Here is a 143,991-nt window from a genome sequence, read left to right on the forward strand (position 1 = left end):
AATGGCAAGTGCTAGCCAGAGTTGTGAGCACAGCAGGTGCAGACAGGGCAGAGGTATAGGTGCAGAGGGCATAGCTAGCCGAGGTTAACCAGAGGTGAAAGTGCAGTGGGCCCAGCATTAAGCAGGGATGGCCTGTTGGGGAACATAGCTGTTGCAGGTAGGCCAGGTGTGTAGGAGAAGTGAATGCTTTTGGCAGGTGCTGGACAGAAGCGTGGGTGCAGTTAGGGTGAGGAGACAGCAAGTGTGAAAAATTGGGACAGGGGGTGGGGGTAATAGGAGCCTATATAAGAAAAAGACCCCAAAATCGGGACTGTCCCTATAAAATTGGGACATCTGGTCACCCTAGGTGCAGTGGTCACAATGGGCAGAGAGGTTGGTGGATGTGCAGCTGGTGGGGGCTGGGCAGGGCAGAGATGCGGGTGCAGTAAATGCAGTGGATGGGGATGGCTGGGGTGCAGGTGGTGGGGATATGTGGGGATGCAGGGGAGGAGGTGGGTGGATGCGTGGGCACAGCTGGGGTGCAGCAAACACAGTAAATGGGTCTGGTTAGCAGCTGGCAGGGGCTGGACAGATGTGTGGGTGCAGCTGGCAGAGGCTGGGCTGTCTAGCTAGCAGAGACGCACCAGAGAGTGCAGCAGGGGCGGACGCAACCGAATCAACCTTCTTCCCCGGTCGCCCCTCCTCCCCCCCCCCCCCCGGCTTCTCTTTGGAGTTCTCACCCCGCCCCTTGTCCCCCCCTCCCCTCTTCTCCCCGGGTGACGTCACCCCCAGCTCAGCCGGCGCCATTTTGAAAGTGGAACCTTGGAACGGGAGGGGGGGGGGGCGGACGAGCGAGCAGGAAAGACCGACTCGGAAGAGCGGGGGAAGCCGAACGGAGCCGGCTTTACACCGCCCCCCCCCCGGTACAATCTGCCGCCATCCTCCCTCCACGCTCGCCATCAGCCCGGCCAAGGGGGCCCTATCTAGAGCTGAGAGGCAGCTCTCTCTGACCCGGCCGCTATTGGCAGCCCAACATGGCAGGTAAGGGGGAGAGTGCCCCCTCCTTCCCGGGGGCCGGCCCCCGCTGCCCATAGAACCCAGGGGGCGGGGGGATGTGTGTGTAGGGGCAGGTGAGGCCACTAAAATGGCCTTGAAAGCAGCCTGCAAACCTGAGCTGCTGCTGCCTGTTATGTGTGGAGGTGGCAGACTTGCTGGGTATATCGGTCTCTCCTTCTTTTCCTCTTTCTCATTCCCCCTCTCTCTCTTTTTTTTATTCCTTCCTCTGAAAATGTGGGCTCGGTTTCTCTTCCTCTTTTTTTTTTAAATTTGCATTCCTAAAACCTTCAATCCTGAAATGCAATTTGCATCGCCGCCCCCCCCCCCTTTTAATATATATTTTTTCCTTCTAGAAATCTGTGTTCATTCCCCTCTTTTGCTTCCCTGCTTGCAAAACATTTGTATTTCACGAGGAAAAGGTGGTGGTGGTGGTGGCTGGGTTTGGAAGAAGCCCTGTATTTCTGAAGTTGAGCATGTTAGGAGATTTCCAAGCAGGGTGTGTGTTTCTTGCGCGCTCTCTCTCTCTCTCTCTCTTTTGTATTTCTTCCCTAGACTTTCTGGTTTTGCGAGGGAATTGCTCTTCCGTGTTGCGTTCTTGAAGTGCAGTTTGTAGAGGTGCAGATGTGCTCAGGAGGGTGGCTGTAGGGTGCAGATGTGATTGTGTTTAGAGAGCAGCTGCACCCTACTGTAGGGTGTAGTTGTGTAAATATCTGCAGATAAAGGTGAAATTGGGAAGAGGATTGTAGTTTGTTAGAATATTCAGGTATCGCTGAGTGTGTGCAACAATGTATGGTGTTTTTCTTTTCTTAATTCTGGAGATTTATGTTCATTCTTCATTTTGCAGATTGCTTATCTTGCATCCTAAAGTGCGAATTGTAAGATAAAAACTGATCCACATGCACAGGATGTCTCTTCCTTTTACTTTTTCCCCTTGTAATTTTTTTTCTTCTGGCGATATGTTCATTTACCCTCCTCGGCAAATTAATTGCCTCTTCAGTGCCTTGCATTCTGTATAGCAGTGTAAGAGGCTGTATTTAGGTTTGCACCTTGCTTCCCACACACATACCAGGCTATCCCACTCCACCCTTCTCTTTCCTTTCCTTCTTTTTTCAAGGGAAACAAGGCCTTGAATGTAGCAAGTTGTATGAAAATTAAAATACAGTTTGCTGCATACGGTAGGTATATTGTTTTTTCTTGCAAACAGTCATTCTCAAAATGCTTCCAAGGTGTTAAAAGTAAGAATTAAATAACAAATAGCAGAAGTGGGGGGAGAACAAGAAATTGGGTGGCTAGGGTTGTGGGTGGTTGGGAAAGATGCTGTGGGTGGGATACTTGTCCAATACATGTATCCAAAACAAATATTGCAATTCATGTTGTCTAGATGGACATCCTGATAAGATTTCCCCCATCACCTTGGCTGATTCTAGTTCAGGTTGTCTCCCCGAGTTCCTGGACTTTGTAAGAAGCTCCAAATACAAACCACAGTGTAATCCTTTTCAGACTCTTTCTGCCCCCCCCCCCCCCCCCCACTCCCCAGTGTTCAGGCAGCCTCTTGATCTTTCATGGAGAGAGACTGCTCCTGACTTGAACTTAATTTAATTTGTTCCTCAACTTGGTGTGATTTGGGTGTGTGTGTTTGGGGGGGGGGGGGGGATCCTTCCTGCATGCCCCTCTTCCCCAAAATTTTGCATCACATTGACAGCTACATCTGTTGTGTAGTCCTTTTCGGTTGTTGTGGGTTGAGAAGGAATTTCCATTTTGATTGCCTCCTGCAGACAGAGCAAACTTGTTTCCATCTCTCTTCCTGTCTGGACCCAACCCAGTGATTTGTTAAGAATGAAATGCAAAAGAAATGGGTGGTGTTTTTTTGGCATTTTGGTGGCAAGGTTCAAATGAATCACTACCGTCTGCTGAGGCGGTAATGTTCCTGAAGTTTTCTCTTCGATCCATTTTCTATGGTAGTTATACTTGCTGTTAACTTCAGGCAGATTGTTCAGTTTGCTGCACAGATTTGTTGCTTTTAAAAAAACCTAAGCCTGACGGTTTCTTTTGGTACTTTTATGGTGAAGGAGGAAGAGGATTATAAACTTGCTTTAAAACTTGTTTTCTCCAGCCTGAAGTACTTAGGTGGTGTAATGTATTTTCCAAAAGAAAAATGAATTTTCTTTTTTATAAAGTGCAAACATTTAATGATTTGAAATATTTGGAAAACTTGTAGGGGCCATTCTGGCATCTAATATTTACTAAGAAATTGAAGTCACTTGTAAGTAAAGTGCTCTGTTTAGAGGGCACTGACGTTTTTAAATTTAAAAAAAGTGTTGTGAAATATACCAACTGGTGCTTGTTTTAACATGGCATAGTTTATTAACACTAGCTCTGTTTGTTTTGATAGTTTTGTGAGTTTTCAACAATTGTAGAGAGCAACTTTTATCATTCCTGCTGCTACTTTTGACAGATGTTGCTTTGGATATTGGGCAAATCACTGACAAAAGCAATATCAGGATTGCGGGGGGGGAGGGGGGAGGGAGTTGCAGGGGGAAAAAGTTTGTAATCAACTTTTGGAATGTCTATATTTGCACAGGAAACGTTGTTTGTTGTAGGTGTGTACGGTACTGTCTAAATTGTGTCACTTGCCAGCTGTGGATACTGCCTCTGTGTTTACTGGAGTAAACACAAAACTCAGACTGATTTAATGAGGATCTGTTTTATTTATTTTTTGTTTTGTTTTTTCTAGGAGCTGGAGGAGGAGGGAATGACATTCAGTGGTGTTTTTCTCAGGTGAAAGGGGCTGTAGATGATGATGTAGCAGAAGGTAAGAACAAACTTTATTACAGTGAATTAATCTGATTGCTGATGAAATGTAGCAAGGGTGTTGCTGAAGTTTCTCCTTCAGAATTGGGTTTAATTATACATACTTTAATAAAAGTAGGAAAGCAAGTGGAAACATCCAGGCATCCCAGTATATTCTGGGATCAAACTTATATGTGGTATAAGTGGGTGCAATTCAGCTGACATCCATGGTCCTCCTGCTGCTTACGTCAGAGATGAATTTGGCCCATAGATTGCAACAGTAGTTAACTTGTTTTCCAAAATATCTGTCACATGACAAATAGTCTCAGTTGAGACAGAGCTACTAACTTGTCTGTTTTCCCCATCAATGAAATGGGGATAATGATATTTACGTTCTTTACAGGAGTGTTGTGAGGATTAATTAATGTGTGCACAGCACTTTGAAGATGTAAGGTGCTGCATAAGTGTCAGGTAAATCTTCGTCTTTCCATCCTGCATTAGCCATCAGAATTAAAGTGGAATTTTTGTACAAAATTACTCTTTAAGTGTCAGTTATTTTTCATGATGAATTATTATTGGAAACTGCTGTAAGCTTTTGTAGTATAGGGCTCCTACCCTGCCAGGGACAGATGTCACCTTTTTAGCAAAATGGCTGCCTCCAGTTGATGATGCAAAAATTCCATTTGGAATTTTCAAATTATGCTTGTTTCATGGAAGGAGAAGTCTTTATTTCCTTTCGACTATTCAGTCTTCTGGGCTGAACAGGGCTCTTGATCCTTCTTGCCACTCCACGTGGGCAGAGCCCCTCTGACTTGGATGAAATTCTTCATGGTTTTAGGGGTCCATTTATGCAGAGCAGCTTGCAAGATCAAGACCTACAATAGTTTTCTCTTGCAAAAAGCTGACTTTGGGTGTGTGTTTGTATGATTTATTTGGCATACACAGCATTTTACACGTCCTGTACTCACTAACAGGCAAATGAGAAAAATATTTGTTGTATTTAAGAAATTAGTAACTTATTTCATTTCCATTATTTTTTACTTTTGACATGGTCAGATTTAAATTCTGGAATTTCTGCTACTGTATGGACACAAGTGTTTTGTTTTTATTCATGACCTGCAACCTGTGGAAATGATGCCCTTCAAAGGTTTTGTCTGATGCTTATCGACTGAAAGATAGGTTTTTGGAAGCAAGTAGGTTGTAATAAATTTCAGTACCTTTAATATGATTTTTATGTAAGATGGATACATTTTAAATTGTTCAGCAATTACATTTTAAAGATTGAATGTTAATAATTTATATAACTGTTGTTCAGTTTTTTCCTACCAGACTTCAGTTTCTGTCGATTTTCTTGTTAATTGACATTCTGTAGCTATCTGGCTTTTGAATTAAATGCAAACAATTGAGGAAATCTTGACTGCCTATTTCTCCACTGATAGAGCCTATGAACTAAGAGAGAAAAACATTAGAGAGCTGTTCCGTTGATGTTCATGCATCTGTTCCATTAAATAATACTAACGGGTGGGGTTCCCCCTCTTCCCCCCCCCCTTTTTTTAAATATATCTGTGATTAAATGGATCTGGAAATCCAAGAGCCAGTCTCCGTTCTTAACTCCCCTATTTGTTCTTAAATATTATAGTGCCTACACATTTAGTATGAAAGATGATTTAGCAGTCTCTCACTTCCTGACAGCTGCAATAGCTAGTCACAATGGGTCGAGTTAAAGGCCAAGAGTACATTAACTAGCTTGTTCAGCCTGACACTCAGTGTTGCTTTTAACAATTTTTTGTCTAAATATCTATTTCTAATTGTACAAAAGGTATAAGCTGCTCATTGTGCGAGCTGTCCCTAGATAGAGACAAAGAAGATTATAATGACTTCATAGTCAGCTATATCATCATCTTGTAAAGGTGTTTTTTAGTGTATATTACAGGCCTTCTACCTAGGGCCTGGGATTTTTGTAGTAAAGTTGTGCACTGGGATGGCTGCTTAAGTAAGGTCACTAGGAAAATTTAAGTGGGAGTATCTGACCATAATGGATTTTGTTGAGTTGGAATTCTTTTACCCATATGGCAGACTCCTACATGGCATGCTGAAAACCCTTACAGAACAATTGAAAGATGTCTGTCCATCTAATCAAACTGTAACTTTAGCTCCCACCCAACTATTTAAAGGTACTGGTATACTTCAGATAGATCCCTTATCCTTGAAATATTGTTCCAATAGTTTAAATACTGTTTAATTGCATTTCTTAAGTTTATTTCCTTGCATTTGTTATATTTCTAGCTGTGTACTGAGTAAACACATGTTTTAATAATCCTCCTTGTGAATTTGGGACTATAGTTTTATATGTTTCTGGTGTGTGTAGTCTCCCTAAATTGCACGGGAATAAGTATGCAATGGCTTTAAGTCCAGGCTGGTAATCTTTTTCTCTGTCTGCCTTTCTGCTTCTTCCTTGTAAGCAGGCTGCATATTGAAAGCTTACAAGAATGTTGCTGTCTGAGCCTTGAGAGGGTGGTGGTCTTTTAAATGTGCATGTACTGCCTCCTCACAAGAACGCTGTGATTATGGAGGAAAAATGCTGGTTATTGTAAGATTGCAACTAGTATGTGTGTTTTTTGTTTTAAAAAGTGATCTTAAAAAGACACTGAATTGAATATCCACAATTTAAAAGCAAATTCCTTGTAATACTACTAGCTTGGTTTGTTAAAACTGAAACAATTTTAAAACTCTAATTCACTTTTCACTTTATTATGCAGTTTATTTCTTGCATTTCTTTCAGCATAGAAGGTTAAAATAGAGTTTGGAGTGAAATGTTAGTAAGTTTCACTTTTTTGGTTCTTTTGTATTAATGCACCTTATAATGTTTACATTGTAAACATTTAGTGCAGTGGTTCTCAAACTGTTACACTGGTGATCCCTTTCACATAGTAAGCCTCTGTGTGTGACCCCCTTTTTAAATTAAAGACACTTCTTTACATATTTAACACCATTATAAATGCTGGAGGCAAAGTGGGGTTTGGGGTGGAGGCTGACAGCTTGTGACCCCCCCCCCATGTAATAACCTCGTGACCCCCGAGGGGTCCCGACCCCCAGTTTGAGAACCCCTGACTTAGCGCTTGTTTGCCATCCTGATCCTCTCTGCTTTACCATCCAAAATTTCTGCAGACGTAGGCAATTTTGGGTGCACGAGTGATGCAGAATCAGATCTTTTTAGATTTAAAAAAAAAAATCTTAAAATTGTGCAAAAGAGCTCTTTGATTGTAACTGGATGCTTCTAAGTTGTAGCCAACAGAGTAAACGACAGCAGACACATTATAAACTGAAACTTGAGATCAAAATAGCAATATAGGTAGACTTACTATAGCTACAAATCATGTCATACTTTTCCATTGCATCATCTGTTTCTTAATTTGCTTGATTGTACTAGCTTGCTTTCTGAATTTGCTGGTCCATTTGCATGCACGGCCATGGGATAGTCCCTTCTCCTTTACATTTGTATTCACATAGTAGGTTCCCAAATCCTGTGAATGATCTGCACTCAACTCTGAGACCCTGTCTACAGTGGGGGTGGGGTGGGAGAACCCACTGGCTTTACTGGTTCAGCTGAATCAGAATACAGGTGTAGACTAGGCACCTCCATTGGCTTCTGGAGTTAAATCTTCTCAGAAGGTTTAAATACTAGTGTTAAAAGAACCCAGAAGTTGCTGGAGCCTTGTTCTTACTTGTGCTACCCCTGGTTCAGCACTGGTAGCAATTTTTTTTTCTTAAAATCCCTAGTGTAGACATAGTAGTAGCGTCCTTTTTATTTAATAGTAATTCTATGCATGGTATGTATCACACAGTTCCAGGGTGTGATACATACCATGGGCATCTGTATTTCCCCATGGCATGCACTTCAGGAGTGCCCAGTCAGGTCTCTGGTCTCTAGCTATCACCTGTCTCTTGGCAGGGACCCTGGTCCCACTCCCATCTGACCAGGGGTTTTAAGGCTGCACTGCTCCTTGCCTTATGCTGATATCTCCGACAAGCTTGTCTGCTTGAAGGCTGATATCTGAGCTTTGCTTTTTGTCCGAGGGCTAGGAACAGTGTATTGCCAGTAGTTAAAGTTACCACTCAGCTCTTTCTAAGCAGGCATATTTATTCTTAAGGTAAAAGCATTACAGAGAAAATATAACAACAACAATAAACACATTTAAACACACACACACAAATCATATCAGGAGTCACCTGTCAGTCTTATGGGACCTTAGCAGACCAAAGTCTGTCCAACCCTTCAGCAAGGGTTGAGGGTCCCTGTGGACAGAAGGTCTTGTTTGTTTGCTAGATCAGTAAGAAGGCCCTGAGTCAGTTTAAACACAACCTTTTAAAATCCCTTTCTTTATCTGTTGGTCTCTGGAAAACCCAATTTGAAGCAGTAAATGCAAGCCACCCTATGGGGTTGATATTTCTCTGGAGGTGTTGACAACCTAAGTGATTCACCTTAATCATTCCCTCCACCACCACCCCTTTTTTTTTTTTTAGTTCTTGGAGGAGTTGTAACCTCCCCCCTGGAGTTGGATACAATCCCTGACCCAGAGTGTTACATAAATGTAATAGTGTGGTTCCTAAAAGTATTGCTTGGGATTGCAATATCTGCCCCAGTGTCATTGCAGGAAAGGGCCTTGAAGTTGTAATCCTCTTCAACCATTCCTTGGCCTGGCATTTTTTATCCCCCAAAATTGCAGAGCACCCACAACTCCAGTCAAAGTCAGTAGGAGCTGTGAGTCCTCAGAATGTCAGAAAACAAGACATCTGGTTAATATAATAACTGTCACATATTTTTAATTATTGCTTTGCAAAAATAACTAAGCTGGACCGTGTAAATACTCTCTCAGGTGTTGTCCAGAAATCTGTAAAAAATATAGTTGTTTGAGTCTGAGTCTTTTGCATTCCTACGATGTGTCAAATTAAGGCGAGCGGGGGGGAACAGAGTTTTATTTTTCTTTTGTTCTGGGGTGATTTTTTTTCAGTGTTTGAATCCAGGTTTATCACGTCTCATGAACACTGTTTCATATCTATTTTTGGTATACTTCATAAAATTGCAGAGCAGCTATGGATCCTGCTATTGGGTCAGCAATATTTGAAGGCTTAAAAATTGAAATAAGCTTCTGAGTTCAAATCACAAAAACAAAGAAAATTGAAGCTTAGATGGAGCCTGCTGGAAGCAGGGTGATCATCCTCTCTCTGTATTTCAACTCCATTCTGCCTACTGATGGGAGCTTTTACACTGTTTATGAAATCACACCCTCTGCCAATGATGATGGATGAGAGTTGCTGTGTCCAGTTGGAGGAGAGTCAACTAAGGATATCTTAGTAGATTGCCTCTCTTGATTGGTCACGTGTCCTGTTCCGTGGGTCAGCTGGAAGTATTTGATCCTGAAAGAACAAAGCGCATTGAGTTGATAGCTAGTTTTAAATGGACATCTGTATTCTTAGAAGTTGCGTCAAAAGTGAGAACTAGATGGCTCATTCTAGACTTGATGTTGGCTAGGCACCTTTGTGCTATGACTGCTGCCTAACATGGTAATCAGTATTGTTTCATTGTGCTCCAACAGTCTCTGTCTGCATCCACCTGGTGTCTCTTGACTTTCACTTGGATGGTAAATTCTGTGGGGCAGGAAACTGTTTCATACTTGTTTATATGGTGCCTAGCACAGTGTGGGCCCTGATCTGTGACTGGAGTCTGATCTAAACAGTACTATAATATTAATAAATATATTAGAAATCTGACATGTTCTAGAGCATCAAAGCTATCCTTGGAAATCCTGTTGGACTGTGGAGTTTGACCTGCTTTGGAAAACTCTATCTATCTATCTTATCTATCTATCTATCTATCTTATCTATCTCTCTATCTATCTATCTCCTAAAAAGGCCACTTTAGGCAAGCCCCTTTTTAGGCACTTGTGTAGTGCAGGAGGTTTCTTGTGATAGCTGTGACATCATGGAATGATGAATTTGGCAGCATCGCAACAGAGAGGAATCAAGCACACTTTGGAGGAGCTGAAAAGAAAGAAGAAAAACTTCTAGTGATAGACTGGGAGTTAAGAGACCTGGGATGTATTCCTAGCTGTGCCTCTGACTTGCCATGTGACATGGGCAAGTCACTTTCCCTCTCTATGCCACTGTTTCCCCTCCTATTCTTTGGCTTGTATATTTAGGTGGTAATTTGGGGGGGCGGGGCAGCAGGCCCTGTCTCGTACTATAGGTTTTTACAGGACCTAGCCTAATGGGGCTCTGACCTTAGTTCGGGCCTCCGGATCCTACTGTAATACAAACAATGAAAATAGTGATGCTGAACGCCTGATGATATTTGGGAAGTACAGCGCTTAAAAACATTTTTAAAAATTCTGTTTCTCTTTTAATGAAACCCAACAATACAAATTATCCAATATCAAATTTGTTAAAAGTCATCCCAGAAGGACCAGAATCCAAAACATTGGCACTAAGAGAACAGTTAAAAGGAGTGCCAAACATCCTGAATCACTGCTGATCTTTAACTCTGTTTCCTTCCTTTTTTTGGTTTAAAAGGATTTCTGTTTTTAAAGCCCCAAGCTAGACTTCAAGTCTTAAAATCTGGAAGCCATCCCTCATTGGGTTGTAAAGAACTTCTTAAAATATCTATTTCCATCCCTGACTCTCTTGGCTAATAGCCGTTGATGGACCTATCCTCCATGAACTTATCTTCTAAGGGTGAAGGGCTGCTGGCAGCAGGGTGATCACAAATAGTTCTTTAAACTTAAAAAGAGATGGCGTGAATTAAAAGAAATTTAAACAAAATTATGCCTGCACTGGCATATGCCAGTTTTCAGTCTTGAAAATCAGGGTATTATATGTGTAATATTTAAAAAAAAAAAAGAAAAGAAAAAAAAAAGAAAAGAAAAGGTGCAGTTGCAACTGCATTATGATGCTACTCAAACACGTTTTATCTATGTACGTATTTTTCTAGTGCCAATGATCGTTCTATCAATACATAGGATACAGTAATCAGATTGGATTTTCATACTGGTTAGAACCATTTTGCCCTGCTCCAGGCTTGGTGAGATTGTACTTCATAGGTCTTTAGAGGAGGGTGGAGGAAGAGAACTTGCTAGCTGCAATATTGCCTATGAAGAGAAAAGGTGTAATCAAAAACATTTCTTGTGCTCTGAAAGAGGAGAGATGTTGAAGTATCCTGACATGGTATAGTATGGAGTTGTGTAATTGAGCATCCTTCACTGCAAATATCATGTTTTTCATTCTCGGGCTATTTTTCAACCAGAAATATGTTAGGTGTTTTCAAAACATCCCCATAGGCTACATTTAAGGCCACATGATTCTGTTTGTTGAAACAAAGTGTCATGTTGGTTTAAAGCAAAACAAAATCTGGAAAGAGTTAGTTTATGCTCCCCTGAAAATCAAGGTTTAATGCAAACACCGGCTGTCAGGCCCTGAACTATGGTGGTACTATTGAAAATTATTATAATATTACAGAAACTTCAAATGACTGTTTTCAGAAATTGGTCATAATTCAATTGCAGAGCTAGGAACTGCTGCAAGCTCTTCTCTTCGAACTCACCATTCTTTTGTTAATCACCGAAGGAGAAGTAATTACCTTAGGCACACAGTCTTTATAAAAATGTACTTTGCATTTAGAGATTCACAAGTGATGGCAACATTTTAAGACAAACCAGCCTATTTGGGTTGAATGTTAAAACCCCTAGGCAGTTGTGCTTGCATCTAATTTTGGAACTGTAGGCAGAAGTTTTAGGGTCAGTGGGAGAGAGTGGAAAATCTGCATTCTAAGTAAGGTTGATTCTTCAGGTATGTATAACACAGCCTGTGTAAAATGGTTTTTCTTAGCATTTTCAGTTGAATTTTTTGAATGACTGATTCTGGGAACAAATAGTGACTCCCTGTGAAAATACACCTCTACCCCGATATAACGCGACCCGATATAACACGAATTCGGATATAACGCGGTAAAGCAGTGCTCCGGGGGGGGGCGGGGCTGCGCACTCCGGTGGATCAAAGCAAGTTCGATATAAAGCAGTTTCACCTATAACGCGGTAAGATTTTTTGGCTCCCGAGGACAGCGTTATATTGGGGTAGAGGTGTACTGCTTTTGTACTTAATGATTTTGAGTAGCTGGGTTCAATTACACCTCTACCTCGATATAACGCTGTCCTCAGGAGCCAAAAAAATCTTACCACGTTATAGGTGAAACTGTGTTATATCGAACTTGCTTTGATCCACCGGAGTGCGCAGTCCGCACCGCCCCCCCCCCCCCCCCCCCCGAGCACTGCTTTACCGCGTTATATCCGAATTTGTGTTATATCAGGTCGCGTTATATTGAGGTAGCGGTGCATCTGCATAAACTACATATATTCCAGGATAGTTAAGCTAATAAAGACTTCATATTGCATATTTGTATTTTAAAATTTGCACTGAATTCCTACTTATGCACTTGTTGGTTAAATCCTGCTAGATTTTTTTTTTTTTTTTGTCCCTGATAAATGTCAAAAGTATTCCAGGAAGCATTCTTTGATTCTTCAAAGCAGTGATGGCAACAGTGCTTTCCACCATGGCAGTGGAAAAAGATTTAGTAAACAGCAGTCACATTCAAATGTGACCTACATACTGCCTATGTATGTGCATTCAATACAAGGACTTGTTTTCCCAAAATATTTTTTCTTTTTTTAAAGCAAATTGTCATAGTACATATGAAAATCAGTTGAGCTACAGTCATACTGAAATCAACTTCCGGTTTGATCGATTATAAAAACAGATCACAGTCCTTGTAAAGAAACTTTTTTTCCAAGAGGTCCTGATCATCTGTTCAGCAGAGGAACGTAACCAATAGAAATACATATCTTAAATGTGTCTGTTCCAGGTCTTTTATGCTTTTCACAGGGATGTATTTTTGGATGTGTTGAATGGCCTTTTTTAATCTCTTCAATTCCAATATCACCATTGTTTGGAAAATTGTCTTGCATAACTTGTTTTCAAGAGAGGTGTGTTGTGCAAGCACACAATTTGGAGTGAGGAATTCACGTTTTAACTGCATCGAGGACTTGGAGTCCTTCAGTGATCTTAAGCAAGTCAATTACCTTCTCTCCCTTCACTTTCCCCATCTATAAAATGGTTGTACTTATTTACTTCTAGAGCACCTCCCAAGCAAAGTACTCTGCTTTCAACATATCTGTGAATTAAGCCTCTCAATACCCCTGAAGTGATAGGTAAGAACTAACATCCACAATTTACAGTTTGGCAAACTGAAGCACATATATTAACAGGGGAGGAGCTTTCAAAGGGCCTCCTTTGAGTGCTTTGCAGAGGATGTCATTGCCCAGTTTTGCATGTTCAAAGAAGGGGACTTTTCAGAGCATGAGCTGTGCTTGGTGGTTTTGTTTTGTTTTTTTCTATATCTGCTGATGGCATCAGGTGCCCAAGCTGTCTGACAGTTTTTAAACTCAGCTGGATGCCTGGCCTCTGGATTTTCAAAACCTTATTGCTAGGGCCCTACCAAATTAGTGTCCATGAAAAACATGTCCTGGACTGTGAAATCTGGTCTGCCCCCATGAAATTTGGTCTTGTGTGTGCTTTTACCCTATACTATACCTATTTCATGGGCGAGACCAGTGTTTCTCAAATTGGGGGTCCTGACCCAAAAGGGCGTTGCAGGGGAGTCGCAAGGTTATTTTAGGGGGGTCATGGTATTTGACTTCTCTGCTGGGAAGCCAGAGTGGTGGCTGTTCACCAGGCGCCCAGTTCTGCAAGCAGCAACACAGAAGTAAGGGTTCCAGTGCCATACCATGCCATCCTTACTCCTGCGCTGCTGCTGGCAGCGGCTCTTCCTTCAGAGCTGGGATCCCGTGGCCAGCAGCCGCCACTCTCCGGCTGCCCAGCTCTGAAGGCAGTTCCGTCGCCAGCAGCAGCAGCGCAGAAGTACGGGTAGCAGTACCGCAGCCCCCCTTCTGACCCCTCCTCCCCCACAAACAAACGCACACAACTCCTTTTTGGGTCAGGACTCCTACAATTACAACACCATGAAATTTCAGATTTTAAATAGCTGAAATCATGAAATTTATGATTTTTAAAATCCTATGACCATGAAATTGACCAAAATAGACCATGAATTTGGTTGGGCCCTACTTATTGCTATATTATGCTATGCTCTCCAGGCTCTGCTGTTTTGCCGGAGCTAAATGTCACTTGTTCCTCCCTACCTCAGTCCAAGGTCACTCAGGACAATTCAACAATTCTAGTGTGAGGCACCTGTAGCCTGTAAAACACCTTCAGCAACGCTGAAATAATAGAAAAGCCTCAAATGGAGGAGGGGGTTGAGCAGTGGAGGATTGATCACTGGTTTGTAGAAGTGATTTTAAAGCAGCAAAATGGAATGAATGTGAAGTAGATAGGGAGTAGTTTCCACACCATGGGCAACATTTTCAGAACCTTGGGTAAGGACAAATAGCAATATGAACTTCCATCTAGCAGATCAAGTGGGGGCTGGGCAGTTGGAGAAGATAGGGTGGAGTTCAAAGATGATGTTTGGCTGAGCACAAATTGTCTGGGATTTCAGAAGTGCCCAAGCAAACTTCCTAGTACCCAGGGCTGAGCAGAAGCACCCACAGATCAGTTGCCAATACACTAACTGGTATAATTTACACAATTTGGAAAAGATATGGCATCATTTGAATGTTTTAAACATGGAACTGCTATCATTCCCCCTACACAAAATAATGGCAAAATAGAGGAATACAGTTTGTAACCGTATTGGGGAATCTTCTCCCATATTACAAATTGGGGCTGGGAAGATGATGATAACCTGATCTGGGGCAACACTGGTATTATCTTCTCCCCTGCTAGCCTACCATCATCTCAAGAAAACAAAACAAACAAAAACCTTGCAAAACCCAGCAAAAGATCATGCACAGGACACTCGTTTGCTGTACAAATCTCTTTATGAAGCAGTGTTAAAATAAATTCCCATTCTAAGAGTTGCATCTTTTCCCCAGCATCCGAAGTGGAGTTGGCTGGCACCATCAAATTTGTGCTCTCAGTAACTGCTACAGCCTGAGTTAAGCTATTACATTGGTTTGAGTTTTTTCCCTAAAGAATGAAATATTTTGTCAGATTGATATCTCCAAATGCTGTGAAACTGACAGTGAATACAGAGAAATTGGAATACAGAAAAATACAGAGGCTGTAATCCTGAATCAACACTGATTTGCTGTCTGAAGTTGGGGGAGTCTCTCTGCCTCTGTTTCCTTGATCTGTAAAGCCAGTGTGCCTGCCTGTCTCAGGGGTAGTGTTGAGAAGCTTAAATAATGGCATTGTGCTTTGAGATCCTTGGATTAAATTTAATATAACCGCTTAAAACTTTATATCTTGCTTTACAACTGTTAAATAACTTGATATCACCTAGGGAGAATTTTTACTTCCATATTTTACAGATGAGATTAAGGCAGAGAAGTTAAATGACTCACCCAAGGCCATAGTGTGAGCCATTATCAAAGCAGCTGTCTTGCTCAGACTGCTAGTGGTTCTCAACCTTTCCTGACTACTGTTCCTCTTTCAGGAGTCTGGAACCCAAGCCCCACCACCCAGGGCTCAAGCCTGAGCTCTGCCACCTGTGGCTGAAGCATATAACTTAGTTTCTCTGGGGCTCCAGGCAGTTGCCCTGCTTGCCGCCCCCTACCAGCAGCCCTGCACTTGTGACCCCTCTAAACCCATCTTGTGACCCCCTCCCCACTGGGGGTCACTCCCCCCCAAGTTGAGAAAGACTAATCCAGATGAGTTGATGTACCCCCCAGAAGACCTCTGTGTACCCCTGGTTGAGAACCACTGTGTTAGATTATGCTTCCTCTTTGCAAGGTGCTGTGTAATGAATAAGCACAGGGTTTGATTTTTCAGAGGTGTCAAGAATCTGCAGCTTCCATTCATGTAATTTGGAGTCGTGGGTGTTTCCTATTTCTGAAAATCCATCCCACAGTGTTATTAGACCCATGTTAACAAGAAAGTTTAAAAAAAATAAAAACAAACAGAGCCATTTATGTTTGTGCCAAAACAGAAACACAGGAAAATATTTGCTAAATGGGGGGGAAGGGGGAAGGAAGGGGGAATTGGTAAAGGGAAAACTATTTACCAGCCTCCAAGTGGCACCACAAGCAATAGATTAAACTAATTTTAAAAGGAAATAAACTATTAAAGTAGTTGTGTCCTTCCATGAGTGAAGTAATCAGAAGCTTTTATTCTGTGATCATTTGATAGATAGATAGATCTGTGTATTCATCCCTGTTGGAAATGTAAGTTGTACTTGTGACCTTCACAAGTGCTGAGCTTTCCAGCACGCTGCCTGAAACTCCATCTAGCATGTGTGTCTTTCTCTCTCTCTCTCTGCCCCTCACGCCCATTATGGCAGGTAAGAATAATTTTGCTTTCATTTGATTCCTTCAAGGAAAGCACCTTCCCCAGGCCTAGGAGATATGTTCCTTTGTGGTCTAGAGCTTGACAACTTGAGGATTAGGGGCCTTACAAACTTCTGGATTTAGCCTGAGTATCTGGAATTAAAGCATTGCTCAAAGAATCTGTGTGAGGAGGCTTGAAGGAATGGGATCTCTTCAATTAAAATAATGGTTTTAAAATCCACAGCAGGAAAATCTCCCTGGGTTAGAGAACTATAGTGGCTGAGTTTGAAATGCATTGCCAGACTCTACTTATGCTTTTGAAAGAAGTATTTTTCTTACGTATTAAATATTTGTTTTAAATTTGTATTGCATGTCTGAGTGGATTCAGTTTAAAAAAAAAATCCAGATAATCCAGGCTTTTACTGCACAATATGTAATGTTTTCAATGACAAATCAAGGAAGTCATTGCCTAAAGGCTTCTGATATTTACATGCAAAACAATAACACAGTACATTATTTCCAAATATATTGGCATTTGCAAGCACAAACCTAACCACTGGCTCTTCTGTGCTGTGCAGCCTATTGAAATTCTGGCTGTGCTTTCAGCAGAGATTTTTCCATAAATAGCTCTGTACTACTTTGGAACACTAGCAGGCCTCCTGAAAAGAACTAAAGTATGGCCTTCCAAGGACTATTCCTCAATCTAGGTTTATAATATGTACAGTAGTACTTCATTGTATGTAGCTCTATTTTGCTCTATTTTACACAGAGTGGCCGGGGGAGGGCAGGCGGGGAATAGGAAGGAATTGAAAAATAAATACTTCTACTTTCAAGGTAAAGATACGGATTGATAAGTGACCTGAAGGGAATTTAGAGGAAAGGGTAAAAAAATAAAATAAAAATATGAAACTTCTCAATGAACAACTGCAGGTATTTTTCCTAAACAAATACTGAGCTCATTTTAACATATTCACATTTTAAGTTAATATTCGTATTTAACATAAATAATCTGTTGCTTTAATCTGGAAGGTTGCCCATCCATGAAAAGGATCCCTGCAGAAGTTTTATAGATCTGATGTTCTGTGATTTATGTGAATTAGTGCATACATTTATTTTATAGTGAATATTTCAGTTATCCTTCCTAGGGATAAGGCATTAGAATTGTATTTCATCTTCATTCTTGAATATATGAGTGATTCCATGGCCAAGTTTTGCATAAAATACATATTAAAATAGTAAGACCTGTGGAAGTTCCTTCAACTGTAGATCTCACCCCCAATTAGGTCACAAGTTTGGTAGCTATCAGAGCCTGGTGCAGTCCCCATCTGTTTGGCCAGAACTTTACTTACTGGTTTTAAAGAATAATTATGCAGTTCTGTCTAGGTTCTTATGGCTTCCATCACATCAGTGCTACCAGAATTTCACTTTTCTTGTTATTCTGAGCCTTTTCCCTGTGGGTGTGGGTGAGAGAGAAAGAGAACAACTGATTGAGCAAGGGTTAGTATTGTTGCCCCATTGTGGGCTGTTATAAACTTTGTGACACATGCAGGTGCTGTAGGACTTGTCTACGTGGAGCAGCAAGGTGCGCTACAGGGGTGTGATTTCTACAGCTTGCTAAATTTTAGTGCATTGATTGGTCCGTGTAGACCAGTGGGTCTCAAACTTTTTTACTGGCAACCCCTTTTACATTGCAAGCCTCTGAGTGCGACCCCCCCTAATAAATTAAACACACAGTTTAATATATTTAACACCATTATAAATGTTGGAGGCAAGCAGGGTTTGGGGTGGAGGCTGACAGCTTGAGACCCCCCCCCCCCCATGTAATGACCTCGCGGCCGCCTGAGGGGTCCCGACGCCCAGTTTGAGAACCCCGGTGTAGACTCTGCTGGTGTAAACTAAAAGTTCCCTAATATGCTCTAACGTACAGCAGTGTGTTAAAGCTCACTAGAGAACTTTTAATTCGCACCAGCAGAGTCTACACAGACCAATTAATGTGCAATGTGGTAGTAGGCTTTAGAAATCACACCCCTGTAAAGTGCCTTGCTGCTCCATGTAGACAAGTCTGTAGTGATGGATTTCTATAAGAATTTTATGGTCTCTGGAATTTTGCAGCATATAAAGTCCAGACTTTGCTTTTTTGTCTGACCCAATCTGAATAGTGACTTTTGATTTCTCTCCCAATATAAGTATAAATTTTGCATGTGATCATTTATTCCTTTACACATGTTGTTAGCACATACAGTAAAACCTCAGAGTTATGAACACCAGAGTTACGAACTGACCGGTCAACACCACACCTCATTTGGAACTGGAAGTACACAATCAGGCAGCAGGACTCACTCTACAATACTGTGTTAAATGTAAACTACTAAAAAAATGAAGGTAAGTTTAAAAAAAAATTTTTTTTGACAAGATAAGGAAATTTTGTTTCATTTAAATTAAGATGGTTAAAAGCAGCATTTTTCTTCTGCATAGTAAAGTTTCAAAGCTGTATTAAGTCAATGTTCAGTTATAAACTTCTGAAAGAACAACCATACGGTTTTGTTCAGAGTTACAACCAACCTCTATTATCAACGGCTTCGTAACTCTGAGGATCTACTATATGTGTTCAGTCCACATACTAAAAATCCTTAAGACATTTTGATTGAAAAATGTACTGTAGCACCAAGTTATTTCTTGTGAAAGACCGTCTGTTGTTTTAATGTTTTTAATATAGCATGGGTTACTTTTTCCATGTTGGTTTTCCCCCGTGATGTTTCTAATTGTAAATATGCTTTAAAATCTGGTATCCAGGAACAAATTAGTTGAGGCGTACCTAACCTCTGAATGTGTAGTGCTACCAGAAAAACAAGAAGTGCTCTGCATGATCTTGCTGATTTTACGACATGGAGCATTAAGTAATGGGGGAGGTTCCCATGCGATGGAAAGGAAGGAGGTGCAAAACTAAGATCAGAGAGGGTGTTAAACAGTCATCTGGAAGGAAACAATTTTTTTTCCTTCTGAATATGGAATTAGGCTGCTTGGGTTCGCAGCCTGCAACAAAGGTGTTGTGCGCTGGCTGGAAAACTGAATCACACTTCTGGCACTAGCGTTGATCAGCTAGATAGCATTACAAATATCAGTGTGTCAGATTTGTCTCTGATTGCTGTTTGTTCGAGGAAAGGTGTCCGCCCACTTCTCCCCACCCATCCGGGGTTCTGGAGAGAGCTATTTAAAATGCCATGGCGTAACTTCATTTTATTTTGTGACTACATATTTAATGTAGCTCCTATAAATGAAGGACTTGCAGAAAAGCCGTAACATGTAATTGCATCGTCCTAATTGTGGATAAATATTGTGGTTTCATAACCTGTGGTGGTGGTGGTCACTTGCCTTTCCAAGGTTATTTAAGACTGGTACAGGGGCAGGTCTGGATTGTTGCCATTTGTCTCTTATGTGTATGATATTAATAAACTGGTGTCAAATGTCCTGGGAACGGGTGATGTGGGTTGAAAGACCTTTGTTTCGACCAACAATAGAGCTGAATTACTGTGAATAGGAAAGGCAAATAGGCATTTCCTGTCATATTTTGGGGATGTCTTTAGTGGAGCATGTATACAAAGTAAACTTTAACAACTGTACCAGAAGGTTGCGTATTATATGTATATGCTTTATAGATTTTTTTTTTTTTTTGCAGTTGATCTTCACTTATGTTCCCAGATTTGCAAGTATAGAATGACTTTTATTTAATTTCCCTAAAAATGCCTGTATATTACAGTGCTTAATAAGGCAGTGACATTTGGGGAAAATCCATTTGTTGAAGTAGATTATTAGAATTTTGCTAACCTTCTATGTGGCTAATCTACAAACCCAGTTACCTGAGGACAATAAACTATAGGGAGACTTGTTTTAGGAACTCAGCTGGATCCCCGAGTTAAGAACTGGTTAAGAGGACCTTGCAAGGATTGGAAGTATCCGAGCTAAAAGCAAGGGTTACAGTTAGAGCTTCAGACCACCTTTTCAGACTCTTCACTCAGAGCTGATAAAACTTCTCTTTTGTAAAAGTCCAGAATGGAGGCAGCCTTCGTCCTCTGAGATCATCTCAATTTAAAAGACCTAACATTCTTGGAAGTTGCAGTGCATGCAGATGGAAATACCAGATACTTGCAATATGTAGTATTCTAGCAGGCTGTCACCAGTGCAGTCCTTTAAGTGGGAGAATTGTCAGTCTTCCAGCCTTGAATAGTCTGAGGTTAGCTGCCATGTCAAGGTAGAAGATATCGTTGAGTAAATGTTTCTTCGGTAGAGACTGAGGTAAAGAAACGCTTGTCAGGTTTTAGAACTGGTTAGTTCTAATTGTTGGGGTGATGAAATCGTAGTTCTAAAGGTATGCCTGCACTGCAGGGTTAACTTGGATTCTTATTTGCGTATTATCCCTAGCCTGCCCATGTGCCAGACGGACATACAAGTTCTCCCATAATTCACTGCAAAAGAATCCTAGACCAGCTGAGCTTAGAGCAGCAAAAAGAACCATGGGATATGCCCCCACAAGTCCTAGCAACACACAGTAAGCATCAGTGAGGACACAAATTCGGATATGGTGTTGCATTGTGGCTACTCATGCCCAGGCTAGGCTAACCTGAGTTGACTTTGTAGTGAAGATCTACCCTAACATAGAGGTGACTGACTACTTGGAAACTGCTGTTAGACCTAACTTTGCCTTTTCTGGTAGTCTTGGCTGTACTTCATTGGACTTTGATCTATCATAAATTAATTTCATTTTCTCGTTCTGTACATGTAGTCAGCCCTATTGCTCCTCGTGTAGTTTTATTTCTCCATGCATTGCTCATCCAACTGAGTAACGACTAGAATAGGGGTATTGTTTTGAAGGTACAGTAGTTCGCAGCTTTGTGTAGGCTATTAAAATACTGCTGGGATCTATATTTCACTTAGTTGGGTAAATGGAAGTATGGTTCACTGTCTATATTTCACTGAGTTGGGTAAAGGGAACCATTGCTCATTGGTTTCCTATGCATTTGTTCAGAGAGGAATTGCAGTAATGTCCTTTCTCAAGGTTTAAAAATAGAAGGTAATTAATCAGGGTGATGAGGGTTAATGGTTTCTGTCCAGAAACCAAACAGCTTTGCATCTGGTTATAGAGAGAATAACCGTGTATACATCTACTATAATTATGGTTTGTTTTTTATTTAGGAAGAGATATTTTAGTACTTTATATATGTATGAAATCACACACACACACCCCCACCCACCCACCAGTTTTGGCTTTAAATATAAACCCAACCCCCTAATTTTTTGTTTTTTGTTTTGAACAGTTGAAATGTCTTCCAAAACACCCATGTAGAGGCTTTTTTCAGGCAACAAAACCCAACCCTTTAGTTTTCCCATTTGCAGAATGTTAGGCTTTGTCTACACTGGCACTTTCTTCACTAAAACTTCTGTCGCTGAGGGGTGTGAAAAAACACTACCCTGATAGACAAAAGTTTTAGCAACGAAAAGCACCAGTGTGGACAGCGCTTTGTTGGTGGGAGCCGTGCTCCCGACGGCGAAGCTGCCGCTGCTCGTTGGAGGTGGCTTTATTTTGTCCCATCAAAAAAGAGCAGCTACACAGCACACCTTACAACAGCAGAGCCGTGCCGTTATAAGGTTCGCAATGTAGACATAACCTTGGATTTGTAGTGTAGTAGGTTTACGGAACATTTTGATAATGAGTAGATGGTGTGAAAGTTTAAACAAAGAACAGAACCCCTATCTTGGTGAGCAGTGTGAAGGTATAATACTAACACTATGGACAGGTACAGTCCAGACTGACCCAGAGGATGGTGGTTATAGTAAATGGAATCTTGCTGGAGCTTCATTATTACATTTAAGCATGTGGATTATTTCTATAACGTTTCACAATTTTTAAGGAATGAAAGGTTTGAAAACTTTCCGTGACCACGTAGTAGTTTTAAAATTAAATAAATGCGTTAACTCCCCAAAATTAAAACGTTAAAGATATTTAATTGTTATGTTAAATGATAGGAAACATTGAATGTTCATTTTAAATGGATATAAATCCCATCTCCTTGAAAATAATCAGACTTGCATCTCTGGCCATGTTTGACCCATAGCAAAATGATGGCAGTAAAATAAATGTTTAGGAGTTATGCATAGAGGAGACCTTGTGTTTCCAATTTTTTTTTTTTTTTTTTTGAAGCAGGTGGAAATGGAACTTTAGTGGCACGGTGTTCGTGTTTCTTCTCTCCGCTTCCCCCTTCGCCCCCCCCCCACCAAGAGTTGTCAAGCACTCTGAGCTCATAGAATCCGTTTCTCCCTGTCCTCTCTGTCTATGGGCCATAAGCATGAGGGAGATGGTAGAGATTGTAAACTCTTGACTAGTGCTGCGTTAATTGCCATTGCTGGGTGGCTCCGCACTGCCCCTTCTTTTTGCTTGCTTGATAATAAGGCTGCAAACACAGGCTAGAGCGGTGGTTCTCAAACTGGGGGTTGTGAACCCTCAGAGGGTCGTCTGTTATTACGTGGGGGGTTGTGAGCTGTCAGCCTCCACCCCAAACCCCACTTTGCCTCCAGCATTTATAATAGTGTTAAATATAAAAAAGGTGTTTTTGACTTATAAGGAGGGGGTCGCGCTCAGAGACTTGCTGTGTGAAAGGGGTCACCAGTACAAAAGTTTGAGAACCACTGGGCTAGAGGAAAAGTCTGAGGTGTATATAAGATATTTGGGGGCTGAACTTTCACTCCTTGTATGCTTAAAATTCCCATTGCTCAAGGTAGGTAAGTTGATTGAGTCCTCTTGTTTGCATTAGACCAATCTTTCATGTCCACTATAGAAAATTAAACATTTACAACTTGAAATTGTTGTTTGTAATGTAAAGAAAACAAGTTTGAGCAAATATTTGGTGAAATAATGCATCTAATTATTGACAGTTGTTAGTAAATATCCTGTATAACTAAGGATCTGTAGTATAAATTTGCAGAGCTGGCATGTTTAGAGATTTTAAATCCACTCTATTTGCTTAACCAGTAATAAAAGCAAACAAAACAATATTAAACAATTCACCAACTTTGTCCTTAGGTAATAAAAACACTAGCGTGAAGTCTGTTTTTAATCTTATGGAGAAAATGTCTAATTTTATAACTTCTGTGCTCAGTGGTCTCAAATTAAGTCTTATGTAAATGCTTGGCATATAATTATGAAACAAGAAATTACAATTTTGCATTAGGCTTCTCAAAGTTTTCCATGACATGAGAAGGGTTTTCATAAACACATTTTTGCCTGTGTGGGTGACAGAGGTCTTCTTTGCCCACAGATTAGGGGTGAAAGCAGTAGCAAACTTCCACCGCACTGCTCAGCATCACTGGGTCTCAACATTGGGGAGACTACCTCTTGTGCTAAGAGGGTGATTGTCTCCATGGCCAGTTCAATCCTTTGCTTCTCGCCTGATTGCTAACAGGAGGAGGAAATGGATGGTAGATTTTTGTTTTGCTTTGTTGATGGATACTTGGACATTTGGCTACTGGGCTGAGATCACAAAACTTAATTCATGTAGAACACCAAGCAGCTATCCCATGTTGATGTTCAGTGATTAGCTGCTAAACTGGATTTGAACTGGCACCACCGGAAGTAAAATGCTCTATAGCAGCGGTTCTCAAACTTCATTGCACCGCGACCGCTGTCTGACAACAAAAATTACCACGCGACCCCCAGAGGGCGATTGAAGTCTGAGCCCACCCAAACTGGGGGGGCCAAAGCCCGAGCCCCACTGCCCCAGGCGGGCGAGCTGGCCAAAGCTGAAGCCCAAGGGCTTCAGCCCTGGGTGGGGGGTGGCCTGTAACCTGAGCCCAGCCACCCAGGACTGAAGATCTCGTGCTTCGGCCCCAGGCGGTGGGGCTTGGGCTTCGGCCCTGGGCCCCAGCAAGTTTAACGCTAGCCCTGGTGACCCCATTAAAACAGGGTCACAACCCACTTTGGGGTCCCGACCCACAGTTTGAGAACTGCTGCTCTGTAGCCAACTGACAATCCTCCAAGTAGCCCACTCTTCCTGCTGCTTGAAGGTTTGTAATATTGAACTTGTGATTCTTGCTTTGCCATTAAACATTGGTCAGTTCAATATTTGTAGCTGTTAAGGGAATTACTCTACAGCAGGGGTAGGCAACCTATGGCACGTGCGCCGAAGGCGGCACACGAGCTGATTTTCAGTGCCACTCACACTGCCCGGGTCCTGGCCACTGGTCTGGGGGGCTCTGCATTTTAAATTTAATTTTAAATGAAGCTTCTTAAACATTTTAAAAACCTTATTTACTTTACATACAACAATAGTTGAGTTATATATTATAGACTTATAGAAAGAGACCTTCTAAAAACGTTAAAATGTATTACTGGCATGCGGAACCTTACATTAGAGTGAATAAATGAAGACTCGGCACATCGCTTCTGAAAGGTTGCAGACCCCTGCTCTACAGGGACAGGGAAAGGGAGGGTTGTCTAATGGATAGAGCACTGGACTGGGACTTAGGAGGCCTGGGTTCTGTTCACAGCTCTGCCACTAGCCTGCTGGGTAACCTTGAGCGTGTTGCTTTACCTCTCTGTGCCTCCATTCCCCATATGTAAAATGGGGATAATACTGACACTGACTTTCTTCTGTAAAGTGCTTCCAGGTGTAATCCTGGAGAGAACTATAGAAGAGCTAGGTTATTCACTTTTAAATCTACATCAATATAGGCACTTGATTATTTGTCTCCTTTTGAGCATTCCTTTGTGGACTTGGGTGGCCTCTGTTCCCCGGGTTGGGCAGAGTTTGTGCCTCTTGACGAGCTACAAGCCTAGTGAAGCTGCTTGAAGGAGCAAATAGCCCTGCGCACAGCCAGAATCTAGATGGCTTGGAGTGGTATTGTCATGTCGCTTCAATGGGAGGGGATGGGAGTTTGCTACGCTATAGCTATTAATTTTCCTCTGCAGTCCTGAGGCTTGACAGGAATAGCTGTTCTCATGAGGTTATGAAACCACTGAATAATATTGTTTTGAGTTTAATTCTCCGATTTATGTTCTCTCCAAACTACCCATGAATAATAGGTCATAAGTTTATCTATAATTCAAAGCTATCATGATATGTACTTTCCTTTACGGTACTAGTCATTGTCAAGCTCTCTGCTTTGAGCTTTTATTGTTCCTATTTTTGCTTCTAAAAAGGCTGCGGATAGTTTCAACCGTGGTATTACTGTCAACCCTAGCTTGTGCTCTTCACCATATTCTTAGGCCTTCTGCGCCCTATTGTAGCTTGCTCTTTGTGCTGCTTCAGCTGGGAAAGTAGATGCCTTCCTGCCAGCACCCTGTGCAGGGTGGATCACAGATCTGTACTGAGGAGCTTTTACTGGCCAAAGATCATTTAGGAAGTCTGAAGAGAGGCTGAAATGGAATGGCACAACTCCATTTTCCTAAAACAAACAAATAAAAATAGAACGTTGAAGTGAGAGGTGTAGCATCAATGGCAGGTAAGCTACCCAAGCTCTCAGAAGTTGATAACCACAATTTTTTTAAAACAGATGTCAGACTAGTAAATCTGCTTGTGTAAAACAGGGTCCGTTATTTCCCCTTGGCCAGGCAAGCGTGGTTTGTTTTTTTTTTTTTTTTTTTTTTTTTTTAAATAGGTCAATTGTCTTTCTAAAATGCCTTTTCTTCAGTATGCCAAGGGTACCAGCTCTCTTTTCTCTCTCTTCTCCCCCCCCCCCCCCACCCCACCCACGGCCGCCTTAAACTTTGTAGATAAATCTCTGATAATTTTCATATGACTTTACATTGTGCCTCTTCATATAACCTTGTAGTGGGTCTACCCACGTGTGACCTCTGTTTTCATGAAACTTTGTATCAAAGCCTCATATAGAACCCTTGTACTGATGAGCCTTGGTATGTGGAAACTTTGTATCAAAGCCTCATGTGGAAACTTTGCACTGAATCTTGGTATAATGTTATAGCCCCTAAGGATAGAATAAGATAGAAGAAAAATGTCTTTTTGCTAGCAGTAGAACAAGCTCTCTTCCCCCTCCCCCCCACCTTTTAATCAATTGCTCTGTTGAATGAATGAGGTGTCAATGAGCAAGGTGTGGAAGGCAGCACCTCCAGACAGCTGCAACAGTTGGAGAGGGGATGGAAGCCAGACCCAAGGACAATAAAACTTGTCAAGCTGGCTCACTAAAGAAGGAGGAGACATATTGACGGCCTCGGGGGTTAGAAGCAAGCACCTTCTTTTGAAAACACCCTCTTTGAACAGCATTGGGACAACACCCAGAAGGAAGCAGCACAAAGGACCAATGGACACAGACACAGATTTTGAATCTGGTACAGATTTGCATGTGAGTGAAGCTGCTATAAATGTGAGGTGTCTTGCAGAGGACCCCGGGTCTTGTCTTGCTAACATCGGAGCATCGATCCGGATCAGCAGAAGCCCGGCTCCACCCCTCTCCCATCTAACTCACCTGGCCAGTGAAGTTAAGGGGAGCAACTAGTTGGTAACAACAACAAGACGGAGTGTGCTTGTGTGTGTGTGTGTGTGTGTGTCTCTCTGTCTGTCAAGGTGAAGAACGTTGCGACGACCGCCATCGCGAAGCGAATCGGCAGAGCTCCCTCCAACCAAAATGTAGCCCCTTCTTGAGCGGCTCCCTGGACGGCGAATTCGCCCGGGTCGGGGGTGACATCACCTCGCTGTGGTCCCGTGCCCGCAACGCCACGCGCCGACTGGGGAAGCGACTGGGCTGCCGCTGGGAGTGGAGCAAGGAACGGCAGGAGCTAGGAGTCCTGGTGCCACGGATCAGGACGGACGGCAACACCATCGTCACCCCCGGAGCCAGAGGCATGCTGGATAGGTCTCTGAAGGCAGCCGTCCACGCGCTGTACTTGGACACCCTGAGGAAAAAGCCAGACCAGGGTAAGGCCTTCGAGGTGTCCAGCAACCACTTTCTCCCCGCGGGCAGCTTCACCCGATTCGCCGACTGGCAGTTCATACACCGCGCCCGACTGAATTGCGTCCCTCTCAATGGAGCCGTCCGCCACGGGAACCAGGACAAGCGCTGCAGGAAGTGCGGGTACGTCATGGAGACCCTGCCCCACGTCCTGTGCAGCTGCAAGCCCCACGCCAGAGCCTGGCAGCTGCGCCACAACGCCGTCCAGGACCGCCTAGTGAAGGCCATCGCCCTTGCACCTGGGAGAGATCGCCGTCAACCACGCCAGCACCGACAGCCCGCTGCGCCTTGACATCGTTGTTGTGGACGAGGATCGGAAAAAGATCATCCTCGTCGACGTGACAATCCCATTCGAGAATAGGACTCCGGCCTTCCGCGAAGCCTGAGCCCGCAAACTCGAAAAATAGGCCCCTCTGGCTGACACCCTGCGGACAAAGGGCTATGAGGTGTACACTGACGCTCTGATCGTTGGGGCCCTGGGCACCTGCGACCCCTGTAATGAGCGCGTACTGAGGACCTGTGGGGTAGGCCGTCGCTACGCGCGGCTCATGCGACGTCTAATGGTCTCGGACACTGTCCGATGGTCCCGAGACATCTATACAGAGCACATCACCGGCCACCGCCAATACCGAGAGTGAGCCGGCGTGACTTCGCGCACCCACAATGAGGAAGAGACCTGAAGACTTCCTCTGTTGGACCTTATCCCCTGAACCCACCGAACCGAACTGAACTCCACCATATGAGGGTCATCTTATCCTCATTACCTGGACCACTTATTTATACCTATGATTGCCTGTAATTCCTGTATGAGTGATGTACCCTCACTGCTTGCTGACTGTACCTTGATTCATCCACCTTATACCCCCCCCCCCATTGGGGATATTACAGACTGTATGTGTTATGCGCTATCCAATATCAAAATACTAACATCCCCCTATACTCTGTATGTTACCTCCGATGACTAATAACTGAAGTTTCAACACTCTGTATCATCTATTTTTAAACATTTTCTAATAAAATTTTATATCATATGCATATGATACAGTGTTAATGAATACATGTATTACCAATAAATGTGGCGCTTTCCCTTATTCCCCCTGAAAAGATCCTGTGCAGTACTTTCTATGTTGCCCTCCGTGTGGAAGTATCTCCCAATCCCAGTTTGTTATGCCCGCCTTCCCCATTCATATTCCTCCTGAAGATCCATTCTTTGTTGAGGGCCAGGATTCTGAGACACGCTAATTAACACCCTCTGAAAGTTGTTTTATGTCCATTTGCCATCATATTTGGGGTCTCCCATTATCTGTCTTCTAGCTCTAGCCTGTATACTCTGCAGTTCTGGCACTGTCTTTGCCTTTGTTTGTTGTACGTCACTGAGCACATTGTGTCAGTGCTCAATTCAGGAGGGTTCATTAGCTCCGTGAGTACTGATTGACATAAGTGCTGCTGCTTACCATGCTGTCTTTGGTAGCTCTCCCAAAGTGTTTGCCTCAGTTCCTTTGTGTTCTGCCTGTCTCTTGGCCAACAGAGACATGCTGTCTAAGAATTGTGGTCTCTGCAGACTGAAGGAGAAAGGGTGGATGAGACAAGGTATCCCCATACAGGAGGTAGGGATGCCTCTGTTCTGAGTTGGGGGAAATTATTTTCCATCGAAAGAACAAACAAAAGCAAGAGGAAAGAGAAGAAACGGAAGTGGGAAATGGGAAGAGAATGAGTGAGAGAAGGAAATAAGGAAAAATAAAATGCATGTAGCCTATAGGCCTGAGTGGCACAGTTTTTGAACTGATACATTTATTTCAGTTAGGGGTGTGGCTTTCTTTTTTTAAACCGGAATAGTTACGCTGATACAACTCCTGTTGTGGTTGCGGTTATATCAATAAAAAGGTGTTTTAAACTGGCATAGTTTATTCCCCTTTCTGTGTGGGAATAGACTATACCAGTAGAAGCCCTTTCATATTAGTAGAACTGCTTCCTCACTAGGGGGATTTTATTCCTTTACCTATACTGAGATAGTTACAATGGTGATGCTCGTGTGTAGTCAAAGCCTAAGAGTAGTTCACTTGTACTTGTTTCCCTGACACACCTCCCTTAGTTCTATTTGGGGGAGCGGTGACCCACGTACTACTTTGGGGGATGAAGGCCTTTCTTGTTACAGAGATTGCGGGGGTTTATTTAAAAACTACATACCACAACAGCAAGAGATTGGCTTCTCTTCACCCTTGCGTAACAAGCTTAGTAGGAATAATGAGTGTATCTCAGCAGAATGGTTGTGCAGTTCAATTCAGATGTGTAACACTGCTCTTCAAGAATCTAGCAAAGAGGCTATTTTGGGACACTGGCACCTCATAACAGGTTCTTTCAACAGAGCAGAAAAACACTGAGGCTGTTGTAAAAGTACTGCTGCTCCAAACAGGACTGGCATGCTTTCAAAATCAATAGGAAAACAGAAAGATTCTTACTAGTCTTCACAAACCTTTACTCTGAACTTCATGGGACTAAAGATTTTGAACTCCATGGTGTCATGGAAGTCTTTCTGGAGTGTTTCTCCCCATGTGTACACACTTCCAGATTCATTCAAAGCCAGAGAAAGCAGCATAATCTTCTTTCGCCTGGATCACGTGTCTGGCTTTGCCTAATAGCCTGGCTACACTAGCAGGGTCAGCAGTATAAAACTAAGCAGTGTAATTTGTATAAATTCTAACTTTCATCCCAAAGTGTTTCACATATGTGCGCGTGTACAGCACTACTGCAGAATTGGCATCTCTGGGTGGGCTGCAACCGGCTGGTTCTCACAACATGTTTAATAGTGGGAAAAGTGGAAATTTTGGCCTGGGAATACTGTGACAATTTTCCTACTCTTCCCAAGAAAAGAGCTAGGTGATCTTCAATGCCGTCTTATCGCAGACAGGACAGACTTCAGTTTAAAAGATTGTTCTGGAAAGACTCCCATAGTGTAAACTGAAAGTAGGATTGCCTGTTTCTAGACGGTGTTGCTGCCACAGGTGCTGGGTTGGTTTGTTTAAGTTGCTGAGTAGAACCCAGAGAAAATCATGCATGAAACCTAAGAAGATGGAGAGGAGGAGAGAACTGTTTTCAGTAATAAGACTGTTAATTGTAACCCTCAGTTACAAAATCACTGCACTAAAAAGGAAAAAAAAAAAAAAAAAATCAGGGATGAGGATGAGAAAGGGAGGGATTTTTATATCCTTTCTCCTACCCACCACCAGTGAACAAAGACTGTTACTTGTTACCTATCAGTTTCTTAATCTAAATCGGGGATCGGCAACCTTTCAGAAGTGGTGTGCCGAGTCTTCATTTATTCACTCTAATTTAAGGTTTCGCGTGCCGGTAATACATTTTAACGTTTTTAGAAGGTCTCTTTCTATAAGTCTATATTATATAACTAAACTATTGTATGTAAAGTAAACAAGGTTTTCAAAATGTTTAAGAAGCGTCATTTAAAATTAAATTAAATTAAAATGCTGATCTTACGCCACCAGTCTGCTCAGCTCGCTGCCAGCCTGGGGTTCTGTTCACCTAGGCTGGCAGAGGGCTGATCAGGGCCTGCGGCCAGGACCCCAGACCTAGGGTGGGGGTGTTTCAGGGGTCAGGGCAGAGGGCTGGGGTGTGTGTGGGGGGGGTTCAGAGATCAGGGCAGAGGGCTGGGGGCTGTGGGGGGTGCAGGGCAGAAGGCTGGGTGTGTGTTGGGGTGTGGGGGGTGCAGGGCAGAAGGCTGGGGGTATGGAGGGTGCAGGGCAGAGGGATGGGGCTGTGGTGGTGCAGGGCAGAAGGCTGGGTGTGTGTTGGGGTGGGTTCAGGGCAGACGGCTGGGGGTATGAGGCGTGCAGGGCAGAAGGCTGGGTGTGTGTGTGGGGGGGGTTCAGAGCAGAGGGATGGGGCTGTGGGGTGCAGGGCAGAAGGCTGAGTGTGTGTGTGGGGGGGTTCAGGGCGGAGGGGTGTGGGGGGTGCAGGGCAGAAGGCTGAGTGGGGGGGGTTCAGGGCAGAGGGATGGGGCTGTGGGGGTGCAAGGCAGAAGCCTGGGTGTGTGTTGGGGTGGGGGGGTTCAGGGCAGAAGGCTGAGTTGGGGGGGGGTCAGGGCAGACGGCTGGGGTGCTCGGCTCGTGGGGGTGCTCCCAGCCCCCTGCCCTGAGCGGCTCATGGCAGGGGGCTGGAAGGGATATGCCCTGTTCCACCCCCTTCCCCCAGGCTCCGTCCCTACCTCTCTCTGCGTCCTCTACAGAGCTGTGTGCATGCTGCCGCTTTTCCCCCTCCCCCTCCCCCTCCCTAGGGCCATCAGCTGATTGGCCAGGGAGGGAGAGGAGGCGGGGCAGGAAAGCAACACGCTGGGGGAAGAAGCAGGGGAGAGGGGAAGCTTGGCTGCCGCAGAACCAAGCTTCTGCCTCCTGCCCCCGCAGGGGAGAGCGGTGGGCAGGGGGGCTGAGTGGGGCCGGGGCCGGGACCGCAGCAGGGAGCTGCGTGCCACTCAGAATCTGCTCGCGTGCCGTAGGTTGCCGACCCCTGATCTAAATTATAACTGCCTTCCAGAGATTAAAAACTTGTCATATCTCTTTGTTTATACTTCCTGCCTGTCCTATGCCCATTTTCTATGCTCTTCCAATCCTGGTCTCTTTATCCCCACTGACTGTCTGTGGTTGGGTGTCACGCTTTCAGTTGTGTTGTCCCATGGGTTGGGAATGCTGTTCCTCCCATCATGGTGATTCACTCTTTCTAAATCTTGCTGTAACAGTTTTTCTGTTTACTTTTAGGATTAGTGCTCTGTAATCCATTTTATGATATTTGTATTAAATACTTAGTTTATTAAGGACTCTGTATAAATGCAAAATATATGCACATAAACAATGAAGTACCAGTGGGATGGCTGAAACTTGCAGGGTATACAGTGACATTTCTTAACAATATTTCAATCTTTTTGTGAAGTTACTTCAAACTTCAGTGAAAGTATAACTAAATTTTCCCACTTTTGATTCCTCTGTTTTATAAGATCTTTTCCACGATAATGAAATACATAATTGCAATACAAAATCATTAGAAAGAAGAGAAAATCCAGCTCAGAATGCCAAACTCAGTGTGTGTACACAATTTTCTGTCATCAGCTACTATTGCAAAGGGTCTCTCAGGAAGTTGCATCTGTTTTGTAGCCTCAAATAGTAGGAGGATTTTTGCCTAGTCTTGGATTTGAAACGAATAAACAAGGTCCTACAGATGCTTTCCAGACACTTAAGAAAACACAAAATTATAATTCAAAATTAATCCTTCCAGCAGGTTTCCTGGTTTGTCCAGGCCTCTCAGTTTAGTATCTCATAGTCTCTGACCCAAGACAGCTTATGTCCTATGTTCATTTTTGACTTGAACAGTACTGAACACATTGGTTGCTATTTTTTTTTTTTTCAAACAGTCTGTGGATTTAGGCTTAATGGAAGCATTGTGCCTGAGTGTCCGAGATGTGTTTGAAAATCTCAACCATTATCTGTGCTTGGTGAACTCCAAGAGTTCCTAGCCTCTACAGACCACATGATGCCACCTTACTCCCATTCTGCTCTCAGCTGACGTTCCTGAAGCTTATAGGAAGGCACTGTTTCTTTTGAGTTAGGAATTGTCCGTTGGATCTTCTTGAAGATAATGATGGTTTTAGTTATTATGCCTTTTTGCTAGATCTACTTGTATCTTCATCCCTAAATGCTTCAGAGCTTGAAAGCTTGGTCAATGATACAGTTCAGGAGAGTTTGGAGGAGCACAATTGGCCCATCTCCTACCAGGAGTGCCCTTCCTGAGTGTTCCGTATTGTGAAAGACTTCCAAGTACGCTAAGATTACTAATGTGTCTTTATCAGGGACCAAGCTGGTGCAAATCCAGGTCAAGATTTTGGCCCAACTATGAGAAAAATTAATCTTGGCATGGCAGTATTGCCAAGTTCTGGCTTCCATGGTGACATATTTTCCCTTTGTTCAGGACTGGTTCTTCACATGCATGCTCTTCAATCCTGTAATCGCCATGTAAAGTAATGATGGTGGAAGTGGGCAAATCAATGGGAAAAAGTTGGTTTGAAGGACGTCCTGTCAAAGGACTTGCTGAGACCAGGGAACAAAGTGTTCTTTAAAAGTGATAGCTATCATGATTTTTTAACCGCACTTAGCAAGTAGTGGAGAAGACAGAGTTAACATCTTTAAAAATGTGTTAGCTGGTAGTAACCACTCCCTTACTCGTTCACCTCTTTGCTTTACTCCAAATATGGTTCACCATGGTGATCACTTGTTCCAGTGGATAGTTTGTTTCTGGTAAACAAGAGCAAATTCTACTTGGCATAGCAATGTCTTGAACAAACATCTTGAAGCTTTAAAAAACTTTTTTGGGGGATGGGGAGCTGAAGTGAATAACTGGGACATTTCAGTTGTCCACAAAATTATTCTGAGGTATCATAAACAAAACTGGGTAGAACAGAATATATAATAACTTTACTTAAATAAAACAGCAGAATATCATCCTTATCAGACTCATCTTGGAGTGAAAGTCCACTTTGCCAGGAGAGTGTCAACCTTGTGGGCAGTCAGCTTCTCCATAGAAGTTTTACAGGGTACCGTTCTGTACTTCTCTGCATACTTGCGTTCGGCATGACAGTTTGGCTGTAGCTACATCTTATAATACAGGACCTGCAAGGCAGGTGTTTACAGACTTCCTTTTCTATAGAGCTCCTGTATATCGGTGATCTGACAAATGCTTTGGTAGTCCCGCTATTGTGGCTGGCACAGGAATATGATCAAAAGAGTAATGGGTTTCTTGGACTTTTCTCAATCCAGATGGTTCACTGAGTTACTGTGAAGGAATATGATTGAGAATGATTATTTATTCATAATAAAGTTAATTATAGACTGGACACAAGCAGCTAACAAACCTCAGAGATGGTATCCTCATCAGCTCTTTGAATTTTCTGTTTCCATTTGATAAGAACGGCCATATTGGGTCAAACCAATGGTCCGTCTAACCCAGTATCCTGCCAGTGGCCAATGCCAGGTGCTTCAAAGGGATAAACAAAACAGGGCAATTATCAAGTGATCCATTCCCTGTAGTCCAGTCTCAGCATCTGGCAGTTAAAGATTTAGGGATACCCAGAGCATGGGGTTCCATCCCTGAACACCTTGGCTAATAGCCATTGAGGTTAGGTTAATGGAGAATAAGTTTATCTGATTCCCTTTTGATCCCAGTTTGTAGTTTTAGCCTTCACAACATCGCCTAGTCATGAGTTCCTCAGGTTGACTCTGCATTGTGTGAAGAAATACTTCCTTTTGTTTGTTTAAACCTGCCACCTATTAATTTAATTGGGTGACTCTGGCTCTTGTGTTATGTGAAGAGGTAAATAACACTTCTTTATTCTCTTTTGGAAGACCATTGTCAATCTGTAGTCTGGACTGGCATATCAGTACCCCATAAAACCTAGAAATCCCAGAATTGGTATTTAAGGTCCCTGGGAAGGTGTATAAACAACAAATAGCTCCAAAAATATTTTGGAATACTGCAATTCTTTGTTCAGATCCTTTAGAAACATGAGCAGATTGCTCCACTTGTGTAAACTGGCTGATTTGCTTGCTGAGTGTATACACACTTGGACAGACCAAAGTGGTTCCAAAATCTTGTGCAAAAACTTTTTTGGACTGGTGAAATATAGGCATTCTGTTAGCTGCCATGATTGCCTTACTACTGTAGACTAGGTAACATGTTCTGCCTGCCAAGCATGTTTTATAAGCAAAGCTTGCCCAAAGTTCATATTATGTTAAAATATATAACCTCTGCCGATAAAAATAAATGTTCTATTACAGTTGTAAACTAGAACTACAGATTCAGTACAGAATATGTTCTTAGAGTCTCACAAATTCAGCTTGTGGAATTAAATCAGTGCATTAAAGTATAGTCAGCTCATTAGACTAATTAATCTGAACTAATGGAGTTTTCAGTATTTTAACCCCTTCCAAGCTGTTTCTTACTAAAATCTCTTTTAGGCACTCTGACTTGCTTGTATTGTCTCATGGACCGAGTTCCCTACTGTCCAGTTTTCAGGCCGAAGTATGGAAGATCCCTCAACCAGTTGCCTACAGTGAGATTCCAATTTCAAACACATTACTCCTTCAGAGCAAAACAGCTCTAAGGTCTCAGGGATACGTTTATTCAGCCATTCCCTAAGCATGATCTTAGCTTGTTTTCTTACTAGACATTTATCTTTTTGTTTGACTTGCACGTCATTGTTAATTCTTCTGGCCCAGGCCCTTCGTTTCTCAGCTTCACCTGAATCCTGACATGGCTGTCTTTCTACAGTGGACCTTGTACTCTTAGGTCCATGATAGTCTTTAACTAAGCACATTCTGCTTGTCAACAAGCAGGTATTCATGCAGCTTCGCAGTAAGAGAATCTAGGGTGAAATTTACGGACTAAGGCAAGATGCTATGAACAGGTATACACCAACTTCTTTTGAGGAGTAACTCATTTGCTTGGTTTCTTGCTTCAAAGGACAATTCTAAACCTGATGTTTCTGCTTTCGCTGTCCTGCCCTTAATACAAGCACCATATGCCAAAGTCTGGTGTAATTTCATTGTTACTAGAAAAAAGGAAATGAGAGCTTTCTTTATGCTTTCCCCATGGAATAGATTCTTGCCTAAACTTCTGGATGTTCTTTACTTTGGAAGGGTTCATTGCAGACTGTATGCATATTCCACGGACAGTTGGCTTCTGTGAAGAGAGAGACAAATAGAGTCAGCAATGATTGCAATCTTTTCTACGTAAGCAATGTTAATGCTGATGATGCTTCCTCCATTGAAAATGTTTCAGGTAACTTCATGACTAGACATTACCAGTTTGATATTGGGGCAGTCTTGAGTCCTGTCTTTTGATAGAAAGGTACTCATGCTGCCGTACAGATTTGTAGGTTTTCTTTCCACCCATTATTATGTGAATCTGTGTTCCAGCCATTCCTTCTAACGTCCCAAATTCAGTGCCTATCGCTTCAATTTTCAGAGGGATAGCCAACTGTTGGGAATGGGCCACATCCACCCTAATTGAATTGGCCTCGTTAGCACTGACCCCCCCCCCCCACTTGGTAACGCAATTCTCATCTTTTCATGTGCTGTATATTTATACCTGCTTACTGTATTTTTCACTCCATTAATCTTATGAAGTGGGTTATAGCCCATGGAAGCTTATGCCCAAATATATTTGTTAGTCTCTAACGTGCCACAAGGACTCCTCATTGTTTTTATCCTTTCAATGTAATTGAGGATCTAGGAAGAAACTCTTCAAGGTGAGTTGGTTCCATTCAGATTTATTTTAAATACTGATAGTTCTGAATGTGATCTGTCCTGCCCCCCTTCCCCTCTCCCTCCGCCCCCTCCCCCACCAAATCATGCAAGTTTGAGACTACTGGGAAATCATATTGGGGTTAATTTGACAAGGTTCCTTCTTCTTAATAATATTTCTGTGCTGTACAACACTAAGCCTCTCAGCACGATTGTTTGGAAGTGGGTTTCTCAGGATAGTATGAAATCAGTATAGTAAACATACACAGCGATCAAGACGTCTGAAAGGAACTAGTTATTTTTGGGAGCCCAACTTGAGACACAATAAAGAGACATGATTTTCTGCAAATACTGACTATTTTTTCATTGCACCACCTTGCTTTTGGGGGTGGTTTATCTGTTAGCAATTAGATGTTTTATATTTTTTAAGCTTCCAGTGTGTCCTCTCTTCCCACAGTGGAGTCTGAACATATTGCATCAATCATCAAAACATCTTTTCATACATACCTTTTTTTTCCTTGATATAAAAGGAAAGGAGCCTTGTTTGATTGCTCTGGTTTTAGCTAGGAGACCTGCAGGTCATTGTCTCTATCTTCATGTTTACCTAGAAAAGCTTGTGTTTGAAACTACAGCAGAATGTATCCTCATAGTGAAGATTAGTTTTCTTCTTGACCCCAAGAGAGTTTTGATTTTTGTTAGAACTCTAAAAGTAAAGTGGAGAAGATTTGTGAGTGATGGGAAATGTAGCGAGCTAACGGCAGCTTTTCAGAATGAAGATCATATATGTTCCCACTCTCACTCTTCGAAAAAGTTATAGCTTGCAGCTACTTTAGCTGGGTTAGCTATTGGAAGGCTTACAGGATGCTGGACACAAAGCAGACTGCATTCTGTTAGGATAAGGCAATGCTTCAGGGTCAGTTACCAGGAACCTCCAGCCGCAATCTTGTAGGGCATTTTAAGATACTTGTTTAAGATCACTGGCTTGGTTTATTTCGTTAATGATACTTTGTGCTGCTGTGCAATGTATCTGGGTTGATTCACAGTCTTTCATTTGGGTTGGCACACTGGGTGGCATTCTCCTATAAGTGATACTTCTGATTGGTTAAGCAGTAACATGGGCTGTCCCTGTCCAGTTGTCCCTGGCAACAACAAAAAAAAAAAGAGCCTGGCTTTCATGTGGTAGTAGGGATTGAATTTTTTGCTTTAGACTCACTGGGTTCAGGACCAGTATTTGGCAATGTTTACAAGTCACGAAAATCTTTGTACTGAGCCAACAAAGGTGCAACTAGTCCTGGCAAGTTGCATGATATTGGACCTTAATATAGCATCCTGATAACCATCTTGTTTTAATTCCTCCACTACGATTCCCACAAAGTTTTAGTTGTCAAAATCTTATGAACCACTGAAGGTGAAGATTAGCATTTTATACCATTCGAAAGCTGTGATTCCAAGATGGATTGGCATAACGTGCTGGTTTGTTTTCAGCTGTTCTTGAGATACCAGCTATATAATAATGCTAAGAAAAAAAATGGAGGGCCAGTGTTTTCAAAAGGGACTAGTATTTTAGGTGCTTCCATTTTTGTGTGTCCAAATTGTGATGCTTTTAAGGTGCTTGATTTTTTCAAAAAGCGTCCAGCCTCTGAAAATCAAGACTATAATCAGAATGATGGGATTTGAAGGTCTAATATATCCCACCCAGCTGGGGCTAGTGAAGAATACTTCACAGAAATTTGGTGTTTGCATCTTTAAAGTGATATACAACATGTATATCTAATCCCAGTAGTCCTATAGTCAATGTTATATAGCTCAGGTGAACTGGAAAAAGGTGAACAGTGATGTGACAAAGGAAATAAAATAGTCTAGGTTAGCTATGACTAAAGAAGACTGTGGGGAACTTCAGAGGGGCCTAACAGTTATTTGTTTGGGCACCACAGTGACTGATGAAATTTAGTGTTGAAATTTGTGAGGTGATGCATTTATTGCTGGGTTCTAATATTAATTAACCACTCGGGGTGAGGGCAGGGGGTGGAGAGGGCCAGACAACTCAATGTAAATTTCTGCAGTGGGTGTCAAAAAACAAATAAGCAAAATGTTAGGCTGTATAAAGAAACCAATACTGAAAATATTATAATGCTATGATATAATTCAATGGTATGCCTTTCCCTGGAATATTGTGTTCAGTTCTGGTAACCCTGTCTCAGAAAGAATATAGCAGAAACAGGCAGTGAAATTGACTATAGACATGAGATGAGATGAGACAGACTGACCCCATTTAGTGTTGAGAAGACACAAACAAGAGGAAGCATGATGGTAGTATACAGAATTGGGGTGTGGCTGTTTTCCCTAATAACAAGAATAAGGCTACCTTCAGTTAAACTGAAAGGTAACAAATCTAAATTGAAAGGAAATGCAATTTTAAATACTATATAACCTCTTGAGTTCACTGTCTCAAGATATAACTTGAGGCCTAGTAAGATTAATAAAAGAATTAGGTATTTGTATGGGTAATGACAACATTTTTATAAGGGTATAAACTCTCCCACTTTGGAATAAGCCTGTCTGATAATGAATAGAGGAAAAACTTCCCTATGGGCAAGTTATTTCATGTCTGTGCACTACCGATATTTTGGCCTCTTCTTCTGTAGCATCTGGTACTGCCACTATAAAACAGTGTATTGTAGATGGACCTTTGAGGTGAAATCCTAGCTTTAGAGAAGATGATGGGAGTTTTGCTATTGACTTGAATAGTGACAGGATTTCATCCTGTTCTGATTCATTATGACAGTTTCTCTGTTCATACAAATACCAGACCTTCGAGCTGTTACTTGATTATTCTGTTTAGTCCCTTTTGTTGTCCGTATCATGGACCTGACTATAGAAAGTTCTGGCCCCAATAGTAATTTTTTATCCCTTTTGGAAGGAGGAAAAAATGGGTAGAAAATGGAGTATGGGGAAGAAAGAAGGAAAAGATGACCTCTAAGATGAGGAGTCCCTTCTTCAGTAAATTATAAAGGTCCTAAATTGGATGTAGAGGATTTTTCTCACCTGCTCTCTAGATTTGCCTCTTTTCAGATATAATGGCTTTTATATATCTAGTGCAGAAATTAGATACTTCCTGCCTGATTTTAAAAAACAGCAATAAAATAACTGACAATCCCATGCCACATTAATAAGCAAGATAGATCAGGTCACTTTTGTTTCCTTTTTAGATTTGGGAGAACTCTACTTAAACTATGGTGGGACGAATGAGCAGGAAGTTTAGGTGCCCTGGAAGAGTCCTCCATTTATCCTCTCCATGACAACTGCTGCAGGGGACCAACCTGGTGATGTACGTTTGACTGTCCTTTGCTAAAAGACCTTTATCAGTTAGGAATCTATCAAACCTGCTTTTCAGTTCTGCTCCGGGATTAGGCAGACAATTCTAGTTTCTAAAAATATACCTGCAAGGAGTCTTGTGCTGTTGTAGTTTAGGAGTTGCCACTACTAGATTTTTTTAAATTTATTTATTTATTTATTCAGATGTATGCATTGCAATTGGCTGCCCAGCTTTATTTGAACAGAACTCTGAAAACCTACTGTAAATATATTACAACCCTAACTACGTACTTAAATTGACTGCATCCATTATTTTGCAGTCATATTTACAAAGCAGTAAGCATATTAGTAGTGGAATTAGGTTATTCTTCCTATATTACATTTCATGTGAATAAGCAATTGAAAATAATTTAGTGAATAAGCAATTTTTTTCTAAACATCATTACAGTACAAGAGATGTAGTTTAGCATAACTATCTTTGATAAGGGCCCCTAATAATCCTGTTAAAGCTTTTTTAGTGTATTAACTTAATATCCTAATTCAGGAGACGTGAATAAGATTATTAACATAATTTTTTAATTTAAATTCGCATTATAATCCATGTGGGGGGAGTGTCGCAGAGTAAAACTACTGTAACAGATCAAAGTAGATATAAGAGAGTTGGGATGGGGAAGGCTTTTTATGAAAAGAACTTTTCTCATCTCTGCTGATTTGAAGTTTGATGACTTCCCATATCTAAGGATGAATAAGCAACCTTGTGGTTAATGCACTGGACTGGGATTCAGGAGAATTGGCTTCAATTCCTGTGGGATCTTGGGCAAGTCACTTTGTTTTTCTGTGCTTCAGTTTTCCTGTCTAGAAAACAGTGATTGTATTTCCTTACCTTAGTGGGGTTGGGTGAGAATAAATTCACCAATACAAGTGCACAGCTACCATAGCAATGAGGGCCATGTATGAATCTAGGTAATAGCTCTCCTGTTTTGCCTTCATCAGAATAGTGTCTTCCTCTTGCTTGCTCTTGATACTGCACCACTGTAATTAAATTATTGGTCCCTTGAAATGTCAGAATACTGCTTCTTAGGCCATGTCTACACTCACTGGGGATCAGAGCACTCTCCAGTACTCCACCGAAACGAGAGGAGTCAGGCAAGTTGACAGGAGAGCGTCTCCCAGTCCGTAAGTCGATCTAAGCTACATCGACTAATGTAGCTGGAGTAGCGTAACTTAGGTCGACTTACCCTGGTAGTGTAGACAAGGCCTTAGTGTCAAAGAAATCTCAAGACAGCTGGAGTTAAAATAAAATAAAATAAAGAGAATAAGTGGCCTCCTAAGACAGATGGATTGCACATTCATTCTGTGACTTTCTCCCGGTCTGGAGATTGACTGAGTTAACTACATTCGTTAAGGTGTATCAAATATGTGCAGTTTTAGGTGGCTGTTCTTTTTCATTATATCTCTTGTGACATTGTTGCTTCAGGGTGGAGGGGAGCATTCTGCAGTAAAATATAGAATGCAGTATATTTCTGAAAGTCTGTTGTGATGCAGACTTACTAGAGCATCAATATGTTTGCTGCTTCTCCCTCATAGATTTTCCTCCTCTGTACTGTTTGCCTATCATTTGGAAGCTCCTGGGCAGTGGTGAAAGCAGCCCTGAGAGTTTCCAAGGCCTCCACCTAGAGACTGTAGCGAAAATAGCATACACAAAAGGGAGGAGGCAAGAGAAAGCAGCACGTTCTGTAGACGTTGTTTCCCATTGCAGCACTGAAGGACTAAAATAATCCTGCCTTGTAATTGTCACTGGGATTCTAGTTACCATTTGAAAGAAAAGACTAGCATTCATTTTATTTGGGAACAAGGGTGTTAACACAGATGAAAATACACAAGCGAAGTAGTGCACTGCGGAAGATGAAATGCTTCCTCTGTCAATTCTCAAACACTATTAAATCCGCCCAGTCTAACACCAGTGCTTTGATGTCTGCCTCTTTCTTTGACCAAGGTATGGGAATACAGTATTCTTAACGGTGAGTTACTTGATTTAAAATGCTTGATTAGTTGCTTTGCTTTCAGTACTTATTTTATATAAATGTGCAGCTCAGCACTATTTTCAGGTTAATAATAGGAAAGCCTTTTTTTGATTACTTGTATAGGATACATATGTTTTGACCTTTGAGAATGAATAGCTCAAGCTTGCCTTATAAGAGACAGGTTCCTTAGATTCATTGTTATTTTTTTTTTAAATACGAGTTTTACAGACTTAAAGGAGTTGCTAATTTTCTGTTGTGATTGCAAATAAAGAACTTTCTTTTTTTAATTTAAAACTAAATTGATCCAAGCCGTTTAAAATACCTGTTTTCTGGATACTAGAAAAATAAAACACAAGTAGATGCAGCATTCAGAGTTTGAATGTCTTGTCACCTTCAGAAGAGCATGCTGTCTTTTCTTGGAGGGGGTGGGGATGCTAGCCCTGAAACTTCTTTCACTGATGGAGGTTCATGCAGCTGATTCTGTAAACAAAACAGGACCTGTGTCAGCTTGCTGGCCACTAATCAGACACTCACACATACACACAAACCTGTAAGGTGAGAGGTAATATTTAGACTGGGAGACCTCCTACAGGCTACTGGATGCATTTAGGAGGTGATTTCTAGGCTTAAAATTATACATCTATGTACAAAACGTAAAACTCTGGTGAAAAACAGGCAGTTGGTTTACCTTCATGAGCAAAGACCATAAGAAGCTTCTCTGAATGTATTTCAGAAAAATTATGTTCAAGGAAAACTGTTGGATCAACAAATTCCAGAAAATTCAATTACAATCCCCCCACTTAGAATTTCCTGGCTTCTATTGCTGTATATCACGATTGTAAGGCTTTCAACGTGGGGTCTTTATCCTTTCCCTTTTTTGAATGGCAGTTCTGCAAAATAACTTGTCATGAAATGCATCAAATGTGCATTAATTGACCTGACTTGCTGTTCTGATCATTCCTATAAACACACAGTTAGGCTTGCAAAAATATGCATTTTGGCGTGAATATGTAATATTTTCAAAGCATGCTTTTTCCTGGCCAAATAAGTACTGTGATAGCTTTACCCATGTCTTCTGCGGTCAGGTTCTAAAGCCAATTTTTACCTTTCAAACTTGCAGGTGCCATTCCAGGTTATTAGCAAAATTGTCTTCTCCTCATCATGGTTAGCTCAGTTGTCAGTGAAAATACTAGCAGCTCATTTTCCGGAATGCTTTTCAAAGTATATTTCATTCTGTACATTTGTTAGTATTCAATGTTTTCTGAAGCCATACAATATCCATTTTGACTTGGAATGAGGTGCCAAGGCTTTTATCTGATAAATATTTTCCTTTAATATTGCTTATTAGATCATATAGCTTTCTCAGACTTGCAAGTGCTTTACATTAACTAACCCTCAAAACAATCCTTTGCAGTAACTATTATTTTCCTGTTTTACAGATGGGGAAATAGAGGTTTTTAAATTTACTCACCCAAGATAACAGAGGGAGTCAGGATTTGAACTTGGGAATTCCTGGCTCCTACGTCTACTCATTATTATTTATTTGTATTACTGTAATGCCTTGGACCCCTAGTCATGGATCAGAATGCTAGGTGCTGTACAAACACAAAATAAAAAGACTGTCTCTGCCCCTTACAGTCTAACTTGTGAAGGGTGTGCATTGAACACCCATACTACTGTTTATTTACATAAATATTCTGAAATCTTTTTTAAAAAGTAATCTCAAACATCAGCATTAGTGAGAGGCAAATATCATTTTAGCCAGCAGTGAGGAGGAATGAATGGATATTGTTACTTTTAAAAGGGGGGAAAAATCAATTTATGAAGGATAAACTTATATTTTGTTAATGAGAGATTTAGAGCATAGTATTCCCCTCCCGCTCTTCCGCCTCCCCCCCCCCCCACCCCCCTCCCCGTGTGGTGTGAATATTGGTGTATTTAGAAAGAAGCTTACATCACATCTACATATTTAACTTTAGGATCATGTTAGTGAGAAATTTCATCAGCTCTGTATTTTCAGTTCTCTAATATGCGGCAGTGAACACTGCATATCAGAGAGCAGAACTGAGCTGTGCATCTAACATACTCCCATACATGCCAGAAGTCTGACTTTGCATCTTTTTCCTTGATATTTGGGGATTTTGCAGCTCAGTTTGGCCTGCATGTTTAAGCTGTCTTGGCATTGCACAATTTTGAGACAGTAGTCTATGCTTGTAATTGCAGTATATTGCAGTAAATAGAAAACAGGATATTTTGGTAATGCCCACAAAGGGCACCACCCATCTTTCTGGAATAACATCAGAATGATTTTTGCATAAGATCCACTGTAGGCATTTGAAAAATGTCTCCCTTCAAAATCACAGAGAAAAGACATGAAATTTCCTGTCCTCCTTTAAATGAGAGGGGCTGGGTACTTTTGGTGTCTGCTTTCTGTTCTCTTAACATGGATTCCTGACCTGCCTCTCTGCAGAAATCTCTGGATGTTAAGATATACATGGGACGTTTTGCTCAGTAGCATTCAGTATGCAAGGTAGCTCCTCAGAGCTCCAAAATGTAAAACAAGAAAGCAGAAAATATCAAGCAACAACAACAAAAATTATGCAGTGCATTGTTCATCTCCATTACACAAGAATGAAGAAAAAAGGATATTTTCTGCCTGAAAATAACTTACGTACTTTTTTTTCTGCCGGAAAGTCTTGTATTTGTTGCTCCATGATGAAGTGGAAAGTGTCTGCAAATTAAATATAATGTATTTAAGATATTATTCCTGGAATAAACTGAAATATCTCTTCTAGTTAATGGAGAATATACATACACCTACATATATAACGCTGTCCTCGGGAGCCAAAAAATCTTACTCCGTTATAGGTGAAACCGCGTTATATCGAACTTGCTTTGATTCACTGGAGTGCACAGCCCCGCCCCCCTGGAGCGCTGCATCGGGTCGTGTTATATTGGAGTAGAGGTGTATTGTGGTTTCATAGAAGGAAGTGTTTATAACCTGGTATACATATATTTATTTCTACACTGAAGTGCAAGTTCTGTTTCCCTCATGTACTTATTCTCTTGCTTCTGAAGAAAATAGTCTGGGTTTGTTAATCTCCAGAATCCACCAGGAAAAATACATACTATACTTTTGCTGGATATTTATTTTTTTCCCTCTGTATCCTTGCTGACACTATGGGTAGGTCTACACTTACCCGGTAGTTCGGCGGCGAGCGATCGAACTTCTGGGTTCGACTTATCGCGTCTTGTCTGGACGCGATAAGTCGAACCCGGAAGTGCTCGCCGTCGACTGCGGTACTCCTGCTTGGCGAGAGGAGTACCGTGGAGTCGACGGGGGAGCCTGCCTGCCGCGTGTGGACCGAGGTAAGTTCGAACTAAGGTACTTCGAACTTCAGCTACGTTATTCACGTAGCTGAAGTTGCGTACCTTAGTTTGAATTAGGGGGTTAGTGTAGACCTGCCCTAAGTCTATAGTGTATTGTGTATTAAAAACTAACTAGAAGGAAAATGCTTTGGCGATTGGTTGAGTTGGATCGGGGTGGTAAGTTTAAAGGTTAAACTTGAAACATTTTAAATTCTGAATGTTTTAAATTAATTTTTAATTTAATAGCATGTCATGTGTAGGATTCAGGAAGCCTAAAGGAATCCATGCACAACATTCAAAATAATTTATGTTTAGTTTTAATTTCTGCAGAGGAAAGATATAACTCAGATTAAAAACAGACGTGTATTTGTATATGTGCTAGGAATTGATATACATTGGTGGGTATGGGCTTAATTTTCACCCTACGTTTGACGTTTGACATTGCCTCTCTTGCAAGACCAGTTTATTTACATATTGTAGGCTAAATTCCATTCTTAAAGGGATGATTGGCAGAGATGAGTACCCAGTATATAGAATTACAAAACTTGCCCAATTTATATAGCACTCTCGAAGGGGGGGGGGGGGGGGGGGAGAACCTTAGTAAACAATTTTAGCAGGTAAAAACCCAATGTAAATCTGATGAGGAAGTAGTCTGAGAACAGTAATTCCTCTACCTCCCCCACCCCACCCACCCTTTTTTTTTATTTTATTTTAAGACTGGCATTTGAACTTAAGATCTTAACTTGAGTGTAGTTGTTCTGGTTCTGCTTCCTTGCATTCCTCAGATGCTGATGTTTGAGCATGTCCACCCTAGTAAAACAATTCTGCCTAAAGCTTTCCGATGTGTACATAAGGTCCTGAAGAGACAAGCTTTGAGATCAGTATGGGTAATGGGCATGTGTCCAGTTCTACTGTTAAAAATGAATGGCAGAGGTCTAGGTGAAATTAGCAGAATATATATGCAGATGTCAGTATTACCAGAAACACGTGAAAACCAATTCCTACTTCATATATGGCGTGGCCAGAGATTAGGGCTGTTTCTCAGTTTTAGTAGTAATAGATGACCAAAGACTCCTGAAACAGGCAGTGAGTATGACTGAATCTGGAACTATGATCTTTCTAACTCAATGAATGTGGAATGATTTTGAGATACTTAGCTTAACATTTTTTTGCTATTCCGCACCTCTTTACAAACCAAAACCAAAAACCCACTATTGCCGGCCTTTTTCTGTCTGAGCAAACAATTTTGGACATTTTCCCTGTTGTGAGCATTTTATTCAGAGAAAAGACTGATTTAGACTAAAATGAGCCTTTGTCAAGCTGTCAGGAAAGATTTTCTGTTTGTACTCCTTAACCATTTATAATTTTCTTGACTTTTTGAATAGATGTTTAGAAGAAATGCTGACTCATGGCTTTTTTTTTTTGTTGGTTATGCAGCGGATATAATTTCTACGGTAGAATTTAACCATTCTGGAGAATTACTAGCAACAGGAGACAAAGGAGGTAGAGTTGTCATCTTTCAACAGGAGCAGGAGGTGAGTGTTAACTGTTTAAAATAAGTTATGTATTAAAACTCTTCCCCTGTCTCCAAGTGACCGTAGGAGTGAGGTATATACTTGTATGAGAAATTGTGTAGTTGTATTATAAATATCTGATCATTCTAAGGTGCTGGGAGGATAAACAGTGAAACTCAAAAGCCGCTACCAAAAGAACTATCAAAATTGATTACATTATTAGGGTCTTTAATGGTCTGGGCCTGTTTTTAAATTGTAGTCTAAACACAGTTTATAGTGCTAACAAAATTGGACTACAAACCTTGGGGACCCCTGGAAGTGGTCACTTCAGATAGCATGCTGCCTTTTGGGGATGTTTCTTAATGCAGGTTTCAGCATAGGTGTTGGGAAATGAGAACTGACTTTAAGTGAGCATGTGGCCTAAGATGTCCCTTTCCACTCGAATATATATCAGGCAAAAATTGGTCAAGGTTCTTCTGTCAGCATTGATTCTTTGCAGCTTGTTTTGGGGTGATTTAAGAGCAGATTTTTTTTCTGCCAGCTAAAACTTATCATGTAAAGGTCTTAACATCAGAGGGGAATTCTCTCCTAAAACTAAACACAAAAGTTCCTTATGCTGTGTTTTGAACTGTGAGTAAGTTTTCCTTCCTGACTACAATGATTTTGCTCATGTCTAAAGATAACCGCTTATTTTAAGTAACCAAGCGTTTAATATCCTTTTATTCAGATTAGAATCTGTGGGTAGCTTACAAAATGCACCTATGACATAAGGTTCTTGCTTTAAAATGCAAGTTATTGCATATATATATTGATTTATTTTGCACAGTAGTCTGTTTAAATGCACTCAAAAATGAATGGGATTCCAAAACTATGATTAAGGAAGTTCTAAGCTTGGTTTTGAGACACTTTTTGGTCTTGAGCAAGGCACTCAACCTCAGTTTCCCACTTGTAAAATGGGAATATTACTTTCAGGGGGAGTTTTGGAGAGTGAAGTGTTTTTGAGGATGGAAGAGTAGTATTATCACTAATACATTGTATTGACTTCAGCTAGAGAGGCTTAGAGGATGTTAATAAGATCTCGTCCCTTGGTACTGTATCTAATTATCTTTACCTTAAATAAATTCCCGTGGCTTGTTGGCAGAACTTTGTATGTCTGTGCCTTTTCTCATTATCCTTGAGTTGGCTGACAAGGCAGTTTCCTGTTAATAGAGTTGCCAACCCTCCAGGATTGTCCTGAAGTCTCCAGGAATTAAAGATGAACCTTTCATTAAAGATTATCTCATGTGATGAAATCTCCAGGAATATGTCCAACCAAAATTGGCAACCCTACCTGTTAACCAAATTTCCCTTTGATCAGACGCTGCCCCAAAGTTAAATCTGCCACTGGCTCTTGTTCCTTTTAGCATGGCTCACAGATCTACATGGACTTTTTGCTGCTGAATGTGATGTAATCTCTCTGGCTTCTGACTTAACTTAGAGCTTAGTGATATTTAAATATACAGTAGAACTATACACTGATTGACTAAGAGGCTCACTGAAAATTACTGAATTCTATGAATTAGAGTAACCACAATAAAACAACCATAGTGCATTGCAGTGAACTTCACTTATTTGGAAATTTGTATTTTATTTTTAAGACTTCACCATGTACTGTAATATACCCTGTAAAAATAATGAAGTCATGCAGTGAAATTTCTGCCCTGGAGGCTTTTAAATCTTTGCTGAGAAGTGAGGAGACACAGCCACTCTGTGCAAATTATAAAGTGTGCAGATTAGTGAGATCCTATTGTTGGTGAATAATTGCAAGGGTTGAAGACAAGTTCATGTACATCAAGTATTTATTACAATCCTTGAACTCTATCCTTGTTCTGAATGATTTTAAAATTAGAGACAATCATAATACTTAGACCTTCTATAGGGCCTTTCATCTGTGGCTCTCAAAGTGTGTTACAAACACTAATAAATTGATTCTGGCATTGCTCCTATGAGATATTTAAAACTAATAGCTATGGGGACTAGAGAACTTGTGTGGCAAGAATAGTATGCAATAGAAATTATACAAAGCACATAGGTGACTATTTCACCTGCCTCTTGAAGATATGTAAAGCAGTTGAAAAGCATGTGAATGTCAGAGTTCTCGACTGATACACTAATTGTCTGAATTAAAGACGTAACTTTATATACAGTATTGAATACATTGTGAGTTAAACATCAAATTGCTGCCTATATGTAGTTAAGGAGGGATAAAAATGAGCATGGGGAAAAAATGCCTTGAAATAATGATGCCTATATGGATCAGTCTTTCCTATTCTGGAATATATATACGTGTGTAAATCCGCTAGTAAGAAGGGATGAAGACTTATGAACAATGTGTACATTACTGCCCTCCAAGTTATATTTTTAATGTATACTATACAGTATTTAGTTGAGATAGGGGTGTGTGTATATGGCTGTTGTCCCCCACAGAATCTATTTGCATCAGGTACAAAATGCTTTCCACCTCTTGCACCAGTGACTAATACTAGATAGCTGTGCCTTCGCTGTACAGGCGAGTCTCATCTTACACGGGGGTTCCATTCCGCGGTTAGCGCGTAAAGCGAAAACCACGTATAGTCAAAATTACGTTGAGTTGAATGGCGGGCGCAATCGCCCGCACTACAAGTACAGTATTAAAATTGTTCTTTTTTTCTTTTTTTTCCTTTTTGCCGACCGCGTAAAGCTGAAATTGCGCATGTTAAATGCGCGTAAGATGCGACAGACCTGTACTTAATTAAAAAAACAAAACAAAAAAACTTGCTGCCCTGATTTTCTTAGGTTGAAATTCTGATTTCATTTAAGCTCTCTGAGTACTTCACAAGCTCTGAGCTGTGGAAATGACTATCCAATAGAACAGGCTTACTTCTATTCAACAAAATAATGTAGAATTTTTTGGTTTAAGAGCCTTTTGTTAATCTTTAAAGGGGAAAGCAGGTCATTGCCAGTGTTGGCCTCTTTGGAAGTGTCTGCTTATGAAAGTCATTGCATTCATATTCAAATAAGTAATCTTCATTTTTGTGTGTGGATATAAGCAGTAGAGAGGCGTATTAATCTACTTGAAAAGCAAATCACTGCCTGCTTTCTAGCTAATAGAAATTAGTAAATATCTTAACAGTTGTATTATTATGTTCAGGTGGGTAACATTTTGTAATGCAAATTTGAGGCTGTATTTTGAAATTCTTCCAGACCAGCTTCAAAGCTAGTGAGTAGCTCAGCTAATACTCAGTCAAAACCAGAGAGGAAGCTGCTCGTCATTGATACCATTTAGAGGCATTTTGTATATAGACAAAGGATATGCTTTTGGAAGGACTTTAAGATTTGATCCCTCTGCTCCCACAGCATGTTTAACTTCTGCACTGATGTTTGGCTCAGAATGTCACAGCATATTAAATTGGTGGCATTTTCAAAAGTGCCTGAGTAAATTGGGAGGATAAATCCTATTAAAAGCCAATGGAACTTGTGCTCCTAAATCACTTAGGCATGTTTGACAATCCCACTCCATATGTCTAGCCAGTTAAGATATGGAACTCATGGTAACTGTTTATCCATGTAATATTAATAATCAGTACTTGCATAGTGCTTTTGTCTTTATAGCACTCCACAAACAATCCTCCCAGTATTCCGGTGGGGTACGTATTCCCATTTTAAAGGTAGGGGAGCTGAGACAGAAAGTTTGATTTAGCAGAGGCTGCAGAGAGTCAGCATTGGAATTAGACCACTTGGAGTTGGCATTCGAGTTAGGCAGTGCCTGGGGCCCTAATCTATACTTGGACCATGTCTCTTCAGAGAGGTGTAACTGACTTATTTAATCTTGCCATAATTGTGACCACACCATTAGCCAAAACTGCCTTACCTGTAAGATTTTTTTTTTTAAAGTTGCTAAACATTCAGAATATTTTTAATGATCTGTATGATTGAGTTGTATAGCCCACTTGGAAATAGGAAAAAAAAGTTTCAGACTGGCTTGAGTGTCATAGAAGTAGGAGGAGTAAGAGTCCCTTTTATTTCCCTGTCAATATGGGGTGGGTTTCCTAGAGAAAACTTTCTAGTGTTCATTCAGTCTGGTTGTAAAAGTCCTAAGCAATGAGAATTTCGCCACTTCTCTAAGGAGGTTGTTCTTCCACCACCTGCAACAACTTGTTTGCTTCCAGCCTGTGCAGAATTGAAACTTGTCTTTGGCAAATAAATCACTAGGGTCAGTTAGTGCCATCTAGTGGGGTTTCTCTGACTTTAGTCAGGACAAGTAGCCTTATAGCAACTTTGTTTAGCTGGATTATGGTTTTAATGTAATGTAAAATGCAGGATGTCCTTATTATAATTTACTGTTGGCTATACTGTAATTTGAAATCCACTACAGACGTATGCTTTTATGAATGTAGATATGCTAAATAAATAGCCTTTATACAAGCTAGTGTCCTAGAAAATTTAGCTAATTATTACCATCTAAAAGACTAAACAGATAGCGAATCTTGACTTTCCTAAGTAGGTGGTCTTTATAGTTGACTCTTGTAGTTCTGTACCATAATCTATTAATGCAGAATATATTGCATAACTCGTGAATCCTAGAACTGACACATTCAAATGTATTGATGTAGCATCTTAGCCTTAGATCATTGTGCATAATACTGTAAATATAAACATAAACACAAACTTTACATCAACACAACTTAGTAAAACAAATACAAATATTAAAAACCCAGGATTAGCCCTGTCCTAAAATCAGTTTCACCTTTTAAAATCACCACCCCTAAAACAATATACAACAATAAGATTAAACAATAATTAGAAGTACATTATTTCATTTGGGTCAAAAGTAGCCTCTCTTTCACATGTTTAGTTCTTATTTTTGCAGCTGGCCAGGCAAATAGACAGACAGCCCATATAACTGAAACATTTTCATTGCATAGCAAATATTCTGATTTCTAAGCTGATGATTCCTGGCACATAAAAGTTGTTCTGTGATGCTAAGGGGCATCACAAAACAGCTAGTCCTTTTAAGCAGTGTAAGGATTTTGAAGTTCTTCATGGCTTCCCCAAAGAAGTTTCCTTCACCCTTTCTCTTCAGGTTCCTTCCTAAATCAGCTTTTCTTCACTGCCAGCCCTAGCTGGGTCCCGCTAATTTTTGTCCACTTGAAATCCCCAGGACCAACCCACTAGTGGTTTAACTGCTTTTGCAATTTCTTGGCTACAAGTTGCCACCTTTGTTGTGCGACAAATTCTGTTGCAGCCTTATATGTTGCATCATTATGCTGCATCAGAAATAACATTGCCTCCGTTGTTTTATGGGCCACTGAAGTGGTGAAAATTCAGATGACTGAACTTGCAGGTTATAGAATCTTTCCCTGTTTAAAAATCAGAAAGGTCTTGGAGAGGTGGGTATGGGCAGCAACTTGTTAGTAGTCTAGCAATTCTGGTTACAAGTTAGGATCTGTTTAAGGAAGTGGAAGTCACTGAATACCTGATTTTAATGCTCAGCTGCTCTGAAAAACTCCCCTTAATTTCAGGTCAGAAATGCCAGTGAAGATCAGAGTCCAGTGTGATGGCTAGGATATCCTCAGAGAGGGTCAGAAAGGCAGGTGCTGCTGTTGGTCTTGTGTAGTTGAGTACCTTTCTGTGTGTTTATGCAGAGCTTCCTGTTTTCAGTACAAAGTGTTATTTATTGACGGGTGTGTGTGCCTTAATTTGAACAGTTACTGGGTAAATATTTGCTTAAATTTTATGTGTATCAAGCCAGCGTCTGCACCGTGGCTTCATGCCAGTTCTAGTTACACTAGAATACAAGGAGTAAACGTTTCATGGTTAAGAAACTGGATTCTGACTCAGGAGATCTAGCTTCTTCTTCAAGTTACAGTCCTTATGGGCGCTCCACCTTTGGATGCGAGTGCACCTGTGCACTTTTGATTGGAGATTTTAGTTAGCAATGTCAGTGCCTGCGCCCTACGCAACCTCATGCTGGGGTGCAGGGATATATAGCCTCCAGTTCCTTGTCTGTTACCTTCAGCTTATGATAGAGCTGTGTGGTGTCTGCTGTTAGCCTTCCAGCTGCCATGTAATTCTTTTTTTTTTTTTTTTTTTTTTTTACCATTTTATTTTTTGTTCTTTAGTTGTTTCTTGTATGTTTTGAGCATAGATGTGTGTTTTTGGAGTCCCCCCCTCCAATTTTCTTTTTGCGGCCAGGGCCGCCTTCACACTCGGCCTTTATCTGCTGTCTCCCTGGCAACGGGGGTATGCCAAAAACACTGGGTTTCAAAGCCTGCCAGACCTGTTAGAGTTCTTTCCCCCTTGGTGATGGGCATTCCAGTTGCCTCTGCTGCCTTGGAGAGTTTCACATCCCATCCAAGTGCAAGGCCGGCTCTGGATTTAAGGCATCTCGGAAGCTGAGGGAAGACTGACTGAAGCTTCTCTGGATGGAGCGTTCCTTGAGACAGGTGGGGTCCAATTCTCTATTTCCTCACCCCAAGTGCATTGGCCTCTACCGCTCAGACTGCACTGGTGACTTCAGCCTTGGTAAGCAGAGACAATGGGGCAGCTTAGGAAACAACACATCCCAAAATGAAGAAACCCCATTCTCCGGAGACAGACTCCAAAAGGAGAGGAAAGTCATCTCTGAGGCCAGGGAAGAAGGAGATCTCTCACCCCAGTATAGGTACTGCTAAGATTCCCGCAGGCCCTGGTACCGAGATAATCAAAAATACTTCTGGTATGCCTCGCGCTGAGAAGTCTTCTAGCAAACTGCACCAAATGGCACTGTCATCGGTACCAGCAGCGGAAGCCTCCAGACAAAGGGACTCTTCTAAGGGGCCTTCAACACATGCTCCGTGGTACCATTCTCCTGAGACCACAGCCACGAGGAATGCATGGACCCTAATGAGGCACTATTTTCACCAGCCTGCATGGCAGACACCCCCAACTCCTTGGTAGTGGGCACCCTCAACAAGAGGAATCAACAAACTTGCTTCAAATCGACTGCTCGGAGCAGTGCCAAAAAGCACAAGCATGTTGGCCTCTTAAGCCATAAGAGCTATTCATCAACTGCTGTCCGGTTTAGGATCATGAACTATCAGTCCTGATGGCAAAATATAATTTTCTATACTTTTAACATTTTATTGATCATTTGCCTCAAGCCCAAAGAGCTGTTTCAATCCCTCATTTCAGAAGGCCAGATGACTCTGAAAAACACCATAGCAGGCTCCGTGAAAGTGCTTGCTCATGAACACCACGAGTGATCTTTAGCATTTTGGTCTTTTGGAGCATATGTCAGCCTTTGGGCCTCCTGGAGATAGATCTCTTTGCAACACTGTCCAATATGATGCTCCATTGCTTGTACTTAAGGAGAGGTTATGGCCACAAATCTACTTGTTGTTCCCAAATCTACTTTGCCCCTTTCTCTGCAGGTGCATCTTTTCTGTCCGCTCACGGCGGCTCTCCTGACACGGATATCAGGCACCATGACCCACCCCAATATCTCTTCACCACACCTCAAGGTTTGACTCCTCAGTAGTTCTCGGACGTAGAACTGGACTCTTTGCCTGAAGTTAAGACTATTCCTGAGCAGTGGAAAACCTGCCTGCAAAAGTGGAAGCGTTTCCAAGCCTGGTGTGCCCATTGATCTATATCTCCTCACAGACATAATCAACGGCCTGATTAATTACAGAACACCAAGGTTTGTTACTCAGTTCCATTAGGGTCCTCTTAGCTGCCGTTAGTCTTTCACCCACCTGATGAAGGTTTTTCTGTTTTTGCTTATCCTAGCGTAGCCTGGATTTTTAAATGTTTGTCTAACCTTTTCCTTCATGTCAAGGAGCTAACTCCACCTTGGAACCTTTTCCTAGTTCTGAATGCCTTGAGTTATTCTCCATTTGAACCCATGGGCAGCTGTTCATTTCTTCATTCGTCTTTCAAGACTTCATAACCATAACTTCGGCCAGGCGAGTAGGAGAGCGAGGGGTACTCCTGGCTGTGACCTACTCTTAGACAACTTTCTACCATGACAAAGTGACCTTACATCCCCATCCTCGCTTCCTACCTCAGGTCTTATCAGAATTCCACGTCAGTCAGGGCGTTTGACTCCCAGTATTTTACCCCAAGGCTCACTCTGAGAGAAAAGGGTAGTCTTCATACTCTGGAAGTGAGAGGGGCTCCTGCCGTCTACCTTGATAGAATAAGTCCCTCCAGGGCCTCTCCCAGATTCTTTATCTCCTTTTCTGAAAGGGTGAAGGGGCAACCAATTTCTACTCAGAGACTGTCAAAGTGAGTTTCAAGATGATTCTTAGCTTATTACGAAGCGTCTAGAGCACAGCCCCCACTTCGAGTGACTCTGCCTCTGCTAGGGCTCAGGCAACCTCAATAGTGCCCATAGGCACAAAACATTTTGAAGAACTCCAGGTACCCTACAGGTAAGTAATCTCTCCTTCAGTTCCCAGCTCTGCCACAGACTTCATGTGTGGCCTTGGGCAAGTCCTTTAACCTCCGTTCCACCCCCTCCCCCCCATCTGTAGAATGCAGATATTTCCTACTTCACATGAACATTCTGGAGATTAATTCATTTGTGTTCAGAAATCGCACTCTGGTGATGGGGACCATAGAAATACATCAGTGGTGAAGAGCAGAAAACCCACCTTCAAAATAGAGCTTTGGGAGCCTATATGTTGACTACTTTCCTGAGATTTCAGGGAATAAGTTCAGAAAAATGGATGCCCTAATAATACACCAAAATTTATTATTTTGTATCTACTTGTGTGTGACCTTGGCAGGAGCTGTTTTATAAATAAGGTTATTTACATGGGAGCATTTTTTATATACCTTAGATTCATATAGCACCTTTCATCAGACACAGAGCATTCCAAAGTTCTTTATAACATGTAGCGAGCATCACTGAAATGTGATTCCTCCGTATAGTTATACAAGCATGTGTAACTTCATCCACCACCGAAATGCTACCATCTCTGAGTTGGAATGTGGCAGCTGTTCAACGGTGTAAAGCAAACAATGTTACATAAGATAGAACAGGAAATGAATATTGTATCCAATTGAAACTGTACAAACTCATGGAGGTGGACGGTAATTATCCTAGTTGGAATTTGACTTAGGGGGACTGGGGTTTATACCTCTTGCATTTTTATGTTTATTTCTATGATATCCTAAATGACTCAAAGGACCTTTTGCTTTTCATCCTAAAGAGGGTGTCTCCTACATTATAGTACCCTCTAGCCCTGTATATTTTTTTATTAATCCACAAACAAGTCTGTGTCAGTCTGAATCATTGACTTTAATATTGACTTGAAGTAGAGAACACCACTGAATCATGACCAGCACATCCTTCAGCACAATAGCTTTACCTTGGAAATCTCCATTCAGTGTACTGACTGCTTGACCCTGCTTAACTTGTTAGGCATGACCGAAACACAACAGCAAGTTCCTTCCTCTTTCTAGGATGGGAAGGCCAAAATAATTGTTGGGTGTTAAATAGTGTGATTTCTAAGGCAGCTTTCTTCTCCTTGCTTCTGGCTTACTCTACAACATGATAAATTCTAATAACTACTCATCTTCATTAAAATGTAAGGATGTGTGGTACAAGACAAAAGGATTTGAACATAAGAGCATAAGAACGGCCATACTGGGTCAGACCAAAGATCCATCAAGCCCAGTATCCTGTCCTCTGACAGTGGCCAATGGCAGGTGCCCCAAAGGGAATGAACAGACAGGTTATCATCAAGTAATACATGCCCTGTCACCCAATCCCAGAAAATGTAATGCGTTTGGTGCCAACAATGATCATACCAGGAGATAACTTTGGGGTGAGGCAGAGGGGCATAATCGTGGATGAATAGACCTGAGTCATGTAAAGGGATGAACAAGTTTCACAACCCAGAGCTCATCACAGCAAAGGCATGATTCACCTGTCAACCTAAGATGGTGATGGTGGGATTGCAAGAACCTAGGTGGGATATGAAAGCACACAAGATTTGAAGCTAGAAGTGTGCTCCGCTATGAACTGTTTCAAAAACCACTTCCTTCCTGGTCACTTTTCGCATAAGAGGAGGTCAAGTTCCTCCAGTGTGAGAGTGGCTTTAAGGAATCGCTACATAAAACACCGCTTTTTAGCAGGGAGAGCAGCGGCCTGTGTAAGATTTAAGGCTTCCTGTCATTCCAGGCAGCTCTCCCATCCATCCAGGGTGCCCTCAGAGCATACGCTGTCAATCACAAGTGTGCTTTTAATATTAAAGTTACGCTGGCTAAAGGTGATACAGTAGAACGGGGTGGCCATCCTGTGACTCCGGAGCCACATGCGGCTCTTCAGAAGTTAATATGCGGCTCCTTGTGCAGGCACTGACTCCGGGGCTGGAGCTACAGGCGCCAACTTTCCAATGTGCTGGGGGGTGCTCACTGCTCAACCCCTGGCTCTACCACAGGCCCACCCCCACTCCACCCCTTCATGCCCCCTCCCCTGAGCCTGCAGTGCCCTCGCTCCTCCCCCGCCCCCAGAGACTCCTGCATGCCACGAAACAGCTGATTGGGAGGGAGGGGGAGGCGCTGATCGGCAGGACTACCGGTAGGTGGGAGGCACTGGGAGCAGGGCGGGGGAGCTGCTGGGGGGCTGCTGACGTTTTACTTTGGCTCTTTGGCAATGTACATTGGTAAATTCTGGCTCCTTCTCAGGCTCAGGTTGGCCACCCCTGCAGTCGAACCTCAGAGTTGGGAACACTTCAGGACTGGAGGTTTTGTAACTCCGAACAAAACATTATGGTTGTTCTTTCCAGAGTTTACAATTGAACATTGACTTAATACAGCTTTGAAACTTTACTATGCAGAAGAAGAATGCTGTCCGTCCGTTCTCCCCCCCCCCCCTTTTTTTTTTTTTTTTAAAGTAGTTTAACACCGTACTGGACTGTTTGCATTTTTTGTTATTTTGTCACTGCTGCTGCCTGATTGCATACTTTTTCCAAATGAGGCGTCTGGTTGACTGGTTAGTTCGTAACTCTCTTGTTTGTAACTTTGAGATTTCACCTAGAAGCTTTGACTTCTCTTTTTTTCCAGTGTAGCTTCCCAAAAGGAAGGAAAAAGGGTTTCTAAGAAAACAGGAACTAAGACTGTTCAGGGGTGGAAGAGCTGATTTATATATACACCTCTACCCCGATATAACGCTGTCCTTGGGAGCCAAAAAATCTTACCGTGTTATAGTTGAAACCGTGTTATATCGAACTTGCTTTGATCCGCCCGAGTGCGCAAGCCCCCCCTCTTCTCTCCCCTCCCCCCGCCCCCCCCCGGAGCACTGCTTTACTGCGTTATATCCGAATTCGTGTTATATCGGAGTAGAGGTGTATGTATATCTGGCTTGCACTGTGGTTGCATTTGGGATTCTCACCACTTGAGTAGCAGGTCAGTCTTCCCCAGAGTAGATTAACCCAATGTGCAGCAGAGAGAGTCTTCTGGAAACTTTGGGGACTATACTCCCTTGGAAACTACATGTTCTGTGGGCTGGATGAGACTCTCTTAACACAATTTTAAAGTTTTAAAAAAAACTTACCAAGGGTTTCTTAGCTCTGGGGGCTGCTTATTTGCGAAGTTAGAAGATTCAAAGTTCAGCTGTTTTGAGTTATTTGCAGGGGGCAAGTGACTCTGTTGTAAACTGTGCACAAGTAGTTTAAAGGACTGAAGGATTTTTTCTGAAAGTTTAAACATTGATCACATTGAAACAAAGCATGGAAAGTGACAGCCCAAAAAGAAAACTGAGAAAGTTGAGTGAGTGAAAAGGGGAGATTGGTTAAAATGAAGTGGCTGTGCAACTATACTGTCTTTGTGCTGCATCAAAAGCAACAATATGTACTTCTGTGGTGCTGAAACTTTACCCAAACCCTTGTGAAATGGATGAGTCTTGTTGGAAAAATGAGGCACAGGGAAGTTGCAGCTTGTCAGAGGATATACAACAAGACTGGCAAAGGCAGGCATAGTCCTGGCTACCAGTCTCCTGTTTGAACCATTAGTCTACATATGCACTCTGTGTAAACATCCCCCCTACAATTTTGGTACAAATGTGCACTGTATATAAGCCTTAATCATATAATTCTCAGAAACAAATATTTTCTCTCTTTTTAGAACAAAATCCAGTCTCTCAGCAGAGGGGAATACAATGTTTACAGTACTTTTCAAAGCCATGAACCAGAATTTGACTACTTGAAAAGTTTAGAAATTGAAGAAAAGATCAACAAAATTAGGTGGTTACCCCAGAAAAATGCTGCTCAGTTTTTATTGTCTACAAACGGTAAGTTTTTTTTATTGTACACAGTAAGCTTGAGAGCAGAATACAGCTCTGTAGAATTAATCTCAAATTCTCTGCTCCTCTTTCTGCCCTTCCTTACAGCATACTCAGCTTTGACTAGCATCATCGTTTGTTTGTGCTTTTTTAAACTGAGTATTTAATATTTTTTTTCTTCCACTTTGCAACTGATGCTTTACCTACATCAGGAACTTAAGATTCAAAGGCCAGTCCTTTACTCAGTAAAATCTGTTCTGACTCGAGCAGTGGCCAATAGCTTGATGCTACAGAGGACGGTGAAGAAAACCCCTATATTTGTGAGATGCTATACATTTGGAGGAAAATTACTTCCTGATACTGTTTTGATCAGTTTATTCCACAAATCATGAGTTTTTATAATATTTCGATGTTTAATGCCATCTGCAATCTACACAATGCAATAAATGGATAATTTGTGCTTGGTTTAATCGTATCTGGGTATCTAAAAGAGTTTAATAGTAAACAAGTTTACATGTAGCATTGATTTGTTAATTTGAAGGTTTTTCTGATCTGATTGTCTCTTTTAAACTAAATGTCAGTCTAAGAGCTTGTCTATACACAGGTTGTACTGCTTTAACTATACTGGTTTACTTAAAGCAGTACAATCCCCCCTAGTGTGGACAGTTATACTGGCATAAAGATGCTCTCTATCAATTTTGCTATTCCTGTACAGGAAGGGCAATAAACTATATTGGCATAAGGCACCTTTATAGTGACAGAACTGCATCTACATGGGGGCTTGTTGTGGTTTAACTGTTTTGCTTTTAAAAAAAAAAAAATCAACCCCCTAACCAAAATACTGGTACAAAAACTTTGTGTAGACCAGGTTGCAAGTGCATTTTAACTTTCCCAGTTCATTTCAACCTAATTGTAAGTTGAGGCAACAGTCACATCCAACAAAATATGCATCTCCAAATATTAGCTTATAGAGTTTTTGTGTTGTTTATATATGTAGCTAGATAATCCTGACACGCTCACTTGAAAAATGAATAGTGAAATGATTCAAAAATACAGTTGTGAAAAGAAAGCGGCCTCATGCTTGAACTTTCATTTGAACTTGGACAACTCATTAATTTGTTTCAGATAAAACAATAAAGTTATGGAAAATTAGTGAAAGGGACAAAAGACCGGAGGGCTATAACTTGAAGGAAGAAGATGGGCGGTATAGGGACCCTTCTACAGTTACAACACTACGGGTGAGTAGCTCCTCTATCTAGTGTGATAGTCCTCAGAGTCACCATCTGAGGGTAGGTAAGTATTTAGCCTCATTTAATAGATCGGGATCTAAGGCAGAGGCAGTTGATTGACTTTCTCAAGGTCCCATATATAGGTCTGTGGCTCAGCTGGCAATAGAAGTCAGAACTCCTGACTCCATGTGCCAGTCATTCTCTACAAGACCATCCTTTGTATAGTGATACTAACCATGAGTTTTCTGTCGTGTCCCACATATTGTACATATTGTACAGTTTTCTGTGGTGTCCCACATATGGAACCAGCAGTTCCTTGCCTGCTATGCATAGGACATTGATTTCTGAAGTGGCTTCAGGGTCCTTGTTTGTCAGGCTGGTGGAGGTGCATTGGATGGGTGGCTGTCAGTATACATTTATCTGTATTACATGCACAGCTTATATTTTGTGTTTTCTTGTATTTTGCAGGTGCCGGTATTCAGACCCATGGATCTTATGGTTGAAGCCAGTCCACGAAGAATATTTGCAAATGCTCACACGTATCACATCAACTCTATCTCCATCAATAGTGATTATGAAACATACCTATCTGCAGATGACTTGCGGATTAATCTGTGGCACCTAGAAATTACAGACAGAAGTTTTAGTATCTTTTTCCATTGGTCTTTTTATCGGAGAAAGACTTTTTGCCATAAGCAAAGTGGTTAGATTTCTCTTTTCCCTTGAAGTGTTGTATGCTTAAGACATCTTCCATTTCTTAGTTATTTTTCAGTTGCAATTGCAGAGAATATTGCTACTGGAATGCCAATACCCAAGGATCCTTTTTAGGCAACATAAGGCAAAGCGGAGTTATGATTAATGTTCATTGTTTTCCTGGCAAAAAATTATGGCAAAGTCATGGCACTGGTTATTAGAAGGGAGGAAAAGGTAAAGGAACACAAGAGGAGCAGGGCTGGAAAGAGAACGATTTGAAAGTATTTGTCTTTTGAAACACATCTTGAGCTACGTCATGAGTCCGGTCTGCGGGAGAAGTACCATCCTCAGTCCCTCAAGTTATTGGTCTGCCGCAGAACTTCCCAGCCCCCTTCTCTCTGTCTCTTTGTTCCCCTGCCGCCCCACCGCTCCACTCCTGCACACATGTGTAAAGGTTCTAGGTCTCTAGAATCACATAGCATATTCAGCCACTGCTGTGTGGGGAGCAGGAGCTGGAGCAGTGGGCAAATAAGGAGTCTCAGAGTTTTTGAGGGGAAAAAAACCCAACAGGAAATCACAAAATCCATGACTCCCGTGACAATCAGCCTTGGTTACGTTGCAGCATTTGGTGAAATTAGACACAGGCCAGCTGATGTTCTAGAGAGCGAAACCGAACAACTGATGTAGTGCAAAATCATTTATTTAGAATGTTGGATTTTAATTATTTTAAGCTTATAAAATATATTGGTGGTTGTTGCTTACTAGATCATAAAAAAAATGTAAAATGACGGCATGTTTATATTTCAGGATATGTTGACTGGTTTTATAGAAAATTCAAAGAAGACTACATTTCCATTTTTCAAGTAGATAAACAAAGGCACAGAGAAATTGTGATTTACCCCAGGTCACAGAGGGAGCCTGTGGCAAAGTCTGGTCTCCCAGTTCCCTGCTGCCACACTGCTGCCTTCCTCTTTTGATTGTTTTATGTTTGTCTGTTTGTTTTAGATACCCATTTATTGGTGATTGGAGAGGCTTTGTGGAATAAATGTATAAAGCTGTATAAGTGTGTTCTGAAAATTTGTAGAGAGAATTCCTTAATAAAACACTGTCTAGATATTGTAGATATTAAGCCTGCCAACATGGAAGAGCTGACAGAGGTGATAACAGCTGCAGAGTTCCATCCTAACAGCTGTAACACATTTGTCTACAGCAGTAGTAAAGGAACAATTCGTCTGTGTGACATGAGAGCATCGGCACTCTGTGACAGACATTCGAAATGTGAGTTCTACTTCATTATTGATTCCCCTCTCCCCCGTTTTTTAAAGCATTCAGCATTTCAGTACTAGAGAAAGCTATGGGCTTATCTACACTTGAAATGCTACAGCTGAGCCATTGTAGATGCTACCTACGCTGACGGGAGGGGTTCTCTCATCAGCAAAGGTAATTCAACTCCCTGAGAGGTGGTAGCTAGATCGACCTAGCACTGTCTACACGGGGTTAAGCTGGCTTAACTACGCTGTTTGGGGTGTGGATATTTCAGACCCAGGAGTGATGTAGTTAAGCCAACTTAATTTTCTAGTGTAGACAGTGCTATGTGTAGTGCCTAAGCATCAAGTACTGTAAACTGAGGCCTTTGTCAATAAATTTCTAACACACCTCACTGTGAGTGTATAGTGAATTTCTTAGTATGGGGGAAAAGAGGAAAACAAAAAAAACCTTAGTGGGATGTTGGGTTCATCTCCTTGCTTGAGTGAAAACAGTAACTTAATGTTACTGCAACTTAAAAAATTAATGCCAGAGGACTGGCTAATTGAGAGGATTGGAAACAGCTTAATGCAGCCTTTAACTTTTAAATTACTGGTTCAGTTCCAACTCAGGTCCGTAGCTAACGCTCAATACTTGCAAATGAGTACACCCTCCAAAAGTTAGATTCTTCACTCTGTCTGGATTTTTTTTTTTTTTATTGTGACCAATCGATAGAAAGCAATATGTATAGTGATTTGCCTTTACTTCTATCTTACATACACTCGATTCACTATCTCTTTAGAAGCTAAATCCAACATTTACTTCACCATATGGAGGTCACATAACAGCTTTTTCTTTCTGAAATATTACATATAATGGCAGCAAGGCTATTTATTCTAGCTCAGCTAATACATTGTAAATGTATAATAAGCTTATTTGGGTATATCCTGTTTTAGCAGGGACTTGTATCCTGGACTTCTGAGGAGATGGACTCAGTGGTCCAAAGATCTTATATCTGACTGGTTTTAATTCTTCCAGCATTTTTGATGTTACAGCCTTAGGCCATGGATATAAGTGGCATTTGCCGTATACATCAGTATGCAACTTTTAATGTCCTTGTGCCAATATTTCTTATGGCGATAAGTTTTCTTCTTCCTTCATCTGGCCATCAAACACTAGATAACTAACAGCACCTGCAGTGTTTCTAATCAGTCTGTGTAGTATGATGAGTGTGCGGTATTAGGGTATGGGAGACACTCCTCAATCGGTGCATGTATAAAATGCTGTCCCAGAACCATTTGAGATTTTTTCCAAGGTTCATATTGAAATGATTGTTTTGAAGCATGAGAGTTTGTATGGAATTGACTTAGTTTTGAATAGATGTGCTTTGCTCATCGGCATGCCTGTCTTTTACTTATAGTGTTTGAAGAACCAGAAGACCCTAGCAACAGATCGTTTTTCTCTGAAATCATCTCTTCCATATCCGACGTAAAATTCAGCCATAGTGGTCGATATATGATGACTAGAGATTATCTGTCAGTGAAGATCTGGGATTTAAATATGGAAAACAGACCTGTGGAAACATACCAGGTATCCTGTGAAATTTCATACACTAGTATTATAAACTTTGAAAGTATGTCATGTACTGAGTATGGCCTCGATCCCATAATTGGATCGGTGTATACGGACCCCTGTTCCTATGCAGAGCGTCAGCAAAGACAGTGGTGCACAAAGACACACAGGGGTCTGCTCTCTGTGGTCTGATTGTAGGATTAAGATCTACATTTTAACATGTATGACATGCTTTTTCTTGTGGGGTGGGACTCAGGAAGGGTGCAATAAGCGTAACTTGCATTCTGGGCCACAAGTTAGCATAGTGATGGTGTTTTGCTTCATCAGAGAGGAGACCAGAGTTCACACCTTTCTGCCTGGGCAACAGGAGGCAGTATTGTGCAGGACACTTGCTCAGTTTAGGGACAGTCCAGTGCCATGGGGCCAATTGTGACGCTCCCTGTCAACTTATAGGGTGGACTTGAGAGTATCCGAAGGGGGTCCCGTTCCGTTTTCCTCAAGAGTCAAGTTGTTCTCCGTGTAGCTTGCTTGGACACTTTCACAGACAAATCATGCTTTTTCAAATATTAAAGAAACCTTTTTCCCCCTAGGTGCATGAATACCTCAGAAGTAAACTTTGTTCTCTGTATGAGAATGACTGCATTTTTGACAAATTTGAGTGCTGTTGGAATGGATCAGACAGGCAAGTCTAACCGTTTTTCTTCACATATTTAAGCCTTAGTTTTGGGAATGGGGAGCAGCACTATGGGTTCCTTCTGACGTGAGAAATTCAAAATGTAGCCTCAAATGTATGAATCCTTTTGTTCTTGGGTTTGGTTGTTTTTTACAGTGTTTTGAGCTAATGTAATGTATATTAGCCCTTACCGAGGGAGTCTTGCGATTTGATGTGCAGGGAGTGAGAATCCACCCATGCAGATTTTATTGCTGGATTGAGGCCTTCGATACTCTTCACCCTGGAGAGTATATATTTCTTATGACTATAAGTTGCCTACTATGCTTTGGGAGCCGTTGTTCTCATTAATAATCCTGTCTTGAAAATATGTAGACAACCCTCTAAGAATTTCATTTTTTTTTTTTTTTTTAAGCTTGCCTTGCATGGCTGTCTCCCCAGTAATATTACTGTTAGCCTAAGTTGAATGATGATTTAAAAAAAAAAAAAAAAAAATGCATTGAGCCACTCAGTTGCCAAATCTGAAGCAGCTCTTTGGATCCCCATCTGTTTCATCATGAGGGGAACATTCTCTTTAAACGAAACAGCTGTTTATCCAAATATTTGGATAATCTCTAAGCATATTTGCCTAACTGAAAATCTGATATATTTCAATTTGATGGTCTTAAACTAGCCAACTCTAAGGTGTTGTATCAAAAATTGGGTATATTTTGGTCCTGATGCTCATGCAATTCTAGCCATGTACTTTGAGCCAAATTCAAAATTCTACTCCTTCTGGCTATTAGTAATTTCTTTCCAGGGTACACTCTGTTGCCAGCCAGAAGGGCAATACTGACTGCTTACATGCAGAAATTCAAATGCTTGTCTTAATCAGAAAACCTTGTAACAGGTTGTGACATTTCCCAGGGTTGTGAGGCACCTCGCTACCACCTGCCCTTAGTGTGAGGATGTTTCCGGTGCCCGCTGTGGTTCAGCTCCCTGAATCCACTAGCCTCTGGCAATTCTCCACAGGCCTTGCTCTCTCTGAACAGGTTAGCAATAGGCACACACCAATCCCGGACTCTTCCGAGCATCCCTCTGGAGTGTTCAGACCCTTTTGCACTGAACGCTCACAGAACTCTGATTCGCTACTCCCAAAGGAATAGCACACCCCAGCTTGCAAGGAGTCAACACAGGATCCCCACTCATCTTAACATACAGCACTTAGATATATTTATAGTGAAAACAAGAATAAGTTTAGTATCAAAGAACAGAGATTCAAGTAATAGGAAGAATATTGGAAATGAATAGTTGCATACAAAATAAAATCATAACATGCTTTCTAGAACCTTAACTTAACTCTCAAGACATTCTCTGGTCTCCTACAAGAGACAGTCAGTGGTGAAAGAACAGGTTAAGGACTATTTAGAAAAGCTGGACATATACAAGTCCATGGGGCCAGATGCAATGCATCCGAGGGTGCTGAGGGAGTTGGCTGATGTGATTGCAGAGCCATTGGCCAGTATCTTGGGAAAACTCATGGCGATTGGGGGAGTTGCCGGGCAATTTGGAAAAGGCAAATATAGTGCCCATCTTTAAAAAAGGGAAGGACGAGAATCCGGGGAACTACAGACTGCTCAGCCTCACCTCAGTCCCTGGAAAAATCATGGTGCAGGTCCTCAAGGAATCAATTTTGAAGCACTTGGAGGAGAGGAGGGTGATAAGGAACAGTCAACATGGATTCACCAAGGGCGAGTCATGCCTCACCAACCTGATTGCCTTCTATGATGAAATAACTGGCTCTGTGGATATGGGGAAAGCGGTGGATGTGATATACCTTGACTCTAGCAAAGCTTTTGATATGGTCTCCCACAGTATTCTTGCCAGCAAGTTAAAGAAGTATGGATTGGATGAGTGGATAGAAAGCTGGCTAGATCGTCGGGCTCAACAGGTAGTGATCAATGGCTCGATGTCTAGTTGGCAGCCAGTATCAAGCAGAGTGCCCCAGGGGTCGGTCCTGGGGCCGGTTTTGTTCAACATCTTCATTAATGATCTGGATAATGGGATGGATTGCACCCTCAGCAAGTTTTCAGATGACACTATGATGACACTAAGGGAGAAGAGGTAGATACGCAGGAGGGTAGGGATAGGGTCCAGAGTGACCTAGACAAATTGGAGGATTGGGCCAAAAGAAATCTGATGAGGTTCAACAAGACCCAGTGCAGAGTCCTGCACTTTGGACGGAAGAATCCCATGCACTGCTACAGGCTGGGGACTGACTGGCTAAGTGAAAGTTTTGCAGAAAAGGACCTGGGGATTATAGTGGACGAGAAGCTGGATATGAGTCAACAGTGTGCCCTTGTTGACAAGAAGGCTAATGGCATATTGGGCTACATTAGTAGGAGTGTTGCCATGAGATCGAGGAAAGTGATTATTCCCCTCTATTCGGCACATCTGGAGTATTGCATCCAGTTTTGGACCCCCCCCACTAGAGAAAGGATGTGGACAAATTGGAGAGAGTCCAACGGAGGGCAACGAAAATGAAATTAGGGGGCTTGGGCACATGACTTATTAGGAGAGGCTGAGGGAACTGGGCTTATTTAGTCCGCAGAAGAGATGAGTGAGGGGGGGATTTGATAGCAGCCTTCAATTACCTGAAGGGGGTTCCAAAGAGGATGGAGCTAGGCTGTTCTCAGTGGTGGCAGATGACAGAACAAGAAGCAGTGGTCTCAAGTTGCAGTGGGGGAGGTCTAGGTTGGATCTTAGGGAAAACTATTTCACTAGGATGTTGTTGAAGCACTGGAATGGGTTACATAGGGAGGTGGTGGAATCTCCATCCTTAGAGGTTTTTAAGGCCTGGCTTGACAAAGCCCTGGCTGGGATGATTTAGTTGGAGTTGGTCCTGCTTTGAGCAGGGGGTTGGACTAGATGACCTCCTGAGGTCTCTTCCAACCCTAATCTTCTATGAAGATAGCTTCCCCAAGTCCTGTCCCTGGGGTTCTCAACTAAATTGGCAGAGCCCCCCTTTCATAAAATTAAGCCCACTGGCAATTTTTCTTCACAGATGGATGGATGCCAGGGTGTGTCTCTGCACTGCCAGATATAGCAGAAGAGACTTTCGATGTTAACCTGAGTGCCTTCCTCCCCCCACCCACTGTTTACCTTTTCCTGTTAATTTCCTTCTGAAGTCCCCTTCAGCTCTTTACTAGCATTTGACTTAGTATGCTAATAGGGTCCAGAGTGTCACCCAGGGAGATAAGTGTCTGATAAGTTTTGTCTCTAGACATGCTACCTTTGAGTGACCTGCTTTCAACCACAGACCTAGAGAACATAAATTTTAGTACATATACATAACTCCTCACATATTATCTGTACATGCATCTAACAGTGACAGGGATGACCATTGTGACACAGGCTTTCAGTAAAAACCTTACATGTGTCACCAAAAGTGGTCATGTGATCCCTATACTCCTGTGTACCCCTGTTGGCATCAAAAGGTCCTTGGGTCACACAGGTATAATCTATAGGGCCTAATCTGTGAAATATTGAGCATCTGCTGAAGCATGCTGAGCAAACTAACTGCCCAAAGTCAGTTGGAGTTGAGGATGCTCAACACCTTGTAGGATTGGGCCCATAATCATTTAAAAACAGTGTTTAGTTCCCAAAGAATCAAAATTGGTCCTCTGTGATTCAGAAAATACTGCTGTTTTGAGTTGGGGTATTGACAGTATTTGATACTTCTTGAAGTTAATAACTTAGATGTTTTTCTGAAGTATTGCTTTGCATGGGGAATGTTTGTTGGGGTTAATTTTGGCACAATGTGAGTTCATATGACAAAGAATTTATGTAGAGAGAGCTCCCAGTAACAAGGTCTTTGCAAAGGTAGCTGATTGAGTGAGTGGTTCTGGATAAAAATCTGAGTTGTACCTCTAGTGGCTTTTAAAATAGCTGTTTGGGGTGAAAAAAATTCTGTTGGCGGCTACAGGCCCTAGTTCTGTAAGGTTCCGAGTGCCTTCCTCTCCCATTGACTTCAAGAGCACACAGCATGGGTGATACAGCATCTTACAGCAGCAGGCCCAAAATAGGTGACCTTGTTTCCCCACCACTGTGCAACTCAAAAGATATTTTCTGAAGGGGTGAAGGGGAATGGAAAGGCAGGATTTCTGGGTTCTTGTAGAGTGGAAGGATGATCTTGTGGTTAAGACATTGGACTGGGAATTGGGTGATGAGTGGTTCACATGGGATCTTGGGTTAATCACTTAATCTTCCTGTGCGCCTCAGCTCCCTAGCTGTAAAATGTGAACACATACTTTATTTTCACTCCCCTTTGTCTTCTCTGTTTGAATTGTAAGATCTTTGGGCCAGGGACTCTTTCTATTTATACGTACACCGCCTAGCACTGTGGAGTCCTGTTCTCAGTTGAGGCCTCCAGGCACTATCGTAATACAAATAACACTCTCTTTTTAAAATGTGGCATTCTTGGATTAATCTTTAGTTTTCTTATTTCCAGTGTTGTCATGACGGGATCTTACAACAATTTCTTCAGAATGTTTGACAGAAACACAAAGCGAGACATCACCTTAGAAGCATCACGGGAAAATAATAAACCTCGCACCGTTTTGAAGCCCCGCAAAGTCTGTGCGAGTGGCAAGCGAAAGAAGGATGAAATTAGCGTTGACAGCCTAGACTTCAACAAGAAGATACTACATACAGCCTGGCATCCCAAGGAAAATATCATTGCTGTAGCTACTACAAACAACTTGTATATATTTCAAGACAAAGTGAATTAGGGTTGGCATTCCTAACAGAAGAGTCCACTTCCTGCATAGTTGAGATAGTTGAATCTAGCATTTGTACCTGTAAATGAAAGAGAATAAAAGAGAGAGGTCCATTGTGGCACCCCTTTCCAGTGTTTAAAAATGTGCCATATGACACACTTTTTTTTAGCTACATGGAGAAAGCTCTGTTGATCCATCACAGTGGTGTTCTCCATGTTTGCTAGCCATTTAGGTGAGGGTAGGGCACTTTTTAATTTAATGACTACTTGCACCATCTTGCCTAATGGACTAGATTGGACTGTATCAACATTGGTTTACTCCACTTTTTATGCCTTCCATTGTGATGACGTCAAACACAGGGAAAGCCTTCAGTCATGCTATGGGATTTAATTGTGTAACCTCATTACTGTATCATTTGTGGCCCTTTTTTATTAAATGCAGCTCATTCTTGCTGTGGCTTGTAGCATTCCTCCTCCTGGACTTCCCCTTCCCCCCCTTCATTCCCTCCACCCATCCCTGGTGGTGGCGTATAGAAAAAAAAATGAAATAAAGCACATGAAATGGGTCAGTTTGGGGTCAGTGGTAAAAGGGGTCTATGTTGCGAACAAATGTTTTAATAAGCAGTTGACTGTAATCACTCCTTGCCATGTTTGGCACCAAAAAAAGAGAGAATAAGGAAGAACAAAAAAAAACTACTGAATAAAAGTGACAAAGAATGAAGAATCTGGTTTTTTTTTTTCCTTTTTTTAATCTACCTCTTTACTTTATACAAATATTCTGTGTTTTACCTTAGATGCGTGAAAATAAAGTGATGGTTTTTTGTAATGTTTTTACAGTATTAATTATTATTTTTCAGCAGGCAGGGGAGAGAGGGAGGGTTTTCGCAACTGTCTGGCTGTCACTCATGTATGAAAATGATCATTCTGACTCTGGTATTTATTGACCATTTCCATTTAAAAACCTTGAAATGCTACCAGACTTTGCCATAGTCATGAACAGTAATTGACCTGTTCTATCTCCTTAAAGCCCCTTTATCTGTTAATTAAACTATCCTTTATGTCTGAGTGTCTGAATTTGTAGAATTCAAATCCATTTATTGGGGACTAACTTTTTAATATGTTTAATCTCATCCTAATTTTATGTAATGCCTTGTTTAGACTACAAAGCCAGTGTTTTTTAATTGTTGTTAAAGTTCTTGTTCAACAGTATGATGTAGTACAAAACTAATATCAAGTGATTATAGATGAGAATTTACACTGCATTCTAAGTACATATATATTTTCTGTATTTTATTGCTATCAGTGTCTGAATGGAAATGTAGATTACCATATGAGTGCTGCTCCTTTCTTCTGGCTTTTCAAAGCAATTAAAGATCAACTTTAAAAGGTACAATGATCAGAAAATGCTTGAAGTACAGAAACTGCATGAAATAAATATTAATAGTTGTCTGTAAGTTGATTTAAACTCTTTTTAAGTAAATAAGGCTTATCCAAAGATGATGAATTGGATACTAACATTTTTAAAAGCTTGTGGGTTTCTACCTCCAATATGTTTTTGCTAATTGTGCTCTTCTGGTGCACTATAAGGTCTAATAAGTTGTACTTACCATTCAACAGTCAATGGTGTTTTAGTCCGTAGTAAAGCCTACTTTTGATTGGGGGGAACTATACTTCTAAATCAACTATGTTTAAATTATTTTTGTGGTTTAGTTGTAAGTAAAATTTCTATAATGCTTCATTAACCCAATCAACTTAAACATTGTTTCTGCTGTAAAATGTTGGCAGGATTGCACATCGTTAACCGGATCACTGATGCAACACTATGCCTTAGTTTCATTCAAACTTGTATAGTGTTTTGAAAATGTTAAACGCTCTAAATATTCATTAAGTTTTGCTTTGCGTGGAGACAATATATAACTCTTTTGTAACATTGACCTGTGAGGAATTTTGTGAGAGTATGAGCTATACCTTTATCCATTTTCATTTGTTGGTCTTACCAAAATTTAACACTCCTGGGGATCGTAACTGATGGGCAAGTCAAATATTAAGCCCCAATCTCACATACTATTGTGCACTAGCTTAATTTTGCTCAAATTATTAGTCTCCTTGAAGTATTTGGAACTACTTATGTGAGTAAAGTTAATTGCATACACAAGTGTTCCCAGGATCAAGGCTGAGGTTTGTTCATTACCCTGGTCATGGGAGTGGATAGGCAATTAGATTTTTTTGTGCCAGGGCTGATAAAGCAAAGATGGTCGTATGTCTAATCACATCTGTTGTTTTGGGACAATCTGAGTGTTCTGTAGGGGGTTGTGGCATCTGTAAGGAGTGCTGTTTTACTCGCATGTTTAACTTGTGTGTGTATTATGGATGGCATATTGAATAGCTGAACACGTCGCTTATCAAAGACACGAAATGGAATCTGGGATGGAACGAAGATGCAGACCGTGAACAGGTAGATTTCACAAACAGCCTGAAGCACAACTTTCTAGCAATACTGAATTAAAGTAAAACTGCCTCTGGGACCTCTGTTGTGCTAGTCAGGAGTGCCCATGGTTTTAAAAGGATAAAGTGGCTTTAGGAGAGTCTGAATTTTGTTTCGCCTGTACTGGTGGCACTTTGCCATGCCACTCTGTATCACTAACAAATCCCTCTCCCCCAAAACCAGCTACTGATTGAGGTTGCCAGATATTTTCCAACTATATATTATAATTCTTTAATCACACTGTCCATTGACGTACACTGTAAATCCTGCTGATCAGTTTATATGCTAATGCTAATTCTATTTTCTATTAATAAAAAGTATGCATAAGAATAAATGTACTTCTGTCAGGTTGCTCTTTATCCACTACTCCCCTTATTTCATGAGGTTTTTCAGGTTACTAATAGTCTGTCCGTTCTCTTCTTCCCCTCCCCCCACACACAATTGAAACAAACCACACTGCTTCATCTGCACCGCTACATCTGGACCTTTTCCTAGATAGCTGGGAGGGAAGGAGAGTTTGCAAGAAGATTCTGGTCCCTCCACAAGAACAGAATCAAAGGAAGCAGATGCTTCTCTCTAGGAGCCTGATCCAACTCCCCATTAAGAAAATGCAACCTTTCAATCAACTTCAGTGGGTATTGACCCACATCCTATCAGACCAGTCTTGCCCCCTGACTGAAGTCTCTGACATTGTTGAAACACAGTCTTGCTCCTGTTTGACTAAAGATGTGATTTTTAAACGGATTTAGTTAAATGGTGCAACAACCTGTGGAAAAACTGAAATTTACAGATAAGTATTTAAGCCAGTATAAGCTAATGTTTAACCAAATACTGTTTCCCCTGATTTAACTAAATCTGTTGTAAAACCAGTGCAACTTGTGTGTGTAAACACGGCCTGTGGCAATGTTCCCTTTAACTTCTCGTGGTGCAGTAACAGGCCCTAAGTCTGTTTTCTGCTGAGAAGTGGCTATTGCCTTCATCTAGCCATGTCAAATACACAGAAGGGTTCCTCTTCCACCTATTCAATGCCTAGCTAAATTTGGACTGCAACTTCCAATTTAGCCTTTGTGTACGTTAAAGAGGAACACTTCTCTGTCCCAGCCACACTGGAAGAGAAGACCAGATGCAGTGGTTGAAGTAAAGGGCTGAGATTATTGCCCTCAGAAAAGGGGGAAGTTTCCCAATTTAACATTTAAAACTATATTTTGGATAATTGGGGGTGCATGACTTAATATTCTGGAATATTTTGTTAGGGGTATAGGATTTTTTAAAATCACATTTCCTAGTTTTAATGTGTCTATTCTCATAAATTGGAATAGGACATCACAAGGTATGGTTACTTGAGACTAGTCACGTCCGTGGTATGTGACAATGCATAGCACGTAGGTTCCCAACTCCAAACACACCCTTCTGTCTAATTGAGCAATAGGAGACATGTCCACAAGCTGATCCATGTGATTTGCCTCTTGTTTATTGAAGGTATTTCTATTTGTGCCCACTGGCCCCTTGAACTTGTCATGCATATTCACTCTCAGAAAGTTCCTTTTTAACTGGGCATTGAAAAATTGTCATGTTTATATTTATTAACACAAAGGCGTAATAGGTGAAAGCTGTTGGGAGCAGTGGCTGGAACAAGGGAAATAGAAAAACCTGCCTTATGGAAAACTGCTGCTTCCCTGTTCATTGGCTCTTTCTTCCATACCATAAATCCCTGTTAAGCTTTTTCATCCACAGTCTGCTCTCCCAGCTGAGTTTTAACAGTCCTTCAACCTTTCAAAAAAATTACTGCTCCTTTAAAATGGGGAGGGGAGTGCTTGCAGAGAATTTTTCTGATGCAATGCTTACTCGTTTTATTTTAGCATTATCCACTAGGAGGCTAATAAATGTTTCCTAGGAGAGGGAGTGAGCAAGAGGACAGTGGGATTCAGTATTAGGTTTCCCACCATACCTGATGGGAACTTTACAATAGAGCCCTGCAGCAGGACTGGGATCCCTTTGGTCCTGCAGGATCTGCTTCCATAATAGCGGGAGCAGGTAAAAAGTACTTTGTTGCAGGCAGGATTTGGTTGGCAAAAAAACAGACTGCGATAGTTTGCGGAAGAACGCTAAATCTCATCAGTTTGTCAAACCGAAATTTCAGCAATGTAAAGCAAGTTTTTTTTAATATGAAGGTTTTAATACATTTAAGCAAGCAATAGATTTGATGTCTATTACAATAGGAGTAAAGTACTTTTTACATGTTTAAGCAAGATTTGTTTTATTTTAGTGGTAAAAATTGTCTGAATTTTGTTTATAGCTACATATACCAACTTTTTTAGTAGCATGGCAGATTCTCTCTCTCTCTTGCGGAATTTGCGGGATATAAGGTTTTTGCAGGTGGGAGAAGGATAAACATAAATGCAAGAAACAATAATGGGAGCGGGTATGGCGGAGCGGGACTGGAGCAGGATTTTAAAAATAAGCCTGCGCAGGGTTCTATTTTGCAATGGCAACACATGCTGTGGTATTTTAGTGCTTTGTATCAATGGCTGCTGCTTTTTGAGCCATCAACTGCCAATTGACATTAAAGTTCATTTGACTAACTACAGCTGCATGCAAATCTCAAGGAATATCTTTAGTACATTTCAACACTACCTAAACCACAAGGAAAAGTGAGACTGAACACTTTGTGGGAGGGACCATCGCTGATGTGTGTTTATATGGAGGCTGGTACAGTATAGTCCTGAATCCTGGTTAGGCCCCTCTGCAAATTGCAAATATTACAAATAAGAAGCTGTTTCATGTGGCCCTACAGAGTCTGTTACAAGCCCAACAGTGGAGAAGAGGGAGTGCAAGTCCTTAGATTTGGCACACCCACATAGTGATGGCACCTAGAGCATCAGCTGAATTCCTTATACCAAGTTTAGCCTCTCACATCTATTTGGGCCTGTCCTCTGGCCAGTGGTCTCCAAACGTTTTTGATCGCGCACCCCTATCAGTAAAAAAATTTTGAGCACGCACCGCCTGCCACACCGAAGCGCAAAAAAAAAAAAAAGCCCCTCGGACTTCCGCCCAAACGAGGAAGCAAAAAAAACCACAAAAAAACTCCGGCTGTGCACCCCCAAGGATCCTCTTGCGCACCCCACTTTGGAGATCACTGCTCTAGGGAGCTAACCAGACTGCGGGGAGTGGACCCAGCTGCTAAATCCCTCAGTGTGTAAAGTCTCTAGAGTCTGAATGGAATGCAGGCACTTCCCCAGTCATAGGATCTCTAAGCTCACTAAGCAAACAGTGTGTTTAGCACCCTCTCCTAAGAGCTTAAACCACATGGCCACAGCCCAGTCCCTGGAATCAGTGCTGGCGTGGGGGACTCCCTCGAAGTCTAAATACACCCTGCCTACCCCAGAATCCCACTAACAGTGTGAGCCTTCTAGTTTACCACTTCAAGGGGCCATATGGTAGACATAGCAGATAACACACACAGACTGTGCACAGTACTTGAACACAATATTGCTCTTTAATAGAAAAAAAATACACAGATCTATAAACAAAAAACACCCTACATGCATTTCTCTGCCTCAGTTTCCTTTCCACTGCAGAATATTCTTTGAGTGTGGGCAGGGTCACCTGGGTTTATCCAGTATTCTTAAATTGCAGTACATGGCTTCTGTGCTGAAACACAAAGTATTTTTTCCTTGGACAGTCCATCCCCTTTCTTTTGCCTGCCCCATCTTCCTGTGTGTCTGGTCTCGGAGTCCTCCCCCAAGAGTCCTGTCTCTGTCTTGTTTGGGAATTTTCCATTCTCCCAATGTCTGCCACCTGCAGAGAGCAGGTAGAGGGAATTGGTTTCCCTAGGAGTTGGTTAGGTCTTGTCTACACTGCCAGTTTACAGCACTGCCACTTTCTTGCTCAGGGCTGTGGAAAAACACCCCCCTGAGCACTGCAAGTTTCAGTGCTGTAAAGTGGCAGTGTAGACAGTGCACCAGCGCTGGGAGCTACTCCCCTCGTGGTGGTGGTTTCAGCTTGTAAGCCATGGTGGTTCCACAAACTGGAGGCATTGCATGAAACAGCAACATATCAGACTGAATTCATAAATTGTATAGATTTCCCCCAAATCATCACATGGTCCATATATAATAAACAGCAAAACCCCAGTAATTGCGGTAGCTTTGAGGGGGGTTAGATCATCCTTTACTTGAGTATCAGTGCTGCCAACTCTCATGTGTTTGTTGTGAGTCTGATGATAATTATTGTTTTCCTTAAATCCCCAGCGCCTGGAGTCAACTGGATATGTGATGATTGCGGTTTTCATTCTTAAAGAAAAAGTAAGTTTCTAGCCCTCACGGTTGTTGAGAACACTTCAAAATGTGACTCTTGTGCACCCTAAAGGCTCAAAAAGTGGAAGGCAAATAAAAAACACCAAATATATTATTTTTAGATAATTTCATGATTTTAAAGCCAATCTCATAATTTTTGGTGAGCCTGACTCATGATTTTTGAACACTTGGTTGGCAATACTGTCTCTAACTGCTGAAGATTCTTTGGAACTTCAGATTCATAACAGGATCAACTCAGCTCTTTCATTTGGGGGGTAAATCAAGTGCGTGCCAAGCCTTGAATCTACATCAGTCTTTCCAATTAGGACTTAAAGCACTGGGGAGAACTTTGTAAATGATTTCAAGAAATCAATTTGTTACTTTATTGGCATAGAAGCTACTCAGAGAAGATCAAAGATCTCTCTGCTACATGCCAAAGGTGTTTATGCCACAACATTGATTTTCCCAGGTAGGATTCACAATGTGGAGTTTTATCCCCTCCGACCATTTAGGATTATTGTCTATTTCTCCATTTCTGATACAGTGGAAGCTTCCTCCATAATATGAGGCTTATTGTCTCTCTTAATTTCAGTTAAGTAAATCTGTGGCAAAGACTGGAAGAAGAATTTCCCTAGTTATATTTGCACTGTTTCTGAGTTCTGGTTAGTAAGAGGTCCAACTTTGTTTACAGAGAGACAGTCCTCTCTGCCTTTGTGGTGATATATGCCTGTTTGTTATCTCTCTTGCTTTCCATTTTCCCATGCTATTCATGTTAGCTTTATGTATGTGTTATGAAACATCTAAACAAACAGTCCTTTTAAAAACAGAGGTCCTTCGTGCCGTCCGTACTTACTGACCTCCAACAAACGTGCTCAGCAACTGGCCCAAACTGTTCTGCGCTTGTAAGGAGAGCAGATTGCTCACAGGATGGGAAAAGGAGCATCCCGGGGGAGTGCTGTACCATTACAGATTACACAGGTCTAAGAATGGGGCTGCTCTCACCAGGTTTAACCCTTTGCACCTGGGCTAAGGAAAGAGAACCTAGTGCAGCCCTCGTTCTGAAAGCAGCTTAAGCTAGACCAGAGGCGGTCAATAAGCGGACCACGGGCCAAATCTGGACCGGCGGATCCTTTTGAATGAACGCTCGTATCTTTTTATTTACTTATCGTTATTGTTGGATTATTATTTTCTCTAGAGCCTGGGTCAGTAACTTTTCAGAAGTGGTGGGCCGAGTCTTCATTTATTCACTCTAATTTAATGTTTCGTGTGCCAGTAATACATTTTAACCTTTTTAGAAGGTCTCTTTCTATAAAACTATAATATATAACTAAACTATTGTTGTAGAAGTAAATAAGGTTTTTAAAATGTTTAAGAAACTTCATTTAAAATTAAATTAAAAGGCAGAGCCCCGGGCTGTGTGAGTGCCACTGAAAATCGGTTCGCGTGCCGCCTTCACTACGAGTGCCATAGGATGCCTACCCTTGCTCTAGAGGCTGGACCTTGACTAGAGTTTGACCAAGAAATTTGGACTTTGACAAAAACTAATTGATGTCCTCGGGCTGGACAATGGCGTGGGGGATGGGAGTGAGGCCCCTGGGGTCTGTTTGCAGTGCAAGGGGGAGGACTAAGAACCCGGACTCTTGGGTTCTTTTCCTGGCTCTGGCTCTGTGAATTGGGTTGGGGAGCGAGCCCTGAGTCCTGGGCCGTGCCTGTGCCACGGAACACGTGATCAGACACCTGGGTCCCTTCCCAACTCTGGGATTGTTGCCTCCTACTGGTCGGCTCCACCTAGAAGCCAACCTAACGCATGCGCACTAGCGCCAATAACAGCCGGGCCCAGAAAGCGCATGCGGTTTGAGAAGTGACAGGGCGGGGGGAGTATTCGGAGTAGCACATGCGCAGTGTAAAGAGACGGCGCTTGGTGGTGGCGCAAGCGCAGTGATGACCAGGCGGCGCCTCGGGGAAGGATATGCGCAGTTACTGGAGAGAACGTTCCGCTGGCACATCCGTGGGTGGGGCGGCGTCTGCGCGGGGCGGCTGAGCGATCCGCCGGCAGCCTCTTGCGTCAGAGTGGGCGGTGCCTCAGGGCTGCGCCTGCGCAGCCGCGGGAGGCGGGGTGCTGGTGCTGTGCGGAGCCTGGCTTGTTGTTGTTGTCCCAGACCCGGAGGCTTCTCAGTTGCCGCCGCGCCGCGTCGCCATGTCCTGTCCTCAGGAGCCGCCGCAGCACAACAACAACAACCCCCCGGCCGAGGGGGCGCCCGCCGAGCCGGGCCTCAACAGTGAGTGCGCCCCGTGTATTAGCATAGGCAAATGACATGTAAATGAGGAGGGCCTGCGGGGAGCGCGACCCCCTCCCATCATCCCCCCTCACGGCTGGGATTGGCGGAGAACGGGGCCACGCGAGCGTCTCCGGGCCAATCCGTAGGGTCCCGGGCGCAGTTGGTTCGGCTGCGCCCGCATGGGGGGCTTTAGAGATGGCGGAGGGGCTGGGTATCTGGGGGGGAGCAGCAGCAGCAGCATGGGGGAGGGCGCTTCGAGGGATGGGGGGGGGTCTGTGGGTTTGGGGTTCACCGGGAGGGGCTTACGTGAGTCTATGGGGGGAAGGTACGTTGGCAGCCTGAGGGCCTTTAGAGAGTTGTGGGTACCCTGGGGTGTGGAGGAGGAATGGGGAATGCGGGGGGGAGGGAGGGCTTTAGGGGACTGGAGTGTGGAGGCGGAATAGAACCTCTGGGAGGGCTGGGATACACTGGGGTGTGGAGGAGGAATAGGAGCTCTGGGGATCTGGGGTACACTGGGGTGTGAAGGAGGAATAGTATACCTGGGGGGTTGGGGTACACTGGGGTGTAGAGAATGAATACGGTATGTTGGGGTTTCTAGGAGGTTGGGGTACATTGGGGTGTGGAGGAGGAATAGGGAATGCAGGGAGGCTCTAGGGTGTTGGAGTACATTGGGGTGTGGAGGAGGACTAGGATATGTGGGGGGGGGGCTCTAGGAGGCTGGAGTATACTGGTGTGTGGAGGAGGAATAGGATATGCTGGAGGAGATAGGGGGTTGGAAGGTACTTATGGTTTTGGAGGCCACCTGGATGGATTTTTTTGGAGGGGGAGGGTGGTCTGGGTCTTGCATATTGGACAGAGTGGTGAGGGGAGGTGCATTATTGTGTACTGTGGGGTAGAGATGAGGGCTGGAGGTCTGTGGGAGGATGACAAAAGGGGAGGGTGTTCAGGAGTTAAAGGGGGATGAAATTGGCTCCGGTCAGAATGGGAGGCAGCTGAGGGGACCATGGGCAGCAGATTATTTTGTTGTGGGAATGGATTTATTGAATGGCTGAGTTTAGGTAATATCAAGAGACCAACATTTAACTCAGTAAGTTTTAGTGGGTAGGATGTAAGTACAGTGGGTGAGTCAAATGCAGGAGGAGTCAGGGAATTTTAGTAGCAGGGTTAATAACAGGGATATGAGGTAAGGGGATATGAGGAAAGGTGGATGTGACTTGGTATGTAATGGGGAGAGGGAATAGGTTTGTTTTGTGACAGGAATAAATTTATTTAGTGATTGGTTCTAATAGCAAAAATGATGGTACAGCAAGAAAGTGGGGAGGAGCTTGACTGTGGGAATGATTTTATTCAGTGACTCAATATCACTGACGTGAGCTATTTTTCTCTGTATCTCACATGTATGTCAGCTGCTTTGCTGCATCCCTTTGTTCCAAGGATGATGATTGTGTGGAAGTCTGTTGATTTTATCTAGGATCTCATATTGGTTTAACTGATGTGTTTTACATTTCAAATGCACAGCCTTCAATATATATTTTGGTTTGCTTTTAAGTGCTAAGGATACTGTGATAAAACAAAATGTATTAATGTTTAACAGTTCCCTCTATCCTAGTTTGCTAAATCATCCAGAAAATATTTCAATAGGGCCAGCTAAGTGATCTCCGGTAATTCAGTGGGAAATGTATTAGATGAGAGTAAACTGTGTTCGTATAACAACATTGCCATTGCATTTTGTGTCTGTGCATTGAGTGTCATGTTAATTACAGCAGTGTGTTTCTCTAATGTGTTGGCCTCCGAGAACTGCACACACAAATAAATAAAACAAAGGCACCGTGGCCAAATTATTCAGGGCTGTCAACATGTAAACATATATCAATGTATATTAATTGATAAGATTTCACTTAATTTTTGGAAATTTCCTCTTAGATTTGGCATTTCCAAGTAAACCTAATGTCTATTTCCACAACTTAAAATTAGTTTATCCGTGATCTGCAAATATTAATTCTTCTATACTTCATTTTTTTCCCTTTTTCTGTTCACTTTTAATACAGTGACTTACTGTATTGGAGATGTGAATCTGTAAGATAAGAGCAGCAAGAGGGGGTTCAGTGTAAACATTTTAGGTCCCAATCTTGAAATGAACTCCACAGGGGCACATTCCGATTTAAGTTAGTGGGGCATCATGCAGATGCCTGCAAGGGCTGTCCACAGATATCTCACTGCAGGATCAGAGCATAAAGGGTTAGTGACATCAATGCAGTTACTCAGGTTGGCAAGTGCTGTGTGGTAGCAAGAAATGTTTTCATGACTGGGCCCCATGAGCAAAACATGTAACCAGTCAACTTCATGAAGGCTCAATACCCATTGTCAGTTCAATTTTGTCAGACTAGTGAGTCTATACATTAATGCATTTTTGTTCTAAAATATACCTTGCATTTATTTAGTGCCTTTCATGCAAAGATCTCAAATCACATATAGAGGTGAAGGTTGACCATTGTGTCAGTGACAGAGCTGGGAATGGAACTTGGAACTCCTGACTTCAGTCTTGTGCGCTAACCACAAGAGTGTGCTCTCTCTGGTATTTCCTGATGCCTCACTCGGATTTTAATTCTTACCTCATACTTCTGTTAGATATTAGCAAAAAAACAAACAAAAAAAACCCCAACAATTTAAACTGGAACACACTTACAATTATTATGTCTATTTTTCAACAATATTTACTACATTACTGAGGAAAAAAGGCAAAAGGATGGTCTCCTCTGTTATAGCTGTACATCCTGTCTTGTGAGAAGTCTTGTTGCTATTGTTGAGTACTTCTGGAAAGTGACCACCGGTGCTGTAAAGCGCCCAAAGTCCCTGGCTAATCAAGTACTGCTACATCATTCTGGCCTTTTTACTGTAAAGGTGAAACAAAAAACCCTAAAGTGTTAGTGTGGGATATCTGTTAAATGGAAAATATTACTGTGGGAAATGGAAAAGCTTTTTTTGACAATGGTATTTTACTTTAATTACTACTTAAGCATTTAGTTAGTGATACTTAAATAGTCAGCAAATTATACTAGATTCTATAGCTTTTATGAGATTATGAAAAACTAAAGGGTAAGAGAGAAGTCCATTGGAATTCTTTATCTAATAGCCATTGTGCAGTCATAGCATCTTCTATGAGCCAGAAAGCATAGTTATCACTGCTTCAGACTTGCAGTAGAATTTAGGAAAATTTGCCTGTGAATTTCTTTAATGTTACTGTAGAAATTAGCTAGTTGGACCAATCCCTGCAGTCGTGTAGTGTGGTAAAATGCCTATTATGCATAGAACCCCATTGACTTCAACAGGACTCTGTGATGTCCGTTTGAGAAACAGAGTCTAATAAAAGTAAATTTAATTTTAATTAATACCCAAAACAATAAATCCATCCTACTCTGCAATAAAACTTGGCTAAAGTTTTTCTATAGAAAACCATCAATTGTAAACATAATTCTCAGAAAAATATGTATTTTTTTTCTAGATTTTGACCTAATTAACAGAAGCAAGGTTATTAAAGCTGTGTAGCAAACGATCATGTTCATACATGCTTCAATTCCTAAGCATCTCTGTATGCCTGATGTTCTGGATACATACAGTTGTTGCTTGTAAAAGGGACACTGTCATATCACTTTAGGTCCAGAATTTTAAGATAAACGTTTTGTGAAATCTGAGCTTAATGGAATTTTTTCCTTGACAGCTAAACTTTCTAATGAAAGTTTAACATTTAATTATTCTTCCGCTGCGTATGTGACCCTATCATTGTGTTAGTCCATGAGAACCTGAAAGTAAATCTAAACTTGTTCATTAAAAACAAAATTGAAATTTGCATGTGGTATGTCCAAGTTTATTAAAATGCAAGAAAGTAAAAAATGGGGAAAAATAACTAGTCTTTTGGTTTTAATCTAATATGTTAGCTATATGTAAGGAGTTAAAAAAATAAAACCTAAGCTGATCGTGTTACTTTTATTACATATTAACCTCTTGACTAAATTTCTATTTTAAAAAGTACATGACATTGCTTCAGATTGCTTTTTGAAGTGAAAGTGCACAATTTTCTTTTTTGAGAAAACGTCAAATTCACAATTTTTAACAAAATACATATCTTTCAGGTGGTTGGTTAAAATTTTAGTACGAATAAAGTGCCAATCCTTAGTGTGGTGCTTGAAACTACAATGAGACGTAATGAAATGTTCTCCCTTTGGGGGGTAATATTACTCTTTGGAGAGGTTGGTTTGGGGACGAGAAGCACCATTTTTTGACTTGGTTAATCTAGTCCAGTGTCTCAACCTAGTCTAGTCTAGTCTCAACCTATTTGACCCACAGTGTGTTATGTTGGCCGCATCCAATACTACCTTTATGGCCCTGAGGATGTCATGGGGGGCCACAGCTCTGTGCTGATTGGGTCTCAGGTTGAGAACCACAGGTCTAGTCTCAAATATTTTTCTGGGATAATGTTGCTGCTGGTGCTCCCAGTACTAGACAGCCAGCATATTTGGATCTGTAAGCAGAGGAAAAGGGAATATACTTGTTCTCCAGCAGTTACTTTTGGCCATCACTTTGGAGCTGCATGAATGGACTTTAGAGGATTTCGTATCCAGCCCATCTCAGCCAGAAGGAAGGTTATAACACAGGGTCTTTGATGGAGGGGATCATCAAGCACCTTTTCAAACAGCAGTTTGTGGCTGTTCCTTGAGCCCTGTATTGGAAATCTGTGACAGTGTTTAAGCTTGATATCAGAATGCCTTGACACTCATTAAACATGTTTTGACTCATCAGAGATGAGTGGTCAGATGGAGTACGTGCAGCTTGTCATGTAAACTCCCTCCTAGGCCTTCTTTTGATGGGAGGAGTATTTAATTATGTTTTAACTTGTTTCCTCCAGTGTGCCTCTAACACAACTTTAATTTAACTAGCAAATTCCACAATTTAGCTCTATTAAGACTGTGTTTTGTAGCCTAGGCTTAAGCACAACTGAGTCTCAATCATGCCAGTGCAGCGATAGGTTATAGCAGTCAATTCTAATTAGTCCTCCACTGCAATCCCAGGCTTCCTCTTTGGTCATCTACCAAAACTCCTCCACCAGGCTAACCTTACAAGAAGTGGCCTTCCTTATTTATGTTTACTGTCAGACTCCAATATCTCTGCCTTCATTTCTTTCCTATTGTTTGCTACTGAACTCTGTTGTACAACGTCAGCAGGTAAGAGGGGCTGAGGGTGAAAAGAAATTCCTCATATACCTCACTCATTACAGATCCCACCATAGTAGCTTCTCTGAACCCAAAGTTGTTACCAACTGCTGACATGTAGCTTTCTGAGCTAGCCAATTCCCTAATTGCAATTGCAGCATGCCTTTTCACAGGTATTAGTGACTTCATAATGGAAGGTGGTTGCTCTAGGGTAGGTCAACTGTCCTGGCATATTTCTTGAAATGTGGTCTTCCTTTTCTGAAATTCTGCAGTCACTGCTGATCACCCCAGGTCTGAAATACAGAGTAGTCCCACCATTCCATGCTGGTTGGTCTGACCTAAAACTGCCTTTCCACAGCTAATGCTTCATTGGCTAAAAAGCTAGACATTCAGTTGTTCAACTGGTGCATGGGCTCTAGATCATCTTGTAGAGTGCTCTGGCAGTGGCAGAAACACCATCATCTTTTCACTGCAGCTGCTCTGTAAGGCTCCTGGTACCAACACACTGTGTTCGTGAATATAATCAACAGCATCTCCAGCCTGGGAGACATTCCTGGTTACTGAAGCATAATGGAGAATTTGCTAGGGTCTGACAGAGTTAGCAATTGATCCACTGGTTCTATGACAAAACTTCTGGAACCAGAAAAGGAATTCTTGGAATGTGACCTCCACTCCCAGAATGCACATGGGTTTGTACATGGGCAGTGTGCATTCACCCATAATTTATCACCCACAAACGTCACTCTTGCGATATGTCATACCATAAAATTGTTGAAGCTAATGTAATTGAGCCCAGTGCACTAAGCATGATTAATAATTGATTGCTTCATTTGAATCAAGTAACATGGGTTGCATATTGTTGAGCTTTTGTAGCCAAGGTAGACTACCTTAAGAGGTCAATCAGTGGTGGTGATATTCCCTGGGACCAGAACTGAATCTCCATTTAAAATTTCACTTTCACTTAAAAAAATCACTGGCCAATAGTTTGTATGCACAGTGTTAAACTTAGTCTAGTAAATTTTAAAAATGAATTAAAAGTAGTTTCTACTACTACCCATGCCAATACTTTAGGTTTTCCAGTCTCCCAGTTTCTATTTTTACAATGTTTTTTTCTCTTCCCCAGTTGATGTGAAAAGATTACACAGATTGGGGGACTTGACATTATACAAGATAAGAGTGACACATTTTATACCCAGTGTTGTCTAATGCAAAAAGTAAACAAATGATGAATAGGACTGTTTTAGGTGTGACAGTAGTAAGTTTAAAAAAGAAATCAGAAAAGCATGTTACTTTTAAGATAATAGGTGTGTTTTATTTTTGAGAGTATTTGCTCTCTGCTATCCCAGTTCATATATTGACGTGGGAATAAAATTTGTATTAAGCTTTGAAAACAATTTTTGTTTAAGAGGTAGCAACTTTATATTGTTAGGATAACAGGGTGAGATATTCTGAAGTGACTCAGGAGCACAAGTCCCATTAGTTGTTGCTATTGAAAATTCATCCCATTAAACAAAAATGATAGTTTTTAAAGTAGTCCAGCCTGCTAATAGTTTTTTGATTTTAAAATAGAGTATTTAGATTCTCTGTATGCCATAATAAATCCTAGTTACACCAAAGAGTTGTATTGACCAAAAAACCCTGCTAGTATATAAAGATGCAAAACAGCTTCTTCAACAAACTGCTTTGTAATATCCCAGTGGCATAGTTCTTCAGACTAAATACGATGTAATAAGAGTCTGAATTTGAATATAGTCTGAGATGAGGGTCTGAAAAAAGGTATAAAATGAATTGCTTGAACCATGTAAGGCAAAAGCGACACCAAATGTAAAATTATTGCACCAAAGGACAAGAGCTTATGCAGAAAAGAAACTTAATATGTTTCAATTTATGCCAACTGTTCTCAGACAATTAATATACTCAGATTAAAAAGTAAACTGTCTATATTCTCAAGTGATAAAGTTAATGAGTTTGAATAAGAACCCCAGGTTTGCAGTTGAATGGGCACTGGATTAAATAGGTGACCCATACGTCAGGACTCAAGTGGTTTAAATTCACTAAGTGGTTAGTTTAGAACATAAACTACCTATTTATGAATATTTTCAAAATATCCTAAATGAAACCTGACTTCTTAATGTACTGGTAAAATGTTTTATATTGTTACTTTGCATGTTTAGTACAATCTGCAGTTGGAATTATGTTCTTGTATTTTAGTAGTTTAAAGCATGTGGTTTCAGTGCTAATATGATGCACACAGCTCCTCAATCCAATTGAGGTCCTTACACTGAGATCCTGTAGTTAAAACTAGATATAAGAACAGAGACAGGATGAATTACAATATATGTAGGCTAAGTGTAGTACTTAGTATATAGAATCTTCCCTGCAAAAATAGGGTTAACTATCAGTTACAAGAAAGCGGTTAACTAGGTTAACAATAATTATTTTCACTATTTGAATTAAAAAATGTTAAACTAAATATTTAGATAAGATTGTAAGATGGTTAGAGACTTCGCCTGCCCATCTCAAAATATTACAAAGTGAGAGCCCCAGTTTTCCCACATACCTAGCATAAACAGTGGAGCATACATGTGAACACACAAACTCCATTTCCAGCTAATTATAACCAACTTAGTTTCATAGCGTACAGTAGATGTGCATAGGTCTTTAAATATGTGGGAAAACAAGGGGCCTGCCTCAAGGACCTAATAATTCATAGACATGTGAATCTATAATCTAAATTGGATACATCCCAGTTATTAAAGTTCTGATGTGAGGGGTAACAGACAGTACTAGAGAGGAGATTGGGATTGGAAGGCCAGCTGAAAGAAGTGAGGTTTGTTTGGGAAGAGGAAAAGGAGATTGCTTGCCATATGGGAGGTTGTTCCAAGCACAGGAGGCACTGTGGGGAAAAAGGCATGAAATTGTAAGTGGGAAAGAACAAAGGGAATATTAAAGAATGGAATTTGTTTGGTTCAAGGGTGAAGTGTAGAGAGAGGGGTAGAGTTGTGAAGTTATATGGTGAGGATTTGGAGCTTAAACCGGATATGTGAAGGGGATGCCTGTCAGGGGATTTTAAAGAAATAGCATGAGGGAGGGGAATGACTGTTATTACTTCCAATCAAGACTGTTAACTGCAGTCTTAAAAGTTCTGAACTAAACTTAAGGGACGGGGGAAACAGACCTGCCATTCTTGTTTTCTCTATTTGTTTATGAGCATTTTTTTTTTCTGGCATCAGTGGATGTTATCTGAATTCACCATGTTCACATTCTTTCTGCATGTAAATGATAAACCTTAAGCGAGGTTTTAGTTTCACTGCTTTTAATGAGTGCCATCTGGCTGGCCCAACAGGTTCCTGGGTGGAGTTACAGATGAACGGCAATGGCAATAGCAATGATAATGCCAGTGGGAAAAATGGGGGCCTGGAACATGTCCCTTCGTCATCCTCTATCCACAATGGAGACATGGAAAAAATCCTTCTGGATGCCCAGCACGAATCAGGACAGAGTAGTTCAAGGGGTAGTTCGCACTGTGACAGGTAAGGAAGCACAGCTGTATCAAGTCTCTTGAACCACTTACTTTTCCCATATGTTATGTGATGCAATTTCCATTCTTGATCCTTTATCGAGGGCAAATGACATTTTATCAGCTGTATACGTCTTCATCCATGAGCCAGCCAACGTGCCATTTGGAATACTTGCTGAATCCTGCTAGCTTTAAACAGTATAGAACTTGGTTTGTTTGAAAAGCAAGTAATTGTTGTTAAACTTAAAAAATAAATAAATGCAGGAGTAGAACAAATTGCATCAATATCAGTGTGAAATCTCATATTAGCATTGTTCATGTACTGTGTAAAAAATAATTAACAATGTGATTACTGATGCATGATCATTTAAGAGAAGGTAAGAACAAGGGATCCTATGACTGAAGATAGTATTCACTATGATGAAAATGTAATAAATTGGCTTTATCAATTTTTCAAAGTAACTTGCTCAGTTACAGCTGTGTACTATGTGTCCAGGCAAGAATAAATGCAAGACAGCGATAGAATAGACAACAGATTCATAATTCCCACCTCTCTTTCTCCCACAGAGGAAGTAGTTGGGAGGAAAAAAGTGTCTTCACTCGAAAAAGCCCTGTACTTTTTGCCCTTAAAGGCCAAATGTATTTATTTATATCAAGTAAAATAATCTTGCTTATCCTGTCAAAACAAGTGATACCCTTAAGGTTTCACTGTAGTTCTCCCTCAGAATTGTTAGAGAGTTAAGATGGTGTTGGAGCTGTCTTGGGAGCTTCTTTTTCTTATATTGCTGGACAAATGCTCTCTTCTTGCCATGTCAAGTATGTAATATTTATATCAAGCTAGATCAGATGTACAACCTACAATGAGTCTGGATAGAACTTGAAATGAACTCAATGATAATTTCAAATAAAATTACCAAGTGCAATGGACAAGAAGACTAAAAAGATTTTTTTTAAAAGCTACTACCTCAGAAAAAAGCAGTTTGCTATACCTTCATTTCTAAGAAATTGTAAGCTGCCAGTAACTAGCATAGTATGTTGTCACTTTCTAGTTCAACTAGAAACATTTGCTGGATAGTGTCTGTAATGCTCATTTTGATTCTTATCAAGGTAAGGACTTTCTCTCCACCCACATCTTTAATTGCCCCAGTATTTTTAATTTAAATATTGTCAGATAAAAATGTCATATGAAGACAAATCCCTTTTTCTTTTTTCTCAATAGCAAATGCTTGGAAAACCAAAGTTCCAATTTTGTAGTGAGCATATCAGCTCATGATTATGGACAATAGTTGGATATTTATAGAAACCTGAGGTCTAAAACATTTGTAGAAAGGAGTGATAACGGCTGTAAACCATCTATTGAGTAGTTTAAAAGAGGTCCTGTTCCCAGTGTAACTTTTTTCATTCTCTATCCATCTTTTTAATGAGAGCTAAAATCAGATTAAAGAGGGGTGTCTAGAATTTTGATGCAATGAAATGACATCTCTACATTGCATTGTACTTTTACTCTGTCCCTGATTTTAAATTCTCTAGCATTTATTCCCATCTGGGTATGAATGTTACTAAAGCAGGGGTGGGCAAACTGTGGCCCGCAGGCCAAATCCAGCCTGCCAGCCGTTTTAATCAGGCCCTTGAGCTCCTGCTGGGGAGCGGGGTCTGGGGCTTGCCCCGCTCCAGCCGGGCAGTAGGGTCGGGGCCGCTCCACTTTGCTCCCGGAAGCAGCAGCATGACCCCCCTCCAGCTCTTATGCGTAGGGGCAGCCAGGGGGCTCCGCTCTGCATGCTGCCCCCACCCCAAGTACCGCCCCCGCGGCTCCCATTGGCTGGGAACCGTGGCCAATGGGAGCTGCAGGGACAGTGCCTGCGGACAGGGTAGCGTGCAGAGTTGCCTGGCCGCGCCTCCACATAGGAACCAGAGAAGAGACATGTCGCTGCTTCCAGGAGCACTTGAGGTGAGCGCCGCCTGGAGCCTGCACTTCTGAGCCTCCCCCCGCACTCCAACCCCCTGCCCCAGCCCTGATCCCCCTCCTGCCCTCCAAACCCCTCGATCCCAGCCTGAAGCACCCTCCTGCACCCCAAACCTCTCATCCCCAGCCCCACCCCAGAGCCCGCACCCCCAGCCGGAGCCCTCCCCACCTCCCCCCCGTGCCCCAGCCCTGATCCCCCTCCCTTCCTCCGAACCCCTCGGTCCCAGCTCCCTCCTGCACCCCAAACCCTCATCCCCAGCCCAGAGCCTGCACCCCCAGCTGGAGCCTACACCCTTCCCTGCACCCCAACACTCTGCCCCAGCCCTGATACTCCTCCCGCATCCTATGCCCGGAGCCCCCTCCTGCACCCTGAATTCCTCATTTCTGGCCCCACCCTGAGCCCTCACCCCCCTTCCACACCCCAACCCCAATTTTGTGAGTATTCATGGCCGGCCAGCCATACAATTTCTATTCCCAGATGTGGCCCTCGACCAAAAAGTTTGACCACCCCTGTACTAAAGGGTTTCTCTTTAGTAGAGTATACTCAGGTTTTAATATTGAAAATAAAAGTATTTATTCCTTTGGGTTAATTTGCTAACTATTAAAAGATATTTTGGTGTGTAACATGTAATGCCTGCTGGAGGAATTCCTTAGTGTACAGTGGAACAACACTAAGGAATTCCTCCCACAGATATAGTCCTTTAAGCAACCACTTTTAAAATACTTACAAAGTTTCAGGTACAGTTTTATTCAAACTCCATTTAGGGATCCACCTTCTAGGTAACCTGATTTTGCTAGTGACTGCTTAAGGTTAGTTTTACTGTATATCAGAAAGATGGCAGTGACGTAGTAACAATAGCAATGTATTGCCTCACAGGGGATGAGAGTTCAGGACTCCATCTTGGTCTTTTGCTCCTGGGCTGGAGTTACAGTGGAGTCACTGTGCTGATTCTTGATGGTAGAGGAGGTCCTTCCCATCTCTTTATGATTAACTGAAGGGTAGTTGGGGGTGGGGAGGGTATTAAAACAGGAACAAACTGGGAATATGGGAAATCTTTGGGACTTGGAGGATTTTTCCTTGGGGGGCATAATTATAAAGAATCCTTGTTTCTCATCTGAATTGTCTGCGTACCTTATATGTAGTAATAATGGAACTATGGTGCAATTAAACTGATGTTTCAGTAATTTAATAACCCAAAAGTGACAGTAATGCCATCATTCTTTCCTTTAGCCCTTCCCCTCAAGAAGATGGACAGATAATGTTTGATGTGGAAATGCACACGAGTAAGGACAATAGTTCTCAGGTATTTTCTCCAGTAAACTCTAAAGTACACAACACATTGTCTAGGAGAACAGTGTTTAAGACACAATATTGTCTATTGTAAATAAAAAATAATTAGTGAAGCATGCTAGAGGGCTGAAGCCAAATATTTAAAATTATAAATTCTGTATATAAATATACAACTTTAAACTGTTAATTTCCAGCAATTCATTATTAATATAGTATGGAAACAGCTGAGTGTATAGTACCTATACTGAATTAAAGGCCAAGAATATTAAACTCCAGTTTTTGAAAGCCTGTTTATTCAAAATCTGGAAATGTCCATTAGCCTTTTGGAATAACCGTGTTTACTTATATTATACCATGTTCTTTGTATCTTTTAAAATTAAGGCAACAGTTTGACTTGAACTCTGTGAACAAAATTATCCATTCTTGCTTACTTCCATGTAAATAAGCTTTAATGATTCATTGAGTCTTTGTATAGTTAAGATTATGATGGTAACTATATTATAAACTTGTACTTTAGGCGATTATAATAAGTCTATTAAAAACTTTGCTCTGGGAGGTGGTGTTATAAAAAAAATTGTTTTTATATTTTACTAAGCAGAGAGAGAGAGTTATTTGTATGTTTAAATTCCAGTAGTGGGGAGAAAAAAAAAGTCTAGTTTGAAACACATGCTTTGGATTTATACAACTTGGACTTTATAAAAATTCAATTTTTAAATCTTAGAGTGGGTGAGAATATCCGGCACCAATCCTGAACTTGAAATAATGTTGTTGAGTATATGTAGTAGCAAGTTATCAGAGATATTGCCAGGATTTCTTTTACACATCTAGTTATGTAGGTATGTGATAGAACTATTTGTTTTACAAATATTTAAATTGCTACCTAAGAATTCAGGATAATCATTCCATGGTTAGTGAGCTCACATAATTCTCAGTCATCTCAACACGAAATGAATCTAATGCTGAACTCTTAGTTTGGTCATTTTATGAAATTTGCTGTCTTCAGCAGTACAAGTTGAGAGCAACAGTGGAAAAATGAACTGTGCATTTAATTTTTGTCAGAGAGGATGGCCAAACAATAGGATCGTCACCTTTCTGTAGCCCTATAGAGAACTGTACCACTCTGAGTGAGGTCGTTTGCTTTTTGTTTTGTCATTCAGGGTTGCCATCTCCCTATTACAATTCAGCATGGCTCCCTTTTTCCATTGTTTTGGTGCCTCTTTGAACTAAGCTGTACTCCAAGTGTTATAATGTAACCTTGCTAAAGGCTGAATTTGGTCTCAGGCTCCCATTGAATTCAGCAGGGAGAGGACAGCTTGGGAATGCCAATACATACAGCTCTAGGCTTGGCAGTTCATAGCCACGGCACCTCTGGGCTTGCTGCGTCAGTTATGAAAGTAAAACAGTTTCTTGAGCCCTGGCACCTCTTCCATTACAAATTAGGCCCTGTATATGGCAATCCTTTCATGAGGAGGCGGCATTAATCTTGGGGGCAGAGACTGTTATTTACCATATGCTTGTACAGTTCCTACCATAGTTGGGCCCAGACCTAGCTGAGGTCTACTGCAATATACATATTCAATAACAGTAGTAAAATAACAAACAAAAGATATTTATTGTGATGTTGACAGCGGGCAAACTTCTGAAAGAAATTATTTAAAATACTTTTGTACAATTTGAGCAGAAGTACTGCCCTTTTCATTTGATTACATCTGATTTAAGAATCGCTAAAGTTTTAGGGAACGGTTTTTACTTTAAAACATTTTATGCGACACCATCTTACTCAGGCTATTGTTAAAATCATCCTCTCAATTGTTCTTCACTCTAATTTGTAATATATATATTTAACTATCATTACAATGAAGCTTGCTTAAGTCCGTGATAAAATAATACATTTATCAGAGACGCACTGACATCAGTGGACCTTGTGGGCATAGTAAAATCCCTTCCAAATAAACCCTTGATGTAAGGGTGTCTTTTCAGTCATCAGAGTAGCAGCCGTGTTAGTCTGTATCTGCAAAAAGAACAGGAGTACTTGTGGCACCTTAGAGACTAACAAATTTATTAGAGCATAAGCTTTCGTGGGCTACATCCGAAGAAGTGGGCTGTAGCCCACGAAAGCTTATGCTCTAATAAATTTGTTAGTCTCTAAGGTGCCACAAGTACTCCTGTTCTTTTTTCAGTCATCATCACCTTTCCCTTCCCAACCCCAACATATGTAGAAACAGCCCAATGGAATGAAAACTGCCAACATCTGCTGCTTATCATTTTGTCACTGCAGTTGATGCTCTTAAAATTAATACCACGAGGAATAGCTGAGTAAGTGTTGTTACAGGGCATGTCCCATGTATATTTTCAGTCTGAAGAGGAAGCAGTAGAAGGAGAGAAAGAAGTGGAAATTTTGAAGAAAAGTGCTGACTGGGTTTCAGACTGGTCGAGTAGGCCTGAAAACATTCCTCCCAAGTGAGTTGAACTCTTTACTAATAAACACTCCTTCTGTAAGAAGGAAAGAAGAATCATGCTGCACACATATATGGAATTATTCTGGCTACCAAAATGGGATCATCACCGAAAAAATATTTTGAAGACTTGGGTTTTCCTTGGAGTATAGATAGCATAAAAACTGCAGAAAATGTAATAGCGTAACAGAGATTCTTTTACTGAAAGCAACCCAACAATAAGTTTAATATGAAGTTACTTTTTCCAGTAACACCAATGTCTTTACTTGTTAAAGCAGGGTACCTGGAGCTTGCATTGGTGGGGTTTAGTAACAGCTCACTGACTGGTCTGGTATTGGGCAAGTCACCTAAACTCTCTGCTTCTTGGTTTCTGCATTTGTAAAATAAATATAATGCTTACTGACGCCATAGGGACACTAGACACTATCAGGCTTTAAAACCCTTGAATAGAAAGCACTAGATGAGTGCAAAGTGTCCGTTAAACTGGAGGATGCTATCCATGTCTGGGAGATTTCTGCGTCCCTGCTTGAAACAAAAATGTGGCTATTACTAACAAGTCACGTACTGAAATTTCCTCTCCCAGACCTGCTCGTCTCTCCAGCTTGTGCTCCCATTGTCTCTGTACTTGAGTAAGTGGTCTTTCCACACTACCTCACATTTTTCTTGGGTCCCCCTGCAACCTGGCTTTTGCCCTATCTATTCCACCTTGAAAAAAATCTGTGCAGTTCTGCAATATTCCTGTCTATTTTTTCCCTTCAGGGAATTTCACTTCAGACATCCTAAACGTGCAGTATCTTTAAGTATGAGAAAGAGTGGAGCTATGAAGAAAGGTGGCATTTTCTCTGCGGAGTTTCTTAAGGTTTTCATTCCATCTCTGTTTATATCTCATGTTTTGGCTTTGGGACTAGGGTAAGTACAAAGACTAATTTTAAACTTTGCATCTTTATTGCTTGTATACTTACTGTAGTACTATGGGAGTTACCAATCTGAGGAAGAGCATAATAAGAATGACCAGATTATTTTGACCTTGTGCTGATAGGTCAAGTATATTTGAGATATAAGGAAAACTACCTTTGCAGTGACGCAAATCTATTTACTTGATTGTAGGGAAAGTTTGAGATTGAATGGTCATACATTCAGAACGCACAGATTATCATGAAATCAGTGACCTTAGTTGACTCTGAGACCCTACTGCAAATAACCTTTGCGGTGTCCTGTGGCATGACCCACTTGTTCATTTGCTCATTCTATTCAAATTCCTTAGAGTATAGTGTAATAAAAGAAAAATAAGACACTAAACATAAATATTATAGTGATTTTTCCTCTTTTGCTCCAAGAAAAGTCTGTGTAATGTCATTAGATGATGCTCCAGACCCATGTGTAAGCTCCCACTAATTCTGAGAGGCTGGCACTACTGCAGTTGCATGATGGTACTGAAACTAAGGGTTTGAAACTTGAAACAGAAATATACACAACATTGTGTACCTATCTTGCAAAATTAGCTACTGAATTTTCAAATAGCCCAGCAGTGCTGTTAGCATTTCTGTAATTAGAAGTGATCACTGAGTGTGCTGAAGGTCTTTCATTTGCAAATATGTATCTCATGCCCTCTTGTGGTGGGGCCAGAGAAATGTATTTGTAAAATACCATATTTCAGTTTTTATTTAACTTCTAATTCAATAATTTCTTGCACAAAGTTTGTCTTTCACTCTGATTTTAACATATTCTTGTAAATGATTTTTTTCCTTAGTCCTAGTTATTGGCTAAACTAGCTGGATAGAAAATGTGAAAAAATATTTGTCTGGTAGCAAAAATTTATACTTCTGAAATAAATTAGGTATGTTGCCTAGGTTTATTTGTTAGAGATCTGCCTTTTTGTAAGCCCATAACACTCAATGTTTTAAAGCCTGTGTTAATATTTATTTCTTTAAGTGTAGTATAAAGAATTTTGTATACATATTATTTTAGCTGGGATTTTCAAAGGAGCCTTAGGGAGCTAGACAGCCACCTCCTATTGAATTTCAATGGGAGATAAGTACCTATATCCCTTGGGCTCTATTGGAAATCTCAGCCCTTATAGTTAGGTGTTTAGATGCAGTCACTTGAAGAGAAGGGGGTGTTATGGAAGAACATCACAAAATGGAAACTATTGACAAGGGCAAACTAGAACAATTGAGTGAGCAAGGACTGTTGTGAAGGGAACTATTTCCATGAAATACAATGTTTTATGTTTTTATTTCAGCATCTACATTGGAAAACGACTGACCACACCTTCAGCCAGCACTTATTGAGAGAAGCAGAGGGCAAAACTTGGAAATCCACATGACCTGTGAAGATGTTATTGTCACATTAGTACATTTGAACTTGAGACCATTTTAAGCATGACCCCAGCCCCGCCCTTTCTTTACATATCCAGGTTCCAGTAACTCTTGGAATTCAGTATTGTATTGGAACTCTGTTGAGGTGTTTGACTACCCACCTTCTCTCCCCCCACCCTTTTGGCCTGCAAAACACGTCAGTTGCCTAACAGACTTTACAATTGTCTATACATTGCAAGGGCTTCTTTCAGTACAAAATTCCACCAGCAAATTATAATTTTATTAGTGATGCTGTTGCCTCCTCTAGTACAACCTGACTTAAATCTGCAAATGCTCATGGAATAAATGTTGACTGTATTATAACAATTGCCAATCTCTTTAAAAGAACCTGAAGGTTGGTTAGAGTAAAAGTGAGTCTTTGTTTTTAGAAAACTGTTGGCTGTAAATCAAACTAAAAAATCATTGGCAATAAAGAATAAATAAATTTAAAACCAGCTTTTTGGGTAATTTACTAACACCCTATTTTGGCCATGACTTTTAGTTTGCAGAAGGCAAAGACTGCACAAAACATAAAGCATGATAATAACTTAGTCATCAGCATATGTTAATACTAGATAATTGTCATAATCTTGTCTTTTCTATGAAGTAGGCTCCTTGTTTCTGGTAGGAAAATCTAACGCCTAGAAAATGTTAGAGGAATTGCGTTGTTTGCATGTGAAGAAGCTTTTATTTTCCTTTAGCTTTTTCCTTACTGGAAAATTGTAAGTGTAAAGTTTTCCTTTATAAAAGCAGTTTGAATGCAAATATTTTTGGTGTATTTAGACGAGGGGTTTCCAAACTTGGTTCGTGGCTTGTTCGGGGTAAGCCCCTGGCGGGCCGTGAGACGCTTTGTTTACCTGTGCTTACTGGGAGCTGCGAGCGGCCATACCTGCGGACGCTCAGGTAAACAAAGCGTCTCCCACCCCGCCAGAGGCTTACCCTGAACACGCCACGAACCAAGTTTGGAAACCCCTGATTTAGACTCTCTGTAAAAAGGGGAGTCTCCTGAAACCACCTACAATGATAAAGATATGGTGGTTTCAGTAGGTACTCAAAGCATTCGATCTGCTGTTGGGAACAGTCTTGCAGTTGTGTAAAGAAGCACAAGTGGTAAATATCTGAAATGATGTCTCCTTTAGTGAAGTTTTCAATATTCCCTTTTCTCATTGTTTACTGTACAGTCTCCCTTGGGGATAATGAAGATCCTAAGGTCACTAGTGACGTCTCATGTAGCTAGGTAGAATTCTCACTAATGTTGTTGAACTTTTATCTTTGGGAACACTCAGTCTTGTCCTCCTTCAGTGACACTTTTTTCAAAATGTGAAGCTTTAGTACCAAATTGTTACAAAGCATCAGGACATAGCCTTGTCCTTAAGTAGATTTTATTGGATTTCAAAACATGTAGCATGACTCTGGCGGATAGAATACTCTGTTTTATATATATATATATAAATAATATGATATAGACTTTAATACTAAATATTTAGGGAACCAGTGTTAATTTTAAAACTAGCAAAATCTCATTTAAATAGAAAATGCATTAGGCTGACTTGTAGAAAATGTTAAGAAAATCTGGTCAGCAAGTTTGGAAGAGAAAACTACCTTAAATTTTCTGCTTGCATCAGATAAAGTTGATGATTTGGTATATCAGCGATAGTTCGAAACAGTTCAAGCATGGAGGCTAATTCCTAGTTGAGGTTTGCTTTAAAAAAGGCACTTCAGGAAGCAAAGAGGTTAAGTATGAAATCCATTTCTAAAATGTGTTCATTTTATTCTCCACTTCTCACAGCCTTTAGGAGAAGGTTTGTAGGTTTTAAGACAAGTCCAGTGTGAAAGGGTAGTTGAAGCATTGTGTTTAGACATCTGTTTTTTCTTTTAATCTCAAATATTAGTAGCTCTTGAATTATCTACAACTGCGTATTTATTTCAAGTGTGGATATTGGGTTTCATCCAGACGTGGAAGAAAAAAATGGCAAGAGTGTTTTTAGGCAGTATGAGCCGCCTTATTTTAGAGACCTAAATAAAATGGGAAGGGAGAAAGGCTGGTATACTTTATTAGTACTAATTATAGCACCTTCTTTTGTATGAAAATTGGAATAGTGGAAAAATAGATTTATATTAAGTAGGGAATATCTTTGTTTTAAAAAAACACCATCTATATTAAATTGATTAATCTGCAGAATACTTGATAAATTAATATGTTACAAGCTTGTGACTAGAGGATAAACACAGCTATGTGCTAATATTTCAAGCAGCTGTGAGATTAAAAAAAAATTCATGGAAAATATTACTGAAAAATGGATACCTGATCACTGTAGCACTTGTTATCATACAATGATACAATGCAGTATTTATTGATACCCTAATATAAGCTCGGGATGGAAGTCTACAATTTTTAGTTTTACAATGAACCGAAACAGATCGTTGTATAATCTGAAAAGGGGTTTCAGCTATTGATAGTTGAAGTTTTGTTAAGATAAATATTGTTTAAAAGCTTTATACCTGTTTACAGTTTTGAAAAAAAATGCAGGCTTCATTTTTCTTATGTTCAGTGAAAACTGGCTTAAAATATTTGTAAATAGGATCAAGCAAAAATACATAAACTCGCACATTAAAAAAATGTGACAGGCTAACTTAACTGTAGCAAGTACATATTTACTTACTCTGTTTTGAAAAGTGAAAACTGAACTCTGTTAGAAATTCAGATTTTTTAATTAACCCACTTGTTGAAATTATTGAAGTTAACTGAGCCAAAGTGATTATGCATCCTTCATATATTTAGTTAGCACTTTGTAACATGATATACAGTTTACAGTACATGTATAAGTTGTAGCTATAAACATTTTGTGCCATTAAAGCTCTCACAAAACTGTGTGTCTGTTAGATCGTTTTGTACCAAATCCACCCCCACCCCCAGGGAAGACGTTGGATAACTTTATCCTGCTGCTTATGAAGTAATAACTGTATCCTGAGTTAAATGAACCAAGAGGTTGACTTTATTAGAGTGGGATCATCAAGTTCTTATGCTGAAAAGTAATTAAAATATTGCCTTCGTCAACCATGTTCACTACTTCCATCCTCTCCCAGCACCTTGATCTCCTTATAGATCAGGAAGACTGGTACCAAAAATAAGAACCATGTATTGTTCTTTAAGATCCATTGTTTCCCGGGCCAGTTATAGTTCTAAGACTCCTTCAAATTCAGTTATAAGAGCAATTTGAAGAGTTGAGGCCGTTCCTTGTTCTAAGTCGATAGAGCTATGACAGTTTACACCAGCTGGGCATCTGCCCTTACAGTATTAGCACAAGATTATTACTTACCTTAAGGATGTCAAGGTATTGGAGAGGGCTAAAAAGGGTGTGAAGTTTACCTATGTAAATTTTAAAACTAGCAGTTTTTGTGGCCCATTTTATTTCCTTCCTGATTTTTTTTCTTGTTTAATGTAAAATAAAATAAAAAAAAGTGTAAGAAATTAATAAAATTTTCAAAAGCACCTAAATTACTTAGAAGCCCAAAAGACTCATTTTCAAAAGTACTTCTGAACTTAGAGTTTGACTTTCAATTACACTTACCGGTAAGTTCCAAAGTGCCCAAGTCCCTTTTGAAAATGGGGCTTGGGCTTCTGAGTTATTTAGGCACTTTTGAAAACCATATGCAACATCTGGAAAATTCTTCTTTGAGTAGCTTATCAGAGCAGAGGGATTGTAGCCAGTTAAGGTACAGTTACATATTTACTATGCCATTATTGAGAAAAATAAACTGTTTATCTATCTCAGATCCTCTTCGCCAGTCATAGTGCAGGGTCCACATAAGTAAGAAAATGTAATAACATTTTATAGACCAGGAATGCTCTTGCTCTAACAATGTTGTGCTTTAAATGGCAATCATAGCTGAGTTGCAGAGGGCTATTAGTCTCCCAGTTCAGCTGGGCTACTAAGACTCTTTCCAATTCAGTGGTGTTCTTACTCTCTCTACAAGAGCTGTCCGGTTCATGTAAAAGGGTCGGTGTGTGTTAATGAGGCTGACTGCAGAAAAGTTTTAATCAGACATTTCATTAGAACAGCTCGATGATTCTGTTTTGTATATAGCTATATGCATATAGTGCACACACTTTGTGTCATGTCAAGATTGGAAAAGAAAACACAAAAATAAGCTAAATCTTGAGTAAATTTCCCTTCTACGAAAGTTCCAAGTGGATTGAAATTGCCAGTAAAATTCTTTATTTATAGAGTTGTCCCATAACTGTATTCCTATGCGGTCCAACAAAGTTGGCTTATTTTAATGACAGGAGGGAGTATATACCAGCTAAAGTATTCCAGTGGTGCCTCTGATTTTATTTGATAAATTTGTTTTACTTGACAGGTTATGAACTGTGGATTTCTTTGCTGATGGAGGTTGTTTTAAATTCTCTTTCAATCTGAACAAGCAACTGGTTTGGGCAATTTCCTTAGGGATACAGAGCCTACCATCATGTCTGGTATTTTGGTTTATTTTAAACTATATGGGTAAGCCTAAAAACAAAAAAGAACCTACCATTACATTTAGAATATGTTTGAGGGGTAAAATCCTCCAATTTGAAGTTCAAACACTTTATATCTACATGATGAAATCTTTGCCCTATTGAAGTCAATGGGAGTTTTGCCTTCAATGCAGCCAGTATTTCACCCAAAGTATATTAAGCGGTGGATGATTTCAGAGGAACTACTCATGTACTTAGTACATTGTTTGCTTAAGTCCCTTGCTGAATTGGGGCCTTGAAGAGAATATAAAATGACAGTTTTGATTTATTTGCTCTGGTATTATGCTGCATGGTTCATGGTTCTTGCCACCACAACACATGCATATATCGATGTGAGATTTAAAAGTGAACCTACACCCTTAAGATGCACTTGAAAATCACATCTTGGGTATATACAGCAGCCGTCCATAAGAAAAAGACAAAAGCTAAATTTACTTCCTGTTGATTAAATAAGTCTCTATGTCCTGTACTGCACATTGACTTGGCCAAGAGCAGCTGACTCAGCCAACCTCTCCTTGCAGCACTAAGGTGTGATTACTCTTGATGTTCGGGAGGGAGGGAGATTCTCCATTAAGCAAAGTAAACTTAGCTGTTAACTGTGAAGTGCAATCAGAAGAGTGAGCAGTGTGGAAATTTGCATTTTCCATTTTAAACAACACTTTTTTATATCCACCAGTAGCATGAGCAAAAAAGCTTGTTTCTGCAGATTGTGGGATTTCTGGTGACAAATCTCAAATTGCAATGCAGATCAATTTTGCATGCACCTGCTATAAAACAAGTAGATTAATAGATTAAGGCCAGAAGGAGCCATTACAATAATCTCTGACCTCTTGCATAACACAGACCATAGAATTTCAAAAAGTAATTTCTTCAAATCCATAACTTCTGGTTAAGATAGAGCATATCTTTTAGAAAGACACCTAGTCTTGACATGAAGACTTTAGCTGACGGAGAGTCCACCACGGCCGTAGTAAGTTGTTCCAATGCTAGTTTACCCCCACTGCTAAAAAATTGTACTTTTATTTTGAGTGTAGCTTTTGTCAGACTTCTGCTTCCAGCCACTGAATCTTGTTACGCTTTTGTCTGCTAGATTGAAGAGGCCTCTACTATAGGAATATTTTTCCCATGTGGTACTGCTAGACTGTGACCCAATAAACTATATAGATCTTTAGTATAAAACAAGTATTTCAAATGTTACTGCTTTTGGAGGAAGGTCAGACGGCCAGCTACATGGCAGGACTTCATGTTATCAATCTACTCATAATACAACAACTTATCAGTACCCAGGATGATATCTTGTTCCAGTTAAACGAAATCTGAGTTGGGACATTTGTAAGATACTAAGGCAGCAAGAATATTTGTTAATTGCTCTGAATAAGACAGAGTTTTGGTTACAAACGTTTAATGCCAGCAGAGGAACTGTTGATTCCTATGCCCATTGCCTCTACCCACTCTCTGCTCCCACAGCCGAATCACTGGGATGGAATTTTCAAAGGAGCCCAAGTGATTTGGATGCCCAACTCCCACTGAATTTCCATGGGAGTTTGGCACTTGACTCTCCTGCACTCCTTTGAAAATCTCTGATGAATATTTCCTTCCTTCCCTCCTTTTTGTGAGAATTGGTAGAAAAATGGCAGTTACAAATTTCTAGTAGTTCTTCAGGTCTTAAATGTTTGTGCTTCCTCCTCTGCTGCTTGGAAAACAAAATAATGTTTCCTACCATTTTTTTTAAAGTCATTAAAAAGTTATACCAAAGCTGGACTATATAGGATATAAAAAGGAAGTTTGGCTGGCCAAGCACTAAATGCCACAATTGCCATCTTTCCCTCCTGGGTTTTGACCTGCTCCCATTAAAGTCAATGAGGTCCATCAGCAGCTGGTATAAACCTCTATAAATCCATTGAAATGAATAACACTACGCTGAAGTCCATCAGCTGAGTATCTGGCCTAATGAATGCAGGATTATACCTCTGCTTCTTTATCTCTCATTTATTAAGTCTTGTTGCTGGCTTCCGCTCCCTTCATCCAGTTCAAAGCACTCATCCTCTCCTTGAATGCTCTGCTAAGCACTTCTGCCCCTGCCTATATAACTGCCCTCATCTCTCCTGCATGCACTTGAGTTCCCTATGCACTGCCCAGTCATCTCTCCTGACTGCTCCCTTTGTTTCCTTCACCTGCTCCTGTCTTTGTGCAGCCTCTCATGCTTGGAACAGCCTCTTAATTAATATCTGGCAAGCGCCCTCCTCCAGAAGATCTACCAATTCCATATAGTGAGACCACTGTTCTGTATTATATTGCCCTTTACAGTACACACTCATTCCTTGAGGACAGCTCTTTCTATGGCTTCTGTGAACCTTTGTACAGAGCCATGCACTCTTCTGGTGCCACCTGTATAATTTGTACCTGATCCATTTTATTGGATTAAGCAAAGCCCATAACAGGTGTGTTTAAGAGGCATCATCAAATTTCCAAGTCATAGGAAGCAGCAGAGCAGAAGGGGGCAGGTCTGTAGGGGAGGACAGTGGTTCAGACTTTATAAATCAGTTAAACCAAGATTAGATTCTGGCCATCCTGCTTAATCCACCTCAACTTTCCTCCCTGGGGCATGTAGAAGAGATTTCTGAGCTCACATTTCCTGTAAGGGTGTGTTGGATGAAAAAGCCACAACTCCATTTTAATGTACAATTAAAAACAGAGCTGACAAAAACATGGAGCATCAGTTTTTCCCCATTAGCTGGTTTCTGGGGATGGGATGGAGAAGAAATATAGGTGGTGGAAAGGATAGTTTGGGGGACTGGTGGTAAGGATAAAGCATCCTTTTATGTGCAAGTCTCTGGTTCCATAGGCACAGACAGAAAGGCATCATTGTCTGATGGCTGTTTGGTGGATTTCATAGTGCGCAGAGGTCCACAATATTAAACCCCTGCTATAATTTGTATCCATAGTCAAAAGACTTGGCAAAAAGGCAGAAGACTGACTAGAGCGTGGAGAACTTTCCTTTCATCCTGGCAAGGTGGTCCCTCCAGCACAGTGTTGAGGACACGGTGCCATGTGGAAGAAGCTGGTAAGGCTACTTCCCATGCTGCATCTCTTCTGGGGGAAAACAGAGAACATCATTCTCCGGGGTTATCAAGCCAGCACCATTCCAGAGTATTTAATTTAGAATCAGAAAATACTATTTAGGGCAAAATCTGCAGCTGATGGGAATTTTGCCATTGATTTAGATAGGAGCAACCTGGCCTTTACTGGGCTTTCCTTTTTGGGCCTGTGATTTATGTTCTAAATGCCTGATTTGCAAGTGGAGTCATATTCAGATACTATTGTGGTGAGTGTGATGTAAAAATTGGTATCTATCTACTTAGATGTCTAAATGGCCTGAATCATACCCAGAGTTGTGGGTGCACATATCCTAAGGTTTGGTAATATGGCATATAACCTGCTTTTGAATTCCCAGACAGCTACGCTGTTTTTTTCTCACTCAGATGAGCAAGCAAGAGCTGCTTTCAACCTACCTGGGTCCACCTTCTGTTTTTCTTTCAAGGTGAAATTTACTGACAATTACAGATTTCTCTTTGAAGGAGCATCGTCTGAGTGTTAGAGCAGACATTCAGGGTTCTGTTTCGGCTCTGTCACTGTCTGAATATTTGAGCTTGTTACAAGTCACTGAGGCCTTGTCTGTGTTGGGTATTTCAGACAGCAGTGGCCAGATTCTCCCAGGGGTAGATAGTGTAAACCACTGTACGCTGCAGTTTGCAATAGTGCATCCTATTCCTGCTTGATCCTGGGGTAACCTGCTGCAGCGCAAGTCACAGCTTGCCAGTGTGCACTAAGCGTTTGAACAGGCCCAGTTACACGATGGATATAACCAGGGATATCCCCCAGTGTAGATTCTCTATTGTGCTCTGCCCATCTAGGTCAGATGTACTATTTGCTTATCTCTGGAGGGGTGGTACAGAGTTTAACTGCCTTTACTTGGGATTGAAGATGCTCTGGCAATACAAAGATCTCAACCTGCACGGTATTATCATTTTAATGCACTCTAAAGGATTCGCAGCAGTGAGTTGTTCTTTCCTCTAAAAACTGCACTGAACAAAAACATGGATTTGCAGGACTGAAAGGAAGTTCTCTTGCTTCCGCCTCACCGTGTGTGTTTTGGGGGGAGGGGGATTAACAGCAACAACAAGGGAGTTAGCCCTTTCCCTTCCCGGTACTATTGCTCTATAGATTTCCTTGTAAAGGGGGAAATAAGGGTTTCGTGAGAGAAAACAAACCCAATTGGCTGGGATTGCAGTGGCATGACAAGTGATGTCACCCAGGCAAGCTTATTCATGACTGTGTTCTGGCACTTTTCAGTCTCGGGCTTTTATCTCTCAGCAAAAATGAGAGAGAGATTGGTGCTGAAAGGTAATCGGTCCCATTTCCTACTCAAAGGCGAGAGTCCGCTGGAAGTCACTGCTCTATTTAAGAGTGGAGGCGAGTCAAAGCGAATGTAAAATTAGGAGCAAGTGGCGGGGAGGCTATTAAATTCCCAGGCTTTGCACGGTGCGAGTGCCCGGCTGCTGCAGAATGCAGGCAGGCTGCTCTCGCAAATCTTCACGTTGTTAAATGCATGGAGCCAAACTCAGGCCTGGTGTATGGGTGTGTCCCTCTTGGGAAAGTCTCCAGGCCAAATTTCAGTGGTGGTGTAGATTGCCCATTGGGTTTAGATGGGTATGAGTGTAACGTGCACCAATGGAGATATGCGAAATAAGTGCAACTGGATGGGGGTACAAGATGGGGGTACAAGAGGGGTACATGAAAAACTAAAAAGTACAACAAAGTAGAAATTCCCCTCACCGCCACTCACCTAGGCCTTTTATCCCCATAAGGGCCTCGCTATGTTAGGTGCTGTATAGGAAGACACAATCCCTGACCCAAAGAGGTAAGTTGCTGTTCCTGTTGCTCACACCCAGCTCAGCATGTAAATTACATGTTTTGCACACCCAGTGAAAGCCAAATCAGTGCAAGTTGTGCCACTCTACTGCTTACACCCTCTTCTGACCAATTTACCGTGCCCCCTTCGTCATTGCTGAGTTTGGCCCATTAGCTTTTATGTATTGTTTTACATTGAGCTAATTCTCTATTGAGTCCTTTTAAGGGCTTTTCTCTTGGGGCAGAGGTGTGGATTAGGACTAGGAGTCAGGGGAACAGAGTTCTTATTCTGACCCTGACTCACTGCCTCACCTTGGGAAAGTCACCCCAGCTATGTGACTCAGTTTCCCCATCTATAAAATGGGGCTCATGCCTACTTCAGAGGGATGTTAATGAATGTTTAAAAAACAAAGTATTTCTATGGTCCTTTTTGTCTGAGGATCTCCAATAATTTATTTCATACTTACTATTTCTGTGCCAGATACTCAGCTGGTGTGAATCCCTGTAGCTCCATGGAAGTCTATAGCATTTATGCTGATTTACACCAGCTGAAAATCTGGCTCATCCTTTATTTTTAGAAGAGTCCCAAGAGACTCAAACCTGCACAGAATTGGGTGGAGTTGCCACTGCTCCCATCCAGGTTTTTGAGGCTTGTCTCTGCTAGCTGTCTGCGTCCACTCCCATTTGAGGTCCTCGGTATGTACTTATTGGCTAGCCCATAACACTGCCGGTGCTGCCGCCGTCATGCTGCTGTTTTTAGCAGACTAGCTCAATCAGAGCTAGCATGTGTATAACTACCTGAGCTGGAATTCCCACTTCCCCGCTGCTGTATAGACATATCCTTCAAAATTGAACATCTGACACTTAGTTAGCAGTCCATGTGAAGCAAGCTGGTGGTATCAGTTCAGTGGAGAGGTGTCCACACTGCAGTAAGTTTTAATAAGGTGCTTCTTTCCAGCATGCTAGCTCTGATCATGAGTGTGGTACAAGGACCCAGCTCAGGAGTTAGTCTTCTATTAATGCTGTATTATTTGCTAGGCTCAGTGCTGTACCAAACTGAGAAGAACACATGGGTCATGGTCTAAGCAGCTTATAGCCTAAACCCCCGATCCTGCAACTTGTTCTGTGTGGATGCCCTTGTACCTGCCTGGAGCCCCAATTGAAAGCAGTGGGCATCTGCTTGGGTGCAGGTGTCGATCTGTGTGGCACAAGATGTAGGACTGAGCCCTAAATTATACAAACAGCGCAATAGAATATCACACACAAGTTAGATATGCCTAGGACATAGATGTCGCAGAGCCAGAAGACCCAACGCTTCCAGTTTAAGAAAGATTCAGTATAATCAGTGAAACAAAAATGTTGTCTTCCTAATCTGTTCCCTCGTTTCTTTGTGCAGCAAGGAAACCTGCGTTGTTCTGGATGACTGGTGATTATCTAACAGCTTCTCTGGAGCTTCTATGGAGAAAGATTAAAATATTGTTGGTAGGCTGCAAACACTTCTATCTAATGTAGTGGGGCAGTGAGCTAGAAATTTAATGATGATCCCTAGAGGTTAGGCAGTGAGATTAGAAAGCTGGGCAGATAGAATAATTTAAAACTCCTAAAACATCTAATCCTGAGAGGCATCAAACACCCACTATTCCTTCGGCTTCAACGGGGATAGGGCTGGACTAAGGCATGAGCACTATAGGCTCCTATCCTGGAATTGTGTGAGTACATCAGAATCCAGCTTTCCTTAAAAAAAAAAAAAGTGAGTTTCTAGCCCTTATGGTTAGGAAGAAAGGCTTGAAAAATGACCTGAGTATAAATGCTGCAGTGATGTCTGTCTGCATCTGCAGGCCACCTGAAACAATAGCTCTCAGATGGGTGATCAGTCCCATGCATCTCAATGGAGTGTTAACTCCCAGTCCACAGGTCTGGAGATCCTGCAGAGGGATCTGTGTGGCAGGAGGTCCACCCACCCAACTAGCTACAGCCTGGCTGCTAGGATAAGCAATGGGAAGCCTCTACTGCCACTCCTAAGGAGAGAGAGGCCCTGTGTTGCCGCCCCTCCTTCTCTGAGAAGGGAAGGGGCCCTGTCCCACTGCTACTCCAAGGAGGCTGGGCTGTCAGGATAGAGCCACAGGGACCCCGTGTTGTGCTGTGCCTAGGATTTGGAATTCTCTTAGTCTGGGAGTTGTGGATGCTCACTAAATTCAGGCCTGTACTATGAATTATGGGCTGAATAGTGACTATATGAAAGACAGCCTGCTGTGATTTAACAGGTATACTGATTGGAAGTGTGGGTGAAATTCACCATGCACCAGGTCCTTTTTTGTGTGCAAGGGAAGTGGTGCAGTATACGCCCTGTGCCCGCTCTCTGTATCAGGGTGAATTTCACCCATTGCTGTTATCAGCAGGTTTCAAAGCCCTTCACAAAGTTGGAGTATCAGGACCCCCCACTTCAAAGATGGAGAAACTGAGGTGTAGAGAGACCATGAGTTGCCTAGGTTACGCAGCACGTTAGCAGCAGAGGGCCTGATCAACGCTTGTTGAAATCAGTGGGAGTCTTTCCATTGATGTCAGTGGGCTTTAGATTAGGCCCAGAGTGAGGAATAGCACCTAGGCAGGGCCGGCTCCAGGCACCAGGCAACCAAGCTGGTGCTTGGGGCGGCACCTGGAGGGGGCGGGGCGGCGCGGCGCTCGGGCCGCCGGGGACAGCGGGGCCACAGCCGGGCTCGCCGCCCTCCCCCCGGCGCTCTGGCCGCCCTCCCCCCCGCGCCCTCCCCGGGGGGAGAGCGGCGAGCCCCTGCCGGGGCTCGCCGCCCTGCACTCTGGCCGCCGGGGGGAAAGCCGAGCCCCAGCTGGGGCTCGCCGCCCTCTCGCCGCCCTGCCCCCGGCGCTCTGGCCGCCGGGGGGGGGGAGAGCCGAGCCGCCACCGGGGCTCGCCGCCCTCCTCCCAGGGCTCCGGCCGCCCTCCCCCTGGCCGCCGGGGGGAGAGCCGAGCCCCCGCCGGGGCTCACCGCCCTCCCCCCCGGCGCCCTGCCCCCGGCCGCCGGGGGGAGAGCGGAGCCCCCGCCGGGGCTCGCCACCCTCGCCCCGGGGCTCCGGCCGCCCTCCCCCCGGCGGGAGAGCGGAGCCCCCGCCGGGGCTCGCCGCCCCCCCCCCCCCCGGGCTCCGCGCGGGGGGCGGCCGGAGGCTTTTTTGCCTGGGGCGGCAAAAAAGCCAGAGCCGGCCCTGCACCTAGGAATCCTGATTCCCTATCCTGCGTGCTATTCTCCCAATCATGCTGACTACCCCTGTTGGGTTTATTAAAGGGATCCTGCAAAGGGAGATTTAATAGCAGTCTAACCCTCTCAGAAGCCAGCCGACTTCTCACTATCGGCTCTAAAGCTGCTGTTTTCAGTGCAGCTCTGTCTGCTGATGCTCCCAGCATAGCTCATCAGACATGCTGAGATGTAATTAGTCTAGCAGGTGTCCAGCACTACAGCTCATTAATAACAATCCCTAAGATAGTGCTGTAAACGTGCATGATGCTTTGCAAAGGAGCAGGGTACATTTCCTGCCCCTGAAAAGCTCTCAATTGCTTTCTATCTTAGGCAACTTTAGCACCTCACATAGGTTCCATCTTACCCCATGTGCATACACTGGGAAATCATTAGTTTACTGGCTTCACAAAGAATTTCTCGAACGTCCCCTCCCCTGTAAAGCTATAACTTCCTCAGAAAAATAATCCAAGTTCAGTCTCCATTTTTAAACTAAATTAAGGTTCCCAGGTTTCTCACTTTGCAACTTTTGTCTATCAGAACATCTTTGTCCTGCGTAGAACTCCATGGACTCCTGGCACAGGTTTTGGAGTAGAGCTGGCTGGAATTCTGAAATTTCAAAAAAGGCAGAAAGGAACTATTTAGATGAAGGTTCAAAAAAAGGGGAAGAAGAGAAGGGATGGGGATTTTTTAAAAACAGGATATGGAGTCTTTCATCTCCAGGTTGTTGTTGGCCTATGTGAAGTGAACTGAACTGATGGGTTTGTGAGTTGACAGTGACTTTTTAGAATGCTAATGTCTGAGGAGTAAAGCAGTGCGGAAAATATTCTTGCAAAGTCCATTCTTTCCTGCCACGTGCCTGTTCTGATAGTCAAAAGAAATACAAACCAAAACAAAAAAGCTCAGGGGGAAGGGAAAAATAATCTCTGAATGGAATAGTTATTTTGATGTCATGAATGCATGGGTTTCAAGGTTTGAGAGAGGAGACAGATGCTAGCTGTAGCAATACAATTCATTAAGGTTGACCTAAATATTAAACTGAGTTATATTAACCCCTCCTAATTGATTATCTTGCCTTTGATCTATAGGACTACTAGTGAATAAGGAAGCTAGTGTTTGGCCTATGCACTGGTTTCAATGTGGTTACTTCTGTGAATAAGGGGAGCAAATTTCAGCCTTTGCACAGTTTTTGATGGGCCTACCCGTGTGGTTAAGGAGAGCAAGATTTGACCTATGCACAGGTTGAAATGGGACTGATCATATGAACAAAGACACAGGTTTGTCTTACATATGTATTTGAATGGGACCACCCATGAAAGTAAGAAAAGCAGGAGTTAGCCCCACATAGATACTTTTCTAAAGCATCCATCACCATAGTTTCTAGGTCCTAAGGTACTGATGCACCCTGGGGCAGGAAGGAAAATTGTAGTGACACTAATTCGGCTGTTTTTCCCCAGATGCAAATTTCCCTCCCTAACAAAACCAGGATGGGGTCTCATTAATATATACCTGGAGCCTAGGACACAGATCGGGGGGAAAGCTCATAGCAGCTGTCTCGACATCCAGCTGTAACCCAGGCAAAATTCTGATAAATAAATGATTCTGTACCATTCTAATGGCCAGCCTGTATGGAGATATCCATGAAAGCTGACTTTCCTTAGAAACTGTCTAGACTATCAGATGAAACCGTTCCAAGCAGACTCATAGAAAGCTGTCTGCAGTGGGTGGGGTAGTTGCTAGCAGACAGCTGGTTTCTTGGTAGCAGAAATGGCTGGCATGACATTATATTTGCAGGCAGGTTTCCTCTCTATTCATCGATGTGGGTCAGGCTCCTTTTCTCACAGCCTGTTTCTTAGTGAGCTTTTAAACCCGGTAACGTCTCTTTCTCCGTTGGTTTGCCTAACAAGCAAAGGACATGCTTGTATGTAACAAAGAAAAAGCAGTGCTGCCATCCATGAGTTGTAGTGCTCCCATCCCTCCTGAAATCCCCCCTCATTGTTAGTGCCCACCCCGCAAGGGACACAGAGAGGAGTTTCCTGGATTTAAATGTTTGCTGCTTTTAAAGTGCTCCAGTCCGAACCGGATCTATCTTCACTACCCTTATGGAAAAGTCGTCTGCAATTTAATCAAAAGGGATCTTTCTGCAGATTGTTTTTAAGACCATTCCATAGGATTTAATAGAGAATGATCCATTTGTTAGTCTCTAAGGTGCCACAAGTACTCCTGTTCTTTTTGCGGATACAGACTAACACGGCTGCTACTTTGAAACCTGCTATAGAAAGGTTACCATTTTCATTACATTGTTTATTCTGAGTAGTTTCTATTGAACCCTTTATTAAGGCTGAGGTTTTCAGAGGTGACTAGTGATTTTGAGTGCCCACTTTGGGACACACTAAATGGGCATGATTGTTAGAGGACGGGTGCTCGGGTCCTGTGAGCTGATCCACCAGTGGGGGAACGTGAAATCACACTCCAAGCAACTGCCCAGCTCCAGCTAATTTCACAGGGTTTTCCTTATCAACAGAGACTCAAGATAACACAAGAAAGCTGCCTGATCCATCTCACCACCCTTCAGGGTCCTGTCTAGCCCTTGTCATAGAATATCAGGGTTGGAAGGGACCTCAGGAGGTCATCTAGTCCAACCCCCTGCTCAAAGCAGGACCAATCCCCAGACAGATTTTTACCCCAGTTCCCTAAATGGCCCCCTCAAGGATTGAACTGAGTTTCACAGGCAGCTGCCTGACAGATGCAGAAAGCCCCTTCACTGATCAAGGGTCTCTCCTGTTTGCTCCCCTGCCTAAGCACCAGGAAGCTTTATATACGGTCTCCTGTAGGGCGCATGCATGAAAGAGAGCAAGCGTGTGACGTTTCAGCTACTGCTCCCAATCTTAAAGAGCCCAAGGACTGCAACAGGTGCACTGGAGCATGAACCTTGAGGCCCAAAGCCCAGACCCTTTTTATGGTGTCTCATGATGGGACCCCACCCTCACGAGTCACTTTTGAAAATCTTGCACTGTAGGACTGTGACATAGGCGTGGGTGTCTATCTGCTGAGGGTCTTGTATCATGCCCTCACCTTCACACCGGAGCCTGTAGGAGAATTGTTTACTACAGCATGGTTTAGTTTTGGGTTGCTCCCAGTTTATTATTCCTAGGATTAGCCGGCTGGCTTCAGTAGTTCAGGGATGGCAGCAGCAGTAAAAACCGTAGCAGGAAGTTGCTGCCCTCCAGCAGTACAACCTGCTTGTCAGCCCTAATATTTTGTAAGCGTCGGAGTAGATCAGCCCATCCGGGCAGCTGATGCCTGTTCTCACTAGCCGGTGCTTTCTGTCATGCACTCCCTTGTCTAAAGCAAGGCTGGGAACTGCAGAGGAGCTTAAGGGCGTTGTGAGGTACCTGTCTCCCACTGAATGTATTTACAGTTCTGCTTTAGTCAAACAGGAGTTATTGGGCTAAATACAGAGGTAACGGGGTGGAATTTTGTGGACTGTGTTCCACTTGAGGTCAGATTAGATAATGTAATGGTCTCTCTCCTGGCTTTAAAAGCTATGACTCCATGAATTCTAGTGTGAATTGAGTGTCTAATTCCCTTGGCCTCCATGGAGAATCTCCACCAAAAGCTTTATTGTTGATTTTTAAGGGAGGCTACTACACAGAAGCCCTATTTTGTATCCAGCCTCAGATGAGCCTTTAATGTTTGTTGGTCTTGCCTTTTTTTTTTTTTAAATCCATCATGACAAAATATGATGGGTGTGAGGGATATTCACCTTTTCAAAGGGCTGCTTCTGATTCCTGATTTTAACTCTACAGCTACGAAGCGGTGAAGTCATTAAGATGGAAGAGTATTTTTCCTTTGCATAGCACAGCTCTTACACTTGCAAGCTTCCCCCCGAGCTTCAGTAAATTCATTTGGAGGGTTTTAGGAATAGAGACAGCTACTATCCCTATATGTTAAATAACAACAGTTGGCCAGTTACAGAGCCCTATTCACCTGCAAATCTCAAAGGGCTTTACCAATGTCCTTAAGTATCTTTATCCCCATTATATACACGGGGAAATTAAGGTACAACGAGGTTCAATAAGGGTGGCAGGCAATGCCTATTGTGATTTCAGTGGGCCAAATCCTGGCAGGGACTCAGCCTCTTCAGGGTCCAGTGAACTCAGGAGGAATTTGTCAGAGTAAGAGCCAAATGAAAATTGAGCAAGGGCTTCTTGACCTTCTCGAGTAATAATATTATTTATTAAGACACGATTTGCAATATGGGATTATTATCTTTAAATAGTCCATAGGGACTTGGGCAAAGGTGCAATTACCAGAGAGGCAGTGTTTCCCAGTGGATAGGGCACTGGACCGAGACTTAGAAGACCAGGATTCTATTCCCGACTGTGCCACTGACTTTCTGTGTGGCATTGGGCATGTCATTTAATCTCTCTGTCATTTCCCCCCTCTCTATTTAGACTGTGAGCTCTCTGGGGCAAGGATTCTCATACTCTGTGTTGTACAAGAGCTAGTACGATGGGACCAGCGGCAGCATCTAGATGCTACTGAAATACATATAGTAGTTTGCAATTAAAACATTAATACCAAGCCAGCTGCAGCATGAGAATTAAGATGTATATAAACTGCACAGTTTCAGGGATTCATAAGCTCCTTTGGTAATACAGAATTAGCCTTTATTGAGGAACAAAAACATAACGCATGCTTCACAAAGGATTGCCTGTTAGCAGTGGTCATTTAACATGGATGCGGAATGGGGGTGGGGGGGGAGTATTTTCCAACAGGAAACCTAGTCATGGGAAGTGAGCCAAGCACTTGTGAGCACAAAAGGGATAAAGCCTGGCCTGTGGCCATGTTGTACCATCCAGGCCGCAAAGGCTGCGGAGCAGGAAGGTCCCTCATTGTGCTAACGGACTGATCATCCAAAAAGGGGTGCTGCGGGGTGGTGACGATGATCCGTACGTGAGAATGATAGCGAGCCGGCCCCTCTCTGATAATTGATTCATTATTCTCATTTTATTAACCAGTGTATTAAGTAGGGGTCAGTGCACTAAAAACTCATTAACCAGGGCAGCCAGGGACAAGCACAGAAAAGTGAAAATGAATTGCATCAGAAGGGATGCAAACAAAACCCCCTACCTCGAATGGCCCAAGTCACCCTGCTCGAAAGTCTCAACGTGCAGCACTGCAGGAAATGTTGCTCCCTACTAGACTATCTTAGCTATTATTATTTGTATTACAATAGTACCTAGCTGCCCCAACTGAGATCAGGGCCCCATTGGCCTGAGTGCTGGGCACACAGAGAGTGAGAGAGTGCCTGTCCTGAGGAGGTTGCATTTTAAATGGACAAGACAAACAAAGAGTGGGTACAAGGAAGATCTTATCCTCGTTTGACAGCTGAAGAACAAAGCCAGAGAGGGTAGGGATTTAGTCAGTGGGATTTAGTCTCCAAAGTCACTTGTTTTCACTACAAAAAAGCTGTGTTCTTAACTTGAGTTCAAATTCTAGTGAAGATGAAGCAGGAGTCATTTTAACATGAGTTAGCAGAGCAAGTTAAAACACCAGGGTGCCCTGTAGTCTTTAAGGGTTTGTCTTCACTGCAAAGCTAAGTCGTGTGATCTACATCCAGGTCTGAGCACCTGGGTTAGCTTAGCACGTAACTGTGGCCTCACTGGCACTGCAGTCTCCTGTGTCTCTCTCTAGGGCTTCTAGGGGGAATATTGCATAGTTCTTTGTGGTGCAGAGAGCTGAGCTGAGCTGCTCTAAAATTCTTTCCCAGTGAATTGTGTAAGAAGTTGTCTGTCCTTCTAGTCACATGGGGGGAACTGTGGGAAGGCATTGGAGGACTATTAGCACTTGTGGGATTTAACCTGCGTCCTCACTGCAAAGTGGGCGGGTTATCAACCTGAGTGAAAGCAGCAACTGGGTTTTAGCCTATAGTCCCAGGGTGGGCCAGCTAGACTGGGTTGAAAGCACCACTAAATTCAGATCAGAGGAGCTGGGTTGGAGCAACATCTAAGTAAGAGCCCAGTTTAACTTTGCAGAGAACCCTAACTCAGCCTGCTAACTCTAGTTAAAACTCAAATTGGCTCGTCTTCACTCGGATTTGCACTCAGGCTACCTTCTGGTGAGAACTCACCTTTCTTTGTAGGCCTTGGATGCTTTCTCTCAGAGAAATTAAGGACCAGTTTTTCAAAAGTGGTCCCACGTGAGAACATTTGAAAATTGGCTGTTTCGTCCTTTCAGCCAACTGGGAATGACAAATGGTTTAATTTATATGACTTCCTTACCTTAAACTACAGATTGGTCAGCTTCCTAGTGATCTATATGCTTTATGGATTTTGCAGATTATCTTTATTCTGATGTGTTTTTTTTAAGTGTCCATATTGGGTTGGATTTTCCTGGTTCTGGTCTGCATGGTCCCTGAAATGCAGGGTTTGCAAGAAACCCAGTTCAATAGATTATGGTACAATTAAAAATCCTGTTCTCTTTTTCTTCTTCCTTTCTGGCACTCCTGAACATAGAATAGGTCATTTCTACATGGAAGCTCCAGTAAAGTCTACAACTGTGGGACATCAAAGGAGAAGGAGGGAAAAGAGACAAAAGTGTTTTTTCTTCAAGGTAGGTGGGGAATGGACGTTAGATGATGTCTCATTTGTTTCACCTTAAATCGCTCTACTCCTGAGAGTTTGATTCCACCCCTTCCCCAACTTTATAAAAGCACCATAAGCATCACTAAGGATGCAGGGCCAATGGAGCTACACTGATTTACACCAGTTGAAGATCTGGATCAATAGCTCCAGAAATGAAATTACCCAGTTTCAGCCCATATAGTCTTGGAAGCAACAGATTTTTATCGGTAAATGTCGATTTCACTGTACACACAAACTGACAAAAATATATTTCTATCAGTAATCGAAATATACAGATAGGTGAAGAAAAGTGCTGCTTGACAGCTTATTAGAGTTTGGTTTAAGGATATTTACTTTGTATATTTTGAGGAGCTAAAGGGGGTGACGTAGCCGTGGGGAGTAGAGTATCCTGTAGTAAATCTAGAACCCAGGAAGAGAAAATAGAGAGGTTTGGTAGGAAGGAGCCCAGGGAAATGGCAAAGGGATGGGGACTGAGGACCTGGCCTGTGGTTATAGGGTCCCTGGACTGGAACCTGGAGTAGTGATGGGCCTGGGTTCACCTGCCAGCCACTGGTAACGGGACAGAGTCCTGAGTTGGGGGGGACTGAACACTGCCTGGAGTTGTTCTGTTGGACTTTGTAACCCCAGACGAGGTGGACTAAGGACCCAGTTCCCAGAAGAAAGACCATTGCAGAGTGAGCAACGAGCAGCAAGGGAGCTACATTCCCAGACCTAGATGCAAGGAGGTGCACCAGCGGTGTGTCAATCCCGTTACAACCTTCTTGAACGGGACTTCAGGGTACCTAGATCTAGGGTTGCCCCCCTCCTCACTGACACATGTGAAATTAAACTGCAGCAACTATCAAGCACAAAGTAATATACAACTCTGAGGCAGGTCCTCCTGGAGATTACCTGGTTATAAACAGGGAGATGGACAAAAGGGGATGGGAGGGAAGAGAGAGCAGATGGTCTTATGGTTAAGGCACTGGACTGGGACTCGGGAGATCCGGTTCAATTGCGGGCTCTGCAATTCGGACAAGCCCCACGTGGCCAGGTTTTTAAAAGAACTCAGAGTCAGGCTTTCAAGTGCTTAGCACCCACAATTAAGGCCCGGGATGCAAAAGAGCTCTGCTCCTATTTAGACACTGTATATAAGGGCCAAGTTTTCTGAAGCAGTCAGCACCCAATGAGCACTAAATATGTTGAGCTCTTTGGAAAATCTGGCCCTTAATTTCTCAGAACCTCAGTTCCTCCTGTCCACCCTTTATCAGTCTTATCTCTTTAGATTCTGAGGTCTGTGGAGCAGGAGCTGCCTTACGCAATGTGTTTGTACAACACCTAGCAGAATGAGGCCCTGGTCTCAGTTGTGGCTTTCTGATGCTGCTGTAATGCACATAATAATAACAGAGAGAAATATTTTCTTGTAATAAATACTTGCGAAATCTTCACGGACAAGCTAAAAATGGCACATCTGTTGTTTTCCTTATTTCTCGCCAGCCTTGTAATTTATACGGGACCTCCAGGAATGACCCACATCCTGAGGCATTTACTCATTCTTAGCCCAACTTTCTATCTGGCCGGCTGCCTGAGAGCAAAAATCTTTCAGTAATATAAAGAACAGGACATAACCAAGAGGAAGGCTGATCTCGACAGAGCCTGCAAAGGCCTGAGCTTGATGATTGGTAACCACGGCAACAGGGCCTCCTTTGAAATAATTGCTTGTTACAGATCCCCATTTTGTGCGGTGAACTGGTCAGCATTAAAAATTGGAGAAGACAAGGTAAGATCTATGAGGCAAGCGAAGGCATCAGCCTGGCCTATAGGAACTGACTGCCACCCAGCTGAGTAAATTAAAGCAGGCACTGCCCGGGGGACCAGTGTTAAATGGTGGTTTGACGATGCCCAGCAAATGGCTAAGCAGGCTGCTGCAGCTCCTCGACTTTTTGAGTGATGAAAATAAAGATTTAGCAACCCAAAGTGCCCATGTAAGAGTAAAAGGGACCACGTGCTGCTCTCGTGTGAATCCACTGGAGTTACTCCAGATTTACGTTGTTGTAATGGCAAGCAGAATCTAGCCCAAGGTCTTTGCCATATGGAAAACTCCTAAAGGCTCTGATTTTAGGTTGCTCTGCTTGGCATAGGAACAATGGGGAGGGGGTTTTATAAACCACCTTGTGCTCCCCGTATGCTGGAGAAGGTTGGGGATCTGCCGTGCTCATGGTGTAAATTAGACCAGCCTTAGGGCTGCTACAATTTACACTCTGCTCCCCATGCACTCTTAGCACAGTGCTCTGGCTACATTCCCCCTTGTCCCCCTCAAATGTCCCCTTCCTCTGATCGTCCCAGCCCATCCCCGACACAACCCTTACACTGAGTGGGGAAGAAGTCTTGTGCTGGCTTTATAGTGGGCAGGGAGGCCCATTGCACTGGGGTAATCCTTGAGGTGCATTTCCAGTGGCTTTCTGACCCCTTTGTACTGCTGGAGAGGAGCATCGAGGCCAATCACAATTGAGAATTGGACCAATAGAATTTAATGTCAACCGTCTTTTTGATGGTGTTTTTAAACCAGCCCCCTGAATCTTACAACAGGGATGCAATGATCTATTAAGCCCTGTAGGATATTTACAGAATTCAGTACAAAGGGGTTCTCTAGTGTGTAGTCATTTCTGTAGGACCCTATTAAATTTCCAGAGAACCCAATTGGTTTTATCCCTATGAAATTCTACAGGACTCTTCTGTAAGAAGGCCTCCCAGGACACCACTGCAGGAATCAAGATGAACTTCGTGTTCGGGGAAGGTGCTGGAGACTGAAGGCTTAGGGTATAGCTCAGAGCAAATGCTGCATAGGCAACAGCATTGTCTCTTCTCCCTCACTCAGCCCAACCTAGCTCTCATTTGTATTGATATTAATAGCCCGGGGCTCCATTGGATTCAATGGATTTGTCTGGTTTCTCCCTCAAGTGCTAGTTGAGGGTGATCCTGCACCATGGCCGTGCACTACTTAAATCTTTAGGTATAGCTCCTCCAGTGCAGAGGGTTCAGTTCTGGAATTCCAGCCCAAGTGCCTATTTCTCCACAGTAAAAGAACATTTCTTTTGGAAGGGTCAGATTCTGACACGGAGCATTTGTGTTGAGTAACACCTCACAGGGCACTTGTCAACAGGACTATGAGTGTGCTCGGTACCACTCAGCATCAAGCCTTTTACTAATAGAAACTGGAAACAACCTCTGGGAATATTAAAGGAGACCAGGTTTAGTTTTGATCTCCCCTTACACCAGTTTAACTCCACTGATGTCACTGGGGTCACTCCTGATTTTCACCAATATCAGGGCTTGTCTATATGCAGAGTTGCACCGGTTTAACTTAAGATTTGATTTGTAAACTGATTTAGTTTAAACCGGTGCCAGATACTTCAGGGCCGGCATTAGGGAAAATGGCGCCCTGGACAAACTTGTATGTTGGTGCCCCTGGCCCCCACTGCCTCCCTGGGCTCCCCACCCTTCCTCCCTGGCCACTGCTGCCTCCCCTCCACCCCATTACCCTGAGCTCCCTTCCGTGGCCTCACACCCCAGGCCCACCCCGCTCCTTGACTCCTGACCACAGCGCTCCCCTGACCATAGCGCCCTGGGCGGTCACCCACATCACCCACCCATAAGACCTGTCCTGTTGTGGGCACTTACCTGGGCTTAAACCAGGCTCATGTCAGTTTAAGTCAGTTAAGCTTAGGGTGACCAGACAGCTAATGTGAAAGAAAGGGACAGGGGGTGGGGGGTAATAGGAGCCTATATAAGGCCTGGTCTACACTACGAGTTTAGGTCGACTTTAGCCGCGTTAAATCGAATTTAGCCTGGACACGTTCACACGACGAAGCCCTTTCTTTCGACTTAAAGGGCCCTTTAAACCGGTTTCCTTACTCCACCTCCGACGAGGGGATTAGCGATAAAATCGGCCTTAGGGGGTCGGAATTGGGTTAGTGTGGACGGAATTCGACGTTATTGGCCTCCGGGAGCTATCCCACAGTGCTTCATTGTGACCGCTCTGGACAGCACTCTCAACTCAGATGCACTGGCCAGGTAGACAGGAAAAGCCCCGCGAACGTTTGAATTTCATTTCCTGTTTGCTGAGCGTGGAGAGCACAGGTGACCACGCAGAGCTCATCAGCACAGGTAACCGTGATGGAGTCCCAGGATCGCAAAAGAGCTCCAGCATGGACAGAACGGGAGGTACGGGATCTGCTCGCCATATGGGGAGATGAATCAATGCTGGCTGAACTCCGAAGCAGTAAACGAAATGGCAAAATATTAGAAAAGGTCTCCAAGGCCATGAAGGACAGAGGCCATAACAGGGACGCACAGCAGTGCCGCGTGAAAATTAAGGAGCTAAGGCAAGCCTACCACAAAGCCAGAGAAGCAAACGGAAGGTCCGGGGCTGAGCCGCAAACATGCCGCTTCTACGCGGAGCTGCATGCCATTCTAGGGGGTGCAGCCACCACTACCCCAACCGTGTGCTATGAGTCCCTCACTGGAGAAACACACAGGGAAGCGGGTTCGGGGTACGAGGAAGATGAGGATGAAGATAATGTAAATAGCTCACAGCAGCAAGGAAGCGGAGAAACCGGTTTCCCCAACAGCCAGGATATGTTTATCACCCTGGACCTGGAACCAGTAACCCCCGAACTCACCCAAGACCCTGGGGGCACACAGGGGACCTCTGGTGAGTGTACCTTTGTAAATATTACACATGGTTTAAAAGCAAGCGTGTTTAATGATTAATGATTAATTTGCCCTGGCAATCGCGGCCAGTACAGCTACTGGAAAAGTCTGTTAACGTGTATGGGGATGGAGCGGAAATCCTCCAGGGACATCTCCAGAAAGCTCTCCTTCGTGTACTCCCAAAGCCTTTGCAAAAGGTTTCTGGGGAGGGCTGCCTTATCCCGTCCGCCATGGTAGGACACTTTACCACGCCAGGCCAGTAGCACGTAGTCTGGAATCATTGCATAACAAAGCATGGCAGCATATGGTCCCGGTGTTTGCTGGCATGCAGACAACATCCATTCCTTATCGCTCTTTGTTATCCTCAGGAGAGTGATATCATTCACGGTCACCTGGTTGAAATGGGGCAATTTTATTAAGGGGACATTCAGAGGGGCCCCTTCCTGCTCTGCTGAACAGAAATATTCCCCGCTGTTAGCCACGCGGTGGGGGGGAGGGGTGAAGTGATCATCCCAGAGAATTGGGTGTGTGGGGGAGGGGAATTAGTTGGGTTTGTGCTGCACGTTAACCCTGAAACCGCAGCCCCTTCTTTTACATTGCAAACCGATTTTAAATGGCCAACCCAACGGGTGCTTGGTATGGTTAATGAGAGCAGTACTGTTTTAAACCATCCCCACATGTTAACAAGGTTAAAAAAGCCAAAAGACTGTGTCTTACCATGGCTGCCTGCAAGCTGAAATCTGTGGCCTGGCACTGCGTGAGTGATCTCTCACACCAAACCGGCAGGCCCTCAATATAAGAGGAAAAATGTGACCTTGTAACGAAAGCACATGTGCTGTGTGATGTGAACAGCAAAATTTAACGTGAAAGAGTGTACCCATTGTTCTCTAAAATGTATCTTTTTTAACCACCTCTCCCTTCTCCTCCACCAGCTGCAAATGTTTCTCCTTCACAGAGGCTAGTGAAGATTCGAAACCGAAAGCGAAGGACGCGTGATGAAATGTTTACAGAACTACAGACTGCCTCCCACGCTGACAGAGCACAGCAGAATGCGTGGAGGCAGTCAATTACTGATTATAGAAAAGCCCAATATGAGCGAGAGGAGAGGTGGCGGGCTGAATCGCGGGCTGAAGAGCAGAGGTGGCGTGCTGAATCGCGGGCTGAAGATGAGAGGTGGCGTCAGCTTGCACACAGAAGGCAAGAGTCGATGCTCCGGCTGCTGGAGCATCAAACTGATATGCTCCAGCGTATGGTTGAGCTGCAGGAAAGGCAGCAGGAGCAGAGACCGCCGCTACAGCCCCTGTGTAACCAACAGCCCTCCTCCCCAAGTCCCATTGCCTCCTCACCCAGACGCCCAAGAACACGGTGGGGGGGCCTCCGGCCACCCAGTCACTCCACCCTAGATGATTTCCCGAGCAATAAGTGTTAAAGTTTTAAAGTTTTAAACTGCAGTGTGTCCTTTTCCTTCCCTCCTCCCCCACCCGTCCCGGGCTACCTTTGCAATTATCCCCCTAGTTGTGTGATGAATTAATAAAGAATGCATGAATGTGAAGTAACAGTGACTTTATTGCCTCTGCAAGTGGTGCTTGAAGGGGGGAGGGTGGGGTGGTTGGTTTACAGGGAAGTAGAGTTAACCGGGTGGGTGGGGGGGGGCGGAGATTTCATCAAGGAGAAACAAACAGAAGTTTCACACCGTAGCCTGGCCAGTCACAAAACTAGTTTTCAAAGCTTCTCTGATGCGCACCGCGCCATGCTGTGCTCCTCTAACCGCCCTGGTGTCTGGCTGCGCGTAATCAGCGGCCAGGCGATTTGCCTCTACCTCCCACCCTGCCATAAATGTCTCCCCCTTACTCTCACAGATATTGTGGAGCGCACAGCAAGCAGCAATAACAATGGGGATATTCTTTTCGCTAAGGTCTGAGCGAGTCAGTAAGCTGCGCCAGCTCGCTTTTAAACGCCCAAATGCACATTCCACCACCATTCGGCACTTGCTCAGCCTGTAGTTGAACAGGTCCTGACTACTGTCCAGGCTGCCTGTGTACGGCTTCATGAGCCATGGCATTAAGGGGTAGGCTGGGTCCCCAAGGATCACGATAGGCATTTCAGCATCCCCAACGGTTATTTTCTGGTCCGGGAAGAAAGTCCCTTCCTCCAGCTTTCGAAACAGAACAGAGTGCCTGAAGACGCGAGCATCATGTACCCTTCCCGGCCAGCCCACGTTGATGTCGGTGAAACGTCCCTTGTGATCCACCAGGGCTTGCAGCAGCATTGAAAAGTACCCCTTGCAGTTTATGTACTCGGTGGCTTGGTGCTCCGGTGCCAAGATAGGGATATGGGTTCCATCTATCGCCCCACCACAGTTTGGGAATCCCATTGCAGCAAAGCCATCCACTATGGCCTGCACGTTTCCCAGAGTGACTACCCTTGATATCACCAGGTCTCTCATTGCCCTGGCAACTTGGATCACAGCAGCCCCCACAGTAGATTTGCCCACTCCAAATTGATTCCCGACTGACCGGTAGCTGTCTGGCGTTGCAAGCTTCCACAGGGCTATCGCCACTCGCTTCTCAACTGTGAGGGCTGCTCTCATCCTGGTATTCTGGCGCTTCAGGGCAGGGGAAAGCAAGTCACAAAGTTCCATGAAAGTGCCCTTACGCATGCGAAAGTTTCGCAGCCACTGGGAATCGTCCCACACCTGCAGCACTATGCGGTCCCACCAGTCTGTGCTTGTTTCCCGGGCCCAGGATCGGCGTTCCACGGCATCAACCTGCCCCAGGAACACCATGATTTCCACATTGCTGGGGCCTGTGCCTTGGTCTAGGTCCATGTCCATTTCCTCATCACTCTCGTCGCCGCGCTGCAATCGCCTCCTCCTCGGCTGGTCCTGGTTTTGCTTTGGCATGTCCTGGCTCTGCATATACTCCAGGACAATGCGCGTGGTGTTCATAGTGCTCATAATTGCCGCGGTGATCTGAGCGGGCTCCATGATCCCAGTGCTAGCTATGGCATCTGTTCTGAAAAAAGGCGCAAAACTAGTATCTGAAGGACCAGGGGAAGGAGGGAGGGAGGGGCGAGTGACAACATGGCATACAGGTACAGGGAATTAAAATCAAGAAAGGTGGCTGTGCATCAGGGAGAAATACAAACAACTGTCACACAGAATGCCCCCCCCCGAGATTGAACTCCTAAGCCTGGGTTTAGCAGGCCGTTGATTTGACGGAGGGAGGGGGGAAGGAAATGAATACAGAACAAATCTATTTTTTACATCTTAAGACGACGGTGCAGCATGACTGATAGCCCTCGGCATTTTCTGGGTGCTTGGCAGCAAATACTGGGCACTTGGCAGTTAGCCTTCAGGCCTATTGCACGATCTGATACCCACTGCAGTATGATGACGATGGATAACAGTCATAATATACTATCTACTGCTGCTGTGTAGCAATGTAGCCCCACGTCTGCCAGCCCCATGTCTGCCAGCACCCAGATCGCCCTTGGCCTCTTCTGGGTGCTTAGCAGAAAATACTGGGCGCTTGGCAGAAAATAGCATACTACGACTGATAGCCATCATTGTCAAGACAGTTCGATAGGACAGAGCATGTCTGCCCAGGTGCCCATGATTGACAGCCACTGCTGTACGACGAGGACGGTTACCAGTCATAATAAACCACCTACTGCCAAAAGGCAAAAGGTAAGGGGCTGGTGCAATGCAGCCCTACGGCTGCCAGCCCCACAGCTACCAGCACCCAGATTGCCGATGAAGGCTACCAGTCGTGCTGCACCATCTACCGCCAAAAGGCAGTTTGCTGCTGCTGCTGCTGTGTAGCAATGCAGTCCCACGTCTGCCGGCACCCGGATGACCATATGGTGACGGTGAGCTGAGCTGAGCGGGCTCCATGCTTGCCGTGGTATGTTGTCTGCACAGGTAACCCAGGTAAAAAGGCGCGAATCTATTGTCTGCCGTTGCTGTGACGGAGGGGGAGGGGCCTGACGACATGTACCCAGAACCCCCCGCGGCACTGTTTTGCATCATTCGGGCATTGGGATCTCAACCCATAATTCCAATGGGCGCCGGAGACTGCGGGAACTGTGGGATAGCTACCCATAGTGCAATGCTCCGGAAGTCGACGCTAGCCTCGGTACTGTGGACGCGGTCCACCGACTAGAGCACTTAGAGCATTTTATGTGGGGACACACACAATCGGCTGTATACAACCGATTTCTATAAAACCGGCTTCTATTAATTCGATCTAATGTCGTAGTGTAGACATACCCTAAGAAAAAGACCCAAAAATCGGGACATCTTGTCACCCTAGTTAAGCTAAACTGCAATAAGCCCCTCTTAAACCAGAATAAGAACTTCTACACAGGGATTTTCAGTGGTTTAACTAAATCAATGCAGAGGTGCGGGTAGACAGCCCCAAAGAATTAGGAGAACCCGGGCCCAGGGTTTCTTTAAGAAGGCAGTGTTTCATGCCCTCTGAGGAGCAGCCATGCTACATTCTGTTGCCATTACTATAGCAACTTGCTACCTCCTGATTTAGTTATGAATGGCAATAGGAACAGCTTCAGTGCAGGCTCCAGCTGACACCCTGCTGCTTCAAACATGCTTGAGGATTGCTTTCTTTTTAACCCACCAGAGACCTGTGTGTTCCAGCTGGGACATCTCCGTGTGTGTGCTTGCATTGGTCTCTCTGTTACAGCAGCATTGCACATGTACGTTGCGCAGAGGAGGCAAATCAGGGCCAGTTTTCAATACAAACCAGTACTGGGGAGGAAAAGGGGTCGTGCATTTCTGGGAGCTTGCTGTTCACAGCATCGATCCCCCAAGATCAGTGGGAATCGAGGGCCCTCAGCACCTCACAGGATCAGGCCTGGAGAGCTGGCTTTGGCTTATCCGTAGCAGTAGAAAAACACCCCTGCTGGATTTTCTGCCACCGTGGACCTTTGCCTTATGCTGCTGAAAGACACCATAAACCAGGGTGAATCTATTTAATCTATCTATTTCAGTATTACTGTCCCCATTTAATAAATGAGGAAACTGAGTCACGCAGACGGGAAGTGATTCCCCCACGGTCAAAGGGAACCATTGTCAGAGCAGGGATCAGAACATGGGGGTTTGTGTTCCTGGCACTGGGCTAGACCACTATAATTTTGATTATTATGGTAGTGCCTAGAGGCCCCAGGCAAGATCAGGATATCATTGTGCTAGGTGCTGTACGCACATGGTCCCTGCACTGAAAATCTTACAATCTAAATAGAGAAGACAGAGAAAGGGTGGGAGAGGGAGTATTGTTTTCCCCATTTTACAGATGGAGAACTGAGACCCAGAGAAATTAAATCTCGTGTATTAGGGTGCACAGGAAGCCTGTTGCTGAGTCAGGAACTGAACCTAGATCTCCGGAGTGACGGTCTATTACTGTAACCTTTTCTCTCCAATGTGAATGGTAACACTTCCCTTGCAATGTAATAGACCCCAGGAGTCTGTGACTTGTTCTCTCTATGAGCATCTATGCTGTGTGACCAAGAGGCTTGATTTCCCTACACAGCCCGAGGTGCTGGTAAGACATCATTCTGGATTTGCCATGAGGGTAGGCACTCTTCTTGTAGTGTCAATTTTGCTGAGCCTAGGTGGAGCTCTAAGGCTCCAATACACTGTTGGCTCACCAGCTCAATCCCCCTCCGAGTCGAGAGCTCCTCTGATGAGGGATGTGATTTAAATTCATTGCTCCTCAGAACTGACTGGCCTTTCATCTGTCTAAGGATGATACATACACCTCGTATACCGAGTTTGAGAATATAACCGTTTACTGTAACATTAACAGTCCTCAGAGCCAGTTTTCAAGAAGATAATTGCTTAATTATATATAATGCAATGAGCCTCCAGGTCACTTCATTTCATAATTGAATATTTCATGGACCTTTAATCCCAGCATCTCAAGGCATTTTACAATCATGAATGAATTAATCCTTACAATCAACCCCTTAGAGATAGGGTAGTATCATCCTCATTTTACAGATGGGCACAAACAGGTGAAGTGACTTGCCAAAGGTCCCAAAGTGTATCAGTGGCAGAGTCAGGAGTAGGACCCAGGAGTCCTGATTCTCACTTCCCTACTGCTGCCCCAAGACAATGCTCCTTCCCTTCATAATCAGATTTTGGGGTGTGGGGTAGAAGGGGAAAGAGATCTGAGCTTAAGTGAGAAAATGACTCTGGGCCCAACCCTACAGGTTATTACCTAAACAATCCTTACACAAATATTCCCATTGACTTCAGTGGGACTACTAATATGTGTGGAGCTTGCAGTATCAGATCCTATGCCAGAGTGTTACATTTATACACATTAGCAAAGCAAATAGGAAAATTGCAGAGCAGTTGGTGCACATGTCGCACTTTAATACTAACTTGTCTGTTTCTGTTAGGAAAAGAAAATGGTGAGCAATTAGCAGGTGGCTTCCCCACTCCACCCCCCGCAAGCCTTTGGATAAAAGCTACCCAGATGGGAAGCTAAGTACGCTACAGAATTGAATGGACCGGGGAAGATCTCCATTGTGTTCTGGGGCTCTGTCCTGCAAGATGCTGAGCACGGTAGCTCTGATTGAGCAAAGCGCTTAAGCACGTGCTTAACTTTTAGTAGCTAAGTAGTCCCATGGTTTTCACTATTCACATGCTTAAATGCTTTGCAGATTCCAGGCTGGCTGTTTGCAATTAGAGCCAGAGATCATGCAGGGGGAATCGATTCAATCAGTTGCCTTTCCCACTTCAATTTTAATATTGATGCTCCTGAAGAATAAAGTGATTTCTTGCTTAGGGTTTCGTGGTCAGATTTGGACAACCAATGCACACTCTCTGCAAAGGGAATTTTTTTCTCACAATTACCCAGCACTGCTAGATACTGCTGTGATGTTAGCTGTTCTGAGATGCTCAGTATAGAAAAAGCTTCCATGGCCTCTGGTGTGTTTAAACCGCACATCAATTAAACCTGCTCAGAGCAAGGCCTTGTCTATGTTGGAGTCCATAGCTGTATCAGTGCAAACCCCTTGTGTAGACCCTGTGTAACCCAGTGCTCCAAGCAGGTGCCAAACACATACATTTCAGGGGTAGCTACTTATTAACTATATAAATATATTTAGGCTTGTAGCAAGCTTTGTATTATCTACACTTGAAATGTATATGTCTGGACAGCGCTTTGCACACTGGGACCCTGATCCATTGTTGGAGCCCCTTTGTGCTACCATATTAATAAACTGCAATTTCAGTTAGCTACAGTGGGCCTGATCCTGCTCTCATGTTGGCTTTAAACAAATGTAAACCTGAGTTACTCTTGATTTATATTGGTGTAAGCGAAGGCAGGATCACAGCCACCAACTTCTTCACTTCCAGTCCTCTGCTTTTGTGCAGCGTTGCTGTGCGCCATTAAAACAGCTGCTGCGTTCTGCCCCAGAGGTGGCCACATTTCACTGGTGGGTAAAGTGGCCCTGTATGTATAAAGCATGCTTGCTAGCTAGCACGGCATCTAACCATATCTCCAGGAGTGGCGCCCTAGGCGGGGGTCCTTCCGCACTCCCGGTCTTCGTCGGCAATTCTGCGGCGGGGGGGTCCTTCCGCGCTCCCGGTCTTTGGGGCACTTTGGCGGCGGGTCCCGGAGCGAGTGAAGGACCCGCTGCAGAATTGCCGCTGAAGACCCGGAGCGTGGAAGGACCCCCCGCCGCCGAATTGCCGACCCCCCAAATCCTGGTGTCCTAGGCGACCACCTAGGTCGCCTAAATGGAAGCCCCGGCCCTGCATATCTCCTTCTGGATCCCCCTTTGTGACGGAGCAGGGTGGATTTGACCTGGGAATGTAGCCTGGGAGTTACATTGAGCTACCTGAGCTGTAACCTGAGCCAGGAAGGGGGGTGGGAGAAGTGACACCTTCTGCCGGGAGATGGAACAAAGGAAAGGAGGAGCAGAGGGAAGGGGGGAGAAAGCTGCTGGAGGGATTTGGGATTTTTCAGTTTTGGGCTGGGAGGTGCAACGCAGGGAACCCCAAGCTGGGGTCTAAGCTCCCTGCACTCCCCAAAAGGACTTGATTGAGGGGTCCTGGTTGTATCTACAAGCTCTGCTGTAGATTGTGTTCCTGTTATCCAATAAATCTTCCGCTTTACTGGCTGGCTGAGAGTCACGGTGAATCGCAGGAAGCCGGGGGTACAGGGCCCTGAGTCCCCCCACACTCCGTGACACCCTTGCTGCTACAATGTCTCCCTAATTTAGGCATTACACTGGGGTCTTGTCCTTCCCCTGCATGAGCTTTCCTGTAATGACTCGGACAGCCATGCAGCAGCCAGCTGGATCCAGGCAATAGCTGTAAAACACTTCCAGATCCTTCTGGTCATCGGGTGCTATGTAATCGTAAGGTATTAGTATTCTAACCCAAGTGCTGGAAGAGTTTCCACTGCAGAGCTGATAGAGGGAGAGATTTGGTGGTGAGTTCATGAGTTAATTCTCCGGAAGCTCTGGGAAGCATATAGATTTTATAAAACAAAAGGTCATAATGTGGTTTAATGAGATTAGATTTATTCAATAAGCAGAGCATGAAGGCATTGGTTCAAATTTAACCTTAGCTAAAAAACACCCAGAGCTAATGGGTTTTATGAAGCAACGCAGACTGGTCTGATTTTTTTCCATTTCTTTTTTTCCTTCTGAATTGTAGGGTTAGGAGGTGGTCTTTTAGTTTAATACTTCTCAGTCTGCCAGGTCAAGCTTGGCATTTCAGAACTGTGACAACCTTGTCTTCCTCCTCTATTCGATCATAGTCTTTCCTAGGCACTTATATTCCCAGGGGGAGTGGTCTAGTAGCTAAATCACTGCAGTAGGACTCAGGAGAGTGGAATTTTATTTCTGACTGTGCTATAGATTCCAGCTATGACTTTGGGCAGACCATATAATCTCTCTCTGCCTAAATTCCTCATCCATAAAAAAGGCTAATAATACTTCCTTTGTCTGCATTGCCTACTCAGGCTGTGAGGCCAAGATTTTAAAAAATAACAAATGATTTTGGGTGCTCAGCTTGAGGTACCTTTAAGGGCCTGATTTTTCAGAATGGCCTGAGTATAGCTTCGGGAAACCAGGCCCCTTGAAAGCTGTCTCAAGTTGGGCACCCAAAATCTCTTGACACTTCTGAAAATCTTGGCATAAGCGCTTTGGGGCAGAGATTGTCTCTTATGATGTATTTGCACAGCCCCTAGTGAGGCCCCAATCTTAGTTAATAACTGATGAATTATAATAAAACTGAACATATTGGGGAGCTTTCAGCCTGACTATGTCTCATTTGTGCAAGTTTTACACCAGTGTAACTCAACTGACTTCCATGGAGTTACACCTGACTCTTGCTGGTGGATGTGGGATCAGGATCGGGCCCTTTGTGAAGAAGGAGGGAGCCAGGAAAAGCCGGGTTACTGAGTCCTTACACTCTGGGACTCATTGACTATTTCTGTAAATGCTCATCTCAGGTGAGGGAGGATTGGACAATCTAGCTCTGTGTCTTCAATAACATTCTAGCCAAGGGATGCATTCTTTTCTGTAGAGTTGTCTCTGGTTTTCCTTTCCATTCCCTAAATAAAGGATGACAATCTATTTACCTTTGCCAGCGGATTCAAGACCTTTCCCCTTCGCTGTCTCTCTCTCCAGGAATTCCCCAAATAAACCACTCTGCTCAGATGAACAATGAGGGAAAAAATGGACCCAGAGCTGTTTTGCTAAATGCCCATCATTCCAATGCCATGGCTCTGTTAGTTAGCCAAGTTTAAAATAGCCTTCAAAGCCATCATAGACTATAGAGCTACTCAGGTGAAGCTGCTTAAAGATAAGGTCCTCTTGTAACCAATGAACAAACCAGATAAACAGAGCATAAACATATTCCATTGTAGGTGAGTTGCTGAGTACAATGCAGCTTTTTGTGATGAGTTGTATCCAAAAATGCTTTGCCGTGTTAAATATTTCCATTGTGGAGAAAAAAAAAACACCTGCTTTTTTTTGATACAGGTAAAAGAGTTGACAAGACTGAGAGATTCAGGGAGGCAGCGCTAATTGGCCAGAGGTGCAAAGGAGAAGGGTCTTGCACCAAGAGTTGGTGGATTTCTTTCTTGCTTGATACATTCAGTCATAACATCCTTCAAGTTTACAGGCTTCTTTTTTTCCACCTTGAGATCTGATCCTGGTGGCTGTGTATCCTGGTGGCTTTGTGGTGTTTGTTCAGTTTTTGAGCTTTGGTTCTCTTCGGGGATTTAATGTTTATTGTCAAATCTGTTTTTGGTGCATCATTATTCAGCAGTTCAGGAGCTATGGGATGGACTGGAGCACCAATACATTTAGAGTAGTTGTTATTAATATAGGTAATACTGACTGGGTGACCAAATCTGGTGCATATTAACTTAGTGGGTGATTAATGTCTAATGAAATTTGTCTGTGTCCATTTATTAACCAAAATGACTAAATTTTTAGAATCGATAATCCTGCTCTGTCTCCCTTTTTACAGTTGACCATCTGGTTCATGTTCTGACTTGGTAGACCATGTTTAGGAACATAGGATTTGTCATGGTGCATCAGATTGTGGGTCCGTGCTTGATGCTTTGGAGGAAGTTGAAAACCCCCACAATGCATCAGGGCATTTGTGCAATGCTGTACTTGAGAGGGGAAAAAAATCCTTCCTGACCTTTACATGTAAGTTGGTATTCTCCATGCTGGTCAAAAATCTGAAAAAAATTAAAAGGTTTTGTTCTGGCGTTTTCAAAACGAGATGTTTTGATTTTTTGCTTCAAAATGACTTTTTTTCTTTTGAAATTTCTTTCAGTGTCTTTAAAAAAAACATTTTAAAAGAAGCTCAAAATCAAAATGAAATGTTTGGTTTGACCTGAAATGAATTTTTTTTCAGAACTGCCAGTAAACCAAAAAAAACGTTATTCACACAGCTCTAATTAAAACAAATATCTCTGATATCACAAATGTATTTTTTAATCTTTTTTTTTCAGTTGTAGGGTAAGAACTTACCATCCACAGAAAATCCATTGGTTTAGTAAAAATGCAATGCATAGCAGTGTATTCCCAGGGAAGCTCTCTTATGATTAGAGTTAGCAGCATTCTCTAGATGAAGTGATTTGGTGGGATCTGCCTTTTTACGCCTGGTTTCTGCTAACGAGATGCACTGTAATTCCCTTGAGGCATTACTTTGCATTTGTCTTTCTTAAAGGGGCAGTCAGTTACAGTCTTAGGAATTCATGCGGTTTCAGGGCTAGTAGGGACAGCAGAAATCTAAAACTCTTCCATAGCAAGATTATAAAATATTCCCAATTTGTAGGCCATTCAGGAGTGGTGCTGGGGTTGAAGCATCAGGTTTAAGCTTTGAATGGGAGCTGATGAAGGGAATATTAAGGCAGAAGGATGGTGAAAAGCGTAGGGAGAGAGAAGATGGAGTAGAGATTTAGATGAGGATCTCGCCTTTAGGCTCTGATTCAGCAAGTCACTTAAGTGTTTGCTCCACTTTAAGCATGTGGGTAGTCCCATTAATTTAAGCCCGCGCTTCAGTGCTTTGCTGAATTAAAGCCTTTTATAGCAACTTCCCTCTCAAAGTGCTTTACATTCTGATTTGCGGACTATACCTGAAGTTCACCTCCATGACAACTGAAATGCAGCCCCTTCTGGTGTGGAACAGGGCTGCTGTTTGACATTGCACACCAAACATTCAGCGATCTTTCAGACAAGTGGAAAAGAATACCATATACAGGGAAGATCTGAGGTTGACATAATATATTTACTTGAATTGAAATTTGACTGGCATGGTAGGGGTTAACACCCCGGCCCCTGTGAAAATGTCAAAGGCCTATTTAATGACCTAAATGCAGTCAGTATTTTTGTTTGAAGTCTCATCTCAAAGGCAGAATCTCTCTACAAGGTACTTTCAGGAGCTGGGGTGAAAGAGCTTGCACTGTTGCTGTCCACGCTTTACCATTGTGGGGGTAGATGAAAGACTTTAGACTCCAGAGATGGTAGTGTGGCACTTTTCACAAACATTTAATTTATATTTTAAAGAATCATTTTGAAGGGTGAGATTTTGAAAGGGCGGTTTGATTTCCAACTCCCATCCAAAATCAGTGGGAATCAGGTGCCTAATTTCCATTTGTGCCTTTGGAAAATCTACTCCTAAATGACTAAATATTTGTCCTACTGGCTGTGGGCAAGATGGCACAATGTAGCTTTCAGGCAATCTGTTTTCACGGACTAAAACTCATTGGCAATAAACTCTGACTGGCAGAAATTCACCAAGACTGGTTTACATTAGTCGAGGTTGCTGAGGACAAAAACCATAAAGGAAAACAAGGGTAAGTAAGAAAAAAAGAAGCATGAAAATAAATGAGCTTCGAGCATTTGAACAGACTTAACTCATTTGTCCAAAGACTTTCTTTTGGTCTTTAATGTTTTCAAATTACCGTCATTCTCTTTTGGAGTGCTCAGTGTCAGGAGAGGCTGTCAAACAGTTGAGCAATTATCGTATCCCAAAGGGAAGCTGGCTAATGATTTCTCTGGCTGCAGCTTGGTCTTTCAGTTTTCATGCTATGCCAGAATAGTTCCCATTTAATCAAGTGTTTTAGGGGTTGGTTCTTGATGTTAGTGTACGATTTTGAAGTGTCGTGAAAGCTATTCGCTTCCTCCTCTTGATACTTCCCCATTGCCCCATAATATGAGAATTATGAGGTCGCTTGATTAAATCAGCGGTAACTAAACTAATAACCAATAAAAGGAAATAGTTCTTCCATAGCAGGTGCTCAGGTAGTAATATTCATAGACTGTTACAGAACTGCATAAAAAAGGTGGATAATTCCAACGGCTGCAAAATGTTATGATCAATAATGTTTGCGGAGATGGGCTCGAATCAAAACCTTGAATCTGATCACCCCCAAACTTTGGGGAGTTTGGATTTGGATGTGGATTTAGAGCCGAGCCTTGTGGCTCAGCTCGTCTCAAAACAGCATTTAAAATGGAGCAATCAAATCTCAATCTTCATCTTCACAGGGGTCAGAAAGAAATACCCCCTCAAATTCAGCAAGAATACATATCTTAGTGTACTCTAGATTCTTTTCCCTGACGGGCACTGCCAAAAACCTAACATTGACTTAATGGTCTAATAATCTAGGATAAATCTGTATTCCTGTGGCTAATAAAGACACCGGGATGAAATCTTCCATTGAAGTCAATGGAAGTTTTGCCATTGGCTTCAGTAGGGCCAGTGTTTCACCTCAGATGTCGAAAGAAATCTGGCATGCAACTGTGCATGAATTTGTGTGGCTTTTTGTGCTTGCAATTACCATGATTGCATGCACAAATTAAGCATTTACGTGCACTAGTGCCTAATATTCATGTTTGGTTGCAAATGTAAATTAAGCATGAATTGTACCCCTAAAATCATTGAATATCTGGGGTCATATCCTCAGCTGGTGCAAATCGGCATCGCTTCACTGAAGTCAATGAAACCTCAATTTACCCCAGCTAAGGATTTCACCCCTGCTCCATCATATTAACCCTTCTGTCTTTTGCAAATATTTAGGAAGAAATGTATGTTTCATGGAATTTTGCCTTCACAAACATACATATTTGAGAGGCGCCAAAGTCCTATGTTGCATGATAAATTTAGCGTACATTGAAGATATTAATAATTAATTGTTTTAATAATGAAAGCTCCAGCTTTTGAGACAGTCTCTGTCATTTGCTTTTAATAATGGCGACATAGGCAGAATGTTCTGCTGTAATTTCTGTCTGAGTTCTTAATCTTTAAACAATGAACCAAATGATGTATTTGGGGCAAGGGTCTCACCTAAAGGTTGCAGGGGAGTTAAAGTAATTCAAATAAAGTTTGATCATTCAGCTGCACATTACACATGTAGGTACTTATGGAAAGGGAATTTAATAAAGCAGGAATTACACTTTTATTGTTTTGTGCTTGAGAAGTCAGGTGGGTTGTTGCAATCTAGTGAAATGGAGGATCTGAAATATGGAGGATCATGTTATTAGCTAGATGCAACATGATCTAGAAGAATGAGTACACAGTTGTATGTCCTGAGTTTTCTTGAGACAGTTGGGTCTAATGCACAGGGCACTGGCCTGTCAGGAGGCCCCAAGTTCTATACCCCACTCTGCAACAACCTACTGTGTGTCTAGGAGCAAGTCAATTTTCCTGTTTCCCCATCTATATATCTTAGGGTTATATACTAATACCAATCACAATAGTATCCAAGTACCTCCTTGTAGAAGTAGTAGCAAAATCCCTTTGTGTGTCTTGTCTATTTAGATGGTAAACTCAGGGCAGAGACTGTATCTTGCTCTCTGTTTGTACAAAGCTTAGCGCAGTGGGGCCCTCATCTCAGTTAGGGCCTTTAGGCACTACCATAATATTAATAGTATAAACCTAGCTCTGCCACCGATTCACTCTGTAGCCTAGGGCAAGTTACATGACCTCACCTTCCCCACCCTTTCTCCCTCAACTTCCCCATCTATGATATGGAGATAACACTATTTATCTTTAAAGAGAGTTGAAAAATATTGGCTAAAAATACTTTCAATGCAGTTTTCGTTCCTTAAATTATTCAGTAAATATTTTCCCTTCCATTATTAGAGCAATTCTATTAGTTCATTGACTGTCAGTGGACTAATGTATTCAGTTAAGTTTCTGTGTCAATTGGCAAATAAATTATTGGCAAATAACTGTTCACGTTTTTTTTAACTCTGCTAACCGTGTTCACAGCAATATTGCAAGGGTTAATTAATGCTCATAAAACACTTTGAACATGGGAAGTGCTGCATAAATGCTAAAGACTGTTACAGCCTGATTCTAATCTCACACATCAAATGGGACCAGTTCTTTACTCAAAGCAGGTTTTACATTTGCGTAACTCCATTTACTTTAAAGGAGTTTCATCTGTTGACACCAAGGTTTGTTGAAATTTGATCCATTGACTGCTATAGAATTACTCCCAATTTACATTGCTTTATGTTGCTGAGCGGCGAACAGCAGAGGCTAACAGAGGGAGTTTGCCTGGGAGTTCGCCTGGGGAGAGCTCACTGGGGCTTTCATCTGCAGGTTTCTCTGACTAGGTACTGCAACAGCTGAGGAAGCTCTTAAGAGGAAGGTGATATGGAAGGTGAGCGATCAGCTGTTGTAACCTGCACAGGTTGTGCCATGTTTGTCTTTCTTCCACAGGACAGAAGTGACTTTGTCTGTACAAAGTGCAAGCTGGTCTCCATATTGGAAGAGAAGGTTCGAGGTCTGGAGAAACGAGTATCGACTCTGCGTTGCATAAGGGAAAATGAAGATTTCCTGGACAGACGTCAGGAGATGCTTCTACGGCCACAATGTTCTGAAGATTCAGAGCAGCCGCAGCAGGGACAGAAGGATGGTGAAGAAGTTTGGCAGCATGTGACCTCCAGAAGGAGAAAGAGGAGCATCCATGTACCAGCAATGGAGATACAGGTGAGCAATCGTTTCCATGTTCTCTCTACAGGTACTGATGCGGAGAGTGGACTAGATGACACATCTGAAGGAAGGGAGCAGAAGGAGACTCCACCGATTGGAAGGCAAAAGATGCACTGTCCTAGGGATGGGGGTTCCACGACCACCATTCCCAAGAGGAGGAGGAGGGTGGTGGTGGTCGGGGACTCCCTCCTCAGGGGGACTGAGTCATCCATCTGCCGCCCCGACCTGGAAAACCGAGAGGTCTGCTGCTTGCCAGGAGCTAGGATACACGATGTGACGGAGAGACTGCCGAGACTCATCAAGCCCTCGGATCGCTACCCCTTCCTGCTTCTCCACGTGGGAACCAATGATACTGCCAAGAATGACCTTGAGCGGGTCACTGCAGACTACGTGGCTCTGGGAAGAAGGATAAAGGAGTTTGAGGCGCAAGTGGTGTTCTCGTCCATCCTCCCTGTGCAAGGAAAAGGCCTGGGTAGAGACCGTCGAATCGTGGAAGTCAACGAATGGCTACGCAGGTGGTGTTGGAGAGAAGGCTTTGGATTCTTCGACCATGGGATGGTGTTCCAAGAAGGAGGAGTGCTAGGCAGAGACGGGCTCCACCTAACGAAGAGAGGGAAGAGCATCTTCGCCAGCAGGCTGGCTAACCTAGTGAGGAGGGCTTTAAACTAGGTTCACCGGGGGAAGGAGACCAAAGCCCTGAGGTAAGTGGGGAAATGGGATCCTGGGAGGAAGCAAGAGCAGGAGAGCGCAAGAGGGGAGGACTCCTGTCTCATACTGAGAAAGAGGGATGATCGATGAGTTATCTTAAGTGCTTATACACAAATGCAAGAAGCCTGGGAAACAAGCAGGGAGAACTGGAAGTCCTGGCACAGTCAGGGAACTATGATGCGATTGGAATAACAGAGACTTGGTGGGATAACTCACATGACTGGAGTACTGTCATGGATGGATATAAACTGTTCAGGAAGGACAGGCAGGGCAGAAAAGGTGGGGGAGTTGCATTGTATGTAAGAGAGGAGTATGACTGCTCAGAGCTCCGGTATGAAACTGCAGAAAAACCTGAGAGTCTCTGGATAAAGTTGAGAAGTGTGAGCAACAAGGGTGATGTCGTGGTCGGAGTCTGCTATAGACCACCAGACCAAGGGGATGAGGTGGACGAGGCGTTCTTCCAGCAACTAACAGAAGTTGCTAGATCGCAGGCCCTGGTTCTCATGGGAGACTTTAATCACCCTGATATCTGCTGGGAGAGCAATACAGCGGTGCATAGACAATCCAGGAAGTTTTTGGAAAGTGTAGGGGACAATTTCCTGGTGCAAGTGCTGGAGGAACCAACTAGGGGCAGAGCTTTTCTTGACCTGCTGCTCACAAACAGGGAAGAATTAGTAGGGGAAGCAAAAGTGGATGGGAACCTGGGAGGCAGTGACCATGAGATGGTCGAGTTCAGGATCCTGACACAAGGAAGAAAGGAGAGCAGCAGAATACGGACCCTGGACTTCAGAAAAGCAGACTTGACTCCCTCAGGGAACAGATGGGCAAGATCCCCTGGGAGAATAACATGAAGGGCAAAGGGGTCCAGGAGAGCTGGCTGTATTTTAAAGAATCCTTATTGTGGTTGCAGGAACAAACCATCCCGACGTGTAGAAAGAATAGTAAATATGGCAGGCGACCAGCTTGGCTTAACAGTGAAATCCTTGCTGACCTTAAACGCAAAAAAGAAGCTTACAAGAAGTGGAAGATTGGACAAATGACCAGGGAGGAGTTTAAAAATATCGCTCAGGCATGCAAGAGTGAAATCAGGAAGGCCAAATCGCACTTGGAGTTGCAGCTAGCAAGAGATGTTAAGAGTAACAAGAAGGGTTTCTTCAGGTATGTTAGCAACAAGAAGAAAGTCAAGGTGTGGCCCCCTTACTGAATGAGGGAGGCAACCTAGTGACAGAGGATGTGGAAAAAGCTAATGTACTCAATGCTTTTTTTGCCTCTGTCTTCACAAACAAGGTCAGCTCCCAGACTGCTGGACTGGGCAGCACAGTATGGGGAGGAGGTGACCAGCCCTCCGTGGAGAAAGAAGTGGTTCGGGACTATTTAGAAAAACTGGATGAGCACAAATCCATGGGGCCGGATGCGCTGCATCCGAGGGTGCTAAAGGAGTTGGCGGATGTGATTGCGGAGCCATTGGCCATCATCTTTGAAAACTCATGGCGATCGGGGGAGGTCCCGGATGACTGGAAAAAGGCTAATGTAGTGCCCATCTTTAAAAAGGGAAGAAGGAGGATCCGGGGAACTATAGGCCAGTCAGCCTCACCTCAGTCCCTGGAAAAATCATGGAGCAGGTCCTCAAGGAATCAATTATGAAACACTTAGAGGAGAGGAAAGTGATCAGGAACAGTCAGCATGGATTCACCAAGGGGAAGTCATGCCTGACTAACCTAATTGCCTTCTATGAGGAGATAACTGGCTCTGTGGATGAGGGGAAAGCAGTGGATATGTTATTCCTTGACTTTAGCAAAGCTTTTGATATGGTCTCCCACAGTATTCTTGCCGCCAAGTTAAAGAAGTATGGGCTGGATGAATGGACTGTAAGGTGGATAGAAAGCTGGCTAGATCGTCGGGCTCAACGGGTAGTGATCAATGGCTCCATGTCTAGTTGGTAGCCGGTTTCAAGCGGGGTGCCCCAAGGGTCGGTCCTGGGGCCGGTTTTGTTTAATATCTTTATTAATGATCTGGAGGATGGTGTGGACTGCCTCTCAGCAAGTTTGCAGATGACACTAAACTGGGAGGCATGGTAGATACGCTGGAGGGTAGGGATCAGATACAGAGGGACCTAGACAAATTGGAGGATTGGGCCAAAAGAAACCTGATGAGGTTCAACAAGGACAAGTGCAGAGTCCTGCACTTAGGACGGAAGAATCCTATGCACTGCTACAGACTAGGGACCGAATGGCTAGGTAGCAGTTCTGCAGAAAAGGACCTAGGGGTCACAGTGGACAAGAAGCTGGATATGAGTCAACAGTGTGCTCTTGTTGCCAAGAAGGCTAATGGCATTTTGGGCTGTATAAGTAGGGGCATTGCCAGCAGATCGAGGGACGTGATCGTTCCCCTGTATGCGACATTGGTGAGGCCTCATCTGGAGTACTGTGTCCAGTTTTGGGCCCCACACTACAAGAAGGATGTGGAAATATTGGAAAGAGTCCAGCGGAGGGCAACAAAAATGATTAGGGGTCTGGAGCACATGACTTATGAGGAGAGGCTGAGGGAACTGGGATTGTTTAGTCTCCAGAAGAGAAGAATGAGGCGGGATTTGATAGCTGCTTTCAACTACCTGAAGGGGGGTTCCAAAGAGGATGGAGCTCGGCTGTTCTCAGTGGTGGCAGATGACAGAACAAGGAGCAATGGTCTCAAGTTGCAGTGGGGGAGGTCTAGGTTGGATATTAGGAAACACTATTTCACTAGGAGGGTGGTGAAGCACTGGAATGCTTTACCTAGGGAGGTGGTGGAATCTCCTTCCTTGGAGGTTTTTAAGACCCGGCTTGACAAAGCCCTGGCTGGGATGATTTAGTTGGGAATTGGTCCTGCTTTGAGCAGGGGGTTGGACTAGATGACCTCCTGAGGTCCCTTCCAACCCTGTTATTCTATGATTCTATGTGAAATCCAAGTCCGGGCCAGATTTTCAAAGGTATTTAGGTGCCCCAAGATGCAGATAGGCACCTAGTGAAATTTTCAAAAGGCTTTGGGCACCTAACAACTTGCAGTAAGTCTGATGGTTGTCCACACTTGCAACACTACATCAGCACAGCTGTAGCGCTTCAGTGCAGATGGGGGGGAGGGATAGCTCAGTGGTTTGAGCATTGGCCTGCTAAACCCAGGGTTGTGAGTTCAATCCTTGAGGGGGCCACTTAGGGATCTGGGGCAAAATCAGTACTTGGTCCTGCTAGTGAAGGCAGGGGGCTGGACTCAATGACCTTTCAAGGTCCCTTCCAGTTCTAGGAGATGGGATATCTCCATTAATTTATTTTTATTTACCTATGCTGTTAGGAGGGGTTCTCCTGTCAGCATCGATAATTCACCTCCTCGAGAGGTGGTAGCTAGGTTGACAAAAGAATTCTTCTGCTGACCTAGCACTGTCTTCGCTAGTGGTTAGATCAATTTAACTACATCGTTCAGGGGTGTGGATTTTTCACACCCCTGAGCGACATAACTATGCCAATGTAAATTCCCAGTGTAGACCAGCCCTTAGGCTCCTAAACACCAGATTTTCAAAGGTATTTGGGCACCCAACTTCTGTTGATTTCAATGTGAACTAAGCTTCTAAACACTGACCCTAAGGGCTTGTCTACATGAACAATTAATTCACAGCAAGCTGGGATGTGAATCTACCCTACACTAGCCTGCCGCGCTGTAACCATCTGTGTGGATCCTGCTGATGCGCATTAATAGTTTGTTAATGTGCTTTGATCAAGTCCCGTTTCAAAGAAGACTAGATCAAAGTACATTGACAAACTGTTGAGGAACGACAGTTAATCTGCGGCAGGCTAGTGTGGGGTAGATTTGCACCCCATCTTGCTGTGAACTAACTAATGTAGACAAACCCTTAAAATAACTTAGGAGCCTAAGCCCCATTTTCATTAGTAATTAAGGACGTCTGAAAAATTTACCCTTAATTTTAAGCATGTGCTTAAATTTCCTATTCAGGAACTGAATTGTGTTGAAGTCAATGGGACTTAAACCTGTGCTTAAAATTGAGCATGTACTTAACTGCTTTCCTAATAGACATGCCTTTCTTGATCATGGTATCTGCACTTTTTCATGAACTCGGTAAACTGATTAGTTGCTCTAAATATTCTAGAGTATTGGTTGATAGTCTGAATATATTTTTGCCTATTAAATATGCATAAATAATAATAAATCCAAGTAAAATTGTATCAAAGATAAATGGTGTTGGGAACCACACAGGCTCAGGTTTAAATATGCTATGCTGTTAGATGGATCTGAATTGGAAAATGACTTTCAAACACAAGTGAACTCTGGAGAAGTTGGATTCCAGATCCAGACTCAGCTATTTAGCTGTTCTGTGGGGGGCTAGAACGTGAACAAGGAATATGAGCAACATAGCACTCTGGAGCAGTTCAGATTAGGCTCTGAACTCCATATTTGGGACTGATCTCTGGTTCTAAGTATCACTGTGTTTCACTTCAGAAGGGCTGGGGCTAACTTTTGGTTTGGATGGATTTGCATGAGTCTGAGTTTCAGGCAGGAGCAAAAATTCCCCCCATAAAAAACGGATGAAATCTCACCTGCTTTCACATCAGAATCATGTGAAGGATAGGTCCATCAATGGCTATTAGCCAGGATGGGCAGGGATGGTGTCCCTTGCCTGTGTTTGCCAGAAGCTGGGAATGGGCAACAGGGGATGGATCACTTGATGATTACCTGTTCTGATCATTCCCTCTGGGCACCTGGCATTGGCCACTGTCGGAAGACAGGATACTGGGCTAGATGGACCTTTGGTCTGACCCAGTGTGGCCGTTCGTATGTAAAACCATGAATTTTACATTACTTTGATTCAAAATCATAGACTGGCACCAGGCTTGCTCTGGGACCTCCCCTCAGAATCCGAGAACCTGCTGACAAACCTAGGCTGAACTTAGGTGGCAAGAAAATCTAAAACCAGGTGAGTATTTTGCAGTTTGGGGGTTAGTTTGACCATTTTGCACAGTCTTACTTATAAGCACTGCCCTGTTTTCACATAATGCAAGTGGGGGAAATTTGGTCCACTTTAATGATTTGAATGGACAACAGAAGAGTTTGTATCTATTAGGCCTGGTCCACACTACCCCCCCACTTCGGACTAAGGTACGCAAATTCAGCTACGTTAATAACGTAGCTGAATTCGAAGTACCTTAGTCCGAACTTACCGCGGGTCCAGACGCTGCAGGCAGGCTCCCCCGTCGATGCCGTGTACTCCTCTCGCCGAGCTGGAGTGCCGGCGTTGACGGCGAGCACTTCCGGGATCGATTTATCGCGTCTAAACCAGACGCGATAAATCGATCGCAGAAGATCGATCGCTTACATCCGGACCAGGAAGTAAGTATAGACGTACCCTTAATTACTGTAGTTGTTTGATGAAATATCAGTTTTGTCTCCATGGTCAATGGGATATGGTAACAGATCGATGTGTGTATGTGATATTGTACATTGATTTATAAGCACGGCCTCATATCCTTGATGCAAATGCCACTCAGTGACAAGTCACATGTTTTTGATCTGTGTCATTTTGTATTTAAAATATGCATAATGAAACTTTGTTTTACATATGCTACAATAGGAGTAATAAAAATCTTGACACTTCCACTTGCAGCAGCTTAATTTATGGTGGTGATTATGGAGCTCCTGTGTTAAGTGCAGGAAATACCACAAATATGGGTAAAAGGATAATGCTGTGGTACAGTAAATGGTAAGATTTATTGTCCCTCACTGTGCATGATTGGGTCAGATCGTCACCTGGGATAAATCAATGGAGCCAGGTTGATTTACTCCAGTTGAGGATCTGGGCCCATAATCTCTAGGGGCCAGATTGTGAACTTCTTACTTACACCGAGTAGTACCTTAATCCTAGAATAGTCCTATTGAAATCAACAGGATCCTCTGAGGAGAAAGGTAATATGAGTAAGTGTATCAGAATTTGACACTATATGAATTAGTCTTAGCCTGATTCTGATCTCACACCAGTTTTATAAAGCAGTGCCACTGACACTCTCTCTTTGCAGTGGTATGAGAGCAGACTCGGGCCCATCTTACATGCTGGTTTATGTGTAACATATAGGGAATCTACATATTGGTGCACTGGTTTCGGTCGAGGTGTACATCACATGGTACAGTATATGTATGACAGTTTTGCAATTTTTCAAGGAGTTACTGTTTGTTTGTTTGCCATTTCCTTTTCTACTTCTTTTTATAAACAACTGTCTGTTTGTGAGGCAAAGGGAGAGTGACATGGCGGCACAGAAACTATGCCAAAGGTTATGTAGGCAAAAGATATAAATGGATATACAGAATATACATGATGAGGGGATAGCAACACTCCATAGGTACACTGGTCATAGAAAGTCAAGCTGATGTTTGGTGCAATAAATCCCTTTGTACACAAGTAGCAGGCATCTCTAACTGTTCTGGGCTTGAGGGTCTAGGGCGGTCTTGCTGAAGATACCACAGCTGCTCGGTGATCCAACAGTCAAAAGTGTATTCTTCTTGCACACCTGAGAGTTTGACCTTTCCTCCCACAATCCTCCTGTGGACAGATGAGGTCTCCTGGGAGGCTCTGAAATCATTCCAAGTCTGGGAGTTCTGAGATCCAAGACAGGTCCCCACCTGCGCGACAGCCGACATCTTGACCAACTTTGGGCACTGAACTGAGGACAACCAGAGCATGAGTCTCTACAGTTTGAGGTAAAGAACCAGGCTGTCATACCAAGAGCTGGACAAGACCCATAGCCTCACTGGTTTGGATTCTGAGGATATGTACATCATCCACTGGCCACTAGGATACAATTGTGTCTAACATAATTGGGTGCTCCACAAGTGTGAATGTGACGCATGACAGTAAATGTTCTAGAGACAGTAAATGTGTGCTCAGGCTGGGAGGGTTGTTTAAAGGCCAGAAGAGGGAGTGTGAGAAAGATTTCTTTCATGATTTGGTCCCCACCAAATATGGGTTGTAATTGTTTGATGATATCCCATACTATCACTTTGTCCAAACCATGGAAACAGCCATGGGTTCTAGAATGGCTCCCCAATATGCCAACCTCTTCATGGGCCACCTTGAGGGAAAATTTCTGGAAAAATGTGCCACAAAGCCAACTATATACCTGAGATACATTGATGATATTTTCATCCTCTGGAGGGAAGACCTAAGATCCCTCATTGATTTCTACCACAACTTCAACAACTACTAGCTGTCCACCAAACTCTCTCTAGAACGCTCCCACACCAGCAGCAACTTCCTCAACACTAAGATTAGCTTAAACTATGGAACTCTACAAACAACGATATACAAGAAACCCACCGATCACCATATTTACCTTCACAGATCCAATAATCACCCCAGACACACACACAAATCTGTTATCTACAGCCACACCCTCAGCTACCACAGAATTTTTTCCCAAGAGAAAGTCTGGGATATATACCTAAACACACTTAAAACCACCTTCACTAAACAAGCATACTCCACCAGAGAGAAGCAGATTGTGTCATGGAACAGTCTCCGCAAGTACCTTGGAAGAACCTGCTTCAATACAGGGAAAAAAACCCAACCCTGACCACAGATTCTTCATTATCACATACCACTTCACACTGGAACACATACAGGGTCTCATTAAACTATTACCACCCATATTTGATGGGGATCACATCTTGAAAGAGATCTTTCCTGAACCCCCCGTCTTCTAACCTTCAAATAACCCCCACTCACCCATCAGGAGCAAACTCCCCACAGACCTAGACATACAAACTTAAAGTGTGACCAGACCCTGTTAGAACAACAGATGCAAAACCTCCAGACATATCTCCACTGTTATGATGATCAGTACCTCCCACAACACACCTTTCAAGATTCATGGGTCCTACACATGCTTATCACAACATGGGGTACCAGTACCTCATCCAGTGAATCAAAATGCCCCAATAACAACTAGGTGGGTGAAACCAGACAATCACTGTGCTCTCAAATGAACTCACACAGAAAAATAAGACAAATACATCATATCATCTCTGGGCGAACACTTTTCACTAAGCAATCGCTTCATAGCTGATCTTTCAATGCTTGTCTTCAAAGGAGATGTGCACAATACCATCACAAGGTGACCTTGGGAACTTAAATTTCTAGACAGTGAAAGCCATGGGCTTAACAGCGAGGCTGGTCTTATGGATCATTACAGCAATTTGTTACACACCACATTGCCTACCACCCTTAATGGCTCACTTCAAACCCTTTATGCTTAACTATATAACCCCCATTTGCCCACTTCATTTCAAGTGACTACCTCCCACCCCTTGTGCTTAACAATCTGTCCCAACTTGTGTTTAGCTCAGACACTCTGCTTTCTTCCTCAGACCTGAAGAAGAGCGTTGTGTAGCTCAAAAACTTGTATCTTCCACCAACAGAAATTGGTCCCATAAAAGATACTACCTCACCCAACTTGTCTCTGTAATATCCTGGGACAACACGGCTACAACAACACTGCAAACAGTAAACGTGCTAAGCATGTGTGTGAATACCAAGCTTGAACGTGCTCAGACCTATTGGCTTACATTGAGCTACATAACTTGGATTAAGCACAATCGATTTAACTGTGAAATGCAGACAAAACCTCTGAGGTCCATGACTGGTCTTCATCTTCCCCAAGACGTCCTCAGATTCCCTGCCTTTGCTCCCTCACT

At 42.7% G+C, this 143,991-nt stretch overlaps 2 protein-coding genes across 2 annotated transcripts; both read left to right on the top strand.

The window, feature by feature from the left end:
* The first annotated feature begins 898 nt into the window (after positions 1 to 898).
* On the top strand, positions 899 to 69,636 carry PPP2R2A (protein phosphatase 2 regulatory subunit Balpha). Its single transcript, XM_065399519.1, has 10 exons — positions 899 to 1,020; positions 3,770 to 3,847; positions 46,657 to 46,754; positions 58,866 to 59,031; positions 60,148 to 60,260; positions 60,720 to 60,897; positions 62,058 to 62,222; positions 63,610 to 63,779; positions 64,352 to 64,443; positions 68,921 to 69,636. The coding sequence occupies exons 1-10, from the start codon at positions 1,014 to 1,016 to the stop codon at positions 69,198 to 69,200; spliced, it is 1,347 nt and encodes a 448-aa protein (XP_065255591.1). The 5' UTR covers positions 899 to 1,013; the 3' UTR covers positions 69,201 to 69,636.
* An 8,421-nt stretch (positions 69,637 to 78,057) lies between these two features.
* BNIP3L (BCL2 interacting protein 3 like) lies at positions 78,058 to 95,358 on the top strand. Its single transcript, XM_065398146.1, has 6 exons — positions 78,058 to 78,246; positions 86,800 to 86,986; positions 90,168 to 90,240; positions 92,584 to 92,687; positions 93,443 to 93,592; positions 94,926 to 95,358. The coding sequence occupies exons 1-6, from the start codon at positions 78,165 to 78,167 to the stop codon at positions 94,972 to 94,974; spliced, it is 645 nt and encodes a 214-aa protein (XP_065254218.1). The 5' UTR covers positions 78,058 to 78,164; the 3' UTR covers positions 94,975 to 95,358.
* The last annotated feature ends 48,633 nt before the right edge of the window (positions 95,359 to 143,991 follow it).

This window comes from Emys orbicularis, chromosome 2, assembly GCF_028017835.1.
Source record: "Emys orbicularis isolate rEmyOrb1 chromosome 2, rEmyOrb1.hap1, whole genome shotgun sequence".
Classification (NCBI taxonomy): domain Eukaryota; kingdom Metazoa; phylum Chordata; order Testudines; family Emydidae; genus Emys; species Emys orbicularis.

Bases quoted from the DNA above. Each gene is read 5' to 3' on its own strand.
- PPP2R2A (XM_065399519.1), top strand. The intron at 60,261-60,719 runs GTGAGTAGCTCC...TGTATTTTGCAG, and splicing joins CTACAGTTACAACACTACGG to GTGCCGGTATTCAGACCCAT. The intron at 62,223-63,609 runs GTGAGTTCTACT...TTTTACTTATAG, and splicing joins CTGTGACAGACATTCGAAAT to TGTTTGAAGAACCAGAAGAC.
- BNIP3L (XM_065398146.1), top strand. From the start codon at position 78,165: ATGTCCTGTCCTCAGGAGCCGCCGCAGCACAACAACAACAACCCCCCG. The intron at 78,247-86,799 runs GTGAGTGCGCCC...CTGGCCCAACAG, and splicing joins CGCCGAGCCGGGCCTCAACA to GTTCCTGGGTGGAGTTACAG. The intron at 93,593-94,925 runs GTAAGTACAAAG...TTTTTATTTCAG, and splicing joins GTTTTGGCTTTGGGACTAGG to CATCTACATTGGAAAACGAC.